Below are 144,179 nucleotides of genomic sequence, written 5' to 3'. Positions count from 1 at the left end.
ATCAGAGCCGTAGCTAGGGTCTGGGTTTCAGTGAGATCCGGATGGACGGACGGACGGTTATACAATTGAAAAACTCTAAAATGCTATTTGGAGAACAACAAAAACAAGCAAAAGCGACCCCAGCTATTATCACATTGCTTGCTGTTGCAAAATGTGTCATTTTGTAATTTGGATGAACTATCCCTTTAACTGAGCACGGGGATTAAAAACTATAATGGATACATACTGATGGATCTGTTAGCAGAAGTATTTTATGAACAAAAGGTAAACAAATAAGTTTGCTTTTACAGAACAATTTTGTTTGGCAGTTTTACAGCAAATTTTCTACAATTCTAAACATTTTGTCACAATTTATGTCAGGTTAATATGATATGTGAGTGAGAGTGACTAACAAAATCAATGGGTGCCCCCTAGAGGACAGGGCCCCTGGGTACGTGCCCTTCGTGGTGCCGTCGGTAATTCCGCCTTGAAATCAACAAGTTTAGATAGCTGGCTACACTAACTAGACTAATTTACCAATCTAAAAATATCTAGCTGACATGGGCTAGTTGAGGGACTGTCAGTGAGTGACATAAGAGTCATGGGCTAGTTGAGGGACTGTCAGTGAGTGACATAAGAGTCATGGGCTAGTTGAGGAACTGTCAGTGAGTGACATAAGAGTCATGGGCTAGTTGAGGGACTGTCAGTGAGTGACATAAGAGTGACATAAGGCCTTGTCTCAGGATGGTAAGTTGGTGGTTGAAGATATCCCTCTAGTGGTGTGGGGGCTGTGCTTTGGCAAAGTGGGTGGGGTTATATCCTTCCTGTTTGGCCCTGTCCGGGGGTGTCCTCGGATGGGGCCACAGTGTCTCCTGACCCCTCCTGTCTCAGCCTCCAGTATTTATGCTGCATTAGTTTATGTGTCGGGGGGCTAGGGTCAGTTTGTTATATCTGGAGTACTTCTCCTGTCCTATTCGGTGTCCTGTGTGAATCTAAGTGTGCGTTCTCTAATTCTCTCCTTCTCTCTTTCTTTCTCTCTCTCGGAGGACCTGAGCCCTAGGACCATGCCCCAGGACTACCTGACATGATGACTCCTTGCTGTCCCCAGTCCACCTGGCCATGCTGCTGCTCCAGTTTCAACTGGCCTGGGCCCTAGGACCATGTTCCAGGACTACCTGACATGATGACTCCTTGCTGTCCCCAGTCCACCTGGCCATGCTGCTGCTCCAGTTTCAACTGTTCTGCCTTACTATTATTCAACCATGCTGGTCATTTATGAACATTTGAACATCTTGGCCACGTTCTGTTATAATCTCCACCCGGCACAGCCAGAAGAGGACTGGCCACCCCACATATGCTCTCTCTAATTCTCTCTTTCTTTCTCTCTCTCTCGGAGGACCTGAGCCCTAGGACCGTGCCCCAGGACTACCTGACATGATGACTCCTTGCTGTCCCCAGTCCACCTGACTGTGCTGCTGCTCCAGTTTCAACTGTTCTGCCTTATTATTATTCGACCATGCTGGTCATTTATGAACATTTGAACATCTTGGTCATGTTCTGTTATAATCTCTACCCGGCACAGCCAGAAGAGGACTGGCCACCCCACATAGCCTGGTTCCTCTCTAGGTTTCTTCCTAGGTTTTGGCCTTTCTAGGGAGTTTTTCCTAGCCACCGTGCTTTTACACCTGCATTGTTTGCTGTTTGGGGTTTTAGGCTGGGTTTCTGTACAGCACTTTGAGATATCAGCTGATGTACGAAGGGCTATATAAATAAATTTGATTTGATTTGATAAGAGTCATGGGCTAGTTGAGGGACTGTCAGTGAGTGACATAAGAGTCATGGGCTAGTTGAGGGACTGTCAGTGAGTGACATAAGAGTCATGGGCTAGTTGAGGGACTGTCCGTGAGTGACATAAGAGTCATGGGCTAGTTGGGGGACTGTCAGTGAGTGACATAAGAGTCATGGGCTAGTTGAGGGACTGTCAGTGAGTGACATAAGAGTCATGGGCTAGTTGAGGGACTGTCAGTGAGTGACATAAGAGTCATGGGCTAGTTGAGGGACTGTCCGTGAGTGACATAAGAGTCATGGGCTAGTTGGGGGACTGTCAGTGAGTGACATAAGAGTCATGGGCTAGTTGAGGGACTGTCAGTGAGTGACATAAGAGTCATGGGCTAGTTGAGGGACTGTCAGTGAGTGACATAAGAGTCATGGGCTAGTTGAGGGACTGTCAGTGAGTGACATAAGAGTCATGGGCTAGTTGAGGGACTGTCAGTGAGTGACATAAGAGTCATGGGCTAGTTGAGGGACTGTCAGTGAGTGACATAAGAGTCATGGGCTAGTTGAGGGACTGTCAGTGAGTGACATAAGAGTCATGGGCTAGTTGGGGGACTGTCAGTGAGTGACATAAGAGTCATGGGCTAGTTGAGGGACTGTCAGTGAGTGACATAAGAGTCATGGGCTAGTTGAGGGACTGTCAGTGAGTGACATAAGAGTCATGGGCTAGTTGAGGGACTGTCAGTGAGTGACATAAGAGTCATGGGCTAGTTGGGGGACTGTCAGTGAGTGACATAAGAGAAACTGCTGCAACCATGTTTCTGGAATGGCACTTTGTGTTTTCTACTATTCTAACTTTCAACAGCAAGTTGAGACCCCGACTGAGTCCCCCCCCCAAAATATGTATATATATATATATATATATGTATATATATACTGATGGGGGAGGGGTGCAACTCAATATTAGGAAGGTGTTCTTGATGTTTTGCACACTCAGTGTGTATATATTATTATTTATTTATTTTATTACCGGTGTCCTCATTTGTAGCTACGGGATCAAAAACTGTTGTGATCTAAGTGTCCAGTAGAGAGCAGCATTGGCCCCTTTCACATATAGAAGACCTCTATATTAACACTACATTTTTGACCCATGAAAATCCTCATCTTTAAATATCGTTACAATTTCCAACAAAATAAAATAAAAGCAAAATAAAATCTAAACTAGCACAGTAATCCCATTTGCTTAAAACCACATCTCCCAGACAAGGTTATGGACAGTCTCGATTTAAAAGGATTTATAGGCACTTAAGGGAAAGATACGTTTAACAGCCTTGAATTATAACTACATGAAGTAAATTATAGATTTTAACTCCTCCTGCTATTGTAATGAAATATTAGCCTAAGAGACTGTGCCAGCACTCTAATCACACTTTCTTATATAATCATAGCCCTCCAATGTTATAGTGTCAGAAATAATAAAACAGGAATATGGGCATTGTTTCAATTATTTTAATGGACATTTTAATTAAGTGTTAGAGAAGTACAGTTAAAGTCTCTCTGGTAAATATATTACCTACGGTACCAGTCAGAAGTTTGGACACATCTACTCATTCAAGGGTTTTTATTAATTTTTCTACATTGTAAAATAATAGTGAAGACATCAAATCTATGAAAGAACACATATTGAATCATGTAATAACCAAAAAAGTGTTAAACAAATCAAAATATATTGTATATTTGAGATTCTTCAAATAGCCACCCTTTGCCTTGATGACAGCTTTGCACACTCTTTGCATTCTCTCAACCAGCTTGAGTGCTACGGGCCTCCACAATCACCCGACTTCAACCCAATTGAGATGGTTTGGAATGAGTTGGACCGCAGAAGGAAGGAAAATTTGCCAACAAGTGCTGAGCAAATGTGGGAACTCCTTCAAGCATTCCATCTCAAGGTAGTCAAAGAATGCCAAGAGTGTGCAAAGCTGTCATCAAGGCAAAGACTTGGCCAAGGCATTCGACTCTGTCAATCACCGCATCCTCTTCGGGAGACTCGATAGCCTTCGTTTCTCAAATGATTGCCTCGCCTGGTTCACCAACTACTTCTCTGATAGAGTTCAGTGTGTCAAATCAGAGGGCCTGTTGTCCGGGCCTCTGGCAGTCTCTATGGGGGAGCCACAGGGTTCAATTCTTGGGCCGACTCTCTTCTCTGTATACATCAATGATGTCGCTCTTGCTGCTGGTGAGTCTCTGATCCACCTCTATGCAGACGACACCATTCTGTATACCATTCTGTATACTTCTGGCCCTTCTTTGGACACTGTGTTAACAACCCTCAACCGTCCTTCAGTGGCCTCCAATTGCTCTTAAATACAAGTGAAACTAAATGCATGCTCTTCAACCGATCGCTGCCTGCACCTGCCCGCCCGTCCAGCATCACTACTCTGCACGGTTCTGACTTAGAATATGTGGACAACTAGAAATACCTAGGTGTCTGGTTAGACTGTAAACTCTCCTTCCAGACTCACATCAAACATCTCCAATCCAAAGTTAAATCTAGAATTGGCTTCGTATTTCGCAACAAAGCATCCATCCCTCATGCTGCCAAACATACCCTCGTAAAACTGACCATCCTACCGATCCTCGACTTCGAGGATGTCATTTACAAAATAGCCTCCAATACCCTACTCAATAAATTGGATGCAGTCTATCACAGTGCCACCCGTTTTGTCACCAAAGCCCCATATACTACCCACCACTGCAACCTGTATGCTCTCGTTGGCTGGCCCTCACTTCATACTCGTCGCCAAACCCACGGGCTCCAGGTCATCTACAAGACCCTGCTAGGTAAAGTCCCCCCTTATCTCAGCTCGCTGGTCACCATAGCAGCACCCACCTGCAACATGCGCTCCAGCAGGTATATCTCTCTGGTCACCATAGCAGCACCCACCTGCAACACGCTCTCCAGCAGGTATATCTCTCTGGTCACCATAGCAGCACCCACCTGCAACACGCGCTCCAGCAGGTATATCTCTCTGGTCACCATAGCAGCACCCACCTGCAACACGCGCTCCAGCAGGTATATCTCTCTGGTCACCCCCAAAACCAATTATTCCTTTGGCCGCCAGTTCCAGTTCTCTGCTGCCAATGACTGGAATGAACTACAAAAATCTCTGAAACTGGAAACACTTTTCTCCCTCACTAGCTTTAAGCACCAGCTGTCAGAGCAGCTCACAGATTCCTGCACCTGTACATAGCCCATCTATAATTTAGCCCAAACAACTACCTCTTCCCCTACTGTATTTATTTTGCTCCTTTGCAACCCATTATTTCTATCTCTACTTTGCACATTCTTCCACTGCAAATCTACCATTCCAGTGTTTTACTTGCTATATTGTATTTACTTCGCCACCATGGCCTTTTTTGCCTTTACCTCCCTTATCTCACATTGTATATAGACTTATTTTTCTACTGTATTATTGACTGTATGTTTGTTTTACTCCATGTGTAACTCTGTGTTGTTGTATGTGTCGAACTGCTTTGCTTTATCTTGGCCAGGTCGCAATTGTAAATGAGAACTTGTTCTCAACTTGCCTACCTGGTTAAATAAAGGTGAAATAAATTTAAAAAATAGAAAATTGCAAGCGCTATGCTCTACCAACTGAGCAACATCATCACAATCCACTTGATGTCTCAATGTACTGTGCATCGTTTTTTTCCATGGCGATGGAAAGTATACAGATCAGATACAAACCTAGATGATCAGCCTATGTACAATACAGTCATGTACATTTACATTAAGTGGTTTGTAAATTAATACAGCACCAAAAGTGGTTGTTTTCCATGTTATCTGATCAAGAAAATTGTTTAATTTGATGTGGATGTTTTGTGTCTTCACCCATAACTTTGGACCAAATGTTTGAGCACAGGGTTCTGTTCTTTCTGGATTTCACTAGAAGGAAAATCACAGAGAAAAGGGACAGAGCAACAACTCTTAGAATTCCAACTATTGAATCCATCAAGATACTGTTCTTAAAATCATTCAACAACCTTTAAGCTGAAACGTTGAAAAAATGTTTTAACAGATGTCAGTAAAAAATATTTCTCCCAAAGATATAATACATTTTAAATTCAGATTTTTCAAGGGGTGCTGCAACACCCTTCCTTCCCTTGGCTATGTATGATATGTATGATAAAAAGGGGACATTTCAAAGGACAGTTATGTCAGACAATGGCGATATGAAAATGATGCCATTTCTAATGCACTGATCCTCAACAGGCAGTAATAGCAAAAATGTAGTCTCACAAACATAACCGATATATGAAAAATTGCTGAGGCCTCTCAAAGAAATGGAGACAAAAATGGAAACGCAGTGGACTGGATATCTAATTTAAACACCAACCATAAGGATCCATCAAACAGGCAAAGCGTCAATACAGGAATAAGATTGAATCCTACCACACTGGCTTCGACACTCGTCGGATGTGGCAGGGCTTGAAAACTATTACGGACTGCAAAGGGAAGCAAAGCCACAAGCTGCCCTGTGACACGAGCCTACCAGACAAGCTAAATTACCTCAATGCTCGGGTCGAGGCAAGCAACACCGAAGCATGCATAAGAGCACGAGCTGTTCCGGACGACTGTGTGATCACCGTTGTGAGTAAGACCTTTAAACAGGGCCAGACTGATTACCAGGACGTGTACTCCAAGCATGCGCTGACCAACTGGCAAGTGTCTTCACTGACATTTTCAACCTCTCCCTGACCGAGTCTGTAATACCAACATGCTTCAAGCAGACCACCATAGTCCCTGTTTCCAAGAACAACCAAGGTAATCTGCCTAAATGACTACCTCCCCGTAGCACTCACGTCTGTAGCCATTAAGTGCTTTGAAAGGCCAGTCATGGCTCACAACTACACCATTAGCCCAGAAACCCTAGACCCACTCCAATTTCCATACTGTGCCAACTGTCCACAGATGACGCAAGCTTTATTGCACTCCACACTGCCCTTTCCCACCTGGACAAAAGGAACACCTATGTGAGAATGCTATTCATTGACTACAGCTCAGCGTTCAACACCATAGTGCACACAAAGCTCATCAATAAGCTAAGGACCCTGGGACTAAACACCTCCCTCTGCAAAAAGATCCTATACTTCCTGACGGGCCACCCCCAGGTGTTAAGTGTAGGTAACAACACATCTGCCACGCTGATCCTCAACACGGGGGCCCCTCAGGGGCGCGTGCTCAGTCCCCTCCTGTACTCCCTGTTCACCCATGACTGCATGGCCAAGCACGACTCCAACACCATCATTAAGTTTGCAGACAACACAACAGTGGTCGGCCTGAACACCGACAACAATGAGACAGCCTATAGGGAGGGAGTCCGAGACCGGCGGTGTGGTGCCAGGATAACAACCTCTCCCTTAGCGTGATCAAGACAAAGGAGATGACCGTGAACTACAGGAAAAGGAGGGGCTGTAGTGGAGCAGGTTCAGAGCTTCAGGTTCCTTGGTGTCCACATCACTAACAAACTATCATGGTCCAAGCACACCAAGGCAGTTGTGAAGAGGGCACGACAATGTCTATTCCCCCTCAGGAGACAAAAAATATTTGTCATGGGTCCTCAGATCCTCAAAAGGTTCTACAGCTGCACCATCGAGAGCATCCTGACTCGTTGCATCACTGCCTGGTATGGAAACTTCTCGGCCTCCAACCACAAGCCACTACAGAGGGTAGTGTGTATGGCCCAGTACATCACTGGGGCCAAGCTTCTTGCCATCCAGGACCTCTATAACAGGCGGTGTCAGAGGAAGGCTCTAGAAATTGCCTAAGACACCAGCCACCCTAGTCATAGACTGTTCTCTCTGCTACAACATGGCAAGCGGTACCGGAGTGCCAAGTCTCGATCCAAAAGGCTTCTTAACAACTTCTACCCATAAGACTCCTGAACAGCTAATCAAATGGCTTCTTAACAACTTCTACCCATAAGACTTCTGAACAGCTAATCAAATGGCTTCTTAACAACTTCTACCCATAAGACTCCTGAACAGCTAATCAAAAGGCTTCTTAACAACTTCTACCCATTAGACTCCTGAACAGCTAATCAAAAGGCTTCTTAACAACTTCTACCCATAAGACTCCTGAACAGCTAATCAAATGGCTTCTTAACAACTTCTACCCATAAGACTCCTGAACAGCTAATCAAATGGCTTCTTAACAACTTCTACCCATAAGACTCCTGAACAGCTAATCAAAAGGCTTCTTAACAACTTCTACCCATAAGACTCCTGAACAGCTAATCAAAAGGCTTCTTAACAACTTCTACCCATAAGACTCCTGAACAGCTAATCAAATGGCTTCTTAACAACTTCTACCCATAAGACTCCTGAACAGCTAATCAAATGGCTTCCGGGCTGTTTGCTTTGACACCCCCACCTCAATTTTTACACTGCTGCTACTCTCTGTTTATTATCTATGCAGTCATTTTATCTCTACCTACATGTACTGTACATATTACCTCAATTACCTCAACTGACCTGTGCCCCCGCACATTGACTCTTTACCGGTACCCCCAGTATATAGCCTTGCTACTGTTATTTTATTGTTGCTCATTAATTATTTGTTATTTTTCTATTTTTTATTTGTTTTACTTCAGTTTATTTTAGTAAATACTTTCTTAAGACTTATTTTTCTTAAAACTGCATTGTTGGTTATTGGCTTGTAAGTAAGCAAGGTGACAAAACCTGTGACAAATACAATTAGATTTGATTTGATTCTGACATACTCTTATTTTCTATGTGCTCTTTTATAGCAGGGAATCACAGGAAACACTTGACAGTGGATGCAGTGTGCTATATTCTTTGACTGACAATCTACTGGAAAAATATAGAAAACATGTCACCTCTGTATTGGTCCACTTAACTCTGCAACAAATTGCAGTCATGATATTTACTTCAAAACATACAGTGGTGTTGTGGCTGAATATCAGTCTTTTGTTCCCAGATTGCAGGCAGCACTACCAATCCTGTGACTATTCCTCGGCTTCGGTGGGTTACAACTCCCCATACAATCTCCCAGATCATGTGGCTTCTATCTCCTTCCAGGCTGGAATCCCTCACCACCCAATCTAACCACACATTTCATCTTCCGTTTACCCATCTACTGTGGACCTCTATCATATGGAGGGCCCAGGCTATCAAACAAACACATTGCAACTGTCTGCAACAGTATCACATTGACAGTGGGAGTAGCAGCAAAAAAATAAAATAGGCTTGGTTTGTTGCCCAGTTATCCTGATAAAAAGAAATGGTGGTTCAGTGCATTTTTTGTTGTTTGTTCGGTACAGTACATTTTTTTGTTGTCCTGTGGTTCAGTACTCTAAAAAATTACATTTTTGTAGGGGTTGATACATTTTTTGAAAGAGAAAATCCAGTCTTAAATTACAGATGCATTTTTTAAACCTCAAATACACAACACGTTTTACATTTTTCAAATTAAGATCCTTCATCTGTACACTTATATTATACAGGAAGATGTATCCAATGGGATTGCAGATCACAACGCTAAAGTGGAAGATTCTACCAACCCTTATGCTATGGAGCGTGTGATAACACCACAGTCTAGAGAGGGAGAGAAAACAGTCAATCTGTGCAGCGGCTATTTTGGGCAGCACATGTTTATGGTCAACGATTCTGGAGACAAATTGTGTGGGGTGTGATGCTAACAAAGCGAATATTTTGGTGCTCCTCCATGAGGAGAGGGGGGGGGAGTAATCCGACAGGTGGACCAGAGGAAGGGCCTGCTGTGCTGCTATGGATGGGAGATGAACACTAAAAGCCAGAGAAGAGGGGAGTGGAGAGGCTTTCCCTGATAAAAGCCTGTCTGCCATCCTCACATAGAGAAAGGGGTTATACAAGCAGAGATTTTACAGGGGGAAACAGGGTAAATCCAAGGATTGTGATTTGCTAATGGGGCAATTACTTTCACAGATCTGTCATGAATATTATCAATTCATGTTGGTGGTAGGATTATGGTGTGATAATACCATAGTTGAGTTCATCATGCTGGCGTACTTGTCTTATTATAGTGTGGTGACATAGTTTAATGGCTAATGTCAATGGATGCCAGATTGGGGTGCCATAATCCTATGACAAGCATCATAAGCGCCACTTTATTACACAATACACCACATTGCTTTCATTACTATCCAATCTTATCAAGTCCTTTGGTGTATGTCAAAAATTCAACTGCCAATCTGCCTCTATTCCAGTGTAATGACCGTGTTTGCCATGGGAGGAGCATGACAGTCACTGTTTTAATAGAACCTCAGAGGGAGAAGACAATTATCTTGACAATACTCAGTCAGTTCTGCTGATCCGTTCATTTCCAGGCCCATCCCTGACCCAGCAGTCTTCCGTCCTAACCTCTGCAGCTGGGATAGTGTGTGGTCCATCACTCTAAGATAGCAGACTGCCAAACCAAGAAAATAAGCTAAAAATAACCGTGGCAACGAGACAGAGTGGGCCGAGACCTCTGACAGGAATCGCAGTCAACAACAGTCTGTCAAAGGCAATGAAATTGTCAGCTCACAAAGGGCTTCCTACAGGGAAGCGGATCAAGAATAGAAAAGGTGCTCAATATTGACGTACGGAGCAAGAGACTGAAAACCCCAAACAGTTGGAGGCAGTCAAGGATGATCTTCCTCATGCAAACCCTGAAACTCTCTCACCTGTCTGTCTTTGAAGACAGAATGATTCAGCCATGGCCCAAACTCACCAGAAGCAGACAGGCGGAGTGAGTGGACCATTAATTATGTAACAGAGTGTGTAACTATTTCCAGGGTGTACATTTAGCCTGGTTCTCCTATTAGCTGATAGTAACCATGTACATAGCAAACAAAAAGTATGTTGGTTGGTTATTGTGGCAGCCCAAACTCAAAAGCCTGGAACAATTGTTAATCCAAGCCAGATCAAATCTAAGAGGTTTGTGTGAGAATGTAAATACGTTCCACACATACTGTACACCTAACACAAACAAACAACGCTTAGAATATATTAGCTGAAGACAATGGTGTCAGCGTGGAGCACTGTACATTGATTCTCAGAGGGGGATGTTACACTTAATTGATTTTAATCTTTGGCTATAGTTCCTTACTTGATCATTCTTAATGTTGCTTATTCTCAGACTCTGGTCAAGTACAGAGGGCAGCTACAGAATGTCTTCAGATCAGCATCTACCTTCTGCCATCCAGTGGCACAGTGCAGTATTACCACATCTCCCAAGTGTAAAACAACCAGATTGTAAAAAATAAAATGCATGTTTTTACATGTTTCTCTTTGGCGTACATGTATTTTTTTGGAACATTGTCCACAAGACAGAATTCTGTGGCCTTTTGCAAAATAGAAAAAGGTGGCCGTGGGAGAGAAAATATCTGTAGAATTCAAAAAGTACTCGCACTCAATACCCAAGGAGGCCGATATGCAAAAACAATAAGTAATTTAATACATTCTCAAAATAATACAAAAAGTGGTTCTAATAAAAAAGAAACAAAGCATACGTTTGGGCCTTATGCTTTCATCAGTGCTGTACAAACAAACCAAGAAGACACGTACTTAAAACACCTGCTGTGCTTAACAGCCGCACCAGGTGCACGCAGATAGTTCATTAGAAACTGGCGAATAGGGAGTCAATGCATATTAACAAGGAATATATAGATGACTATCAAACATTTATAATTAATATGTCACATATAATTGGGAAGAGAACAGTCTGGGCTACATAGCAATACCAGAAGCCATAGATATGAAATACTCGAGTAGGCTAAAAAGCTCAGAGAGTGGCGGGGACTGCAAGTGTGTGTACACAACACTACAATAACTATACAATGTCCAATTCCTCATTAAGCCATTGGGGATGTAGAGTTTTTAAGTAGAAGATCCATCGGGCTTTGCACTGGAGAAGGCTCTCATCCGTATTTTGGGAATCTGCGGCTTGAAAGAACTCGGTCAATGGCACAGAATGTAAGATCAGTCACAGCATGATTAGCCTCATGAAAATGTCTGGCCACTGGTGATTTTAGGTCATTTCTTCGTGTAACAGGGTTAAATTGGTGATTCCCCTTGCCACTTTATTTGTAAGCCAATGGGTTTTTGGTTTGAGTTTGTCTTGCCTTCACCTACTCAACATGGCATCTTATTGGCTGGTTTGCGTAGCTTGCTTACGAGGGGGGATGTTCCAGTTAGAATCGTCCCAGTGAACAAGCACCAAACCAGCGGTAAGTTGTTGGTTGCAAAGCACTGTACATCAAAAGTGATTTTTATACCCTCAAGTGATGATTTAAATGCACAATTTATATCAAATAGTTCGTAAATGTTATTCAAACATCACACATAAGATGCAGCGGTTTTTGGAGAATATTTGTTGTGCATGTTGTTGTATAGAATTCCCGACAGTATTAGCTAGCAACTTACTGTGTCTGGTGGGGGGGGTTCATATATTTTGTACAGTGCGTGAGTGCAGAGTTGGATGGTGAGACGGGCATTGCATGACGTGCAATTTTGTGTCGTTCTTATCAGGTACATTGTTAAAGATATTATATTGTAATTGTATTATTTTGGTAACTGCCCCAGTGAACAAGCACCAAACCAGCGTGCGTGAGTGCAGAGTTGGATGGTGAGACGGGCATTGCATGACGTGCAATTTTGTGTAGTTCTTATCAGAATAAAGCTACATGACTGGTGCTACATATTGGAGTTCCGTGTCGATGACTGATGTACACAACGCCAGAAGAGTACTGTTACATTCGGGTAGTACTGCAATGCTCGTTGATGCCTCAAAATGTAGTTGCCTTTTCAAAACATAAATACATTCATCAAAACTATATTATGCATTCACAATTAATTGAAAGAACCTGAAAAAAAAATGCAAAGGCAACCATACGTGTCTCTTGAGTTGCGTCCAAGCAGAACGTGTGCCTGTCTTTTAAAAATCCAGTAGATCAATGCATCTTTTTTTGCAGTAACTAAATCATGATGATCAAAATTGGAAGCACAACTATCCAACAGCTCACGATTATGGGCAATGACTATTTTTATACGTATAAATAAATAAGCACATTGTGTGCAGGATTCATTCATCGGTATCCCAATCCAATTCCATGTATTCAATAGAAAAGCTGGTTTACTCATAGTACACATTCCATTGTTACAAAGAAACACAATCCGCAATAGAAATAAGGAACAGAACTGATATGAATGTATAGGCCTGAATCCACACCCAAGCAAAGCTCCATAATGGAAGATCACAATGTTGAGGATGATGACTGAGGAGTAACTGAGAAGTAATGAACTGGGCACACCATGTCATTTAAACATAGATAATTGTGTAATATTAGGTTGTGACATTGATCAATGAGATTAGCCTACAACATATATTCGCCAACTCCAACAGATAGTTGAATTTCCAATGTGTTATCACTATGCTTTCAACCATGTAAAAAGCACAACCAAAATCCAATGGAAAAACATTGGGCTGGATTCAATCGGAATCGCGAGGTATCGCGGAAGATCCGTGTTAAAATGTAAAGGTCATTTTCCGATTGAGCCGACCTACAGTCCTTTCATAAAGTATTCAGACCCATTGACTTTTTCCACATTTTGTTACGTTACAGACTTATTTTATAATGATTAAATCAGATTTGTTTCTCATCAATCGACACACAAAACCCATTAAAAACGAAGCAAAACTGTTTTTCAGAAATGTTTGCTAATTTATAATATTTTTTAAACAGAAATACCTTATTTACATCAGTCAAAGGTTTGGACACACCTACTCATTCAAGGGTTTATCATTAATTGTACTATTTTCTACATTGTAGAATAATAGTCAAAACTATGAAATAACATATGGAATCATGTAGTAACCAAATAAATCTAAATAAATGTTATGTTTGAGATTCTTCAAAGTAGCGACCCTTTGCCTAGATAACAGCTTTGCACACTCTTGGCATTCTCTCAACCAGCTTCATGAGCTTCACCTGTTCATTTGTGAAAGTTCTTCCATTCTTAATGTGTTTGAGCCAATCAGTTGAGTAGTGACAAGGTAAGGGTGGTATACAGAAGATATCCCCATTTGGTAAAATACCTATTTGGTAAAATACCAAAGTCAATATTATAGCAAGAACAGCTTGGGCACTGCATCTCAGTGCTAAAGGTATCACTACAAACACCCTGATTCGAATCCAGGCTATATCACAACCGGCTGTGATTGGGAGTCCCACAGGGAAGCGCATAATTGGTCCAGCGTCGTCCGTGTTTTGCTGGTGTAGGCCGTCATTATAAATAAGAATGTATTCTTAACTGACTTGCCTAGTTAAATGAAGGTTAAATAAAAAATAAAACAATAAGCAAAGAGAAACGATTACTTTAAGACATGAACTTTGAACGTTTATTCAAATGCAGGTGCAGAAACCATCAAGCTCTATGATGAAACTGGCTCTCATGAGGACTGCCACAGGAATGGTAGACCCAGAGTTACCTCTGCTGCAGAGAATAAGTTCATTAGAGTTACCAGCCTCAGAAGTTGCAGCCCAAATAAATGCTTCACAGAGTTCAAGTAACAGACACATCTCAGCATCAACTGTTCAGAAGAGACAGCGTGAATCAGACCTTCAAGGTTGAATTGCTGCAAAGAAACAACTACTAAAGGACACCAATAAGAACAAGAGACTTGCTTGGGCCAAGAAACACAAGCAATGGACATTAGACCGGTGGACATCTTTCCTTTGGTCTGATGAGTCCCAATTTGAGATTTTTGGTTCTAACCACCGAGTCTTTGTGAGACGCAGAGTAAGTGAACGGAGAAGGTGTGAGGTGTGATGCTGAATGATGCTGGTGACACTGTGATATATTAAGAATTCAAGGCACACTTAACCAGCATGGCTACTACATCATTCTGCTGCAATACACCATCCCATCTGGTTTGCGCTTAGTGGGGCTTTGTTTTTCAACAGGACATTGACTCAACACACCTCCAGGCTGTGTAAGGGCTATTTGACCAAGAAAGAGAGTGATGGAGTGCTGCATCAGATGACCTGGCCTCCACAATCACCCGGCGTCAACCCAATTGAAATGGTTTGGGATGAGTTGGACCGCAGAGTGAAGGAAAAGCAACCAACAAGTGCTCAGCATATGTTGGAACTGTCACGCCTGCTCCCGCTCCCCCCGGCGCCCGAAGGCGCCAGGCAACCCAGCATTACGAACTCCTGCCACCATCAGTACGCACACCTGCTTGCCCCCCGTCACGCGCATCAGCGATTATTGGACTGACCTGGACTCAATCACCTGTTTATGTCAGGTATATTTGTCAGTTCCCCAGCTCTGTTCTCCCGTTGCTGCATTCATGTTTGTCGTTGTTAAACATGTGCTGAGACTGTTCCTGTCTTGTTACCTGTCTGTTCCGCATTAAAAACTCCCCATATCTGCTTCTCATCTCCGGCATCGGTCCTTTCAGAAACTCCTTCAAGACTGTTGGAAAAGCATTCCAGTTCATGCTGGTTGAGAGAATGACAAGCACGTGCAAAGCTGTCATCAAGGCATTCTACTTTGAAGAATCGAAAATATATTTTGATTTGTTTAACACTTTTTTAGTTACTACGTGATTCCATATGTGTTACTTCATAGTTGTGATGTCTTCACTATTATTCTAAATGTAGTAAATAGTACAAGTAAAGAAAAAACCTTGAATTAGTGTATGTGTCCACAATTTTGACTGGCACTGTATGTATTTATTCATTCACAACTAGGATGAGTAACTCTTTCTTTTAAGGGTCCGTAATAAATAATATATAAAGCATTTATAAATTGTGTGTTCACCATTTATTAATCATTACACCCACATTAATAAAGCATTTACTAATTGTTAGTAAAGTCTTTTTGCTGTCCCTAATCTAAAGTGAGTGCTATTTATACTTTATAAATGTTTTGAGTGACCAGTTTAATTTCTCACAAAAACACGGGCAGTGTGGTCCCCTGGTCTTCTGGTACCAGTGCTGTGGGAAAGGATGCTAGTCTTAGCAGAGACAGATCAGAGGTGAGTGTAGTAGAGGTAGGAAGAAAACAGAGAGACAGGTGTACGTCCAGTTCCTTAATATGTTGGCAGTTGGCTCTATATGTAATAGTAATTAACACTTAGGAGTGACAGACAGACAAACGAGGAGCGCAAGGAGAATCACAGAGTGACAGCAGAGACAGACTGCACAACATGGAGGCAACAGAGGCACAGTTAGAGTAGTGAATTGTAACTCCAGTGGTGTTTTTACATGCTGTATAAGCTGGTTAAAATACTTAGTTAAAAAAGGAGGAGCACTATGTAATACCGGTCACTGTTTTACCAGGCTGGTGTGGCTGAAATGACAGGGATTCATTTTTGTCCCAGTCCGCCCCTGAAACCATGGTAGAAAACACGCTCTATCTCTCTGTGTGTGTGTGATATTATTTACTGGAGAATGTAATGAGAGACTTACCATATCATGCTTACTAGTGATGGGTGCAAAAATCGATAGTTACATATCATTATATTATTTTGGACAATATTATATCTATACTTTAACTCCAAGTATCGATTTGTAAAAAATAAAAAATAAAGTAGACTTTTTGTATTTATTTGCTAGGTAGCGTTATCTTGCGCTCGTCAGCTGTACGTACGTACCTGTGCTAAAACGTTATTTTTCACCCTATAGCTTCTTCTCCGTCTTATTTTTAAATAGTGAGCCAACATGTTTTCAGCACTTTAATTTCCATGACTGATCAAAACTAATTTTGTCATGCTCTCTCTTGTCTCTCTTCAGCAGACATACAGTATAGTGGACAATATGTTTGGAACATCAAATTGCAATAAAATTGCAGTATCGAATTACAATACATATACACATTTGAGAATCGCAATACATACAGTGAGGAGAACAAGTATTTGATAACCTGCAAAATCGGCCGTGTCTCCTACTTACAAAGCATGTAGAGGTCTGTAATTTTTATCATAGGTACACTTCAACTGTGAGACGGAATCTAAAACAAAAATCCTGAAAATCACATTGTATGATTTTTAAGTAATTCATTCGCATTTTATTGCATGACATACTGTAAGTATTTGATACATCAGAAAAGCAGAACTTAATATTTGGTACAGAAACCTTTGTTTGCAATTACAGAGATCATACGTTTCCTGTAGTTCTTGACCAGGTTTGCACACACTGTAGCAGTGATTTTGGCCCACTCCTCCATACAGACCTTCTCCAGATCCTTCAGGTTTCGGGGCTTTCGCTTGGCAATACAGACTTTCAGCTCCCTCCAAAAATAAAAAATTACAGACCTCTACATGCTTTGTAAGTAGGAAAACCTGCAAAATCGGCAGTGAATCAAATACTTCTTCTCCCCACTGTACATAAGTATCATGGTAATATCGTATCGTGAAGTTCCTGGTAATTCCCAGCCCTAATGCGTGTTGTTTGTTACTGTCTCTGTGTCAGGATCATGAAGGATTTCAGGTGGCTGTCCATGAGCAGCTACAGTATATCTGGTCTGTGAGGATGAAGGATGGAACATTTGATTATGTGAACAATTACAAGGTGTCATCTAATAATGACAATCATTCAAGACAAGTTGATAGACACAGGTAGTCCTCTGTATCAAATCTATTCAGAGATCATGTAGGAGGAGTGTGAACATCTAGGCTGTGCTGTGCTCTCTGGCATGCTGGTCCTCACCTTTTTACTGTCATGCTCACAGTTATGTTCGCTTCACAGCTGGCTTGATTGGCAGATTCCAGATGATGCTGGAATCTGCACAAATAATTTAAATGAAACCATTTCTCTTGAAGGAGACTTTCCTGTGGAGTAACAGGTAGAGGACTAATGAAAGGGTGGGGAATGAGGGACATCTTTAGCAACATCTGTCTATGACACCAAAAAGAGACAAAGCAACTTTACTGTGATGTAAATACAGTGTTACAGAGTAGAGCTAGTATAGGGATAAAGCATCTGCTCTTGCAGTAGTCATCATATAGGGTTGTATTACTGCTAGTTTGGAAGCTGCCTTCAAGTATGTGGTGTGCATGCTTTTTATGTATGATTGGCTGCCCCTAGTGGTTTGATTCTGTAATAAAAAATAGAATCGTAACACTATGTTGATAATAATAGTTGCCTAATGATAATACCTGGTGAGAGCCTATGTGAGAAAAATACGAAAACTTGATACAGACAGTTCTAAAATTAGAGCTAAGTCTCAATGCCACTTGAGCATATAAATAAAATGCTCAATATATTCCCTGTCACTGAATTCCTTCAACAGTTGTGCTTTAGGCTAGGTTAGATGAACTCTCGTCTGGCTGCAGATGTGTTTGTCATTCACTTTCATGCTGCCATGCCGCGACACATGTTTGGCATGATAACAAACACACCCAGAGGTGTTGGCTAAAACACAAACAAACCTGCTACCAGTCCAGGATATGTGTGTTGAAAATAAAACTGAGACCTTGATGTGTCTGGTTCCTTGAGGGGCTGTTATTGGTTTGTAATTATATATTGAACATTGGATTTAGTATGCTAAGCTTCCCCCCCCCCACATTACTGCAAATCGTCATTCCCTTTCGTTCTCCATTAACAACAGTGTTTCATTAGGATTCCACAAGGTGGCAACATCATCCCAGCAATAACAATCTTTATACAATTCGATATCTGTGTTGAACCACGGCTAGTTCTGAACCTCTGGTAGAGGTCGACAGGGTTTTTTGGGGGTAGGCTAATACCCTTGGCACCCTCATGGTCTAAATGCTTATTGATACAGACAACGGAACACGTGCGTTCACCCATAATGACCACGTCCTGTGGAGAGAAGCCATACCCCCTGGGAACACGGCCGTTCACCCATAATGACCACGTCCTGTGGAGAGAAGCCATACCCCCTGGGAACACGTCCGTTCACCCATAATGACCACGTCCTGTGGAGAGAAGCCATACCCCCTGGGAACACGGCCGTTCACCCATAATGACCACGTCCTGTGGAGAGAAGCCATACCCCCTGGGAACACGTCCGTTCACCCATAATGACCACGTCCTGTGGAGACCCCTGGGAAGCCATACCCCCTGGGAACACGTCCGTTCACCCATAATGACCACGTCCTGTGGAGAGAAGCCATACCCCCTGGGAACACGTCCGTTCACCCATAATGACCACGTCCTGTGGAGAGAAGCCATACCCCCTGGGAACACGAACCGCGTTCACCGATAATGACCACGTCCTGTGGAGAGAAGCCATACCCCCTGGGAACACGTGCGTTCACCCATAATGACCACGTCCTGTGGAGAGAAGCCATACCCCCTGGGAACACGGCCGTTCACCCATAATGACCACGTCCTGTGGAGAGAAGCCATACCCCCTGGGAACACGTGCGTTCACCCATAATGACCACGTCCTGTGGAGAGAAGCCATACCCCCTGGGAACACGTGCGTTCACCCATAATGACCACGTCCTGTGGAGAGAAGCCATACCCCCTGGGAACACGTCCGTTCACCCATAATGACCACGTCCTGTGGAGAGAAGCCATACCCCCTGGGAACACGTGCGTTCACCCATAATGACCACGTCCTGTGGAGAGAAGCCATACCCCCTGGGAACACGTGCGTTCACCCATAATGACCACGTCCTGTGGAGAGAAGCCATACCCCCTGTCCAGAGCTGTCAATATCAATCTCTCTGCTGATTGTTCTGCAGTGTGCTGCTCTCTCTTAGGTATGTTTATGCTCCAAGTTAGAATAACTTTACGGAATACCTCTGATCCTGTCTCTCTCCATTGGTGCCGTTGTCTGCATCCCCATCGGCAACCTATTCCCCTTCTTTGTGCACTACTTTTGACCAGGGCACGGCAACCTATTCCCTGTATAGTGCGCTACTTCTGACCCATAGGGTTCTGGTCAAAAGTAGTGCGCTATATAGGGAATAAGACACCATATGGGAGGCAGCCATTCATTAGAGAAGATTCATGGCTCACCAGATGATGCTGAATTATTCTGCTGGCTCACTGGTTGCATTCAAGTGTTTGTTTTTCTTTTTGTTGTTGTTGCTTTTCTCATTTTCTCTGTCTTTCATTCTAACCATTTCCCCTCTATCCTTATGTCTATCCTTTACTCTGTGACTCAAATATGCATCACTCAAACCAAGTTAATGTCGATTGATTAGTCCTGTAATCTATTCTTTGGATTTCACAAACACGTCACATGTTACACTTATTGAGAAATCACAAATCAGACTGTTGCAGTATTTTCTGGAACAAAAGATGTTCATTATAGCCAACAGTGCCTTCAGAAGGTATTTTTACTCCCCCTGACGTTTTCAACATTTTGTTGTGTTACAGCCTGAATTTAAATTGGATTCAATTTGGATTTCTGGTCACTGGCCTACACACACTACCCCATAATTATGTTTTTTGAAATGTTTACAAAATAATACAAAATTAAAAGCTGAAATGTCTTGCGTCAATGAGTATTCAACCCCTTTGTTGTGGCAAACCTAAATACATTCAGGAATCCAATGTGATTAACAAGTCACATAATAAGTTGCATGGACTAACTCTGTGTGCAATAAGTGTTTAACATGATTTTTGAATGACTACCACAATTATCTATAAGGTCCCTTCAGTCGAGTAGTGAATTTCAAGCACAGATTCAACCATAAAATCAGGAAGATTGTCCAATACCTCACAAAGAAGGGCACCTATTGGGAGAGAGTTTTTAAAAAAAAAGCAGATATTGAATATCCCTTTGAGCACGGCGAAGTTATTAATTACACTTTGGATGGTGTATCAATACACCCAATCACAACAAAGTTACAGGCGTCCTTCCTAACACAATTGCCAGAGAGGTATGAAACCGCTCAGTGATTTCACCATGAGAACACTGGAGATTTTAAAACAGTTACCGAGTTTAATGGCTGTGATAGGAGAAAACTGAAGATGGATCAACAACATTGTTGTTACTCCACAATACTAACCTAAATGACAGAGGGAACAGAAGGAAGTATTCCAAAACATGCATCCTGTCTGCAACAAGGCACTAAAGTACTACTGCAACATGTGGAAAAGAAAATCACTTTTTTGTCCTCAATACAAAGCATTATATTTGGGGCAAATCCTAAACAACACATCATTGAGTACCACTCTCAAGCATGGTGGTGGCTGCATCATATTGTCGGTATGCTCATCATCGGCAAGGCCTAGGGTGTTTTACTAGGATAGAAATAAACAGAATAGAGCATCCTAGAAGAAAACCTGGTTCAGTCGGCTTTCCGACAGACACTGGGAGACAAATTCACCTTTCAGCAAGTCGATAACCTAAAACTCAAGGCCAAATAGTAGACTGGAGCTGCTTACCAAGACAACATTGAATGTTCCTGAGAGGCATAGTTACATTTTTGACTTAAATCATCTTGAAAATCCATGGCAAGACTTGAAAATGGCTGTCTAGCAATGACAACAACCATCTTGACAGAGCATGAAGAGTTTAGAAAAACATAATCGGCAAATATTGTACAGGTGTGCAAAGCTCTTAGAGACTTACGCAAATAGACTGACAAATGTAATCACTGCCAAAGGTGATTCTAACATGTACTGACTCAGGGGGTTGAATACTTATCTAATCAAGATATACTGTATATATTAGTTTTTTATTTTTCATCATCTTAAAAAAATGTCTTCCACTTTGACATTACAGAGTATTCTGTGTAGATCATTGAAAAGAAAATGAAATCCATTCTAATCCCAATTTTTAACACAACAAAATGTGGAAGGGGTGTGGATACTTTCTGAAGGCACTGTATCTGCAGACAGGACTGACAATTGAATTAGTCAATAAAAGTAATTTGTTTCAGTTGAGTAAATCTCTTTTCCTGTTCTGAAGTACAGTACACGTACTGGATCATCGAATTTGAGTATTGCCTACATGTGAATGTTACGACTTGTTGCCATGTAGGGGATGGCATTTAGGTAGCTTATGCAAATCCTTTTTCTTATATTTATAGTGCAGACGTGCTACTGAGTTTGCTGCCTTGTGGCGGACTTACACCAGAAACCACCCGCTGAGGCCAAATCAGGTGTGTGGCTACGACGGAAATGAAGTCAACGCTGGTTACACAATGAGGCTTGTAGGCCTACGTCTCCTTCGCCATGTGGGGCTTTGGGGGGGGGTCTCTGAGGACCTGTGGGAGTGTGTTTCCCACCACCCTCAATTTACAGACAGTTGGAAATTCTGATAAGACATGACAACCCTGGGGATGGCAAACCCAAGTCAAATATTTGCTGTCAATATTTAGTCTTGTTCGTCTTTCCACCAAAAACTCATTTAATAGAGTGTATTTTAGTTTTATAGTCAGAACCATCAACCCACTGTGGTGCTCAAATGAAATGAACTGCTACTCTCAATCTATTTTGACAGTCTCTGAAAACTAATAAGCTGGCTGATATTAAATGTTAGCACAGTATTGAAGAAATGCGCAATAAGAGCGGTGTGAAGGTAGAATGATCGATGCTTTGTGGGGGGTGAGTACATTGTATTGAGGGGGTGAGTACATTGTATTGAGGGGGTGAGTACATTGTATTGAGGGGGTGAGTACATTGTATTGAGGGGGTGAGTACATTGTATTGAGTAGATTGAATTATGATACATTGCACACTTGTTATTGTAATAAGAACAGTAGCACATTATAATGTAGTGCTACAGGTTCTAATTACTGTGTTATTGTAATAAGAACAGTAGCACATTATAATGTAGTGCTACAGGTTCTAATTACTGTGTTATTGTAATAAGAACAGTAGCACATTATAATGTAGTGCTACAGGTTCTAATTACTGTGTTATTGTAATAAGAACAGTAGCACATTATAATGTAGTGCTACAGGTTCTAATTACTGTGTTATTGTAATAAGAACAGTAGCACATTATAATGTAGTGCTACAGGTTCTAATTACTGTGTTATTGTAATAAGAACAGTAGCACATTATAATGTACTGTGTGTAATAAGCAGTAGCACAGGTTCTAATTACTGTGTTATTGTAATAAGAACAGTAGCACATTATAATGTAATGCTACAGGTTCTAATTACTGTGTTATTGTAATAAGAACAGTAGCACATTATAATGTAGTGCTACAGGTTCTAATTACTGTGTTATTGTAATAAGAACAGTAGCACATTATAATGTAGTAATACAAGTTCCAATTACTATGTTATTGTAATAAGAACAGTAGCACATTATAATGTAGTAATACAAGTTATAAGGTGTACGCACCAATTTGTAAGTCGCTCTGGATAAGAGCGTCTGCTAAATGACTTAAATGTAAATGTAAGTTCCAATTACTATGTTATTGTAATAAGAACAGTAGCACATTATAATGTAGTGCTACAAGTTCTTTTTGCATTGCTGGTCTCTTTCTCTCTACCTGTATGTTTGTTTAAACTGAGAAACAATACAATCAGTATTCAATTTTTCTGTACATAAAAGGTTCAACTAGAGTACTATTTATGTCACATATTCCTTGTACAGTCCCCAGAACAAAACCCTGTAAAAAGGAACTATGTTCTGGAAATGCACTTCACGAACCTTCCTTGTCACTGGCAATATAAAGTGCTTTTAGTTTTCCATCCAAAATATTTTTCCCGGTCACACAAAAAAAGCCTTCTTGCAGCAAAGTGCATCTGAGTAATTCTTGAAGAGGAAGAACCCTTTTTCCAAACTACCACTCCTGTTGATGGATATATTTTGAGGCATTTTGTTTTTGTACAGTATGTACCCACAAACTCACAGGCAAAGTAGAGTGAGGCCTGATGAAGAGGATGTGTTAGTGTGCCAGTGAGTGTGTAGATGTTGTATGGTTGAAATGTGCTCTCAAAAGACATTTGGTCAATTTTCTCACAGGGTACTGCTTGGTCTCATGTACAGTGCAGGTGAATGAACCACAGTTATAAAGAACATACCAACCCACCATGTCCTAATCTATTCACTCCTCTGGTATGGATGATGTAACATGAGTAAGGTCCCTCGTCCATGCCTGGCATGGGGTCAGGTTGTCTTCATTATCATAGCACTGCTCATGCATGTCTTCCTAATGAGCTCGCAGATGGAAGCGATTCCTGTGGCTGAAAGGTCCAGCTACTCTGACTGACTGACACACCCACTGGAGCGGCTTATTGGGGTAGTTAACTCTCTGGTCACTGGTCTACACAAGTAGATACTTGTCTGGCTATCAGAGGTTCTGCATTCTGCCATGGGACAGGTAACAGTTAGTGTGTTTTTCTGTGGTTACAGATGACATTGACCTAAGGAGGAAGGGATGATTGTGATATGCTAGCTTACACATTGTTACAGCGGTGCTATGTGAATGCTTCCATACAGCTGTTAAACATTAGCTAGTGTAAAGCATAGCAGTTCCGTTTTCAACTAACCTGTTCTTAGCGATAGTTTCTTCATTCTCGATTCAGGAGAAAAATGTATCTGATAAATGTCTGTGTCCAGTTGCAGTTGATTCTCTAAAAACCAGAGAATTTTCATAAAGATATTTAATCCACATTTTGTATTGAGTGAGAAACGCTTCTTGCATGTGTGTAGATCTTTGTTCTGGTCCCACTGTGTGATGCGCTCTCATCTACGTCTACACCTGGCGGTGGGTGCTTCGCATTGAAACGACTAGTTCCTGCAAAGACATTGGGGAAATGCAAGATGTCTGGCAGCTAAAATGACAAAGGAACTCCTCACTCTGCACAACGTGGATTTAATATCTTACTAAAACATTCTCTGGTTTTTGGAGAACCACCTGTAACTGTACACTGACATTTATAGGATACACTTTTCTCCCGAATCGAAAATGAAAAAGTAGCACCAAGAACAGGTTAGTTTAAAATGTGCCTGCTATGCTTTACCCTGGCTAATGTGTAACGGCTGTATGGAAGCATTCAAATAGCACCGCCATAAAAAGGTTTCGCTAGTGATAATCTAGTATCCAGTAATCAATAGTTCTTAATGATCTGTAGTTTACAAGACTCTGGGACCATCTATATAGCATAGTTATGGCAAACTAAACATTTTAACAAATGTGTTACACTCTGTACAAGCACATTGATTGTACCACTGGTGCAGTTCATGTAGGTACATAATGGCTTTCTCCATGCAGCCTCAGTGTCTGCACCTGTGTCTTGCCAGACCAAACCTGTAATGAAGTATAATCTCCTGACATAGCAGCAGACACTCTCAACACCTTCCATCCATCACCTACTCACAACTCACCTTATACAGTATCTGAACTAAAACACAAGATTGTCATATACTGTAGTTACAGTGCCTTGCGAAAGTATTCGGCCCCCTTGAACTTTGCGACCTTTTGCCACATTTCAGGCTTCAAACATAAAGATATAAAACTGTATTTTTTTGTGAAGAATCAACAACAAGTGGGACACAATCATGAAGTGGAACGACATTTATTGGATATTTCAAACTTTTTTAACAAATCAAAAACTGAAAAATTGGGCGTGCAAAATTATTCAGCCCCCTTAAGTTAATACTTTGTAGCGCCACCTTTTGCTGCGATTACAGCTGTAAGTCGCTTGGGGTATGTCTCTATCAGTTTTGCACATCGAGAGACTGACATTTTTTCCCATTCCTCCTTGCAAAACAGCTCGAGCTCAGTGAGGTTGGATGGAGAGCATTTGTGAACAGCAGTTTTCAGTTCTTTCCACAGATTCTCGATTGGATTCAGGTCTGGACTTTGACTTGGCCATTCTAACACCTGGATATGTTTCTTTTTGAACCATTCCATTGTAGATTTTGCTTTATGTTTTGGATCATTGTCTTGTTGGAAGACAGATCTCCGTCCCAGTCTCAGGTCTTTTGCAGACTCCATCAGGTTTTCTTCCAGAATGGTCCTGTATTTGGCTCCATCCATCTTCCCATCAATTTTAACCATCTTCCCTGTCCCTGCTGAAGAAAAGCAGGCCCAAACCATGATGCTGCCACCACCATGTTTGACAGTGGGGATGATGTATTCAGGGTGATGAGCTGTGTTGCTTTTACGCCAAACATAACGTTTTGCATTGTTGCCAAAAAGTTCAATTTTGGTTTCATCTGACCAGAGCACCTTCTTCCACATGTTTGGTGTGTCTCCCAGGTGGCTTGTGGCAAACTTTAAACGACACTTTTTATGGATATCTTTAAGAAATGGCTTTCTTCTGCCACTCTTCCATAAAGGCCAGATTTGTGCAATATACGACTGATTGTTGTCCTATGGACAGAGTGTCCCACCTCAGCTGTAGATCTCTGCAGTTCATCCAGAGTGATCATGGGCCTCTTGGCTGCATCTCTGATCAGTCTTCTCCTTGTATGAGTTGAAAGTTTAGAGGGACGGCCAGGTCTTGGTAGATTTGCAGTGGTCTGATACTCCTTCCATTTCAATATTATCGCTTGCACAGTGCTCCTTGGGATGTTTAAAGCTTGGGAAATCTTTTTGTATCCAAATCCGGCTTTAAACTTCTTCACAACAGTATCTCGGACCTGCCTGGTGTGTTCCTTGTTCTTCATGATGCTCTCTGCGCTTTTAACGGACCTCTGAGACTATCACAGTGCAGCTGCATTTATACGGAGACTTGATTACACACAGGTGGATTGTATTTATCATCATTAGTCATTTAGGTCAACATTGGATCATTCAGAGATCCTCACTGAACTTCTGGAGAGAGTTTGCTGCACTGAAAGTAAAGGGGCTGAATAATTTTGCACGCCCAATTTTTCAGTTTTTGATTTGTTAAAAAAGTTTGAAATATCCAATAAATGTCGTTCCACTTCATGATTGTGTCCCACTTGTTGTTGATTCTTCACACAAAAATACAGTTTTATATCTTTATGTTTGAAGCCTGAAATGTGGCAAAAGGTCGCAAAGTTCAAGGGGGCCGAATACTTTCGCAAGGCACTGTATACACCACTTCAGATTAGTGTCTTTCATTTCAATCAAAGTATAATTTCAAATTCATCCAAGAAATAATGGCCTTCCATTTTACGTAGCAGACACTTTCTTAACGGGTTGTACATTTGAGAAGATAATGAAACACTAAATGAAATAATTGAACAAAGGTTGTTGATTAGAAAAGTATAATATCATGTCACTTTCTTTTCAGATCATCTCTGAATGATGATAAAAATGTTGTTGGGGCTGTTTTGTTAGACTTCAGTGTGGCTTTTTACATTATTGATCAAAGACTGCTGTTGGAAAAACGTATCTGTTATGGCTTTACATCTCCTGCTATACTGTGGATAAAGAGATGCCTGTCTAACAGAACACAGAGGGGGTTCTTTAATGGAAGCCTCTCCAACATAATCCAGGTAAAATCAGGAATTCCCCAGGGCACCTGTTTAGGCTCCTTACTTTTTAAAATCTTTATTAACAACTTTTGAGCAAAGCCAGTGTGTCTATGTATGCGGATGACTCAACACTATACATGTCAGCTACTACATAGACTGAAATGACTGCAACACTTAACAAAGAGCTGCAGTTAGTTTCAGAATGTGTGGCAAGGAATAAGTTAGTCCTAAATAGTTCAAAATCTAAAAACATTGTATTTGGGACAAATCATTCACTAAATCCTAAACTCAAATAAATCTTGTAATGAATAATGTGGAAATTGAGCAAGTTGAGGAAACTAAAACTGCTTGCAGTAACCCTGGATTGTACACTGCCATGGTCAAAACATATTGATACAACAGTAGCTAAGGTGGGGAGAAGTCTATCCCTAATAAAGCGCTGCTCTGCCTTCTTTACAATACTATCAACAAGGCAGGTCCTACAGGCCCTAGTATTGTCACACCTTGACTACTTTTCAGGAGTGAGGTCAGGTGCCACAAAGAGGGACTTGGGAAAATTACAATTGGATCAGAACAGGGCAGCACGGCTGGCCCTTAAATGTACACAGAGAGCTAACATTAATAATATGCATGTCAATCTCTCCTGGCTCAAAATGGAGGAGAGATAGACTTCATCACTACTTGTTTTTGTAAGATTTGTTGACAAACTGAATGTACCGAGCTGTCAGACACCCATGCATACCCCCCACAGGACAGAGGTCTCTTCACAATCTCCAAGTCCAGGACAAGATATGGGAGGCACACAGCACTACATAGAGCCATGACTACATGGAACTCTATTCCACATCAGATAACTGATGCAAGCAGTAGAATCAGATTTTTTTTAAACAGGTAAAAATACACCTTATGGAACAATGGGGACTGTGAAGATACACACACAAAGGTACAGACACACGCGTACGCACAAAAGTTCTAGCAAACGCACTCTACACACGTACATTGTAATATTGTTGTATGGTGGTATTATGCATTTTCAATTGTAGATATGTAGTGGGGTAATAATGTTATATGATACTGTTTTATATGTCATTGAAGTGCCTTAATGTGTTTGGACCTCAGGAAGAGTCTAATGGGGATCCCTAATAAATACAAATACAAAACTGAGTTATGGGTAACTGGTGAAAATCAGTGCAGTAGGCTTCCACTGTAATTACATTACAGTCTGAAAATGACCCTGCTAAAACAGGCTCTTTCCGGTTCATATTAGAAGTAGTTGAACAGGTGGCGGTGGCAGACACAGACAGCCTATTTGAAGCCACTGTGACACTGGGTGTAAACTGGGAGCATCTAATCCACTCTCCAACAATGTTCCTGGGGAGCTATACCACAGACAGAAGGAGACAGATATTTCAGCGGATGTATAAATGTGAAGCATCCGGTTGGCGTTTCCACATGCTACCAAATATGGTGATGAGACGGAGCTCAGTGGCCGGCAGTGGGAGAAGATGGAACGAGATGGATTGTGGCAAACATTCCGCAAATTTTCTCATCGAAGAAACATTTTCTCTCCATACAGTTTTCTGTTTCCAAAACTAGAATCTGTAACAAACAGAGTGGACTGCGTTTTGTAGACTTTACCCTTTGCCAAAGGTTGAAAAAATTGCGTTGTTTAGGAAGAGTGCAAAGGCGAATTGAGTTATTGCACACGCGCACTTCACAGAGTAGGCGTTCTCTAACGGAAATATGCAAATAAATGCTAGAATGCACCAATAGGATCTCACTAGCTCGTACATGGCTCTGACCACCTCCTTGCTTCTTCTGCCCACTATGATTCATTTGCTCCCATTGGAAACGACAGGCTTTGATCTATCTGGGGTTAGTTATAAAAACCTCTTTGGCTATACTCTTCTATAGGTTTTCACTCTAATCCCAGTTGTAACTAACCTGATTCATTTTATCAACCAGCTAATTATTAGAATCAGTTGTGCTAGTGGAGTGAAAGCCTACAGGATGATAGCTCTCCAGGAAGAGAGCCCTGATCTAATCAATGGTCTCGTGCTCTAGTCATAAACGCAAGAATGGCAACATCATCCTGCCAGTCTCCGATACATGACAAGCAAGCAGCCGATTACTATGAAAACGAGGACACATTTATGATTGTTGCCCTTTCCCAGGATTACATTGGTCACAGCGTTGCCAAGACAACAGCAATTAGCAGGGACTGGGTTACCAGGCAGACAGTGGCTATAACTCTATGCACCTCGTAGCCATAGCAACCAAGGTCAGGCCAACAGCTCGTCTGCTGGCTCCTTAGCTGTGCTACAGAACACACATATTCCACATGAAGGCCTTGCCTGATCATACAGTGTGACTAAACATACAGTAAATAAGCATGGGGTGTCTGACTGAGTCCATTCATTAATAACAAAAACAAGTATTTTTATAGATATTAATGTTCATGTATTTTTACAAGACCACACCTTTAACCTCTGCCAATAAGACCTACATTAGAATGTAATGCAGTGTGTTTGTCAATGAGATCATCTCCTGCACATTGTTCATACTTACTCATATTTTACTGTCACCCTTTCTTCCAAATGAGTAAATAAATCTCAAATAAAGTGCACCCCCTTACAGAAGAAAGATTGCAGTCAGAGTGCAGTATAACTCCAGTACAAAACAAGACGTAAGGGTGGGTTTACTTCCAATGCAAAGAAGGGAAAAACAGCCTACCTTACGCTCCATCACTCACTCCAATGCTAGATTTCACTCTACTGTGAAACCTAATGAGCTCTGACTACAAGAGATTTAAATTATTCTACATGAGGAAATATGACAAATGAATCAACTGGCTTCTGGAACCCCTACCTATCCTCTCATCACCATCACCACTACCCCCTCCCGTCCCCCCCCCCTCCTGTCGCCCATACCCATCCCAGCAGCAAAATCCTCCCCCAGCTGTCCAGCGGGTGTTTGAATGTGTTCAATTAGCCTGTGTAACCAGAGGCAGGGTGAACACTTAATCCCAGAGCACCTGCTGTCTGTTCACAGGTTAACCCCAGAGAGCTGGGCCTCTGACGGGGGCAGGCAGGATATCACTGCGCTTGACCATTTGTGCAGCTGCCCTGGACTTACTCCCACTATCTGATTCTAGATTATTTTAGAGCAGGGTGACAGGCAACCAGCTGGGCATTACCTTTATGATTAATGCATGTATTCTTACATTTGGTTAATAAGATATGTTTCAGGAATGATTTCTTACTGAAGAATGAGCTCGGACATTAAGGAGCACCACGCTATAGGTTTAGAAAGACGTCGAAGCCTACTGTAACGCTCACCTATCTGCCAAATACACTGAGTTATTCAGATGGGATACATACAGTAGGCTTAAATATTTCAGCCCTGACTCAAGCTGAAATCGATCAGTGAATGAACCAATGCACCTGGACACACCTTTGTATTCTGGAATAAAGCCTGGCTGTTACCACAATATGCATTTTTTTCCATTTTTCCATTCAACGCAGAGGCATTTAACCTTGAGATGTGCTTTAGGTGAGAACAGTACAGAACACATCTGATGAATGTTAGTGGACATGTATGTAATCACCTCTTTCACTTCACTGATAAATCTATGTTGTAGAAAGAAGCCTTCTGTGATAGATGAGCTTGATAAAAAAAAATCATCATAAAAAAGGGGGAAATGGGTGAATAATGCAATCACACATAATCTCTGCCATTTCATGTTCTCAATCAAGTGCCCTGTAAATTTCACTTTTTCCCTGTTGTGAAAAACTGAGCTGATTGCATTTTTTTTTTGTCTTTTTGGTTCTGTTTTTCTGCAGTATCATTATGACTGAATTATATGAGAAAGGAGATACACTACATGGCCAAAAATATGTGGACACCTGCTCATCAAACATCTAATTCCAAAATCATGGGCGTTAATATGGAGTTGGTCCCCCCTTTGCTGCTATAACAGCCTCCACTCTTCTGGGAAAAATGTCCACTAGATGTTGGAACATTGCTGCAGGGACTTGCTTCCGTTCAGCCACAACAGCATTAGTGAGGTTGGACATTAATATTGGGCGATTAGCACTGGCTCTGTGCAGGCCAGTCAAGTTCTTCTACAACGACCTCGCCAAACCATTTCTGTATAGACCTCGCTTTGTGCATGGGGGCATTGTCATGCGGAAACAGGAAAGGGCCTTCCCCAAACTGTTGCCACAAAGTTGTAAATACAAAAATTGTCTCGAATGTCATTGTATGCTGTAGCATTAAGATTTCCCTTCACTGGAACTAAGGGGCCTAGCCCGAACCATGAAAAACAGCCCCAGACCATTATTCCTCCTCCACCAAACTTTACAGTTGGCACTAACATTCAGGCAGGTAGCATTCTCCTTTTACCCGTCAAATCCAGATTCGTCCCTCGGACTGCTAGAGAGTGAAGCGTGATTCGTCACTCCAGAGAACGCATTTCTACTGCTCCAGAGTCCAATGGCAGCGAGCTTCACACCACTCCAGCCAACACTTTGCATTGCTCATGGTGATCTTAGTCTTGTGTGCGGCTCCTCGGCCATGGAATCCCATTTCATGAAGCTCCCGAAGAACAGTTCTGACAGACGTTGCTTCCAGAGGCAGCTTGGAACTCGGTAGTGAGTGTCGCAACCAAAGACAGACTATTGGCAGTAGCACTCGGTGGTCCTGTTCTGTGAGCTTGAGTGCCCTACCACTTTGCGGTTGAGCTGTTGTTGCTCCTAGACGTTTCCAATACAGCTGCTCTAGCAGGGCAGAAATGTGACGAACTGACCTGTTGGAAAGGTGGCATCCTATGACGATGCCAGGTTGATAGTAACTGAGCTCTTCAGTACGGGCTTTTCTACAGCTAATGTCTGTCTATGAAGATTGCATGGCTGTGTGCTCGATTTTATACACTAGCCGAATCCACTCATTTGAAGGGCTGTCCACATACTTTTGATTATGTAGTGTACATGTACACAGACATACTCCCACCCCCACAGAAAGTTACAGTCAAATCACACCTCTTATTCCACTGCTCAGCCGAGACTGTTCACTCCACATTTCCTACAGGCAGAGAATCCCAAGAATGGCGAATCCAAGAATGCAGCCACCTCACAAGATATGTTTTTTCCCCGTTTTTTTCCCATTAACGAGCAAGATATGTTAGGTCAAATTCATACACCTTGGGGAAATTACTAGCATGGTTGCACACTCCCAATGGTGCCAACAGCAACCTGAGATAAAGCAGCACAAAAACTGTACCTACAAATTGAATTTGTTCTTGGTAATACCATCTGCTGAACTGTAAATAGCATATTAAATGTATTCAAAATACGGCTACAGCTATGAGTGCACTACAGTAGTACCCTCCTTTTAAAAGTATTCATACTTGGCTGTAAGCCATCATTGTAAATAAGAATTTGTTCTTAAACTGACTTGCCTAGTTAAATAAAGGTTCAATGTAAAAAAATAAAAATAATTAAAGACTCTACTCTGTCTTGGCGCCCCAATGTTGGAACGAGCGTCCGCTGACATTAGGACAGCAGAGTCCGTGCATCTTCTGAAAACATCAAACCCTACCTCTTCACTGAAAATGTCACTTACTATAACTGAGATATTGTGGTTGTCTCACCTAGCTATCTTAAGATGAATGCACAAATTGTAAGTCACTCTGGATAAGTGTGCTAAATGATTAAAGCATTTAAATAAATGTTGACTTTTTGTCTGTGGTGTTTTCTACGAAAAAGGGCATTATACCTGTAGAAGACACATTATTTGTGGTATTTAAATTCTAATATGAACTAGGTTAGCAACATACAGTAGCTAACTAAGTGGTGTGAATACAACCATTGTCTTAAATGTGTACTTCAAAAAGAGGGAAATACATTACAAATGGGTTAAAGCTAACTTAACATGACCTGGAGCCTCATTTATCAACTGTGCGTACCTACAAATTATACCCCAAAACATGTGTGCTCCAGTTTTCATGCAAAAGTTCATTTATAAAAACTGAACTTGCCGTGAGAATCACCTTCCCGCAAACTTAGACCATGCATATGCAGTTTCTAGTGGTTAAAGTATTGCATTGCAACCAGACAAGTAGCCCAGTATTTTGTGCAAATGGGGGATATGATGGACATAATAACAAGATGCAATCATTTGCTGTTAGTTTATTTTTGCCTTCTAAAATACACAGAACAAAAAGATAAACGCAACAATTAAAGTGTTGGTCCCACGTTTCATGAGCCATATAAAAGATCCCAGACATTTTACATACAAAAGAAAAGCTTATTTCTCTCAAACGTTGTACACAAATTTGTTTACATTCCCGTTAGTGGGCATTTCTCCTTTGCCAAGATAATCCATCCAACTGACCGGTGTGGCATATCAAGAAGCTGATTAAACAGCATGATTGTTACACAGGTGCACCTTGTACTGAGGACAATAAAAGGCCACTCTAAAATGTGCAGTTCTGTCACACAACACAATACCACAGACGTCTCAAGTTTTTAGGGAGCGTGCAATTGGGATGCTGACTACAGAATGTCCACCAGAGCTGTTGCCAGAGAACTGAATGTTCATTCCTCTACCATAAGCCAACGTCATTTGAGAGAATTTGGCAGTACGTCCAAACGGCCTCACAACCGCAGACCACATGTAAGCACACCAGCCCAGGACCTCCGCATCTGGCTTCTCACCTGCAGTATCGTCTGAGACCAGCCACCACAACAGCTGATGAAACTGAGGAGTATTTCCATCTGTAATAATGCCTTTTTGTGGGGGGAAAATAATTCTGATTGGCTGGGCCTAGCTCCACAGTGGGTGGTCCTGGCTCCCAAGTGGGTGGGCCACCCATTGCTGCGCCAGCGCCCAGTCATGTGAAATCCATACATTAGGATCTGATGAATTTGTTTCATTTGACTAATTTCCTTCTATGAACTATAATTCAGTATAATCGTTGACAGTTTCGCATGTTGCGTTTATATTCTTGTTCAGTATAATTAGAAATAGGCCTCTATTTGCTAGGCTATAATTTATTTAAACCCATGATCTTTGCATAATAAATTCATCACCTTTTCTGTGATGGTTTCATACTCACGAGGTACCCTATATGCCTACATCTAGGACACCATTCGTCCCATCTCTCGTTTAATTGGACCCACTTCACAGTAGTATTTCGCTGTATGCCATCCGATCCAGAGCGCAGTTGTTTAACGGTGGAATAGACGACTGTAAGTAGGCTACTTCCTTAGCTTAAGTCTGAATACTCTAATATCATACTTCGCGAGTAGGCAATATTTCATTTATAAACATAATAGCATACATATTATTTCCATACCATTGTAGAATAAATTCCTCACCTTTTCTGGCTACGGGTGCATATTCCCGAAGTAGCCATTGCCTCAACAAATTACCATATGTATCTCTCTTTTAATTGGGCCAATTAGATAGGCTATTATTTCAAGTATTTTGCCCCATGCATCAGAAAGGAATCGTGGATTATAACATACAGTAGAATTTAACAGGTGAACAGACAATTTATATGTTTCGTTGAAGTGTGTATGGCTAGCACTAAGTAGACAATGTTTCAGCATTTGCGGGCAGTGCAGCATATATGTTCGAGAAAAACTACATGCCAACATTAGGCCCTATTAAATTCACAAACGATCGATGTACAGGTCCACAGCAATTTGCAATTGTTTTTGTATTTCAGAAACGTTTTGTCTGTCTGATAGCCTAGGCCTACTGCAAATGTCACTGCAAGTGTCATATTCTGCCGTCACCTCCAAAAACATTCGATCAAGTTAGCCATTGCTATTTCCTTTAGAAACGACTTTGGCCTAATTCCAATACGTCCAAAGTATACAGCAAATAATGGTGTTATTGTCGCTATAAAAAGGCGAATGGTGGGTGTTTTATATGCCGTTTTAATGCTCGTTCACGCGCGCAGTTTACGAAGGGGTCTGATTTATAACTGGAAACTAACTTTGGGACACAACAGCGGGAGTCTTAGTTGGACTCCCTGAAATGTCCATCGTTCTGGTGGTTGGCACAACATGTGAAAGTACTCGCAATTTTCAGTGTTCCACTGCATACTGTCATAAACAAATCCGACACCCCAAGTTCCCAGCTACTACCTAATCAACGCAACATTATCCCACCCCTGGTTAGCGACTATTGGCATATAAAGCTCAAACTAACAATATCGGCCAATTAATTTCCAGCAATATTGCCCTGTCTTGTCTGTGTGGTGCGCGCGTTTGTCTATCACTCTGTGTGTAGCCAGTTGATGTGATAACCGTCTTGTGGGTTGACATTAATACTTTCCCCAAAACCGTCAATTAAATGTTATCCGCAGAATAGGCTTACCTGGCAGAAGTATATCATTTGTATGTATTATTTGTTATTTGCTAACTTTGCCATGAAATGAGCAGCAGCAGTACAGAACCATTTCCAGACCAGCACACCCCTCATTTGCTAGATGCTCAATTAAAGGGCCAGATGCACAATTAAAGTAGAATTACTTCCAGACCTTAAACAAAATGGTCTTCAGATGTGATTTAATCATTGACATTGACTCAGAACATCAATTTTCGTTGTTTCTCTATAAACAATTGCAATTTTGAGAGTACATTAAAACAATCTAAAACCAGGAAAAATAAAACTCAGAAAACAACTTGGGAAAATATAAAACAGAATTTGAGGGAAAAAATATTATTTTATAGGACCCCACTCAGTTGTTTATTAACCATTATTTTACCAGGTATATTGACAAAAGAACATGCACTACTTTCTCCCTTTCTGCATCCTTTGACTCTCTATGTCCCCTATCCTCCAGGCCGGCTCGGTCCTCCCCTCCCGCTCCGTGGCTCGACGACTCATTGCGAGCTCACAGAACAGGGCTCCGGGCAGCCGAGCGGAAATGGAGGAAAACTCGCCTCCCTGCGGACCTGACATCCTTTCACTCCCTCCTCTCTACATTTTCCTCTTCTCTCTCTGCAGCTAAAGCCACTTTCTACCACTCTAAATTCCAAGCATCTGCCTCTAACCCTAGGAAGCTCTTTGCAACCTTCTCCTCCCTCCTGAATCCTCCTCCCCCTCCCCCTCCTCCCTCTCTGCAGATGACTTCGTCAACCATTTTGAAAAGAAGGTCGACGACATCCGATCCTCGTTTGCTAAGTCAAACGACACCGCTGGTTCTGCTCACACTGCCCTACCCTGTGCTCTGACCTCTTTCTCCCCCTCTCTCCAGATGAAATCTCGCGTCTTGTGACGGCCGGCCGCCCTACAACCTGCCCGCTTGACCCTATCCCCTCCTCTCTTCTCCAGACCATTTCCGGAGACCTCCTCCCTTACCTCACCTCGCTCATCAACTCATCCCTGACCGCTGGCTACGTCCCTTCCGTCTTCAAGAGAGCGAGATTTGCAACCCTTCTGAAAAAACCTACACTCGATCCCTCCGATGTCAACAACTACAGACCAGTATCCCTTCTTTCTTTTCTCTCCAAAACTCTTGAACGTGCCGTCCTTGGCCAGCTCTCCCGCTATCTCTCTCAGAATGACCTTCTTGATCCAAATCAGTCAGGTTTCAAGACTAGTCATTCAACTGAGACTGCTCTTCTCTGTATCACGGAGGCGCTCCGCACTGCTAAAGCTAACTCTCTCTCCTCTGCTCTCATCCTTCTAGACCTATCGGCTGCCTTCGATACTGTGAACCATCAGATCCTCCTCTCCACCCTCTCCGAGTTGGGCATCTCCGGCGCGGCCCACGCTTGGATTGCGTCCTACCTGACAGGTCGCTCCTACCAGGTGGCGTGGCGAGAATCCGTCTCCACACCACGTGCTCTCACCACTGGTGTCCCCCAGGGCTCTGTTCTAGGCCCTCTCCTATTCTCGCTATACACCAAGTCACTTGGCTCTGTCATAACCTCACATGGTCTCTCCTATCATTGCTATGCAGACGACACACAATTAATCTTCTCCTTTCCCCCTTCTGATGACCAGGTGGCGAATCGCATCTCTGCATGTCTGGCAGACATATCCGTGTGGATGACGGATCACCACCTCAAGCTGAACCTCGGCAAGACGGAGCTGCTCTTCCTCCCGGGGAAGGACTGCCCGTTCCATGATCTCGCCATCACGGTTGACAACTCCATTGTGTCCTCCTCCCAGAGCGCTAAGAACCTTGGCGTGATCTTGGACAACACCCTGTCGTTCTCAACTAACATCAAGGCGGTGGCCCGTTCCTGTAGGTTCATGCTCTACAACATCCGCAGAGTACGACCCTGCCTCACACAGGAAGCGGCGCAGGTCCTAATCCAGGCACTTGTCATCTCCCGTCTGGATTACTGCAACTCGCTGTTGGCTGGGCTCCCTGCCTGTGCCATTAAACCCCTACAACTCATCCAGAACGCCGCAGCCCGTCTGGTGTTCAACCTTCCCAAGTTCTCTCACGTCACCCCGCTCCTCCGCTCCCTCCACTGGCTTCCAGTTGAAGCTCGCATCCGCTACAAGACCATGGTGCTTGCCTACGGAGCTGTGAGGGGAACGGCACCTCAGTACCTCCAGGCTCTGATCAGGCCCTACACCCAAACAAGGGCACTGCGTTCATCCACCTCTGGCCTGCTCGCCTCCCTACCACTGAGGAAGTACAGTTCCCGCTCAGCCCAGTCAAAACTGTTCGCTGCTCTGGCCCCCCAATGGTGGAACAAACTCCCTCACGACGCCAGGACAGCGGAGTCAATCACCACCTTCCGGAGACACCTGAAACCCCACCTCTTTAAGGAATACCTAGGATAGGATAAAGTAATCCCTCTCACCCCCCCTCCCCCTGAAAAGATTTAGATGCACTACTGTTCCACTGGAGGTCATAAGGTGAATGCACCAATTTGTAAGTCGCTCTGGATAAGAGCGTCTGCTAAATGACTTAAATGTAATGTAAATGTTGTACACTAAGGACCTGGGAAGAGTTGCAGGGGGAGGAGAAGAATGTGCTTATTTGAATGCTATAAAAAAAAAAGAGTAACTCATGACATGTTAAAAAAAAAAATAAGTTCATTTTTTTAAGTAGCTCTCATGTTAGAATAGGTTGGAGAACCCAGCTCCAGGAACTTTACTTACCAGACGTAAAGTGAATTGTGTCAAATAAACGTCAGAATACAAATTTTGTCCAAACCACACCATATTCCTGCGAAATTAGACAGCGGGCTGCCATTAGACCTTCATGCGAGACTTCCTACCACAAAATCTAACACTGTTTACACAGCAGGAATATGGTGTGGTTTGAACAAAAGTTGGATTCAGATGTTTATGAACAAAAGTTGGATTCAGATGTTTATTTGATAGCGAGTGACACATTTCACTTTACTTCTGGTAAGTAGAGTTTCTAGAGACTATACATATGGTTTTCTTTACAGGAAACGTAATGTTTTGGTGAAGCCAGCTAAATTGTGTTAGGGTTATTTTCCGTCACCACCCCCTAGAACGATGCACATCTCAGGGAGTGCAACCAATATAAAGACTGTCTCACAATGTTGTGTCCCAAAGCTAACTGGAAACATACATATATTTTTGTATGTGCGCAATCTTTTCAGAAATGCTGCACACAGATATTTAGTGTAGAACGGTTATATAAATGAGGCCCCTGAGCTACAAGGGGGCAATCAGGCTAAAAACTAGGTCCACTCCGCAAAGCATATTATGAAAAATAGCTTTTACTGTAGCAAAATATTCATAATAACCTTAAAGAATCACAATCAATGATTAAATCACTTTTTGAAATAAAACACAATAAAAATACATGTCTAAGAATAACATTTGACCAAAAACAAAGGTATGTGGTGATATGGAAAAGCAGATTTTGAGAGCAAGCCAAAACATATTTGGTCTTGAAAGGAATCCACCTCCCCCCCCCCATCCCAAGCTCCCCATTTCAACTTCAACTGGATCCTCCCACAGTCCAGTCTTATTTTGTTCCTCACACTAGGGGGAGAGGAAAAGGCAGAATGGCCGCTGTTTGCTCTACACAGTTCTCCAGGTCTAGTCCACTGCTTTCTTCTCATACACAGACGTGCCGCATATGGAAATTCACCACATACTCAGCGTTGGTCCTCTGTACTGAGATGGCGAACGGCTCAAAGGGGTGGAATGTGAAGGCCACCAGCCGCCGGACGGCATGGTTAATGGGCCGGCCCAGCAGGCCTGCCTGGATCTTGAACTTCAGCAATCCAGAGTCCCGAGCATAAAATCTACAGAGTTAATAAGAAAAACACAGTCTAAGCTTTTTCAAATGCAAGGGATACAATGAGATTTCTATACTTACCCAGTCAGATGAAATAGTGGAAACCATGTTGTCTCTGCGTGCAGTCTAAATTAAGTTAGAGATAGTCTTGCGAGCCAATGCTAACTAGCATTAGCGCAATGACAAAGTCTACAGGTATGCTAGATTATGCATTGGAGAATCCCAAAAATGCAGTCAACACAGTGGATTCGTTTCTTTTCTTTAACAAGCAAGATATCTTAGTTCTTAGATATTTTGCTAGTTAGCATTGGCTAGCGAAACTACCCAACTTTCTTCATACTGCACGCAGAGACAAAAAGGGTATCCACGAGTTCATCCAACTCTGTATAAGTAGAAGGGTTTAATTGCCAGAATCTCGCAGTATAAAAAAAAGAGGCTGTATCTAAGAACACACAGGTATACCAAAAGTTGTCATATAATGTATGAGTTATTGTAATTTACATTTCCAAACAAATGTAATACTTCCAATAACAAGAGAGTTTACCATAAAACTTCCATTAAACATTAAGTGCCCGGCCTCTTATAATGTCTGGGCATCGTTTCACAGTTTAGCTAATAATAACAATGAATGCTCGTCTTTAATACACGCCTGGTCAAAAAAGTGGAATTATGCATTCACTCATTTTGCCAGTCTGCTCCGGTGGAATCCAAGAGGAGCTCTATCTCGCTCTGAATGACTGATATCTTCAACACACACACAAGCAAATAAACACCGGTTCTATTAATTGACCGTTTTAGGGTAGAATTGATTGATTAAATGTATTATCTACCAGGGCACAACACACAAATGTTTATTTGACAGACAAACACATTTTAGAAATCAGCATTATCTTGCCAATGTTACCGGATGGGGTGGTCTCCACATGTTTTGGGCCGCTCCATCACAGATACCCACTTGTCGTCGTAGCTGAACAGGGAAAGATCCAGGTAGGGGCTGCTGCTGTAGGACTGAGCACTAATGGGCAGCTGTCCCAGCAGCCTCCTCACCGCCTCAGTGTGACCGCCATACTTTGCATTAACTATGGTGTCTTTGAACCTGACCAGGAGGGATAAACAGTAGGAATTCACATTGTCAATGGAACAAAAAAAGGTGTAATTTCATAGTCACTTAGCAGAACAATTCGAAGGAATACTTTTAGATGCTAATTCCTCTAAATCGGTTCAATTTACTAGCCTTTGGATTGTGCCACACAGTATGGAGTTATTTTCATGTTAGCCCTCTGGTAAGCCTCCCTCCTCGACCAACAATACCTTCTCTGAACCTGCCGTGCAAAGTTGTTGCTGGAGGCTGAGCAGGGGAACTGAACAGCTTCGCTGTGGAGCGAAGCGTTCCGAAACAGGTCACAGAAGTTCTCAAACAGCTCCAGAAGTTTGTCAGAAGTGTTCTCAAAGACCGCCAACACCTCTGTCGACACCATGTTGTACACCACAAAGAATGAGGGCTGAGAGAAGAGCAGGCAGATATGAAGTTAGGAATTAAAAGGATATGCACTTTTGCATTAGCAAGAAATCATATTTGAAATATAGCTGCACTTGGAGACAGAATCAATATTTCAAATCAGAATACGTTTTCTACGCAATAGAGACTGAGCATGAGCCCCGACCTACAGTATAGGAGGAAGGTGGAATCCTATTAACCCGGCTCAGACGCTCGTCGTATGTGGCAGGGCTTGCAGATAGAGGATTACAAAGGGATACCCAGCCATGAGTTGCCCAGCGATGCAGAACTCCCAAACGAGCCAAATGCCTTTTATGCTCGCTTCGAGGAATATAACATTGCCTTGCGTGCAAGCCCAGGTTTGTCCGGATAACTATGTCAACCAGCTCTCCATGGCTAATGTGAGCAAAACGCTTAAATAGATTAACAATCACAGACGGAATACCAGGGTGCGTTCACAAAGCATGCGCAGACCAGCCGGCAAGTGCCTTCAGAGACATTTTCAATCTCTCCTTGTCCCAGTCTGCAATCCCAACATGTTTCAAACTGACCACCATTGTCCCAGTTCCCCAAGTACTCCAAGGTAACCTTCCTAAATGACCATCGCCCTGTAGTACTCACATCTGTGATTATGAATTGCTTTGAAAAGCTGGTCATGACACACATCAACACCATCATCCCAGACACCCTAGAACCACTCCAATTTGCATACCGCCCCAACAGACCCACAGATGATGCAATCTCAATTGCACTTCAAACTGCCCCTCTCCCACCTGGACAAGAGGGGAAATAACTACCGTAATTGCTGGACTATTAAGCGCACCTGAATATAAACCGCACCCATTGAATTATTAAAAAATATGTATTTTGTACATAAATAAGCCGCACATGTCTATAAGCCGCAGGTGCCTACCGGTACATTGAAACAAATGAACTTTACACAGCCTTTAAACGAAACACGGCTTGTAACAAAAATTAAACAGTGGCCTACCAAGAAAGTCATTGGTCACTATCTTCCTCCTCCTGTGCACTGAAACCACTGAAGCCATCTCCTTCGGTGTCGGAGTTGAATAGCCTCAGAATTGCTTCATCCGATGTTGGATCGTTTTCATTGTCGCTCTGGTCACTTTCATCCGGAGGCAAATACCCTGCTGAGCTCATGCTGCCCCTTCCACACGCAGCAGTCCAGCCTTTCAAAACCCGTTGATGATAGTGGATTTTTTGACAATGCTCCACGCTGTCAGGACCCACTGGCAGACTTGACCATAAGTTGCTCTTCGCATGCGGCCCGGTTTAGTGAAGGATTTCTCCCCACTTGTCATCCAAGCCTCCCACTGAACAAGGAGCGCCACCTTAAATGCACGATTTACACTGATGTCGAGTGGCTGCAAATACTTTGGGCCATCTGCTTTTTTTCCCTCTGAAAGCTGTTGTTGTCTTTTTGCACTGAGTCAGTTCCTCACGCTGCTTTCCAACGTCTTATCATCGACTCATTAAGGCCAAGCTCCCGTGCAGCAGCTCTATTTCCTTTTCCAACAGCCAGATCGATCGCCTTCAACTTGAAAGCTGCATCATATGCATTTCTCCGTGTCTTTGCCATGATGAGGGTGACAAAATTACTACCGTAATCAGAATGATGGGAAGTTTGATCGCGCTCGATATACGTCACATTATGTGACGGTGCTCAGTTTTTTGGCGGAATGAATCTTGTGAAAGCGGGAAAAATCCATAAATTAGCCGCGTCATTGTATAAACCGCAAGGTTCAAAGCGTGGGAATAAAGTAGCGGCTTATAGTCCGGAAATTACGGTATGTGAGAATGCTGTTCATAGACTACAGCTCAGCATTCAACACCATAGTCCCATCCAAGCTCTGGGACTGAACCACTCCCTCTGCAACTGGATCCTGGGACCTTATTAATCAATATTGTGTAGAAGCTATTCTAAGACTTCACATGACTGGATAGGGTTGCAGCTGTGGTTGGCCTATGCCCACCCACAGCTGCAACCCTATCCAGTCATGTGAAGTCTTAGAATAGCTTCTACACAATATTGATTAATAAGGTCCCAGGGCATAGGCCAACCCACTTGGGAGCCTGGCCCAGCCACGGGGGAGCCCGGCCCAGCCAATCAGAATGAGTTTTTCCCCACAAAAGGGCTTTATTACAGACAGAAATACTCCTCAGTCTCATCAGCTATCAGGGTGATGAGCAAAACTGCACATTTTAAAGTGGCCTTTTATTGTCCCCAGCACAAGGTGCACCTGTGTCATGATCATGCTGTTTAATCAGCTTATTGTTATGCCACACCTGTCAGGTGGACGGATTACTAACAGAGATGTAAACAAATTTGTGCAGAACATTTGAGAGAAGTAAGCTTTTTGCACGTATGTAACATTTCTGGGATCTTTTATTTCAGCTCATGCAACACTTTACATGTTGCCTTTATATTTTTGTTCAGTGTATATATGGTCAAATCATCCCTTTAACCCGTACCATTAAATACAGACTGAAATAGGAGGTGCTAGTGTCAGAGATTGAGTACAATCAAAAAGGTTTTATTTGGCTAGCTCAGTTGTGGCTTGCTCAGTTGTGGCTTATCTCAGTATTTTATAGTATACCAACAATGGTTTCACTTTCACACGTAGTCCTACAGTACCTCTAATTTACAAATGACCTATACTTTATATGGATTATCCTAACAAATGACCTATACTTTATATGGATTATCCTAACAAATGACCTATACTTTATATGGATTATCCTAACAAATGACCTATACTTTATATGGATTATCCTAACAAATGACCTATACTTTATATGGATTATCCTAACAAATGACCTATACTTTATATGGATTATCCTAACAAATGACCTATACTTTATATGGATTATCCTAACAAATGCACTGATGTGGTCAAATTGGCATTTATTTTAAACCTTTATTTAACTAAGCAAGTCAGTTAAGAACAAATTCTTATTTTCAATGACGGCCTAGGAACAGTGGGTTAACTGCCTGTTCAGGGGCAGAACGACAGATTTATACCTTGTCAGCTCGGGGATTTGAACTTGCAACCTTTCAGTTACTAGTCCAACACTCTAACCTACCCTGCCGCCCCGATGTCAAAGGCATGTCAAGATATGTTGCATGAATTCCCGTACCCGCTTTAAGTTACAGTTTTACTGTGAACACAGGCTGTACCCGCTTTAAGTTACAGTTTTACTGTGAACACAGGCTGTACCCGCTTTAAATTACAGTTTTATAAGTGGCCAAGTAGGCTACTGTGGCAATTTGATCATCATGTAGGCCTACCATAGTGGCCTACCATCAAAAACAATGGAGAAAATGTATCCCATTACATTTTAACATGGAAATAGCTGTTCTATCAATGAATAGGACTACATTCCATGAGACTTGTGAAAAAAACATGCAGGGCTTGACATTAACCTGCTTATCCACTTGTCCTTTAGACAAGGAGGTGACTGAAAATGGTGTTGTTTGATGCAAGAAACCACTTTACAAAATAAAATGTATTATTATTCCCATACCATTATTACAGAGAATCAGACACATTATGCTCCCCTCTGCCTATTGGCTACTTAGTTTATTCAAGCCTGTCTCAAAATACAACACTGCCCCCTTAACACATAAAAAGAGCTCTTTACCTGACTCACTTTTCAAAGATGTCTAGAAATGTACACACATTTCGTGCTCTTGTAGGAAGCAATCACTCTCCTATTGCTGACAACAAATTATCTATAACTGAGCTAATAACTCACTAACTAGCAAAGGATATGAACAAAATGTGCACACGTGGCTACATGCAGCTGTCGCTTTGATCTCAAAACAAGAGCATCTACTCACGACCACAGTTGTAAAGACAGTCCAGATCAAAGTAAATGGCACAGATCCATATATGGCAATGGTCTATTTGCATATAGGTCTGAGTAGTGTGTGTCAATGCAATAGAATCCTATTCCAACGTGTTCTGCCTACAACAGCCAGGTGGCTAAATAATCAATTAATGGTACCTGAACTATCTGCACTGACTATCTTGCACTGACCCTACGCACACTCACTAGACTATAAAAACACACTCACTAGACTATAAAAACACACTCACTAGACTATAAAAACACACTCACTAGACTATAAAAACACACTCACTAGACTATAAAAACACACTCACTAGACTATAAAAACACACTCACTAGACTATAAAAACACACTCACTAGACTATATATACACACTCACTAGACTATAAAAACACACTCACTAGACTATATATATATACACACTCACTAGACTAAAAACACACTCACTAGACTATAAAAACACACTCACTAGACTATAAAAACACACTCACTAGACTATTTACACACACTCACTAGACTATATATATACACACTCACTAGACTAAAAACACACTCACTAGACTATAAAAACACACTCACTAGACTATATATACACACTCACTAGACTATATATACACACTCACTAGACTATATATACACACTCACTAGACTATATATACACACTCACTAGACTATTTATACACACTCACTAGACTATAAAAACACACTCACTAGACTATATATATACACACTCACTAGACTAAAAACACACTCACTAGACTATAAAAACACACTCACTAGACTATATATACACACTCACTAGACTATTTATACACACTCACTAGACTATTTATACACACTCACTAGACTATATATACACACTCACTAGACTATATATACACACTCACTAGACTATAAAACACACTCACTAGACTATATATACACACTCACTAGACTATAAAAACACACTCACTAGACTATATATACACACTCACTAGACTATAAAAACACACTCACTAGACTATATATACACACTCACTAGACTATATATACACACTCACTAGACTATATATACACACTCACTAGACTATATATACACACGCACTAGACTATATATACACACTATATATACACACACACTCACTAAACTATATACAGTGGGGAGGACAAGTATTTGATACACTGCCGATTTTGCAGGTTTTCCTACTTACAAAGCATGTAGAGGTCTGTAATTTTTATCATAGGTACACTTCAACTGTGAGAGATGGAATCTAAAACAAAAGTCCAAAAATCACATTATATGATTTTTAAGTAAATCATTTGCATTTTATTGCATGACATACTGTAAGTATTTGATACATCAGAAATGCAGAACTTAATATTTGGTACAGAAACCTGTGTTTGCAATTACAGAGATCATACGTTTCCTGTAGTTCTTGACCAGGTTTGCACACACTGCAGCAGGGATTTTGGCCCACTCCTTCATACAGACCTTCTCCAGATCCTTCAGGTTTCGGGGCTGTCGCTGGGCAATACGGACTTTCAGCTCCCTCCAAAGATTTTCTATTAGGTTCAGGTCTGGAGACTGGCTAGGCCACTCCAGGACCTTGAGATGCTTCTTACGGAGCCAGTCCTTAGTTGCCCTGGCTGTGTGTTTCGGGTCGTTGTCATGCTGGAAGACCCAGCTACGACCCATCTTCAATGTTCTTACTGAGGGAAGGAGGTTGTTGGCCAAGATCTTGCGATACATGGCCCCATCCACACCATGACTGACCCACCGCCAAACCGGTCATGCTGGAGGATGTTGCAGACAGCAAAACGTTCTCCACAGAGTCTCCAGACTGTCACATGTGCTCAGTGTGAACCTGCTTTCATCTGTGAAGAGCACAGGGAGCCAGTGGCAAATTTGCCAATCTTGGTGTTCTCTGGCAAATGCCAAACGTCCTGCACGGTGTTGGGCTGTAAGCACAACCCCCACCTGGGGACGTTGGGCCCTCATACCACCCTCATGGAGTCTGTTTCTGACCGTATGAGAAGACACACGCACATTTGTGGCCTGCTGGAGGTCATTTTGCAGGGCTCTGGCAGTGCTCCTCCTGCTCCTCCTTGCACAAAGGCGGAGGTAGCGGTCCTGCTGCTGGGTTGTTGCCCTCCTACGGCCTTCTCCACGTCTCCTGATGTACTGGCCTGTCTCCTGGTAGCGCCTCCATGCTCTGGACACTACGCTGACAGACACAGCAAACCTTCTTGCCACAGCTCGCATTGATGTGCCATCCTGGATGAGCTGCACTACCTGAGCCACTTGTGTGGGTTGTAGACTCCGTCTCATGCTACCACTAGAGTGAAAGCACCGCCAGCATTCAAAAGTGACCAAAACATCAGCCAGGAAGCATAGGAACTGAGAAGTGGTCTGTGGTCACCACCTGCAGAACCATTCCTTTATTGGGGGTGTCTTGCTAATTGCCTATAATTTCCACCTGTTGTCTATTCCATTTGCACAGCAGCATGTGAAATTTATTGTCAATCAGTGTTGCTTCCTAAGTGGACAGTTTGATTTCACAGAAGTGTGATTGACTTGGAGTTACATTGTGTTGTTTAAGTGTTCCCTTTATTTTTTTGAGCAGTGTATATATACACACTCACTAGACTATATAGACACACACACACACACACTCACTAGACTATATTTACACACTCACTAGACTATATATACACACTATATATTAGGGGTCGACCGATTAATCGGAATGGCCGATTTCAAGTTTTCATAACAATCGGAAATTGGTATTTTTGGGCGCCGATTTGCCAAATTTTTTAAATATCTTTTTTTTATACCTTTATTTAACTAGGCAAGTCAGTTAAGAACACATTCTTATTTTCAATGACATCCTAGGAAGGGTGGGTTAACTGCCTCGTTCAGGGGCAGAACGAAGGATTTTGACCTTGTCGGCTCAGGGGATCCAATCTTGCAACTTTACAGTTAACTAGTCCAACGCAATAACGACCTTCCTCTCTCGTTGCACTCCACAAGGAGACTGCCTGTTACGCGAATGCAGTAAGCCAAGGTAAGTTGCTAGCTAGCTGTGGCAAAGAAGGGGGTCGAGTGATAAATGGCAGATATGTGAGAGCAGAACTAATAAACAGGCTCTGCCCGATCACTAAAATGGCCACCCCGATCAGAACTACAGATCACAAAATGGCCGACTGCCAAAACTACAAGTCCCAGAAGCAAGGGGAACCCTCAGAAGGTGGAGCCGACCCACAGATAAAGGAGCCATACAGGCCCTGTTACAAGCAGAGGCCATCCAACAAGAGGCAACTAGAGCTAAAAAAAATAGCTCATCAGGATATAATGCGAATGTACCAGGACACGTTACAGGTCCAGCACCGCACCAACCAGCTGCTCAGAGAAGAGCAAGAGAAGGCCTAAAGGGGCTAATGGGCCAAATTGGGGCTCAATAACCAGCTGCAAATACCCAGAGGCGGGCCAATAATTTTCTTTAAAAAATGACAGCACAGGATGATGTGGAAGCATATCTTACCACCTTCGAAAGGACGGCAGAGAGGGAGAAATGGCCGAAAGAAGAATGGGCAGGGCTTCTGGCACCATACCTGGCAGGGGACGCTCAAAAAGAGTATTTCGACCTGGAGTTGAAAGATGCACAGGATTACGATAAACTAAAGGGAGAGATTCTGACTAGACTGGGAGTGACCGATACCGTAAGGGCACACCGCTTCCCCTCGTGGTCCGTTTCAGCGAGGTCTACCCCAAGAACTGCGACGAGGGGTTGGCCAGAACGAGGTACTTTCTGCCGACCATCTCGTGGGCCTGGTTGAACGGTATTGTACGGCATGAACAGCTGAGCAGGCACAGGAGGAAAGATTCCCATTCCCCAGGCCTGGGCGAACCAGCGGACAGGGTAAGACTGTCCCAACAGGTGGAGGGGGAAGAGAGCAGCGTGGGGCCATGAGGAAAGAATCAGAATCGGCCCGAGACACTAAGGAAAAAAACGGAAACCGGGACCGGGGGTCGAGGGGGTCTCCCCCCCCGAACCCCTATTATCTGTTACAATTGTAATCGACCAGGACATATTGCAGCCTACTGCCCTATTAAAGAAGAGCCAATGCAATGTAACCTCTGTGAAAAAGAAGATGATATATGGTATGCATGTCCTGTTGTAACCACTGTACTTGAAAGATCAAGAAACAAACATATGTGCAGGGTAAAGGTTGAAGGGAAAGAGGTTGAAGCACTGCTGGATTCCGGCAGTATTATTATTGGGGGTTTTTCACCTTTATTTAACCAGGTAGGCTAGTTGAGAACAAGTTCTCATTTGCAACTGCGACCTGGCCAAGATAAAGCATAACAGTGTGAACAGACAACACAGAGTTACACATGGAGTAAACAATTAACAAGTCAATAACACAGTAGAAAAAAAGAGAGTCTATATACATTGTGTGCAAAAGGCATGAGGAGGTAGGCAAATAATTACAATTTTGCAGATTAACACTGGAGTGATAAATGATCAGATGGTCATGTACAGGTAGAGATATTGGTGTGCAAAAGAGCAGAGAAGTAAATAAATAAAAACAGTATGGGGATGAGGTAGGTAAAAATGGGTGGGCTATTTACCGATAGACTATGTACAGCTGCAGTGATCGGTTAGCTGCTCAGATAGCAGATGTTTGAAGTTGGTGAGGGAGATAAGTCTAAAACTTCAGCGATTTTTGCAATTCTTTCCAGTCACAGGCAGAAGATAACTGGAACAAAAGGCGGCCAAATGAGGTGTTGGCTTTAGGGATGATCAGTGAGATACACCTGCTGGAGCGCGTGCTACGGGTGGGTGTTGCCATCGTGACCAGTGAACTGAGATAAGGCGGAGCTTTACATAGCATGGACTTGTAGATGACCTGGAGCCAGTGGGTCTGGCGACGAATATGTAGCGAGGGCCAGCCGACTAGAGCATACAGGTCGCAGTGGTGGGTGGTATAAGGTGATTTAGTGACAAAACGGATGGCACTGTGATAAATTGCATCCAGTTTGCTGAGTAGAGTGTTGGACGCAATTTTGTAGATGACATCGCCGAAGTCGAAGATCGGTAGGATAGTCAGTTTTACTAGGGTAAGTTTGGCGGCGTGAGTGAACGAGGCTTTGTTGCAGAATAGAAAGCCGACTCTAGATTTGATTTTCGATTGGAGATGTTTGATATGAGTCTGGAAGGAGAGTTTACAGTCTAGCCAGACACCTAGGTACTTATAGATGTCCACATATTCAAGGTCGGAACCATCCAGGGTGGTGATGCTAGTCAGGCGTGCGGGTGCAGGCAGCGAACGGTTGAAAAGCATGCATTTGGTTTTACTAGCGTTTAAGAGCAGTTGGAGGCCACGGAAGGAGTGTTGTATGGCATTGAAGCTCGTTTGGAGGTTAGATAGCACAGTGTCCAAGGACGGGCCGGAAGTATATAGAATGGTGTCGTCTGCGTAGAGGTGGATCAGGGAAGGGAATCGCCCGCAGCATGAGCAACATCATTGATATATACAGAGAAAAGAGTCGGCCCGAGAATTGAACCCTGTGGCACCCCCAGAGGACCGGACAGCATGCCCTCCGATTTGACACACTGAACTCTGTCTGCAAAGTAGTTGGTGAACCAGGCAAGACAGTCATCAGAAAAACCAAGGCTACTGAGTCTGCCGATAAGAATATGGTGATTGACAGAGTCGAAAGCCTTGGCAAGGTCGATGAAGACGGCTGCACAGTACTGTCTTTTATCGATGGCGGTTATGATATCGTTTAGTACCTTGAGCGTGGCTGAGGTGCACCCGTGACCGACTCGGAAACCAGATTGCACAGCGGAGAAGGTACGGTGGGATTCGAGATGGTCAGTGACCTGTTTGTTGACTTGGCTTTCGAAGACCTTAGATAGGCAGGGCAGGATGGATATAGGTCTGTAACAGTTTGGGTCCAGGGTGTCTCCCCCTTTGAAGAGGGGGATGACTGCGGCAGCTTTCCAATCCTTGGGGATCTCAGACGATATGAAAGAGAGGTTGAACAGGCTGGTAATAGGGGTTGCGACAATGGCGGCGGATAGTTTCAGAAATAGAGGGTCCAGATTGTCAAGCCCAGCTGATTTGTACGGGTCCAGGTTTTGCAGCTCTTTCAGAACATCTGCTATATGGATTTGGGTAAAGGAGAACCTGGGGAGGCTTGGGCGAGTAGCTGCGGGGGGGTGGAGCTGTTGGCCGAGGTTGGAGTAGCCAGGCGGAAGGCATGACCAGCCGTTGAGAAATGCTTGTTGAAGTTTTCGATAATCATGGATTTATCGGTGGTGACCGTGTTACCTAGCCTCAGTGCAGTGGGCAGCTGGGAGGAGGTGCTCTTGTTCTCCATGGACTTCACAGTGTCCCAGAACTTTTGGGAGTTGGAGCTACAGGATGCAAATTTCTGCCTGAAGAAGCTGGCCTTAGCTTTCCTTACTGACTGCGTGTATTGGTTCCTGACTTCCCTGAACAGTTGCATATCGCGGGGACTATTCAATGCTATTGCAGTCCGCCACAGGATGTTTTTGCGCTGGTCGAGGGCAGTCAGGTCTGGAGTGAACCAAGGGCTATATCTGTTCTTAGTTCTGAATTTTTTTGAACGGAGCATGCTTATCTAAAATGGTGAGGAAGTTACTTTTAAAGAATGACCAGGCATCCTCAACTGACGGGATGAGGTCAATGTCCTTCCAGGATACCCGGGCCAGGTCGATTAGAAAGGCCTGATCACAGAAGTGTTTTAGGGAGCGTTTGACATTGATGACAGTGATGAGGGGTGGTCGTTTGACTGCGGCTCCGTAGCGGATACAGTATGCTAACCCTGGTCGTTGCAAACCTAGTGCCAACTTATAAACTGGATGCAAGTCAGGATATCAGTGTTACATGCATTCATGGGGATACGCGTCTGTACCCCACAGCCTTAGTGAGCATACAAACAGAGGACGGTCTGCCGGATTATGAGGTCGGCCTGGTCCCAAAGATGCCATAGGATGTAATATTGGGTAGATACTTTCCTAACTTTGCGAAGTTAGGCCAAAATAATGGCATATTTGAGAAGCCAAAACCCTCACCAAGCAGGAAGAAGCATGGGGTCTTCAACCAAAGCCAAGAAAAGAGGTCTCCCAGGGGCCAACCTCACAGGTGCTAGTAGGGGAGGATGAGGATGAAGTGGCAAACCTCGTTGATAACGAACAGCCCGGTACTAGTGGGGCTGGGGTCGATCTGAATCCAGAGGACGACAATCTAGAGCCAGCAGACCTGGCAGGGTCCATGACTAATTTCGGGACAGACCAAAACCAGGATCCAACCCTGCAGCAAGCCAGAGCAGAAGTGCAGGTCGTAGATGGTACTCCCATAAATGATGGGATGATGCCTAATAGTTTTCCCCACTTCATTATGAATAAGGGTTTGGTGTACAGAGTATCAAAAATAGGGGTTGATGTGGTTGAACAGTTGTTGGTCCCCACCCGGTACCGGAGGACAGTACTGGATCTAGCACACGGGCACATTCTGGGTGGACATCTTGGTATCGATAAAACCAGAGACCGGATTGTAAGGAGGTTTTACTGGCCAGGAATTCAGGCTGAAGTGGCTCGGCATTGTGGTGAGTGCCCGGAGTGTCAGTTAACAGCTCCCCGACCAGCTGTTAGAAGCCTGTTAATGCCACTCCCCATAATCAAAACGCCATTTGAGAGGATAGCAATGGATATAGTGGGCCCACTACCCAAATCTGCCAGAGGGCACCAATACATTCTGGTCATTGTAGATTATGCCACTCGCTACCCAGAAGCCATTCCCCTTCGGACGATGGCTTCCAAAAATATTGCCATGGAATTAGTGCTCTTGTTCACCAGGGTAGGGGTTCCAAAGGAGATCCTTACTGACCAGGGGACCCCCTTTATGTCCCGCCTTATGGCGGACCTTTGTAAATTGTGGCAGGTGAAACAGTTGAGGACATCGGTTTACCATCCTCAGACGGACGGGCTGGTTCGGAGATTCAACAGGACCCTGAAGTCAATGCTCAGGAAGGTAATCGATAAGGATGGGAAAAACTGATTTGCATGTTGCCGTATCTGATGTTTGCCATTATAGAGGTTCCTCAAGCCTCGCTGGGGTTTTCTCCCTTTGAGCTGGTATATGGGAGACACCCCCGGGGAATCTTAGACATCACCTGGGAAACCTGGGAGCACCAATTCACCAGTATACTAGTGTCATAGAGCACGTCACGGCAATGCAAGACAGGATAGCCACAGTCATGCCCATCGTCCGAGAGCACATGAGCCAAGCACAAGAGCACCAGCGGCACAATTATAACCGGCAGGCTACCCTGAGGGAATTTTAACCGGGAGATAAGGTGTTAGTGCTGATCCCCACGGTAGAGTGCAAACTACTAGCCACATGGAAAGGACCATATGAAGTACTGGAGAGAATAGGAGACGTTAATTATCGGATCCGACAGCCAGGTCGACGGCCCCAGGAACAGATCGATCACATAAACCTGTTAAAAGCATGGAGAGAGAAACACTAATGGTCACATACCCCACACACACTCAGGAGACAGCCGAAGTAAATATTTCACCTACTGTCCCCAGCACAAGTACAGGAAGTAAAGACCCTGATCGAGAAAACAGAGATGTGTTTTCAGAGGTACCCGGCCGAACTGAGGTTACGGCTCATGATATTGTTTCCCTACCAGGGAGAAAAGTGAGCATGAGGCCATATCGGGTACCCGAGGCTCGACAGGCCACGATTAGAGCAGAGACAGAGAAAATGTTGACAGCTGGAGTGATCGAGGAGTCACATAGTGAGAGGTCTAGCCCAATTGTGATGGTCTTCAAGCCCGATGGGTCTTTGCGGTTCTGTAACGACTTTTGGAAGGTAAATGAAATCTCCAAGTTTGATGCCTACCCCATGCCCCGAGTAGGTGAACTACTGGAGAAAATTGGTAAAACTCGGTACATTACGACCCTGGACCTGAAAAAAGGGTACTGGCAAATTCCTCTGACCCCCAGGGCCAAAGAAAAGACAGCCTTTGCAACCCCTAACGGTTTGTTTCAATACACCATCATGCCATTCGGCTTACACGGGGCCCCAGCCACCTTTCAACGGCTCATGAACAAGGTCCTAAAACCGCACCAAGCATACGCCACAGCTTATTTAGATGACGTGGGGATCTACAGCCCAGATTGGGAATAACACTTACCCCGGGTACAGTCGGTGTTAGATGCCCTTAGAAAGGCAGGGCTTATGGCGAACCCTGCCAAGTGTTATGTGGGGTATCAGAGTATCTGGGATACACTGTGGGAAGAGGGTTAATCAAATCCCAACGTAAAAAGGTGGAGGCAATTAGAGAATGGCCGAAACCAGTAAATAAGAAGCAGGTTCGAGCCTTCCTAGGGCTGACCGGTTACTATTGGAAGTTCATCCCAATTTATGCCACAGTGGCCGCCCCACTCACCGACATGACTAGAGCCAGAGGGCCAAACATGGTCAAATGGGATGAAAGGGCCCCCAAAGCATTTATGACATTACAGGAGACTCTCTGCTGTAATCCAGTGCTGGTGGTACCAGACTTTGAGAAAGAGTTTGTAGTTCAGACGGATGCCTCAGAGGTCGGCGTGGGAGCAGTGCTATCCCAAGAGGTTGAAGGGGTGGAACACCCCATCCTGTTTTTAAGCAGGAAGCTGGAACCTTGGGAAACCAACTACGCATTCGTTGAGAAAGAGGCGCTGGCAGTAAAGTAGGCTCTAGAAAGCCTGAAATACTACCTGCTGGGGCGCCACTTCACCCTCATCAGTGACCATGCCCCACTCACCTGGATGCATAGGGCTAAAGAGAAGAACGCTTGGGTGATGCGGTGGTTTTTGAGTCTCCAACCGTTTTATTTTGACTTGAAACACAGGAAAATAAGTATTTGGTCACCTACAAACAAGCAAGATTTCTGGCTCTCACAGACCTGTAACTTCTATACAAAGGCTATATAACAAAGTATTGAGATAAACTTTTGTTATTGACCAAATACTTATTTTCAACAATAATTTGCAAATAAATTCATTAAAAATCCTACAATGTGATTTTCTGGATTTTTTTCACATTTTGTCTGTCATAGTTGAAGTGTACCTATGATGAAAATTACAGGCCTCTCCTCTTTTTAAGTGGGAGAACTTGCACAATTGGTGGCTGACTAAATACTTTTCTGCCCCACTATATATACACACTCACTAGACTATATATACACACTATATACACACTCACTATACTATATACACACACTCACTTGACTATATATACACACACCATGAACACACTCATTCACACACTACATTTACATAACACAAACGCATACCGACAACACACACATCACACACACTTTTACACTCATAATTTGCTGCTGCTCTGCTGTTCTTTATTTTACTCATCTATCCTGATGCCTAGTCACTTTACCCTGCCTTCATGTACATATCTACCTCAAATACCTTGTACTTCTGCTTATTAATATGGTACTGGTACTTCCTGTATATACGTTTTACTCTTCTTGTGTTCGTTTTTGGACTCGTAAGCAAGCCTTTCACAGTAAAGTCTAAACCAGTTGTATTAGGCATGTGACAAATAACATTTGCAACCTTCCAGTTGCAAGTTCAAACCCCCGAGCTGACAACCCAAACAAGGGCACTGCGTTCATCCACCTCTGGCCTGCTCGCCTCCCGACCACTGAGGAAGTACAGTTCCCGCGCAGCCCAGTCAAAACTGTTCGCTGCTCTGGCCCCCCAATGGTGGAACAAACTCCCTCATGACGCCAGGACAGCGGAGTCAATCACCACCTTCCGGAGACACCTGAAACCCCACCTCTTTCAGGAATACCTAGGATAGGATAAAGTAATCCTTCTCACCCCCTTAAAAGATTTAGATGCACTATTGTAAAGTGGCTGTTCCACTGGATGTCTTAAGGTGAACGCACCAATTTGTAAGTCGCTCTGGATAAGAGCGTCTGCTAAATGACTTAAATGTAAATGTAAATGTAAGGTACAAATCTGTCGTTCTGCCCCCGAACAGGCAGTTAACCCACTGTTCCTAGGCCGTCATTGAAAACAAGAATTTGTTCTTAACTGACTTGCCTAGTTAAATAAAGGTAAAATAAAAATAACATTTGATTTCGTTACTAATCAACAGTCCCCTTATGTAGGATATAGAAGAACTAATTCAATCAATTGCAGACAGTAGATTTCCAGATAGAGGAAACAGTGTAAAAGCACTACATTTACATTTACATTACATTTAAGTCATTTAGCAGACGCTCTTATCCAGAGCGACTTACAAATTGGACCATTATACAGGTGGGACAGGCCCCCCTGCCTAGCTCTGTTATCCCCTGCCTAGCTCTGTCATCCCCTGGCTAGCTCTTATCCCCTGCCTAGCCCTGTTATCCCCTGCCAAAAATAATTTGGTTGCAAATTACCACTAGAGATCCTTAATTAGGTCCCCCAGGGCTCTGTTCTAGGCCCTCTCCTATTCTCGCTATACACCAAGTCACTTGGCTCTGTCATAACCTCACATGGTCTCTCCTATCATTGCTATGCAGACGACACACAATTAATCTTCTCCTTTCCCCCTTCTGACGACCAGGTGGCGAATCGCATCTCTGCATGTCTGGCAGACATATCAGTGTGGATGACGGATCATCACCTCAAGCTGAACCTCGGCAAGACGGAGCTGCTCTTCCTCCCGGGGAAGGACTGCCCGTTCCATGATCTCGCAATCACGGTTGACAACTCCATTGTGTCCTCCTCCCAGAGCGCTAAGAACCTTGGCGTGATCCTGGACAACACCCTGTCGTTCTCAAATAACATCAAGGCGGTGGCCCGTTCCTGTAGGTTCATGCTCTACAACATCCGCAGAGTACGACCCTGCCTCACACAGGAAGCGGCGCAGGTCCTAATCAAATCAAATCAAATCAAATTTATTTATATAGCCCTTCGTACATCAGCTGATATCTCAAAGTGCTGTACAGAAACCCAGCCTAAAACCCCAAACAGCAAACAATGCAGGCACTTGTCATCTCCCGTCTGGATTACTGCAACTCGCTGTTGGCTGGGCTCCCTGCCTGTGCCATTAAACCCCTACAGCTCATCCAGAACGCCGCAGCCCGTCTGGTGTTCAACCTTCCCAAGTTCTCTCACGTCACCCCGCTCCTCCGCTCTCTCCACTGGCTTCCAGTTGAAGCTCGCATCCGCTACAAGACCATGGTGCTTGCCTACGGAGCTGTGAGGGGAACGGCACCTCAGTACCTCCAGGCTCTGATCAGGCCCTACACCCAAACAAGGGCACTGCGTTCATCCACCTCTGGCCTGCTCGCCTCCCTACCACTGAGGAAGTACAGTTCCTGCTCAGCCCAGTCAAAACTGTTCGCTGCTCTGGCCCCCAATGGTGGAACAAACTCCCTCACGACGCCAGGACAGCGGAGTCAATCACCACCTTCCGGAGACACCTGAAACCCCACCTCTTTAAGGAATACTTAGGATAGAATAAAGTAATCCTTCCCACCCCCCCCCCCCCTTAAAAGATTTAGATGCACTATTGTAAAGTGGCAGTTCCACTGGATGTCATAAGGTGAACGCACCAATTTGTAAGTCGCTCTGGATAAGAGCGTCTGCTAAATGACTTAAATGTAAATGTTAAATGTTAAATGTGTACCTGGGAGGGGTCAGTGACTCGCAGGGTGACCACATCCTCGCTGGTGTATTTAATGAAGAGGTGGTGCTCATCCAGCAGCTGCATCTTCCACATCCTCAGCTGTCTCAGCTGGTCAAAGAACTGGAAGAAGCGTCGCTTGGCGGTGGCGCTGCCGTCCTTCTCAGCCCGTCTCCACAGGTAGACCAGTAGTCTGTGCTTCAGGGAGTTGATGGTCTTCTCCTTGTAGAGGCGGGAGAAGCCTGGCTGGCCCTCGGCCCGGGCCTCAGTGTACACCGCAGACAGAGTCAGGAGGTCGTCCTCGTAGCAGAAACGACCGATGGTCCGCACGTCCAGAAACAACCCCTCTGATGTCACCTACAGGATGACATCAGAACTATAAAAACATTCATTTAATTTCAGAAAAACATTCAATCAAGATGGTTTAACGTTGTAATCTCACTACCAGGTAAGCATAGGGTACAGAGGATGAGGCAGGCTGAGATTATACACCTGAAAGACATGGATTGTCTGCTGCTGAACAGAAAGAACAGCCAGTATGTTACGGTAGAGGTAGAGTCCCTGGTTGTGCGAGAGGATGATCTTGTCACACTTAAAGGACCTGGTGTCACAAAGCCGGCCAGTGTGCAGGTCAATGACGTGCAGTGAGTAGTCCTCCAGAGGAGAGCGGGGGTTGGGAGTCACAGACTCGTTGTTGCGGTACACCTCAAAGAAGTGTGGAGAGGGCTCCTCGGGCACATAGACCGCTGAGCCCACGATCACATAGCGACAGTCATCAGTGAATAGGCTGCACTCTCGGTTCAGGTGCTCTCCATTGGAGGCCACGTTAGTGACGTGCAGGAGGGAAAAGAAGCGCTCAAAGAGGCGGCCGCGGATGTTGAGGGAGCGCTGGTCATTGCCGTTGGCCAGGGTCTCCCCATCCTGCCCCAGCAGCAGATCCTCCGCTGCATGGCAGCCCTGGTACTCATAGATCTCCAGGGAGGTCTGGTCAGAGGAGAAGGCTATGAAGCAGCGTCCATCTGGGGAGAACTTGCGTAGGAAGCAAGGAGGCTTCTCTACATTTACCACAGTGAAGTTTGGGAAAAGGTTCTGGTGGAAGCAGCGCCCGCGGTACCAGTGGGCTGCAGCCCGGCCAGAGAAGATCCGCCGCCGCTCCAGTCGATGGACCACATTCTGGTTCTGAATGCGCCTGGGTTTCAGAGTCGGGGAATCATCTTCCATTGTTTGATTGTTGCCAACTCCCACCAACTGGTAGCTACATCACAAATCTCTCTGTATGGCAACTAGTTAAAGAGGTAATACAAAACAATTAAATCAATACACAATTCATTTGAAAGTGCAACAGCTTATCAGCATTGTCATATCACACAGGTCATTTCTAGAATATAATAGGTTTCCATTGCAAATCATCTTGTTTTGGTGCAAAATGTTTTGCAATAGTGTCCGACTAATGAATACACCCCTGGGCTGCCCTTAGTTCGATTTAACGCTACGTTTCGTGACAGTTTGTAGTACTGAATGACACATTTCCCCCAAACAGCATGCACCGTTTTTTAACAGCCTTTGAAGTACATTTGCTCCCATTTGGTGGATGTGGCAAGATGTGGTCATTTGAAATTGCTAAACTCCTGGTCCTTCTGTATAGAACTGTTTCTGTTTAATTAAACTTTGAATATCGTTCTGTCATACTGAACGCACCCCAGGTGTAATGTTGTTCACTAGTTACAGATTGTATGCCTGATAATGTGATATAACCAAATATTTGTGGTGTCCATTATTGGCTGTTACAGGAAAGCCCCATACAAACCACCGCCATAGAATTTTATAACTAACCTGTTCTTAGCGATACTTTTTTCACCGAATCGAGAATGAAGTATCTTAGAAATGTCCGTTTCCAATTGCAGGTGGTTCTACAAAAAACATAGACAATTCAGAAAGATATTAAATCCAGGTTTTTTATTGGGTGAGATATGTCTCTTGTATGTGTGTAGATATTTATTTTGGTCGCATTGTGACGAGCAGACATCTACTTCTACACATGGCTGTGACGCATAGAAACGACTACACCCTAGTTCCTGCAAAGATGCTGGCAAATGCTCTAGATGTGCAGCAGCTAAGATGGCGATGATCCTCCTTGCACGGTACAAAACATAGATTTAATATCTTTGAGTTATCGCTGTTTTTTTTAAGCTATAGCGGCCGTTTATTTATAATAATAATTTGGTGGGTGCTTATATTTATCCAACTACACATGTACAAGTGTGTATTATACACGTGTGAATTGGAAATGTGTTTTTGCATATCCCAACTCTCCTTGAGACACCCTTGGAGTGGGGTCACAGCCAGGGTAGCAATTAGGGTGTAGGGAATTGACACATCGACAAATGTATCACATTGTCAGTGAGGAGATTCAAACTAGGAACCTTTTGGTTACTGGCCCAACATTCTAACACGCTAGGCTACCTGCCACCCAGTATTTGGTTATATCACATTATCTAGCGTACAATCTGTAGCTAGTCATTCACTAGCCCAAAAACGAACTCCGAGTGGGAAAATCGTTTTGATCCAACTCGACTTTCCAACCTGAAGTCTGTCTTCGAACCCCGACCTTGAGATGCCTCTACATCACGATTTCAATGGTAGAGTTGAACCACTAGGGGTAGAAAGAGCTAGGTTTACTCCTGAAATAACAAAATATATAACTTTCCCAAAACGAACTGTCAAAATAATGACCCGAATTTACGTGTTTCACTATAACCAACCCTAAAACATCTCGTGTTTGATTAAAAACGTTTTGAAATGCATAGTTATAAATGACTAGAACGGACGAATTATTTATTTGAATGGGTAAACCCGTTCAATTCATTCTATTTCTTTGCATTTAATCCTACCCGTTGGGCGAAACGTTACATACAAACTAACGTTAACTAAACAGTCAGAACTTGCTCGCTTGTTTTCGGGAAGCTAAACATTATTTCATTTGGAGTCTAACAACAACAACGTTACTCACCTGTTGCTTGCTGTGAATTTGTCAAGCCAGTAACGTTATGCTATCTAGCTACAAAAACGATCAGATTATCAAATGCGGGAATAACGTTTGTTAGTTACAGTCTTGGGGCAGTCAATAAAATGCGATTATGTGGCAAGCTTGGAACATTTGTTCTGAACATGAATCGTGTTTTCTCAACACTGCTTCATGTTGTTAGCATTAGATAGATAACTAGATAACAAGCTAAGAGAGAGAGAGACATAAACAGCAAGAGATGCATCCTCTACGGTAGAACTGTTCCTCAAATCCTCACAGCGCCACGGCAAACTCAGGGTGAAAATAGTATCGCATCACGTAGACGCCACACTTGACCAAAGGGGAGACTCAAAAGGAAACTGACCTGCACAACGACTAATCAAAATCCAAAACGTACTTTATCCCTAACCTTAACCAAACCCTTAACCCTGACCCTAACCTAATTTTGACCAATTCTGAAATTAAATATGGGTTTGCAGGTCAGGAGTGTCTGTGTTAAAAATACGAACTGGTAGTAAGCCTGTAGCTATTTCATGAAACAACCTCACTCACATATTCCTGATTAATTATGTTTAGGAGTTTTCCTTGCCATGTGACCTGATCAAAGTTTTTCTTGGTCTTGGTGCATTCCTGTCCATACTAGTAGGTCAAATCATCTAAATCCATTATAAAGTAGTGTACATGGAGAAATTAATTATTAAATTGTCCACGAAGCCCAAAAATGCATCTCGTTCTTAAGACTCCAATATTGGACAGAAAAAGCAGAATGAAGGACAACAGAAGAAAGCCCTCATGCTTGGCCTTGAGAGCATGATAATGGACCTATGTGTAATTATCCTTAACCCACGTGCCTCGTAGATTACACGTCGTTAATTCCCATTAAGAGTGTGCGGTGAACACAGAAAGATAGTGCTAAAAACAGTGGCAAGAAAAATGAAATGGTCCACTTTTCAAAGTACTGCAGTTTTTACCATGTAATGCAGATGTAGGCCTTCTGTGGTATTTTTTTGAATAGCCAATAATAATAGCTGGTGCTCTACTACTCAGAGGGGATGTGTGTAGCCCATCAATAACTTCTTCAGGGAGAGTATCCTCTCCCACACTTTTCTTTTGCGTTTTTGTTTATCAACTCATTCATTTCTAATATCCCATACCCCTTTCACCTCAGCTTTTAGCAGCTGTTTGCAAAGTATGATTTGGGTTGAGAAAAGGACATGGCAGAAGGGGTATTCAATCGCTCTTGGGCGACTCTGAAGAAATACAGGGTTAGAGCATATGTAGGATCTTAATTTGAACCCGTTTGCTACAGCAGGAAAATTATCCTGCAACAAACGGAAATGTGAATTATTATGAGGATTATAATTAATGGCCATTTTTGTAGGGGTTGATACGTTTGTTGTTATAGCAAATAAAGACTGTAGTTGGAAATTACAAACTTTATAAGCCTTTCTAAAACTCAAATACACTACGCATTTGCATTTCCTGCTGGGCAGAAAAATTCCTATCAACAAAAGACTGATCAAATTAAGATCCTACATCTGTAGAGCCATTTGCTTCCTTCATACACTTCACAGACACATGTAGGCTGTAATTCTATGAGCGGACTGGGATAAGGACGAGAGACCTCAAGCGACCATTTCAGAGACTTGTGTTTACCAGCTAATGGAAAATAATCATATATAAAATAAATGTAGACCTGTAGAACCATATAGTAGGCTAGTACTTTTGAAGGAAAATTACAACTGTTGATAGTTAATAATTGTACATTTCTTGTGTCAATTATTCCCTCTAAATAACATATTTGCACAATTCCTCTTGAAGCTGAAATAGCAGTTTGAAAAGGTTGCTCTTAGTACAAAGAACAGGCAGACATGCATTGTTTGACCATTTTTTGTATGCCTATGTCACTAAAAGGTTGTATTTGACATTTTGGAAAAGCTTTTAACTTTACGAGGCACAGTAAATTCACCGGCATTATAGAATGCTTTCTGCGTAACTCTACCCACCTGAACTTTTCAAGTCTTTGTGAATTTCTGCTTTTCAGAGAAGTTACGGCGTCCTCATATGTTAATTTCAATGCATCAGCTTTCAGTAGTTTAACATGCAAAGAAATTAAGTAAAAGAGAATGTTACAAACTACATCAGTTACTTGGCATGCACACAGACAATCAGTTCCAATAGTGCCACTCTCTATTCATTTCATATAGGAGAGCATTACTTGGTTTTCAAAGGAAACACATTTTGTTGGGTGTCTGTCATTATTGGACGATCATTAATAATATGGAATGGAAAGCCTGCAGAATTTTCTTATGGAACAATTTGGTGTCGGGATAGTTGATAGTATTAATTGTTACATACTATTATCTATTTACAGTAGTTACAGTATTTGATTATTTGGAATACAGTTATAAAATATTTATAATGAAATGGAATTCCAAATGTAATTTGTATGTGGTCACGTGTCCATGACATTTTAATATTTCTGAATTTCATTTCACCTACTTACAAAAGTACTTTCAGAACCTGCAGCTTCAATTTAACATTTTGTGTTTGATTGATTCGTGAATGAAACTGCATCACAGGACATATTTATATTTCTGAATGTTTTTCTGAACCCCATTTCCCGGCTGAACATGGTGTTTAGCCCCCCAAGCTCCATCCCTGTTCTCGTATAATGGGGAACCCTGCCGCTCAACATTCCACATTTTCAATTTTCTTCAAGTATGGCATGATTTTAAAGGCTGGTTTACCACAGAAATCTCTCAATGATGAATTAATCATGTATTCAAAGTAAAGAGGAAGAGAAGGAGCACAGCCATAGAGGATGTAGTCATGCCTTACTTGGTTTGTGATTAGTATCATGTGTTTGTGATTAGTATCATGTGTTTGTGATTAGTATCATGTGTTTGTGATTAGTATCATGTGTTTGCTCATATGATTCATGCTGTAATTAAGCAATTTGACCCGAGGGGGTGTGGTATATGGCCAATATTCCACGACTAAGGGCTGTTTTTATGCATGACGCAACGCAGAGTGTCTGGATACATATACCACAAACCCGGAGGTGCCATATTGCTATTATAAATTGGTTACCAATGTAATTAAACAGTATAAATAAATGTTTTGTCATACCTGTGGTATATGGTCTTTCAGCCAATCAGCATTCAGAGCTCGAACCACCCAGTTTCTAATCTCAAACATGAAGCTCGTTAGAGTGCTATTATATCAATTTAAAATACTTTCCTGTTTTTTTATAGTTATACTTCTATCATTGATTTTCACTTTTACATCTTCCTATTATTACGCTTTTAAGAAGCACATAAGGACTGTTTGCAGTGAAGAACACTGCAAACAGTGTTCTTCACTGTTTGCAGCATTCGCCACAACAGGCGAATGCCAATAGTTCTCTAACAAGCCATGGAGTTCAGGTCAGCTGGGGATGGATGAGAAGTTGGGGAAAGAAATTAGCCTTAAAAGGAGGCAGTGAGAGGTCAAGCAATAGTGCCTGGCTCTGGCTGAGCTACCCTCTTACCTCTCCTGGAAAGCTAAGCGGGCCTCAGTGAGGGACGTAACCGTTGCGCAACTTCTCCGTCGATGTAGAGGGTGGCAATTTTTGCCCTTTCTGAATACGGCTGAGGGAAGAGTGATGGGCACTTTTCTGTTACTACTTCTCTGCTGAGTGTAGGCTTGAAGACGCATTAGTTCAACTGGAACTTGTCCGTCTATTGCACACTTCCATTCCGACCCCAGCAAGAGTTGCAGCTCTGACCCCAGCAAGATGTGACTATCCTGATTGTTTGCACTCTTTCCCTTTTTCTTTAAAAGTCCTGCTGTCTAAAAGTCTAGCAGTAGGCCCTGCTTTGCCAGAAAAAATGATCCCTTGTTTGTAAGTATTAACCCGAGTCGAGGTCATTATCTGATGAGCGCAGTTACCTGGAAAAGGGACACCTTGTGTCAGGTGTTCAGGGCTTCTTGGTGGGTCAGGGGTATGGATGAACAGATGCTCCGTCTCACTGAACACAATGAATTACTTATAGGCCGCTTAGGCAAACAAGGAATTGCTCTGCGCAGGTTTACATAACACTGATATGGACATCTGCTAGTGCAACTTTTGAACTTGGCTGCTCTTTAGCGATAGGTAACTAAACTCTTATCAGTTGTGCTGTAGTGCTGTACAGCTGATTAAAACCATTAAATGAAGACTAATCCCCTTTGAATAAAACAACATCCCAACAACCCCAAATTGACCCCCATGTCTTACTAAACCTTGTTAAATGGATAGTATCCCTGGCGTGAAGACATTTCTATATTAAAACCATATTGTCAAACATGGTGTATCCTCATAACAGGAGCCCTGAAACCACACAGCACTCAGCCTGAAGTATTGGTTGTTATATTTCATTATGTAAGAGGCATAAGCATTCCACTCAGAATGATATGACCTTGTATCTGTAAGGGAAAACTACAAACACTAGTGTCTAATGGTCTATTGACTAGACAGAAAACAGAGGGTTCTACATGGAACCCAAAAGTGATCTACCTGAAACCAAAAAGGGTTCTACCTGGAACCAATGGGGGCCGCCAAAAAAACATTATTTACTTTTTTCTTAGAGTGTACAGACACTTACAGACAGAGGTATTTTTCCAGTATCCCTATATACAGCTAACTGCCCTGATACTTAAAGATGTAATTGTTCAGTAGCTCTGTAAAATGGCCCAGCCTTGTGAATCACACACAATAGAGCCATTGTGAGGTTTCAGTGGGGCCTCAAATACATGTCAGAATAAAAAACGGTCTTTACTTGCATTTCAAAGGAAACATTTGTCAAGATACAGTATGCACACACACCCATGAATAAACACCCATCACATGCACGCACACACACACACACACACACACACACACACACACACACACACACACACACACATGGAGACACACACAGAGACACAAATAGAATGAATCAAGCATTTCAATCATTTTTGAGTCTGGGAAAAGAGCACAATAGTTCTCAACACAATGGGGTAGCACATTTGTGTCTGAAAATACACCTGTTGTACATTTTTTTCTTCAAAATCATGGACAGGTACAATGGCAGATTCTGCTTTTGCAGCTGACATCTGCTAAGTTGGTCAAATCCACATAAAGTCAAATCTAACAACATTTTTCCATTTCTTTGTTGAGCATAGACAGCAATTTAGTCCCACTTATTATTGCAGTGAAGGAGATGGTGCTGACTGGGAGAGGCTCTTTTTATGAAGGATTCTGACTTAGAAAGAGACATATAAAATGTATTGGGGGGATGGGAGGGTTGTTGTTGGTGATAAAAATACAAGGCATTCAAATAGCAAATGACATGCTAGGTTATAGCATTGTTAAAGGTGTTTAGTTGCTTCTGTTTCTCTCGGGTAGCTTTTGTATTGAATGTATAGACAATGGCTATGTTGTATTTTCTGCTAATTGAATCACTGAGTAGAACAGCATCTGGTGTCATGGAAATCAGAACAGTCATGAGTATTCATGGTAGAAACCTCAAATACAACAAATAATGCATACAAATCGGTGTATATCCTATTTCCCTCTGTTGCTATAATAGGAGCTTGATTTTCTCTGTCTGTTCTTTAGATCTGTTTATTGTACACGTAGAAACCATTTCCGAACAGAATGTGGCAGCATATGCTTATTTGGTTTCTGTAGTTGACTCTTTTCACCTGTAGGTTATTTTTTGCACGATATTATTGTCAAATGTATTTGAAGCCTATCATCTCGTTCTGAAATACATCCTCTACAGGACTTTTGTTATGAAAGGGGGATTTTTATGTCTTTCCTCCATTCGTTGACGTCACGCTCGTGAAATTGACAGGCCACCCGGGGAAGAGTCGGGATTTAAAGAGATACGTCCGTCGCATAAACTGGAGGTTGTGTTACTGCACATGGCACAAAGATTCACTGTCAATACATTCGGTTCCAGTTCCAGGTCCATCGGTGGCGCGGACAACATCTGCAAGGTATACCTTAGGTCTTTCTCTGATCGACTCTTGTTGTTTTATGTTGGTTGAATAATAACATAATGAACGAGGTATGGATGTGAAGAAACACAAGTATGTAAGGAGGGTAGTGTCTTCTTTTGCCTATATATCATGTTTTGCAAACACCAAGCGTGCGCTGATTTTGATTGACAAAGAAAAAAGAAGCATTGCCACTATTATAAGCTTGGCATCGAGAAGGCTTTCCTTCTATCTAATGAAGTTGAGACTTGAGAGGGTGAGCTGAAATACATAGAAAGGAGATTAAGTATATGCCTATTTGTTACTCACTGTACGCTATCATGGGCTAATGTGCCTCTGTTGAGTTGATCATTTGACTATTTCAGAAATGTGACTTTCATATTGATTCCTTTTTTCATACTCTACCACACTTTCAGATATTACGGGGGACGAGGGGTGAGACCACAAGAGATCAAGCCCGATGGGATGGTGCTCACGTCAACAGGTAGAACTCAGCGAGCACAACTTGTTTTCATTATTTGTGAAGGTGGCTATAGCATAAACTGGAGCTTTATATTTTCGCATGATAAATGGGCAATGTGAATAATAACCTATTGTAAGATTATTAGTAGCCTAGCCTACGATATCCGTTAAACTCTCCATAAAAAATGTGATCAATATGATCATTTTTTTTCTGTTTCACAACGTGAGATTGTTCTGGTTTCTCTCTGACAGTTAGAATGAGAATACTAAAGGCTTGGGAATAGGTTCTATTGATTACAGGAAAGCCCCCGCAAAGAAAGATAATTTCCCTGTCGTGTTTACATAATGGCTATAATTAGTTTTGAAGAGCTCTTTATTACAGTTGTCCCTGACAAATCCAATATCAGCCAGTTGGCTACATCTTCATATTTTTTTGTGATGGACAATCTTGTCCTAGGTTGCCTTTTATTCAGAGAAGCCTACAATACTTTTGTTTCAGGGTGACTAATGTATCTTTCTATTGTATATCTTTTAGGCCTACTATAGACGAATATACTGTATGAACACATGCTCCCGTGCAGCCTCGACCATCAAGCTATAGCCACTTCAGTTTGATGGTTTAAATAATGATTCATTGTCATTTTTTTTGCAGTTGATAAGTAAATGAGTATAATGTCATGTCACAGGGAAGTTGTGAACTCCTTTTTCCATGACCGTTGCCAAGTAAGCTACGCGTTGATGATCTCTGGAAGCTTAAAAAATAAGTTGTTTTTGAAAGACCAAAACAAGTAAATTACTATATAATAGTCCGCCTTGGAAATAAAGAAAATATAATGAACATTTACTCACATTTCCAGAAAATATAGGCCTATTACACAAAAAAAGCACCTGCTTGTCTATTTAGCTTGAAGCAACTTGTTAAAAACATGTTCGCTAACCATTTCAGCACCACCGGGGTGGACAACTCCAATGTGGTGTAGGCTGTAGAGCAGGAAACGTTCCTGCTCGTGGCTAGTCATTTTCAGCACCACCGGGGTGGACAGCTCCAATGTGGTGTAGGCTGTAGAGCAGGAAACGTTCCTGCTCGTGGCTAGTCATTTTCAGCACTGCGGTTTAGTCCTAATAGTCAGGGCCATTTTAGACGAATGGAATATATATTTTGTACAATATTTTTTTTTGCCTAAGCGCAATAAAATGTTTCCATTCACTTGTATGGCATGTTTTAGACTACCAATTAGGTTACAATGTAGGTCGTCCTAATTGTAACATCCTGCATTTATTAGATGAGGAGGTTGTTTAAAATGACTTCATATTTAGAGATGATCCTTATATATAACTGCTCTATACAATTTGAGCATCGAATAGCCGTATTTCAGCGCTCATAGACTTCTGCACGGTGTCTATGTTGAACACACTGGCTGGCAGGTTGTCTGTAAAGTGTCATGATTACACATTTACGTGGCGAAACACTCCCCATAACGGTGCCACAAAGGGTGTGCTACATATGCAGTCTGTACACAGGAAATACAGTAATTTACAGCAGGTGTTAAAACAAGACAGTTTGTGCATTGATCCAATTAATACAATTAGATGCAGCTTGGTTAAGACTAAATAATGTCCAACGAATGAATGCAGGGATAAAGGAGAAGTCTGCAGTTGCTACCTCTAGGGGAAAACACCTGTCTGAATTCCCTGATGTGTGAACCCCACACATGCCTTAAATAAAACCAAACCTCCACACCTACAAACACACCCAGTCATTATCTGTTTCAACAGATTGTTTGAGACTGTAGGCTTATGTCTTTACAGCAAACAAATGTATTTCATATCAAATCAATCCAATTGTATTGTACAATGGCAACCATCTTCTGTTTGCTAAAGATACCCAGGGGGTAAGTATTTTCCCATTCCCCTTTCTCTTAGCACACATAGATAGCTCGCTGCCTTCTTTGTAGCACATTTGACTTATAATGGCTTCCCTTTGTGGAATGATTGGCCATCATGTCCATCGTTTTGGATCATAAATACTTTAAAGGAATATGAGGTAATGTTCTAAATGAATATGTGTGGAACCAGTAGTACTGAGACCTTCAGACAGGAACTCACCATGCTGTGGTGTTTTATCCCAAAGAGGGCAATCTGCTGTTTTTAAGGTGTACCTTCACACAAACCTCCCCTCCACCTTCTATTTTTGCAGCTTTTAAGGGAAAATAAACAATGAATAGCGCCATAGGGACATTTTAGAGTGACATCAAAACACAGCAGAATCTGTGTAAAGCGGGAGCCATTTGTCGCTGTGTTTGAAGTGCAATCACAATCAGCACGCATGGCAGTGACAGTGCTGTTCTCCCCTCAGCATCGATGCCTCATGGAGCAGCAAGGAAGGCTGAGGCCACTGTTTGATCTGGCCTTTTCACTGGGGTCTGAAGAATGAACTTTTTTCTCAGCACAACACAGAATGAACCGGGGTGACCAGGTGCACCCAAGCAGCATAGAGAGAACAGAGAGAGAGAGCAGTAGAGAGAGAGAGCGAGCGAGAGAGAATAACCAGGCTGAACATGAACATAGGGGCTTCTCCAGAGTTCTTACAAACAGATGGCATTGAGACTGATCAGTTTTGTGTCTGAGGTAGGTTAATGTGATAATAAGATACAGAGTACTCGCATCAGTTAGGCTGAGCGACTCTGTCGATGAGACATTGCATGCTCAAAAGCAAGCATGTTTGTCCGACACGTTTTGCATGTAAATTATTTATCCTGACACAAAGTGACATCTAAAGTGCCCTGTTTACACCCCATATAAATGTGTGAAATGGGTTAACATTGCCTTTGTTTCTTTCTGAAGACAATTCTCAGAGACAGATCTCAAGGGTTCTGGCTGACAGGGTCTGTTTTTCTCCAACAGAGTGAGTCTTCATGGAAATGTAAAATTTAATTATGGATCTGGAAGTGAGTCAGAGGAACATTTTCTTTGCAGAAAGACACAGATTGTAATATTTGCATGTTGCATACGTGTGGATTCAGCTTGGTCTCGGCAATAAGTTACCGTTGAGGCTCCAAGATGTTCATGTGATATATTGTTAGAATTGCAACAGATTTGCAAACAAGAATTTCAGTTCTGGATCTGTCACTTAGTTGTATTACTTTACAAAAAATGTGAATCGACTGAACAATTAAATTCCCCGCTTATCTTTCAAGGTCTCGGTTGTGTGAAGTGACATGCCGAGCATTGCCTTCTTCTCCACTGGTCTATTGTAAGTACATTCATCTATATATCTGTATGTGGCAATGTCATTTTTCTATCACCTCTATTTGTGTCAGAGAGTTTCTGTGGATGATTAGCGTGTCTCTGTGTGAAGCTTGTAAACCCAGCTCATTCACTGGAACTCTATTCAACCTCAATTTAGATTTGATTGCTTTGGTTACCGCTACTGTCAATGAGTGTTCCTAAAGATATGACAGGTGTTATCCTACAGATGCGTTCTCCTTCTCTGGTTGCTATGAATCTTTGTTCTGAGTAGCACACAGGTGCACAACCCGGTTGGAGAAGCCGGCTGGAATACAAAAAGCCTTACAATGTCCTGGTGTATGAGCTACACATCAAACCAAAAGGCAGTCAGTGGGAGGTAGGGGGATGGGGGGGCGAGGTAGGGGATGATGAAGGATGGGCAATCTCAGACAAGGGTAGAAACTCAACATCAGAGATGGACCCAGCGAGTGGCCTTAAGTCACAAAGCCCGTCAGGCACATACCTCTCCACCACAGCTAGACCACCTTTCCCCCACCACTGCCACAGCCAGAGCTCCCCCACTGCTAGCCTCGTCTCCAGCATGTATCCACAGGAAAGCGCCATAGCATGGGGTCACTGAACTCTCCCTATGCAATCCTTTTACCCATGAGTGGTGATCACAGCCATGATCACATGCTGCTGACCCATTGGCTCTGACAGAACACAATAGTGTTCAGTGTTCTATCAGTCTATCCATTCTAGCTCTCTGCTTCCTTTGTCATTTTTAGAGTAGCAATCATTTTGTGAAACTTCCACGAAAATAGGCTACAACTGCGTTGATGACAGCAGTGCGTCTAGTGGGAGAAGCAACGAGCTGTTGTAACCCGCTCATCCAGGTTGGCTAAATGTGCTTGATGTCATTTTAAAGCCATGATTGACGTGTCCAGTTTATATGTACTGTTTTTCTATTGTATTGAACTGTACGCATGGTGGGAATGCTGATTCGATTCCAGAGTAGTTGGAATGAGGACGTGTACATGGCATCTTACAGTGTAGAGAAAATTGGATGAATTGATTTGGCACCAGCCAGAGTAGGCTATATGCTTCTGAGCTTTTGCCTGGGTGCCTGTGTTTTTCTCCTTCAGCCACTTCTTTGTTGCTGCCTTGGTTAGAAAGCAATATTGTCATTTGATATTGACTTGAAACCACCTCTGACATGAAAATACAGAGTAAATGTTGTGAGTAAACCCAAAATGCAGTTTTCCTTTATCTCTGATTGATTGAATTGGGTCCTTAGCTTTCTGCGTTGCTGATGAGGATGCCATACTCAAAGCAGGCAGGGTGCACCTGTACAGCATCTAAAAGGCAAATGGCCTGTCATCATATGAAATATGGTGCACTAGGCTTCGGTAAAGACACATGCTTACTGTACTTGAGAATTTTTTTGTCACTTTGACAGATGCAGAGGGGAGCAGAACACATTTCCCACCCCCACATCCTTCCAATTTCAGCAATGAAAAATGAAAGCCCATTTCCCACAGGGCTCCTAGGAAAGAGCAAGCACAGGTAATTAAGTGGAGCTACGCTCAGCCCCTTGTCAAGGCAATTACCACAAATCATATGCTCTTACTGGCTCTAATTACAGTGGATCTGTCTGTCCGCCTTTCCTGGCAGCCTCACTCTCCTCATAGCATTTTTACAACAATAGCAATTATGCCATGTACCATTTACATGTGTAACTTCTATAGTCAAAATAGATGTTGCTTGTAGGGGCTTACCGCAAGTCAATTGTCCTACAAGAGAAGGGGGTTGAGGGAGGGGGGGGGGGTAGATGTATTCATTCAAAATAAATATTGAATAAAGATGTACCATCTAGTATTTTAAAACCATTTTGACTTGTGTCAGATGTTGCAGTGTGACGGTATTTATTTCTTTAACACTCTATTTTGCCCTGGTTGATTCCACTTGTACGCAGATGCACACAATTCAAGCTAATTAAAGTAAATTGCAGGCCATGGATAATGTGCATCCCAAGCCTCTGTCTGCAGTGGAGTACATGGCAGTTAACATGATAGTCTTAACCCGTGACCAATGGCCCAGGAGATGTCTGTGCCGTGCAGTAGCCCCGTCCGGCCCTGCTTACATCCCCCAATGGCCATCCTAGTTAGCCCTGCTAACACAGAATCAATGAGGGGAGGGCTGGAGAGAAAGGGAGGCAGTCATCCCTGTGCCTCTAAGTAGCATGCTTAACTCTGTTCAGTCAGTGGCTTGGGAGAGATGTTCAGCTAATGAATTTAAGGGGTGAATGAACAGCCTTTTAAGGTGCACGCACCATGCTCTCTGAAAGAACATAGTCATTTGATGAGACAATAATTGAATTATAAATTGAGGGCATGGAAGGTGTGGGCCACCTTAAGGTTTATGGATAGGCTCACAGAAGAGTTATCGGGTTACATGGATCATCATTTGTTCGCACAGTGTAGAACAGGACTATGACTGTACACTTTTTTTCGAATTAGGTTTTTGCGTTACAGTACCCCCAACTTTTTTTCCAACCATGGTGCTTACCAAAATGTAATGGAAGGATGAGTGTACAACATTCGAGCTGCAAGCTCTATTCCCATTACACTGTATTCATATTTTTTTCCTGGACAAACCTGTTCATCTTCAGTTATATTTAACCTGTAGCAGGCTTATCAAACCAGCAAGAGTTTTAATGCCAAAGGTCCATCTTTATTCTGAGACTTGTCCTCGTGCTCTATGTGTTTGCCACTTGGCCTCCAGAGAAAACATGGTATCAGATTAGCCGAGTGAGAAGCCAATTAAACAAATGATCTGTGTTCCGCTGCCCAGCATGGTTTGCTTCTGTACGTCTGTGCTCACAGTTATAGAGACAGAAAGATGTATTTGCGCAATGTAGGAAGCAAAATCTACATTTAACTGTAGCTGTAGAATCCCAATCAGATCTTTATCCCCACCAAAAAATGTATGATAGCCAATGATGTAATTATTGTACGGTATTATAATAGAGTTTACATTTGGGCATTTGTCCAATATTGGGAATTATAGTCTGTTAAAAGGTATTTTTTTCACTTAATTATATTTAGGAGACTGGCAGGGGCACCATAATTGAACATTGGTCCTAATTCAACTGGCAGAGGAGCAGAATGTAATGCTGCTTCACTCCCATTGGCTGGCCATGGAGCTCCATTCTGCACACTGTGTCTCCTCATTCTAATTGTAAAGAAGGAAAGGCGTCCATCCTCAGCTAGAGAGCATAATTGAACTAGCTTTAATAATACATCACTATTCAATACCAAGCCTATTATTTTCAGTGGAGTGGAGATATAAAAGAACTGCATTTTCACCTCCCCTTTTCCCGGGAATCTTGAGTAAATGTATAAGTGCATGCAGAGACAGGTTCTGCCACTCAGAGTAAGAGTCGGTGGTATTCATGTGAACAGCGATGCCCATTATATCCAATATAGTTTTTAATGGGGAAAACCATAGTTAATGCGAGCTAATATCCCTTGTAAAGTGTGAGTCTGAAAGTAATACATCACCTCTCTGTTCTGTTCGGTAAGTCAGTGATGACCTAAAGCCACTAATGAAGCTTTCCTTCTGAGCCTAGCATTGGCCTGTCACTCTCCGTTCAATGCCCTATCCAGTACAATGCTGCCCAATTGTTGCCTTCTCTTTGTGCGTGTTAAGCCAAGCAGATCCTTATATAAAATGAATGGGCAATGTAACTTTAACTTGTGACGGCTCCACCATCTCAAAGCACTTGTCGGTCTTCATTGTTACAGCAGGCAGGTGATTTTGATAGGGTAATTGTAAGTGAGAAATCCAAAATAAACACATGTAGAAAGTATGTTATAAAAATCGTCTATATTCGTCATGAAAATAGTATTTCCCCATTTCAAAAAGTCTATCAAAATCATCTGCCTGCTGTTACAATGACAATATTGGCATGTGTTTGGAGGTGGTAGAGTCATCACAAGTCATGTTGAGGTTTGGCTTTACCATCTACAGTTCTAAACACTCACTGGTGCCCATCAAGGTTCATGGTGTTGTTTCAGAACAGAGTGGTAGTGAGAAGTGGTAGGCAAGTGCACACTAAATACTGGCATGAGGCTGAACAGGTTTGGGTTTGGTAAGCTTTGATAGGGTTCTGGGCCCCATATACCTAGGACAGAGCTGAATGTCCCAGAGCCTTCCAGTGTGAGCGAGAAGCATTGAGGTCTGTAATACCTCTCCACTGAGCAAAAATGCAAAGCACTCCCAGATCCACTGGGTTATTTCATCCCCTTCAAATGTCACCAGCCTTTGTTGAGCTCACTAAAAGGTCTCAGTGTGTGTGTGTGTGTGTGTGTGTGTGTGTGTGTGTGTGTGTGTGTGTGTGTGTGTGTGTGTGTGTGTGCGCGCGCATGTGTCCGTGTGTGTGTGTGTGTGTACGTGCTTGCTTGCGTGCGTGTGTGCACGTACCTACCTGTACCTACCCGGTAGACAGCACCACTCTCCTTATGCTCTAAGTCTGCTTGTAATGATTCAGAATCAGAGCCTTTGTTGCTGCTATTCCAGTCTCGTCCATGCTGTACGTATGCAGATAAGTAGAGGAGCCAGCCAGGGACAGACAGACAGGAACAGACAGTGATCAACAGCTTGCTGAAGCCTCTGCTCTACTATCTCCAAAATCCCTCGTTTCCACGGACTCGTCACTTCATTAGCTACCTGATGGAATGCCCGGGCCTGTTCATGCTGTGCTGTACTTCATCATCTCTTGTGACATCACGCCGCTCAGACGTGACCGAATTCCTGGCATTAACACAAGAATGCTAGGATCAACAGTGTTAAGTATCCTACAAGGACAATTCTGGCAAATGATGCATTTCTTTCCTATTTCTTTTCCATCCGCCACAAGGAGATGTGCGGTGTACTCTGAAAGCCTTGTAGTGTAGGTACACACACACACACACACACACACACAAACAAAACAAATAGAAATGGCCTCATTCATGAGATTATGCTAACGCAAAGCACACATCAAAAGGATGTGTGAAAGGTAAGATATAATCTGATTTGTGATTCATAACACATCATCACTCAATGTATCACCATCGTCTTTGGCATCAATGAAAAATGCCTCATAAAATACATAGCTCTCTGAATGTGTCCTTTATTCACAATTCCATTTTCTTTTCTCCCCCTTCTCTGAGCCCAAGTATACCTCCCTGTATTGGCTGAGCTTTAGGAAACCAATAGATGCACTTTTACTTTTATTCATTTTCTCTCTTTTATTAAAACTGGGAGCTTGTCCCTTAAATCAACTGTGTCTTTCAATTTTAGTGGACTTTTAGAGGCTGGGGATATGAGGACAGGTGATAGCCTTTCGAAATGAAAGGGGGTGTATTTCGATGTGTGTGATATGTGCTGTGTGTGGAAAGGGCATATAGGCTACAGGTTTTACCACATGATTTACAGCTGCAGAGGGGGATCCGTGTGTACACAACAGATGTACTATTTTTCTTTGTTTATTTGCTTTATACGTTTGTAAACAGGTTTATGTACCAACACAAATCTCTTTATAACATCAATATATCAAATCCAATGATTATGGTTTGTCTAAGCATGTAATCGGTCTTGCACGCTATCTCAATTATTTGATCAATTGTAAAATATAAATGGAATATTGAAGAATAAATATGTTGTGCAGTAGCCTGGCTTTATGATTGTAAATGGGAAAAAATGTTCAGGTGAATAACGATATGTTTATAATTTGTCATTATCCTACTCTATGCTTGCAGGAGAATGTGCACTTTGGTCCTGGACGCTGTGGAAGACTAGTGATTTTGTTGTTGTAAATTTAGCTCTCTGACAACAAGTCACTGTCTACCTCAGTGACCAGGTCCCACACACCATTATTTAAACAGCTTTTAGTTCAGTCACTGCACAAGATGAAATTTTAGTCCACCCACAACGCTTTTAGTTTCCTATTCATCAGGCAGCACATTTGGAGTGAGCCCTACGGACCTTCAGTTCAGAACGTAGAGTGCACTCATAGTTTATTGTTGTTTGCAGGCTGCAACAAACCTTTAAATCATTGTTTATTGTTTGTGAATTACAGCAGTTTTGTTTGTGTTGCAGCCAAATAAAATGTGTAAACAATAAATGCTAGCAAGAACTATGGTGTCAAATCATACTATGGTGTCAAATGTTCTTCTGAACCTGAAGATGTCACTGCATTTTCCAATCCAGTCAGTGAGATCCTAATGCTGTCTAAGACGGTAAGTCCAGCCAGTGAGATCCTTACACTGTCTAAGACGGTAAGTCCAATCAGTGAGATCCTTACGCTGTCTAAGACGGTAAGTCCAGACAGTGAGATCCTAACGCTGTCTAAGACGGTAAGTCCAGACAGTGAGATCCTAACGCTGTCTAAGACGGTAAGTCCAGACAGTGAGATCCTTACGCTGTCTAAGACGGTAAGTCCAGTCAGTGAGATCCTAACGCTGTCTAAGACGGTAAGTCCAGTCAGTGAGATCCTAACGCTGTCTAAGATGATAAGTCCAGACAGTGAGATCCTAATGCTGTCTAAGACGGTAAGTCCAGCCAGTGAGATCCTTACGCTGTCTAAGACGGTAAGTCCAGCCAGTGAGATCCTTACGCTGTCTAAGACGGTAAGTCCAGCCAGTGAGATCCTTACGCTGTCTAAGACGGTAAGTCCAGCCAGTGAGATCCTTACGCTGTCTAAGACGGTAAGTCCAGCCAGTGAGATCCTAACGCTGTCTAAGACGGTAAGTCCAGCCAGTGTGAACAATTCTACACTCTTCTCTCACTCATGAAAGTGTACATAAACGTATACTAATTATTTCCCTAATTTAACAGAGCACAAACTACCCCGGAAAGGAATGTGGGGTATACAAGTGTACAAGGGATGTAGATAATTATACATAATTCCATGTGTGTGTTTGCAATTAAAGTATTACACTATATAAAACATATGCTTGTAGCTTGTATATTGTGTATTGATTTTATACCAATTTCACCACAATGTAAGTCAACATCACTACTAAGACCTCAACACTGTTCTCTTGCAATCTGTAAATAATCTATGATGAAATAAAGCACTTTTGATATGTCATGCACAGATTTTTCGAATGTAAATTAATTCAACATCTCATTCTATGATAATCAATTCAATCAAGCAAGGTTATGAATCTATTTAGTTTAAAGGATGGATGGTGCATTTATGAACTATTGTCATAGTAATTACCCCATGTAGTAAAACCATAGATGGATGGATGGATGAATTAATATATCGATTGATATACTAATAAAAGCATTCTATAATAGCTTGTCTGTGGGTATACATATGCATTACAGAGATTGAACAATGAGAGTGGGTGTTACCTTCAACTCTCAGTGAACATGTAGGATGTTTCCATGGATATTGCCATAGCAACCCAACCTGAATGACTAGCCTCGGCCTTAAGCTACCCAGCAGCACAGAATGGGCTATATGATTTTAGAGGCCTTGAGGGTCATTGTTGATGACACTACGCATCCCCTTTATCAATCAAACACTAGGTCCCTGAAGATTGTTCAAAGGTCCAATGCAGCAGTTTTAATATAAATATCAAATCATTTCTGGGTAACAAGTACCTTACTGTGATCGTTTTTAATTATAATGGTCAAAAAGAAACAAAAATAGCTTCTTAGTAAACAACCATTTCTCAAGCAAGAATTTTGTTCGGACTGTCTGGTAGTGGTCTGAGTGGGAAGGGGAAAACTGAAAACTGTTATTGGCAAAGAGGTTAAGAACTATTTTTGTTATTGATTTTTTTAAACTAATTAACCGCCTGGTGATTCACCAGGCAGCCTAAAACTCCATCCCACCAAAACAGGCAGAAATTTCAAGCAGTCTTTTCAAACAGCTCTTATACTAAAAGGGCATTATCATAATTTTCACAATTTCACAGAATTATTCTAACCTGTGGAAATATATATAAAACACATGACAAATCTCATTCTGTACTAAACGGGGCCTTTAAAAACTCATTACTTCAAAGAGCAGTGGGTTTATTAGATATTGAATAGATGGCCATTTAGATGAGCATTATTTAGGTTGTTACTGTGACCTAGAAGATGATAGTGGCAGGCAGGGTGATCCTCATACCCAGTAACAAGCTTCAGGCTGCTTTATATAGAAACTAGCAACAGCTAGCGAGCAAGAACTGGGTAAGGCCTATAATGATTCATTTCATTCAAGGGAGACTGATTTGAAACAGGGGTTTGCTGTTTGCAAATTAGGGTTGTAAAGCTACCGGTAATTTACCAAAGTTACTGGAATCTTCAGTAATGTTGGTAATTAACATCTATGGTAATTTTGTAATATATACTTGAATAATTTTTTAAAAAACGTATTAATATATAGTATTAATTTTGTCCATGAGTTTGCCATGATTTTCTAGTAGATAGACCATATGTTTCAAGATAAAGTAGCCTAATTTATGAAAAAAGCATCTAATCAACAATGTCATTATTTTCAATTAACTCTGCAACTCTTCCAACTGTTTACTTTTTTCACAGCTGCCACCAGTTTCGTGCCAGAACATTTACAACAAAGACATATTGACATAGTAAATAAATAAAAGTGTGTAAAATATATATATAAAGGATATTGGTGTTCACTAAGTTTATATTTAAGATAATGTTTTACAGCTTTGTCATTCTATTTTGTTATTTGTTATTTGATTAAATCATGTTTTTTACATGATAAGGTCACTCAGAGGCCCAGAGATAATTACAGATGCCTGTGATAATCTGAAGTACCCAAAAAGGCCACTAGATGTCATCTGATAAAACTCCAAACAAAATTTGAAAGTTACCAAAATGCTAGTAGTTTACTCGTAAATTTAGAAAGTTTCCAGTAATATACCGTTCCTTTGCAAACCTATTTCAAAAACATAGTAACATTATCATTGTGTGATAGCAGGCACAGCACCATTGCACAAAGACCCTTTTTCTTTCTTTGAACAAAAATCATACTTACACATGTCTATTAGTCAAATCAATGCATCAAATCACTTTTTTTTTTGCAGTCTGCAGTAATCAAAAGTAGGCCTACAACTTAAAGCTACTTTTGAGAAAGCTACTCTCACTCCCCTTCAATAGGTCTACTCCCCAGGTCATAGTTATACATGTGTCCTCAATCAATTTTTCAGTGTAAAAAGGGTCAAATTCAAGAATTCTATCCCTAGTAACAGTAGGTCAGCTCTGTCTCACCCCTTTCCTTGCAATAATCACCAGATCAATCAACCTTACCTGGTAAAATAAATGTAAAATGAATAATCGCAAGACATTTTGCCCCGGGGGATGTATTTGGTCTTCAGCGAGGGCCGGAGTGCCGCACTGAAAATGTGTTATTATGTCCTCGCTGTCCAAATTTGAGTAAAATAATAGTAGTAAAATAATAGTTCTCTACTATTTCTCTACTACTATACTTATTATTTTTTTCGATGCTCCCTGACTGTCATAGGTCATTATTAGCGAGCTGGACACAAGTTTTAAAAAACGTACGAATGTAGGTCTACCCCCCCACACATAAAAAAATATATAGAAATAAAAAAATACCCGAAGGCTACACTCCTGGCTCAGAGGATATGGTAGTCATAAAACTGTCGACTGGCTCCACAAAACATCTCAATCTGCAGTCAGAGGTTATCAGAGAGCGCCACCTGCGGCTCAAGAACAGAAGCTGCACTATCAACTTTGGTCCCATTTTCAAATACACATATTAATGGATTCGGCAGCCACACCCGTTGCTGACAGGTGTATCAAACCGAGCACACAGCCATGCAATCTCCATTGACAAACATTGGCGGTAGAATGGCCTTACTGAAGAGATCAATGATTTTCAACGTGGCACTGTCATAGGACGCCACCTTTCCAACAAGTCATTATCGTCAAATTCCTGCCCTGCTAGAGCTGCCCCCGGTAAACTGTAAGTGCTGTTATTGTAAAATGAAAATATCTAGGAGCAACAACATCTCAGCCTCAAAGTGGTAGGCCACACAAGCTCACAGAACGGGACAGCCAAGAGCTGAAGCGTGTAGAGCGTCTATCCTGGGTTGCAACACTCACTACCGAGTTCCAAACTGCCTCTGGAAGCAACGTCAGCACGGTAACTGTCGTGAGCTTCACGAAATGGGTTTGGGTTCCGTGGTCGAGCAGCCTCACACAAGCCTAATATCACCATGCGCATTGCCAAGCTTTGACTGGAGTGGTGTAAATCTTGTTGCCATTGAACTCTGAAGCAGTGGAAACACATTCTCTGGAGTGATGAATCATGCTTCACCATCTGGCAGTCCGACGGACAAATCTGGATTTGGTGGATTCCGGGAGATTGCCACCTGCCCCAATGCATAGTACCAACTGTAAAGTTTGGTGGAGGACCAACTGTTGACGAGCAGACCATACTTTTGGTCATGTAGTGTACCTTTCAGTGCTACTATCAATAGAACCCCCATGAAATGTGTGCACAGTGCAATTTGTAAGACACGCATATACAAGAAGTCCTGAATGTTTATGACATTATCTGTAGCACAGAATAAAGCAGTAGGCTAATAACATGGTAACAGTGTGGTCATAGTTACTCATCATGAAAATATTGTTCCATGAAGACACCCCTTCATTTCAGTCATTAAGCAAATTAGGGTTGTAAAAGCTACCGGTAATTTACCAAAGTTACTGGAATCTTCAGTAATATTGGTAATTAACATCTATGGTAATTTTGTAATTTATACTGAATATTTTTTTTCTAAACGTATTATCCAGAGCAACTTATATACATTTTCATACTGGTCCCCCATGGGAATCAAACCCACAACCCTAGCATTACAAACAACATGCTCTACCAACTGAGTCACAAGGGACCCTTGTTTCAGGGTAATACGCCACACCAGATCTGGGTTTAAATACTATTTAAGGTATTTTTAAATTACTTTCACACTCATTTCAAAGTTTGGATATTTTTTCTTTGACAATAAACCTAGTTGAATATTTGAACATTTATTTTGGAAATACACTTGAAAAGAATTGGCATGTACTCAAAACACAAATATTTAAATATTCCAGTCCCATGCTGTCATGGATCCCTCCGAAACTTTCATTACGCACACCTGGCCCCTATTCCCATTGATTAGTAAGTGTGCCCTTGGTTTATCATTGTCCTGTCGATTATTGTTACAATGTCCGTTGGTTCATGTGAGTACCTGTGTTGTGTGTTTTGGCTTTCGTGCCATTGTGGTTTGCGCAGATGATTACAGGTCTCGTCCCATGTGTTAATCATTGTGCGCTTGTGTTATTTATTCGAGGTACTCCTCGCTCTTTTGTTTTGGGTTTCAACCCTGTGTTTTGTATAGTGTTTGTTTCGTCCTCGTCCCCATGCCTTTACACTGCACGCCGTAATTTGGGTATAATTCAAAAAAAATATTACGCATTCCTGCTCCTGTCTCCCGAATCATTCGTACCGACGTGACACATGCATTTAAACCCAGGTCTGTCTTGAACTCACTGAAATCAGATTTCCCAGTGGCTGGCCCACCACCACAGAATGCACTGAGCTAGGCTGATAGCTCAGTCCCAGTTTCCAGTTGTTTTGAGCACGGCAGAAGTCATGCTAGATTGACACCATGGCCAATGTTCAATGTTTATCCTTTAAAGCTTGGAAAAGAGACCTATACTTGGGACCACACGAAATCTGAATAGGAGGCTAGTGATTGCTTTGCAATGCTTGCTGTTAGCCACTGAGTCATTCCAAACCACTCATTGTTGAATTTGTGATTTCCAACTTGATGTGTAATGTTTATGGCCGATGAGCACCGATACGTTTTATCTATAATTTCTCTTCATATGACAAGGATTAGCCAGTAGATTTTGTCGACTTGATTCATGACAATGACTGTTGCTTGCAAGTTAAGATTTTGAAAGTATGATGTTGACATGATCAGTCCAATCAAAGCTGCTGTAGATGTATTTTTATCTGTGGCCAATGACCTTGAGTCTTCTTAGATGGGCACTTCTAATGTAACTCTATGGCAGCTAGCTCTACCCTTAGATTTGGCGGTGACGTAGTGTCCCCATGAGTGACAGAACACTGAGCCAATCACGCAAATAGAGAACATTACCAACCCCTATGTATTAATGCCAAAATAACATGCAAAACATGCATATCATTTTTTTTTGCCAGAAAGGTGGGGCTCTGCAAGAACAATTGTAAACTGCACAGGAAGAAGGGTTTGAGATTGCGGACTGGAAAAGGGGATCCTTGTTATCCGTTTTATTTCTGTATTTTCTGACAGCATAGACCTTATTACCACTAATACCATTCAGGCTGTGGTATTGGTCCTCTACTATTAAACCTGCTGTATCCAGCTCATTCACTCCCCCTGCTGGATTTAAAGGAATGGACTGCTGTAAGAAAATGGCAGAAGATGTGGGGGTCTCTGAGCAAATTCATACTTCAGGGAGAACGGTGGAGTATCTGAATATAGTCCAGAAATAAACCCTACCTCCTAGGGCCTCTAAGAAGTTTTTGCCATATTGTTTATATCTATCCAGTTTCAGCACCTGCAAGGGCTGGTAGGGTTGTTCTGTATGCAACCTATAGCTTCAATCTCACACATATAAACATGTGTTTACATTGCCAAAGCAAGTGAAATAAACAAAAGTGAAATAAACAATAAGGTTGGATGCGCACTGTGTTAAGAAGCAGTGCGGCTTGGTTGGGTTGTGTTTCTCTCCAGGAAATTGGAGAGAAAAAGGGGGATATATAAAAAAATCTACAGTTAACATTACACTTACAAAGTTCCAAAAACATAAAGATGTCATCATATGATGTCTATAGAAAGGGTTGTAATGATGTGAAAATAGTTACAAAAGGGAAAATAAATATAGTTTATTTCCCATGGTGTTTGTTCTTCACTGGTAGCCCTTTTCTTGTAGCAACAGGTAACACAGCTTGCTGCTGTGGTATTTCACCCAGTAGAGTTGATCAAAATGGGATTGGTTTTCAAATTCTTTGTGGGTTTGTGTAATCTGAGGGAAATATGTGTCTCCGCTGGCTGGCCCACCACCACAGAATGCACTGAGCTAGGCCGATAGCTCAGTGCTTTCTGTGGTGGTGAGCTAGGCTGATAGCTCAGTGCATTCTGTGGTGGTGAGCTAGGCGGATAGCTCAGTGCTTTCTGTGGTGGTGAGCTAGGCCGATAGCTCAGTGCTTTCTGTGGTGGTGAGCTAGGCTGATAGCTCAGTGCATTCTGTGGTGGTGAGCTAGGCGGATAGCTCAGTGCTTTCTGTGGTGGTGAGCTAGGCCGATAGCTCAGTGCATTCTGTGGTGGTGAGCTAGGCGGATAGCTCAGTGCTTTCTGTGGTGGTGGGGCAGCCAGCGGCAAATACAGAGCGTAGGTATTGGTCTCTCTCTCAGTGACGTCAAATATCAGCTGACTGGTTTGTTTCGCTATAGACTCCGCAGCAATCAGCAAAGAAGGAATAGCACAACATCAAAGGACTCAACTTCTTATCATTACAAAAAAACTGGGCTTTGATCGCCCAAAAATTTACAACACCTACATTTAAATATATTTTCAATTCATACAGGGATCTTTTGCCTCGTTTACAAAACGCTTTGACCTGCGTGAAATATGCCTTCAGAGAAGACGTTCAAACAAAGGAGGACATTTGGTATGTAGCCTATTAGTACAGCAGGTTTTAACATTGAAGTTATCTAATTGTGTATATTATTTCGATTTTATCAAATGTAGTGGCTGCTTATTTCAGTATTAGCCTTTATTTGGAGAACAGATGGTTTTCCAATTTCCCCTAGTAAGGCCCAGTGTCTGAATAGTTAATCAGCTCAACTTCGATCAGAAGTCAAAGGCAATAAACCGTCTAAGTACAAATGGGAGATACTTTATTGTATCTATTATATAATATAGGCCTTTTCACAGCGACAAATTCGTGATAATTAAAGGTGGTAGCTGTATTTGTATAGGCTAATTGATCTGGCTCATGTTATGCAACCCGAACAGACGGATGGCAAATATGGTGTTGTTGTGTTTAGTTTGTATGCTGTAGCATATAATGTATGTCTCTGTACAATGTAAGTGTGTGGCAGCGAAACGTTAAATATATTATCGTGTGCTCCGCTTGTTTGTGACAGAGATGTAAAAAGCAAAACAAGTAGCGGATATTACTCTTCTCGAAAAGCAGGAAAGTGCGCTGCGTGATTGGGGGATGGGACGTATTGCGTAGGTGAAAGGAAGGCCTAGGGTAAAGGGACAAAAACAAATGTCTGTAACCTCTGTGACTTTATCATGTAGGCCTAGATAACACGACAATTCATATTTGGACTGTTATCTTCGCTTTCTGCAAATAGGCTTTTATATCCGATACATTTTTTTTCGTCTGAGATAAGGCAAGGCCCCTTGTTTACTTCGCGACAGTTAAGCTCTTTGGCGATACAAGTCATGTAGCCAAAATATCGGTTAGTTGCCATTTCCTGGATGAGTCTACATTGGCTCCGAAGGTTTCCTAGCTCTTTGAATTTGAAGTTGGCCAATTTGTCGTCATGGCAAATGTCTTCAAAACAATCCAGACCAAACGCCAGTCTTAACGTTTCCCCAAAAATTGCGCAATATCACCACGTGAGAATGAGAGCACTGGCTGAACACGTGCAGTGTCCCAAACTCAAAGAACATAAACATCTTACCAGTTACAATGTTGCTGTAACATGCTACTAGTTTACACTGCAGTAGTTACAACAGGGGATGTAGTTATTGCATTGGTTATTATTATATTGTTGTGGTTATACCTAAGTGAAATCTATGGGTTGGAAAGTGAAATCTAAAAAGTTAACTTACCATCACATAGTGTGTAGATTTGACCAGTTATATCAAAGTATGTGGCTCTGGGGTCATGAGTAGGCTTGATCTCTGCGCTGAGGCTACAGACGTGAAATGTGGCCACTTTTGAAAATAACTTTTTTTTTTTTTAAGGGTTTGTGAAAATAGAGATGATGTTAACAAGCTTTTCATTTCCCTTCTGATATATTTATTTCCAAGTGTTGAGCAACATATTGGTACACTGACTGTAGCCCAAAGGTAGCCAGAGCTTCCTTGTTTCTCTAACTGCCCAGGCTTTTAACCTGTTAAACTGCACGTTTGGGGGGGATTTACATAAGAGAAAAGTGAGCTAGTGTATTTCTGTATAGAAAGGCCACAATAAGAACATTTTACTGGAGTAATTGGGATCAGGCAGTTCATCCTTCCAGGCATGTGTGTTATTGTTGTTTCTTCTATCAGTCTGTCAGAACTAACCCAGACCAGGGTTTGAGTGATAACAAAGGGGCCCAAGGCCTTATCTGGTGCCATGGAAACAGTCCTTTTGTCCTTTTTACAAATGGTCATGGAGGTGCAAAGTTCAGGTGGGCTGGATTAGTGCCGATAATGTTCACTTGCTGTTTCGTTTAGGGTCTGAGTTTATTCAGCACCTGGTGGTTTGCTGCACAGATTGTATTGTGTAAACATAGGTTTAAGATAACAGGCTACCATATATTTTCCCATTGATTTGTCATCTCACCTGTTCTTCCTTGTGTCCACAGAGCAGAGAGTAGATGATGTGAGACTGATTCGAGAGCAGCACCCCAACAAGATCCCAGTTAGTATTACATATATTGCCACAACAATCCTAATGTATACATGAACAGAAAATATTCCTCAATACAGACCCACCCTTGCTTCCCTCAACACCCTGAGGGTATCCTCCCTAGCGGTTATTCTCAAGAGGAATAGGTAGAAGGGTGTGGAACCTTCTCTGTGTTAGCCATGTATCAGGACCCAAGCAGACCACATAGCAAATTGAATATCGCTCTAACCTTCCATCTGCTGCCTCTCTCCCCTCCTTCACCCAGATGTACACACACACACACTGAGAGCCTAACAGAGCCTCAGTTACACTACATGACTGCTTCCTGAGCCTTTCCTTTGTCTCTCCAGGGTCACAAAGTGCTGAGTAATGCCCCTCCCCCTGTGACCAACACTAGCTGTGTCTTGTTATTATCCCCTCCCCCTGTGACCAACACTAGCTGTGTCTTGGTATTATCCCCTCCCGCTGTGACCAACACTAGCTGTGTCTTGGTATTATCCCCTCCCCTGTGACTAACACTAGCTGTGTCTTGGTATTATCCCCTCCCCTGTGACCAACACTAGCTGTGTCTTGGTATTATCCCCTCCCCTGTGACCAACACTAGCTGTGTCTTGGTATTATCCCCTCCCCCTGTGACTAACACTAGCTGTGTCTTGGTATTATCCCCCCCCTGTGACTAACACTAGCTGTGTCTTGGTATTATCCCCTCCCCCTGTGACCAACACTAGCTATGTCTTGGTATTATCCCCTCCCCTGTGACTAACACTAGCTGTGTCTTGGTATTATCCCCTCCCCCTGTGACCAACACTAGCTGTGTCTTGGTATTATCCCCTCCCCTGTGACCAACACTAGCTGTGTCTTGGTATTATCCCCTCCCCCTGTGACTAACACTAGCTGTGTCTTGGTATTATCCCCTCCCCTGTGACTAACACTAGCTGTGTCTTGGTATTATCCCCTCCCCCTGTGACCAACACTAGCTGTATCTTGGTATTATCCCCTCCCCCTGTGACCAACACTAGCTGTGTCTTTGTAATGTGACTCCTCCAAGCACGGTGTAGCTTGGGTCCAGGGAGCTCTATAATAAGACGTTTCCTCTGCTCCCTTTCAGGTCATCATCGAGAGATACAAGGGAGAGAAGCAGCTGCCCATCCTAGATAAAACCAAGTTCCTGGTTCCTGACCATGTCAATATGAGTGAGCTGATCAAAATCATCAGGTACAGGATGTTCCATCATCCTCTCTTCTCTGTATTTACTGACACCACTTTATCAGTCATTTAATCACTAAAGCAAATTCACTTAGTTGATCTTACAAATCATAAAAAATAAATGTGAGGATCTGATACACAGATATACTATCTACTCTCTTGTCTATGTGAGGATAAGATGTGCTAAACTCTGTATGTTTGCCCTCACTAGGAGGCGCCTCCAGCTGAACTCCAACCAGGCCTTCTTCCTGCTGGTGAATGGCCACAGCATGGTCTCCGTGTCGGCAGCCATCGCTGAGGTGTACGATCGCGAGAAGGACGATGATGGCTTCCTCTACATGGTGTACGCCTCGCAGGAGACCTTTGGAACCATAACCCCCCAGTAACAGCCTCCCACCTCCGCACCATAGCTCGGACAATGATATCTCCTCCTCCCTCCTTGATCCTTCGTTCCTAAATACAGACCGATCCCCCTTGCCTTCCCTCGAACCCTTGCTTAAAACCTTAGCCAAGACAATGGGAACCAGACTGACTTCTTCTCCCATGCCCTTAAGGGCCCCTTATAGATATTAAAAGCCATGTCCTGCACCTTCTCATACTCATACAGCCCACTACCCATTACTCAAAACCTCTCCCCGTTCATCCATTACTCAAAACCTCTCCCCGTTCATCCATTACTCAAAACCTCTCCCCGTTCATCCATTACTCAAAACCTCTCCCCGTTCATCCATTACTCAAAACCTCTCCCCGTTCATCCATTACTCAAAACCTCTCCCCGTTCATCCATTACTCAAAACCTCTCCCCGTTCATCCATTACTCAAAACCTCTCCCCGTTCATCCATTACTCAAAACCTCTCCCCGTTCATCCAGCCATGTGTTTAGGAAAAGAGATTCAATAGTTATCTTTGGGTTGTTTGGTGTATAGAATGGATTAGTATAGCAGAGATGATTGCCAGTTCAGGTTGAGTTCGACTCAAACCATTTACAGCTTAAATCCCTGCTTGAGTCCATCATGGTTGAGTTCAGTTATACAGAAATCTCTATATTTTATTTTCCACTTGTTGTGTTTGCTAAACTTGAATGAGCTCAGTATTTTGGATGAAGCTTCAATCACAACAGCTGTTGAGGAATTTTCTAACAGTTTAGTTAAAGCGTTGAATCCAGTTTGACAGACAAACTACTTCCACAAGAACATGTTTCATCAAATCTCCTATAATTGGTGACTCAGGCCAATAGTCTCAACTGGTGTGACTAAATGAGTGGTTCTTTTTTCTTTAGTCTTCCCTTTAGCAACTTGGTTGAATATTCTAGGCCAACTATAGGCTTCATTGTATTAACACAAGTTTTTAAGACTAACATGTTAATGTGCGTTCAGTTTAGCAGTTCCCCTCCCCCTGTGTTGCTCTGAGCTACTTGATAAGGGTTGTGGGTTGAGATTATTTTACTTTGCACCTTTCAAAAAATTCAATAAAAATGAAGGTCCTTTAAAAAAAATAAAAAATCTTCCCGCGCTTTGTTGTAAACTTCTCCACGTAGAAGAGATGTTAGGGATTCCTGGTTAAAAAGGAAAGAAATGCTACCGAAAACCTGCTATGATGATTGTTATAAGAAATTTGCCTCCATGTACAGCATGATGATCGAATTGCACGTGTGTGAAAGGGTCACTGATGTGGGATAATGCTGATGTCAGAAGTGGGGTTGGTGGCTGTTTTGGACTGGGCGGGCATCACGGCCGGGTCTGTCCACCAACCAACTGTCCATCCGTCCCCCTCCTAGACCTGCCCTAGGGCTCTGAACAGTACTCATCCCAGGGTGGCATCACGCGTTTAGAATATTCCATTAGTTTAATAGAGGGTTATTTATGCCTTTTCTAATGTGTGCTGACTGTTGTGCTTTTCCTTCTCGCTATCCTCTCAACTGTTGGAACTCTTTAAATGTTAGATGCCTTTTTAATCTTCATTTTTGGCAGATAATCTTTCTGTTTTTATTTAATGTGATGTTACTTCCTTGTACAAATGTCCATATGCTATATGTGTGTGTAATGAATACGAATGATTCTATGATCAGTTTGATTGAGGGTTTAATAACAGAGGAATGATACAGTTTTATCAGCCCAATGTTCCTCTGCATGCTCTGCTGTTTGCCGCTCTCATTCTTCATATTCACAGCAATATTACACAGCCTTTTATTGTTGTATTTGTTGGTATTTTATGAATAAAACAACTATGTAAAGGTATTTCCATCTAGAACCCCTATCCTGACGTTTGAATTAGATAAATACTGATCAGTGAGAAACATACAAATGTTGCCATGAAAGGATGGAAACCGAAAACATTTTAATGTCTTTTACAATGTTTTTGAGGCAGTATATAAAACAATTCTTAAAACACACTACACCATACAATACAAAAATTGTACATAAAAATGAACAAGTGATTTGCTCAAATCTGCTTCAAAATAATACCAAATGTTTTAAACTCCTTTTTTAATGCCCAAAATGTTTACTTGAGATCAAGCAACATGCATAGCTATTGACTAAGAAGATAGCTGTTACATTCAAATAATACCAGCTAATTAGATTTGTATTTTGGACAGGGGGGTGTCATGTATGTTTGACAACAACCTCATTGGAACCAAGTAAGGTGAACCAGTTCCAGAATCAAAAAAATATGGTGCCATTTTATTATGTCCATACATTTTCTTTAGAAAAATATTTGTACCATGCAGGGTAGCTTAGTGCACAAACATGATTTCCAATCATCAGATCACTCTTTTTTTCATTTGAATGATAATGAAAACCGTTGGTTTACACAATGTTTGCAGCGTGAACCAGGGTGTATTCATTAGGCACAATGTAACAAAAAAATATATATTTAAAAAAAATGCTAGTTCTGTATGTGGCGTACTGTTACACTAATGTTCTCACTGAGAACTAGACAGTAAAGATGTGGTGAAAAGGTTTGACCACAAAGCTTTGACACTTTTTAAAAATACATTCTCCAGCATGCAATACTCTACAGACTGTCAGATACGATCCTTGATTGGGCCCTACAATTCCTTGATCTTTGGTCCTCAGACCAGATCACATCCAGCAGAATAGAACTACTGTAAATCTGTTTCCTGTTTCAACCTGATCCTGATTTTGTCAGTCTTAAAGTCTTAGAGCAACAGCCCCTAAAAAAAACGTATCATTTAGAAAACAGCATATGTGGCATCAGAATGAGTCAGAAACATTTATTATACTGTCAAAATTTACTACGAAGTGTAAATAGGATAATATTGGTCATAAAGTCAGCCTTGTCTAAAACAGAGTTTTGTAAGTGTTGTGGTCGTGACTGCATCACAATGTAAATGAAGGTTTGTTTAAATCCTGCCCATGTGCCCACAGCTGACTGCATACAAATAATCATCAATTCAGAGTGGAGCTGCACGCAACACAATCGTAATGCCTGTGGTAAATTTGGGTTGACTTTGGATATCCCTATGGGGCTAGTTATGGACCATCTGTAAATTACACAATATACAAGGGACAATATGTAAGAATTCAATAGCTCCACATTTCAATGACTTAAAACATCAAACCAACTATAAATTGTAGAAATTCATATGCAAATATTGAAAGCATTTAATGAAAATAAAAAGTTCTGCAATGTGAAAATATTGTCTAATTTACATTGTGTCAGTTATTGACGGTCCCTAACTAGCCCAGAAGATAGGCTATCTAAAGTCAAATCAACTTTGCAGAGGTTGTGGACAAGCTGGCTGAAGCAAATTGGCGAAATAATTTGGCTAACTCTTCCCACCTGCGAACACACACAAAAGACACCCACATCAAACCACACCCCAAAACCAACTCAGTTTGAATTCAGTCATGGCCCCGAGCATTTCATAAACATCATTTTTGACAAAATGTCCCTTACGACTGAATTGTGTCCTCCAGACCTGGCTAGGAACATTCCAGTGCAACACAAAAAAACGATAATAACTTGTCCATCCTTGAGGACTACGATCCTCATGTCACACTCGCATCCAATGGACTGGGACCAGCCAATCTCATAAAAGTGCTTTCACATGCCACACCATGGTGGCAACTCAAGGACACATTCTCTGACATTCAATATCAAATATTTTTCAAAAAGGATCCTCTTACATAGACCACCTCACCACATCAAATCCAACTATTATAAAATCAAACATACATAACCTTTTACATACAACTAAAACCTACACACATTTCGACAACGATTATAAAATTAGACTGCTCCAACTTCTAAATGGTTAAACAACACAAATATCAATGGCACATCTTAAAATCGAAACTAAGAATGCTCGCACCATTTCTTTCACCATTAATACCTGCACTGTATAGGGCAAAGTACCCACAGCGAATGATGTGAAGAATAAAGCACTCGCTTCTCTTCCTCTGTGTTTCTCACAGACCTGCTCTGTCCCAGAGGAGAAGGATTTGGTAGTCAGTAAGTCAATGTACGTTATTTGGCAGTCATATTACACTGTAAGTCTTTACATTCACACATCAGCATCCTCTCAGATACATCCAACTCATCTCCAGAGCGACTTAAGAGGACATCTTTGCATACCGCATGAGTTGTTATGAAAGGTGTAGGTCTGTGGAGTTTGACCGATTGACTAAGTGAGGCTGAGGTGTGTACCAAGTAGTGTGAGAAGTATTGCATCATATTTTCAACTGTGGATTTTGTACAGCTAAATCATTTCCCATTCGAAAACACTGTATACCCTCGGCCTCAGGGTTTAGACCTGACCATCTCTTGTATTTGGTATGATCAAAATCATATGGTACAGATGGACTGGGGTTAATATCTCCTTCCAAACTGACTCCATGCTTCGACTTTCATCAGTCGAGTTAAGTGGCCTCAGGCCACCATTCATTCTCCAATCATCAAAGTGTGTTCAAAGAGTCAAAGAGTTACCTAAATGAAAGGGACTCCTCCATCAGGAGGATCATAAGGTGCTGATGTGCACAGGGGTCACAGGAGTTCCTTGTTCTTAGTCCCCAGAGTCCTGGCTGTCTGATTTGGGAGCATACTTCAGCCGGAACGTGCCTGCAAAACAAAATACCAATGGTGCTAAATATATCAAGTTCCGCAAGAGGTTTCTGCAGATATTAAACATATGTATATTTAATCATGGAATTACAATATCTATTTTAGTAGCTGTAAGGTTTCTACTTTATACCTTGCTGAGCAGCGTCCATGGGTGGCTGCTTGCATTCCTGTGCCCGATGGCCGGTGACCCCACAGTTGTAGCAGGACAAGCTCCCTGGCTTCCTATGCCCTCCGTTCCCCACCCCCCCATGAGGCTTGTGCACGTTGGCACCGGCCCCCAGGAAGCCCTGCATGGGGGGCAGGATAATCCCCTGCTTCCCCTGGTTGTCGTGGCTGTGAGACACACTGCTGTTGTAGAGGGGCGGTGCCACCAGGGGGTAGGGGAAGGGGGTGGCAGTGCTGCTCCCAGCCAGCAGGGGACTGAGGTGAAGCAGGGGCCCCAGGGGGAACACTGATGTCCCTGAGAAGGGGTGCTGGAAGTACCCTGCATAGCTGGCCGGGAGGGCCCCGTAGGAGCCACAGTTCCCACTGCAGCCACAAGAGCTGCAGACGCAGACAGAGGAGTTAGGGGTGGAGCCAGAAGTGACAGCGTAGCTGCTGGTGTCCGTGGAGGTGGGACTGGAGCTGGGTTGGACAGCGGACCTACTGTTCACACAGTAGGTGTTGCCTGGCACTGCTGCCATGGGAACACTGCTCGCAGTTCCCATGTGAATGCCACCCACAGACAGAAAAGCTAACTTGGAGGCAGGAGATGAGGAGGAAGAGGAGGAGGCAGAAGAGTAGGGGTAGGGGTAGTGTGCAGTATGCCGTAGAGAGGGGGACACCTGCAGGTGTAGAGGGGGGTGTGAGACGTGGTGCAGGGTGTTGGAGGTTGTGGTGAGGGCGGAGCTAGTGTCCACCATCAAGACTGGAGGGGAGCGCAGCACAGTGACCCCAGAGGGCCCCCGGGGCCCAGCAGAGTCCTGGCGAAGGGGAGGGGACCCCATACTGTCCACACTCAGGCCAGGGAACACTCTCTCCAGTCGCACCCCAACAGCCACACCTGAACCCAGGGGCTTGGCCCGCTCATCAGGGCAGAAGGGAGGTAGCCGGGGCTTACAGGGGGAACCCAGGATGCGTCCTGGTGACTGTAGGCTTAGGGAGGGAGGAGGGAGGCTCATGTGGGAGGGGCAGGGAGTAGGATCATTCTGCACGGGCAGAACCTGAGCAGTGGGCCGACTAGGCCCTGTTGTAACGGTGGGGTTTAGGAGAACGTAAGTCCTGTCCTTCTCTCCTAGTTCTAGTCCTGACTCCATCCCTGGATAGGGACAGGATGACACAAAACAAAATGTTATCAGTGATATACCAACTTATTGAAGGCCATTTCAGTTAGCATGATAACTGCTGAGGGAGACAGACTCACGTCTGTGTGGCTCCTTGGCCCTGTTGAAGGCCCCTTCCCGGGACAAAGACAGAGAGTGAGGGGTCATGGGGCTGGAGGGGGCGCTGGAATACCCTGAAGAGGAGCTGCTGTCCCGGGTGAGAGGGTGCACACCCGTCTCTACCTCCACACACAGCTCTAAACAAAGAAACGGTGATCAATGAAGCTGAAGGTGTACAGTTGAAGTTTACATACACCTTAGCCAAATACATTTAAACACAGTTTTTCACAATTCCTGACATTTAATCCGAGTAAAAATTACCTGTTTTCGGTCGGTTTGGATGACCACTTGATTTTAAGAATGTGAAATGTCAGAAAAATAGAGAGAATGATTTCAGCTTTTATTTCTTTCATCACATTTCCAGTGGGTCAGAAGTTTACATACAGTCAATTAGTATTTGCTAGCATTGCCTTGTTTTAACTTGGGTCAAATGTTTTGGGTAGCCTTACAGACATTATTTCACTTATAATTCACTGTATCACGATTCCAGTGGGTCAGAACTTTACATACACTAAGCTGACTGTGACTAAAAAGAGCTTGGAAAATTCCAGAAAATTATGTCATAGCTTTAGAAGCTTCTGATAAGCTAATTGACATAATTTGAGTCAATTGGAGTTGTACCTGTGGATGTATTTCAAGGCCTACCTTCAAACTCAGTGCCTCTTTGCTTGACATCATGGGAAAATCAAAAGAAATCAGCCAAGACCTCAGAAAAAAAATTGTAGACCTCCACAAGTCTGGTTCATCCTTGGGAGCAATTTCCAAACGCCTGAAGGTACCACATTCATCTGTACAAACAATGGGACCACGCAGCCATCATACTGCTCAGGAAGAAGATGCTATCTGTCTCCTAGAGATGAATGTACTTTGGTGAGAAAAGAGCAAATCAATCTCAGAACAACAGCAAAGGACCTTGTGAAGATTCTGGAGGAAACAGGTACAAAAGTATCTATATCCACAGTAAAACGAGACCTACAGTGGGGCAAAAAAATATTTAGTCAGCCACCAATATTGCAAGTTCTCCCACTTAAAAAGATGAGAGGCCTGTAATTTTCATCATAGGTACACTTCAACTATGACAGACAAAATGAGAAAAAAATCCAGAAAATCACATTGTAGGATTTTTTATGAATTTATTTGCAAATTATGGTGGAAAATAAGTATTTGGTCACCTACAAACAAGCAAGATTTCTGGCTCTCACAGACCTGTAACTTCTTCTTTAAGAGGCTCCTCTTTCCTCCACTCGTTACCTGTATTAATGGCACCTGTTTGAACTTGTTATCAGTATAAAAGACACCTGTCCACAACCTCAAACAGTCACACTCCATACTCCACTATGGCCAAGACCAAAGAGTTGTCAAAGGACACCAGAAACAAAATTGTAGACCTGCACCAGGCTGGGAAGACTGAATCTGCAATAGGTAAGCAGCTTGGTTTGAAGAAATCAACTGTGGGAGCAGTTATTAGGAAATGGAAGACATACAAGACCACTGATAATCTCCCTCGATCTGGGGCTCCACGCAAGATCTCACCCCGTGGGGTCAAAATGATCACAAGAACAGTGAGCAAAAATCCCAGAACCACACGGGGGGACCTAGTGAATGACCTGCAGAGAGCTGGGACCAAAGTAACAAAGCCTACCATCAGTAACACACTACGCCGCCAGGGACTCAAATCCTGCAGTGCCAGACGTGTCCCCCTGCTTAAGCCAGTACATGACCAGGCCCGTCTGAAGTTTGCTAGAGAGCATTTGAATGATCCAGAAGAAGATTGGGAGAATGTCAGATGAAACCAAAATAGAACTTTTTGGTAAAAACTCAACCGTTCATTTTTGGAGGACAAAGAATGCTGAGTTGCATCCAAAGAACACCATACCTACTGTGAAGCATGGGAGTGTAAACATCATGCTTTGGGGCTGTTTTTCTGCAAAGGGACCAGGACGACTGATCTGTGTAAAGGAAAGAATGAATGGGGCCATGTATCGTGAGATTTTGAGTGAAAACCTCCTTCCATCAGCAAGGTCATTGAAGATGAAACGTGGCTGGGTCTTTCAGCATGACAATGATCCCAAACACACCGCCCGGGCAACGAATTAATGGCTTCGTAAGAAGCATTTCAAGGTCCTGGAGTGGCCTAGCCAGTCTCCAGATCTCAACCCCATAGAAAATCTTTGGAGGGAGTTGAAAGTCCATGTTTCCCAGCAACAGCCCCAAAACATCACTGCTCTAGAGGAGATCTACATGGAGGAATGGGCCAAAATACCAGCAACAGTGTGTGAAAACCTTGTGAAGACAGAAAACGTTTGACCTCTGTCATTGCCAACAAAGGGTATATGACAAAGTATTGAGATAAACTTTTGTTATTGACCAAGTACTTATTTTCCACCATAATTTGCAAATAAATTCATAAAAAATCCTACAATGTGATTTTCTCGATTTTTTTTCTCATTTTGTCTGTCATAGTTGAAGTGTACCTATGATGAAAATTAAAGGCCTCTCTCATCTTTTTAAGTGGGAGAACTTGCACAATTGGTGGCTGACTAAATACTTTTTTGCCCCACTGTATATCGACATACCCTGAAAGGCCACTCAGCAAGGAAGAAGCCACTGCTCTAAAACCGGCATAAAAAAGCCAGACTATGGTTTGCAACTGCACATGGGGACTAAGATCGTACTTTTTGGAGAAATGTCCTCTGGTCTGATGAAACAAAAATAGGACTGTTTGGCCATAATGACCATTGTTATGCTTGGAGGAAAAGGGTGAGGCTTGCAAGCCGAAGAACACCATCTCAACCGTGAAGCACGGGGGTGGCAGCATCATGTTGTGGGGGTGCTTTGCTGCAAGGGAACTGGTGCACTTCGCAAAATAGATAGCATCGCGAGGAAGGAAAATTATGTGGATATATTGACGCAACATCTCAAGACATCAGTCAGGAAGTTAAAGCTTGGTCGCAAATGGGTCTTCCAAATGGACAATGACCCCAAGCATACTTCCAAAGTTGTGGCAAAATGGTTTAAGGACAACAAAGTCAAGGCATTGGAGTGGCCATCACAAAGCCCTGACCTCAATCCCATAGAAAAATTGTGGGCAGAACTGAAAAAGTGTTGTGAGCAAGGAGGCCTCCAAACCTGACTCAGTTACACCAGCTCTGTCAGGAGGAATGGGCCAAAATTCACCCAATTTATTGTGGGAAGCTTGTAGAAGGCTACCCGAAACATTTGACCCAAGTTAAACAATTTAAAGGCAATACTTCCAAATACTAATTGAGTGTATGTACATTTCTGATCCACTATGAATGTGATGAAATAAATAAAAGCTAAAATAAATAATTCTCTCTACTATTATTCTGACATTTCACATTCTTAAAATAAAGTAGTGATCCTAACTGACCTAAAACAGGGAATTTTTTACTAGGATTAAATGTCAGGAATTGTGAAAAACTGAGTTTTTAAATGTATTTGGCTAAGGTGTATGTAAACCTCCGACTTCAACTGTAGTAGGCTACCTGCAGTACGTTGTAAAGGTCATGCTGAGAAGGTGTACGTCAGAGGAGGCTGGTGGGAGGAGCTATAGAAGGACGGCCCATTGTAATGGCTGGAATGGAATAAATGGAACAGTATCAAACATATGGAAACCACACATTTGACTCCGTTCTGTTTGTCCCATTTCAGCCATTAAAATGGGACCATCCTCCTACAGCTCCCCCCACCACCCTCCTCTGGTGTACATGTTGAGGGATTGCCAATGTTAATAAATGTATTGTCTACATGCCAACAGAGTACCGATCATGTCTTTGTGTGACCTTAATTCCAAATGTCAAGTTTACTTGTATTGAAATGATATCCTGTCAGATGAGTTGCATACTGTACCTGTGTTGCTACTTGAGTAGACGTGTGCCACTGGGCCTATGTGGCTGGATGGAGTAACCCTGGCGATGCCACTGCACGACACAGGGAACTGGGACAACATATACCTCTTCTCCATATTCTCCCTATTGACAGGAACACAGTCAGTCATCACAGAAACATCTTTGTCATCTCTACATAGCGGACAGCCACAGTATGATCTGGAGACAGTAGCTCTATTGAAACCCTAGAGGGTGCTCTAGTCTAGCCGTCAAGATTACAAAAGCACAGCATCAACACCCTCTGTTTCACCAACACACCAGCAACAGGTTGTGTGAGAAATAGTTACTTGAGATGAACACCAGTGCCATGAATGGTACAGAGAATTGCTAGAAAAAAATTTGAACAACCTTTGAGTCAGTACTCTTACAAATACAGTACAAGGAGGAGGACATATGACACATACACAATTTTGACAACTCACCATACTATATAGCTAGGAAAATCCTGCTAAATTAGCTGCATTGCCAGGTGGAGAAAAAAAAACAGGCTTGACAGTGTAATGAGTGATCCCGAATAAGCGCCCTTAAGCTCACTGATAGTCCGACAGATCCATGGAAAAGCACCTGAGGAACTTTCCACTTCCTGTCACCAACACACATGGTCGTAGCTGGCTAAACCTGGCTAATGGAAACATGCTGATATTAGCTGTGGAAACAGGCTGAGTGATAGTGTTCTCTCTCAGTAACACTCCTACGCTACAACAGGTGACTGGGTTTTCCATCCGGTTTATTCTTTCCATCTTTCTTTTAGGTACAACTTATCTGGACTAACCAATCTACCCCACCGGAATGCTAGTTAACCATTGACAACCAAATGACCATGAATCTTTATACCATCACATCCCTTACAGAAAAAGATTGCAGTTAGAGTGCAGTATAACTGCAGTATGCTGCATCCAAAATAACAGTTTCTTTTCATATGCTAATTTTGCAGTGTAACTGCAGTTCACTGTAGTTATTCTGCAATTACTGAGTCCAGAATACCACAGTCGACTGCAGTTACTGCACTTATAAAAACGGCAATATTTTTTTGTAAGGGATTGTTGAATACTAATTTCTGTCTTGAAGGGTATTCTAGAGCATTATTTTCTTATAACGCACGGTATGTTTGCAATTCAATGGCCATAGTTCATTTTTACATGTTTTGTTTGAGCTGCTTTGAAAGCCTTAGGATAAAAGGGATAATCAACTCGTGGCTCTCAGGGAAATAACGCAACTCCATGGAAGGTTAGTTCCACTCCGCTACCGCGTGTCATTCATTATATTCCATAGAACACATAACCTCGTGTTGATTGTCCCTTACATAAACACCATTGACAAATATCCTGTGTTAATGTTTAATAAAATAAACAATCAACAGACACACCTTTTACAAATGCTACACAAACTATGAAGTAAGACTATCTAAATAATAAAATTATTAAACATGAGCTGTAAATAGAGTATCTATCCATCCACCCATCCATCTACCCATCCATCCACCCATCCATCCACCCACCCATCCATTCATATACCCATCCATCCATCCATCCATCTACCCATCCATCCACCCACCCATCCATTCATATACCCATCCATCTACCCATCCATTCATCCATCTACCCATGCATGCATCCACCCATCCATCTACCCATCCAGCTACCCACCCATCCATCTACCCATCCATCCATCCCCCTACCCATCCATCCACCCATCCATCCATTCATCCACCCATCCATCCATTCATATACCCATCCATCCATCCCCCTACCCATCCATCCATTCATATACCCTTCCATCCATCCATCCATCCATCCATCCATCTCCATCCATCTACCCATCCATCCATCTACCCATGCATGCATCCATCTAACCACCCACCCATCCATCTACCCATCCATCCATCTATCTACCCACCCATCCATCTATCTACCCATCCATCCATCCATCCATCCATCCAGCTACCCACCCATCTCATTACCCTCTGAACTACCTGAGTCTACACAGGAGTATGTTGGAATGGGCGCGTCACTGCTTTTATGTGGCTGGGGGACAGAGGGCTTGATAAGGGGTCTGGGTTCAGGGTTCAGACTCACTTCTGCAGTTCCAGCTGCGTCTTCAGCTTCTTCTTGGCTCCCTGGGTGAGGTCATACTTGTTCAGATCCTCCTCTGTGAGTCCAAGGAACTGCGGGAAAAAAGAGCACATTTAAGAGCACAGATAGGGGCTACTAGGGAGAGTGTGATTGTTAGGGGAAGACAGCAACTGTTGTTTGATCTATTCTAATGTCTATTGTTGGGGCTTTCTAATAACAGACATGTAGCCTCATTCTGACATGTTATCATTGATATTGCACTTGTCCAGACTACTTGCTTGTAAATATCCTTTGCTGTTTTGATGTTTTCTAATATGTGATTTTGTCAGTATTATGATTGCTGCTAAATGAATCCCTCTTTGAGGACATAAACGTTTTCTGAATCTGAACTCTTTCCCTGCATACACCCCATTTCCAAGCCAGAACAAAGCCACTTTTAGTTATATCCTTATCTCTTCAGCTCCATAGGTGTCTTAAATGCCACTCATCCACTGTAACCTAAACCCACCAATGAGAGACTCTCTCCTTCCTCAAAGCCCACCCACCTCCTCCATGGTCAACTGCTTGAACACTGGGTAGTACTTGTGCAGGCGGAGTTTCCTCAGCCAGTCCAGGATGCCATTCTGTTCTGGGCTGCTCTGCAGTGGAGGACCAGGGTTCTGGAGGTGGCCGGGAGGGAGTGCGTTATCCCCCTGCTACCCCCACCCCACCGGGAGGAAGGATGGGCACAGTGCCCTGGGGGGGCAGCTGGGTAGGAGAGCGAGTCTGAATGGAGTTGTGAACGCTCATGACTGTCTGGATACTGGCTACACCACATAAAGCCCTGAGAGAGAGGGGCGGGGGGGGGGGGGGATAGGAAACATGGAGGAAAAATAGGGAAAGGTTCATGACAGGAAAAGGACAGTGAATACTGTATATTGCAAAGGATGGAAATAATGTAATTAAGATAATTATACAGGTTGCAGATTTGAATAGGCAGCAATAGTCTATATCAAACTTAGTGACACTACATTACCAAAAGTATGTGGACACCTGCTAGTCAAACATCTCATTCCAAAACCATGGGCATTAATATGGAGTTGGTCCCCCCTTTGCTGCTATAACAACCTTCACTCTACTGCGAAGGCTTTCCACTAGATGTTGGAACATTGCTGCGGGGACTTGCTTCCATTCAGCCACAAGAGCATTGGTGAGGTCGGGCACTGATGTTGGGTGATTAGGCCTGGCTCGCAGTTGGCATTCCAATTCATCCCAAAGGTGTTCGTTGGGGTTGAGGTCAAGACTCTGCAGGCCAGTCAAGTTCTTCCACACTGATCTCGACAAACCATTTCTGTATGGACCTCGCTTTGTGCATCGAAGTATTGTCATGCTGAAACAGGAAAGGGCCTTCCCCAAACTGTTGCCACAAAGTTGGAAGCACAGAATCTTCTAGAATGTCATTGAATGCAGTATCGTTAAGATTTCCCTTCACTGGAACTAAGGGGCCTAGCCCAAATAATGAAAAACAGCCCCAGAACATTATTTATCCTCCACCGAACTTTACAGTTGGCACTATGCATTGGGGCAAGTAGCGTTCTCCTGGCATCCGCCAAACCCAGATTCGTCCATCAGACTGCCATATGGTGAAGTGTGAATTTCACTGCATAAAACGCATTTCCATTGCTCCAGGGTGCAATGGCAGTGAGCTTTACACCATTCCAGCCGAAGCTTGGCATTGCGCATGGTGATCTTAGGTAGTGAGTGCTGCAACCGAGTATCTACGCGCTTCAGCATTCGGCAGTCCCGTTCTGTGAGCTTGTGTGGCCTACCACTTCATGGCTGAGCCGTTGTTTCTCCTAGACGTTTCCACTTCACAATAACAGCACTTACAGTTTACCAGGGCAGCTCTAGCAAGGCAGAAATTTGACAAATTGACTTGTTGAAAAGGTGGTACCCTATGATGGTGCCATGTTGAAAGTCACTGAGCTCTTCAGTAAGGCCATTCTACTGACAATGTTTGTCTATGGAGATTGCATGACTGTGTGCTCGATTTTACACACTTGTCAGCAACGGGTGTGGCTGAAATAGCCAAATCCACTAATTTGAAGGTGTGTCCACATATTTTTGTATATATAGTGTATGTTGAGTGTTAAAGATGGGAGCCCACCTGTTGGCTCCTCTGTATTGAAACAAGCACCCAAGACCTGTAGCACATGAAAGAAACATAGATCAGTCAGCCACATAATCAACAACCTCTAAATAAGTATACTTTATGAATGGCGATATACAGTACGCAAAACTCATTTTTGAATATTGTCTATTGTTTATTGACTTCTTGACCTCTTCTTCTTGACAAGTTAGAAACAAAATATCAGCTGAGGGTCACCAGTTTTTCGAGTTTAATTTAAGAGCAGTGTGATATTTCAGCACTTTACTGGGGCTTGTGGTACCACATTACAGCAGAGTAAGATAGATTTTTATTTCCCTGCATCCCAAGGGTCTCGCAATATCAGCCAAGCGGCGAAAGGCTAGCTGCTCCAGACACAGTCAGACAGACATCCAGGTCTCTCCCACTGCCACTGCCCTCCCTGGGGAGACGGAACTATAAATAAACTCTAGGATGATGTCACCATTCGCCAGGCCTACCAACACAAACATGCCAGTCCAAATTCCCACACAAATCTAAAATAGAACCCCTCAAAGCCCAGAGATGAAGTGCCACTCCTCTCAGCCAAACAGAGAGGGGGACATATACGTCCCATGAAAACAGAGTAGGGTTAGGACAGGAGTCTTACTTGCAGTGGGAGGGGGGGAGAGGGCGATGGTGGCAGTGCTGAAGAAGAGTTCGGCTTGGTAGTGTTTGAGAATGTGGGCTGGAAGCACTGTCAGGCACCTGTACAAGGAAGGAACACATGAGATAACATTACATTCCATGCTCAATATGATTCCTTCCCTCCTTATCTCTTGTCTTTGACAGTAACACCTGGAACTAGACCTTACATTTAACATTAACATTTAAAAACAACATTAAAACAACATGCCACTTTACAATAGTGCATCTAAATCTTTTAAGGGGGGGGTGAGAAGGATTACTTTATCCTAATACAACAGGTGTCGTGAGGGAGTTTGTAGTTTTGACCTTACAGTGACATGCTTGCTTACAAGCCCTTATCCAACAATGCAGTTTAAAAAAAAAACTTAAAAAACAAGACTAAGACATAAAAGTAACAAATAATTAAAGAGAAGTAGTAAAATAACAAAAGGCTATATACAGGTGGTACCGGTACAGAGTCAATGTGCGGGGGCACCGGTTAGTCGAGGTAATTGTGGTAATATGTACATGTAGGTATAGTTATTAAACAGAGAGTAGCAGCAGCGTAAAAGGGGGGGGGGGGCAATGCAAATAGTCTAGGTAGCCATTTGATTAGATGTTCAGGAGTCTTACGGCTTGGGGGTAGAAGCTGTTTAGAAGCATCTTGGACCTAGACTTGGTGCTCTGGTACTGCTTGCCATGTGGTAGCAGAGAGAAAAGTCTATGACTAGGGTGGCTGGAGTCTTTGACAATTTTTAGGGCCTTCCTCTGACACCGCCTGGTATAGAGGTCCTGGATGGCAGGAAGTTTGGCCCCAGTGATGTACTGGGCCGTACGCACTACCCTCTGTAGTGTCTTGTGGTGTGAGGCCAAGCAGTTGCCATACCAGGCAGTGATGCAACCAGTAAGGATGCTCTCGATTGTGCAGCTGTAGAACCTTTTGAGGATCTGAGGACCCACGTCATCGATGCACTTGTTGATAAACTACAGTAACTACTGTTACTCATTATCATACATATGTAGTATGAAAATATTATATATCACAACACATAGTGTTAACTATGCACCACTGTTATCACTGTTTGGCCCCGGCCTACTAACTTTTTATTTTTATTTTTTTTATTTTATTTTTATTTCACCTTTATTTAACCAGGTAGGCTAGTTGAGAACAAGTTCTCATTTGCAACTGCGACCTGGCCAAGATAAAGCATAGCAGTGTGAACAGACAACACAGAGTTACACATGGAGTAAACAATTAACAAGTCAATAACACAGTAGAAAAAAAATGGGCAGTCTATATACAATGTGTGCAAAAGGCATGAGGAGGCCTGCTAACTGTCTGAATCGCCGTGTTCCCAGTCAGCCCAACCACTCACTGGACCCATATTGTTCACTTGGCTATGCATGCCTCTCTCTAATATCAATATATCTCGTCCATTACTGTCCTGGTTAGTGATTACTGTCTTATTTCACTGTAGAGCCTCTAGCCCTGCTCAATATGCCTTAACCAACCATGTTGTTCCACCTCCTACATATGCAATGACATCACCTGGTTTAAATGTCTCTCGAGACTATATCTCTCTAGTCATTACTCAATGCCTAGGTTTACCTCCAATGTACTCACATCCTACCTTACCTTTGTCTGTACACTATGCCTTTAATATATGCTATTGTGCCCAGAAACCTGCTCCTTTTACAATTGTTTGAGAACGATAAGCTAGCATTCGGCCAGTTCAGCATAGCATTTAGTCGAGTATCTTTATCCTACTTCTCCTCTGTTCTTCTGGTGATGTAGAGGTTAATCCAGGTCCTGCAGTGCCTAGCTCCACTCCCCAGGTGCTCTCATTTTTTTCTGTAACCGAAAGTCTTGGTTTCATGCATGCTAACATTAGAAGCCTACTCCCTAAGTTTGTTTTACCTCACTGCTTTAGCACACTCTGCCAACCCGGATGTCTTAGTCGTGTCTGAATCCTGAATTTAAAAAAACCACCAAATACCTTGAAATCTCCATCGCTAACTATAGCATTTTCCGTCAAGATAGAACTGATATCTTGGTGTTGCAATCTACTGCAAAGATAGCCTGCAGAGTTCTGTTTATTACTATCCAAGTCTGTACCCAAACAATTCAAGCTTCTACTTCTAAAAATTCACCTTTCCAGAAACAAGTCTCTCACTGTTGCCGCTTGCTATAGACCTTCCTCTGCCCCCAGCTGTGCCCTTTTACCATATGTGAATTGATTGCCCCCATCTATCTTCTGAGCTCGTGCTCAGGTGACCTAAACTGGGTCATGCTTAACAAGCCATTTTACAATCCAAGCTTGTTGCCCTCAATCTCACACAAATTAGCTTCAATGAACCTACCAGGTACAACTCCAAATCCGTAAACACGGGTACCCTCATAGATGTCATTTAACTAACTCACCCTCCAAATACACCTCTGCTGTTTTCAATCAAGATCTCAGTTGATCACTGCCTCATTGCCTGCATCCGTAATGGATCAGTGGTCAAACCACCTCCACTCATCACTGTCAAACGCTGGTTTAAAACACTTCTGCGAGACTAGGCCTTTCTAATTGACCTGGCCGGGGTATCCTGGAATGACATTGACCTCATCCTTTGTCAGTAGATGATGCCTGGCTATTCTTTAAAAGTGCCTTTTCCTCACCATCATCCTACTTCGTAAATAAGCATGCCCCGTTCAAAAAATGTAGAACTAGAAATAGATATAGTCCTTGGTTCACTCCAGACCTGACTGCCCTTGACCAGCACAAAAACATCCTTGGTTTCATGCATTAGCATCGAAGCCTACCCCTGATTTGCAACTTTTCAGGGAAGTTAGAACAAATATGCCAACAGGCAGTTAGGAAAGCTAAGGCTAGCTTTTTCAAACAGAAATTTGTATCCTGTAGTACTAACTCCAAAAAGTTCTGGGACACTGTAAAGTCCATGGAGAATAAGAGCACCTCCTCCCAGCTGCCCACTGCTCTGAGGCTAGGAAACACTGTCACCACCGATAAATCCACTATAATTGAGAATTTCAATAAGCATTTCTCTACAGCTGGCCATGCTTTCCACCTGGCTACCCCTATCCCGGTCAACTGCCGGCACCCTCCACAGCAACCCGCCAAAGCCCCCACCATTTCTCCTTTACCCAAATCCAGATAGCTGATGTTCTGAAAGAGCTGCAAAATCTGGACTCCTACAAATCACCGGGGCTAGACAATCTGGACCCTCTCTTTCTAAAATTATCTGCCGAAATTGTTGCAACTCCTATTACTAGCCTGTTCAACCTCTCTTTCGTATCGTCTGAGATTCCCAAAGATTGGAAACTGCCTCATCCCCCTATTCAAAGGGGTGACACTCTAGACTCAAACTGCTACAGACCTAATATCTATCCTACCCTGTCTTTCTAAGGTCCTGGCCAAGTTATCAAAAAGATTACTGACCATTTGATCCCCTGTACCTTCTCCGCTATGCAATCTGGTTTCAGAGCTGGTCATGGGTGCACCTCAGCCATCAAGGTCCTAAATAATAATAACCGCCATCGAAAAAGAGACATTACTGTGCAGTCCGTATTCATCAGACCTGGCCAAGGCTTTTGACTCTGTCAATCACCACATTCTAATTGGCAGACTCGACAGCCTTGGTTTCTCAAATTATTATACTACTTCTCCGATAGAGGTCAGTATGTCAAATCAGAGGGCCTGTTGTCCGGACCTCTGGCTGTCTCTTGGGGTGCCACAGGGTTCAACTAACTCCGAGTTCTTCTCTGTATACATCAATGATGTTGCTCTTGCCGCTGGTGATTCTCTGGTACACCACTGTCAGACGACACCAATCTGTATACTTCTGGCCCCTCTTTGGACACTGTGTTAACTAACCTCCAGATGAGCTTCAATGCCATACAACTCCCCCTCCGTGGCCTCCAACTGCTCTTAAACGCAGGAAAAACGAAATGCATGCTATTCAACCGATCACTGCCCGCACCTGCTCGCCTGTCCAGCATCACTACTCTGGACCCTCTCTGACTAAAATATCTGGACAACTACAAATACCTAGGTGTCTGGTTAGACTGTAAACTCTCCTTCCAGACTCACATTAAGCATCTCCAATCCAAAATTAAATCTAGAATTGGCTTCCTATATCGCAAGAAAGCATCCTTCACTCATGCTGCCAAACATACCCTTGTAAAACTGACCATCCTACCGATCCTCGACTTCGGTGATGTCATCTATAAAATAGCCTCCAACACTCTACTCAACAAACTGGATGCAGTCTATCACAGTGCCATCCGTTTTGTCACCAAAGCCCCATACACTACCCACCATTGCGACCTGTACGCTCTCGTTGGTTGGACCTCGCTTCATACGCGTCGCCAAACCCACTGGCTACAGGTTATCTACAAGTCTCTGCTAGGTAAAGCCCCGCCTTATCTCAGCTCACTGGTCACCATAGCATCACCCACTCGTAGCATGCGCTCCAGCAGGTATATCTCACTGGTCACCCCCAAAGCCAATTCCTTCTTTGGTCGTCTTTCCTTCCAGTTCTCTGCTGCCAATGACTGGAACGAACTGCAAAAATCTCTGAAGCTGGAGACTCATATCTCCCTCACTAGCTTTAAGCACCAGCTGTCAGAGCAGCTCACAGATCACTGCACCTGTACATAGCCCATCTATCTACCTACCTCATCCCCATACAGTATTTATTTATTTAGCTTGCTCCTTTGCACCCCATTATCTCTACTTGCACATTCATCTTCTGCACATCTACCATTCCAGTGTTTAATTGCTATACTGTAATTACTTCGTCACCATGGCCTATTTATTGCCTTAACTCCCTTATCTTACCTAATTTGCACTCACTGTATATAGACTTTTTGTTTTATTTTATTCTACTGTATTATTGACTATGTTTTGTTTATTCCATGTGTAACTCTGTTGTTGTATGTGTCGAATTGCTATGCTTTACCTTGGCCAGGTCGCAGTTGCAAATGAGAACTGTTCTCAACTAGCCTACCTGGTTAAATAAAGGTGAAATAACATTAAAAATAAAAAATCAAGTGAACATATTCAGGTGGGCTACCTTGGTCAGTGACAATGCTGATGGACCTTACCTGGGGTCCAGCTCAGAGGTCTGATCAAGGCCAAGGGACTGAAGCAGGAACTTCTCTCGACCTTCATCAGGGAAAAGCTGGGAGACCTGGGAGAAACACAAAATAGGATATTGACCTTCACATCACTATTCAACAGATGGCAGATGGGTACAGTGGACATAAAGACAGGTTTTCCCCCCACTTCAAAATTCTGTAAATCCTAGCCTGAAAAAAGGTAGCTGCTAGTTAGCAGAACAGACGATAAGAGACATAAGCGCTCAGTCCCCTCTCTGTGCTTCAGCCACTTTCTTACCTGGGAGAGAAAGTTCAGCACCTCCTGGTGAGTCCTGCTCACAGTGGAGACAGAGGAGTCTGACCATGTGACCTGTGGGATGAGGAGAGAGTGAGAAGACAGGGCAACAGTGTACAATAACTAACACACAGTACATACTGGAACTTATGTGTTCCTGTCTGTGTGTGTGTGCGTGCGCATACCCACCTCTAGCATATATTCACTTGGTTTCTCCCCCTTGTGAGTCACTCCACTCAGCTCTATCCTCTCTATGTTCACTGAAGAAAAGAATATATATATATATATTATTTGGATTATCTGATTTTATCGTTCAGCAAACAAAGAACATCAAGTAAGACATTGCTTTGGTGTCTCGTATTTTTCTGCCATGCATGCAAGATGAAAACGTAGTTCCTGTTAGATCTACTTTTGAGACTGTTCTTTTGGCACCGAATGTACTTAAATTACATATCTGAATTCGTAGAGAACATCACAGGAAATGAGGTCACCTGGTGTCTATTTAAACACATTAAACACTTTAAACTGGAGAACAGAGGACAGTGAGATAGAACAAAAAAGACTAGAGAGAACATACAGATAGAGATACAAGGTAGAAAGAAAGAGAGCCATGGAGAGAAAAAGTGACAGGATGATCTAGATTTATGGCTGGACTAGTGGCACATTTTAGGGATCCTGCCAGTGACATTTTAAAACATTTGGCTGAACTCCGTATCGGATTCAGAGAACACACACACACACACACACACCATCTGAAATCTCATACACAACACTCATAAACACATATACAGTAGAGTACACACACACAAGCCTGTTTGTTAAATATACCCTGCAGACTCAGCACTTCCTCCGGTGTGTATTAGCACTGGGAGAGGCACTAGCTAGCTGAATGAAGCTCTGTGCTGAATGTGACCTATCTGAGCGGATCAGAAATGTAGAAATACTGTGAAAAACCTCCCCTGTAACTTTTCTTACCCAGAGGTTTGGCTCTCAGTCTCAGGCCAGGAAAGGGCCTCTCCCCCGGCAGGCAAGTGTGAACTCATCTGAAATATTCTGAGTAGCAGAAAGTCTATAGGCTTCACTGTAAGTCTAAACTGCTTTACTAAAGGCTAAAACGTCATTACTCTCACTGTGTGTGTGTGTGTGTGTGTGTGTGTGCACAGGCATGTGTGAGTGTGTAAGTGAAAGAGCGTAGGAACACTGTGTGTAAAAGAGCCAAGTGGGGAAAGTTTTTTTTACTTAAAAAAAAAAGTGAATGCGATGTGAGAGCGAGACAGCAGAGGAACTATGTCATGCTGTCTGGCCTGGATTCTCCCTTCCTGTGTGAGCTCCCTCTCCTGCAGTCACGGCTAGAAGGGATCCAGCTTTTGTAAAATTAACGTCAAACATTAGTTTTTGCATTTTAGCTAACTCAAACTATTTTCCTAACCTTAACCTAATTCTCATAACCTGCTGTAAAAAGTCATCCCTTCTAGCCATGACCCTCTCCTGTCCATACAAAATTATACAGTAGCCACAGGCTCAGCAATAGAGCAGTCCTGCCCTAATACCATGCACTCTCTGTCACGGCAGAGTTTACACATCAGGCCCAGCCCCCTCCATCCTCACACAATAGAAAATGATAAAAACTAAGCAGATCTTTTTTTAAATTGGTATCATGAACAAAAATATAAACAAAATATGCAGCAATTTCAAAGATTTTACTGAGCTACAGGAAATCAGTCAATTTAAACAAATTCATTAGGCCCTAATCTATGGATTTCACATGACTGGTAATACAGATATGGTAATACAGATATGCATCTGTTGGTCACAGATACCTTAAAAAAAAGTAGGAGCGTGGATTAGAAAACCAGTCAGTATCTGGTGTGACCACCATTTGCCTCATGCAGCGTGACAAATCTCCTTTGCATAGAGATGATAAGGCTGCTGATTGTGGCCTGTGGAATGTTGTCCCACTCTTCTTCAATGGCTGTGCAAAGTTGGTGGATATTAGCAGAAACTGAAACACTCTGTCATACACGTCGATCCAGAGCATCCCAAACTTACCCAGTGTGCCAGTGGCCATCGAAGGTGAACATTTCCCCACTGAAGTCAGTTACGACACTGTCTGCAGTCAGGTCGAGACCCTGGTGAGGACGATAAGTATGCAGATGAGCTTCCCTGAGACGGTTTCTGACAGTTTGTGCAGAAATTCTTTGGTTGTGAAAACCCACAGTTTCATCAGCTGTCTGGGTGGCTGGGCTCAGCAATCCCACAGGTGAAGAAGCCGGATGTGGAGGTCCTGGACTGGCGTGGTTATACGTGGTCTAAGCTGTGAGGCTGGGTGTACGTACTGCCAAATTCTCTAAAACGACATTGGAGGCAGCTTATGGTAGAGAAATTAACATTAAATTCTCTGGAAATTAACTCTGAGGAACATTCCTGCAGTCAGCATGCCAATTGCACTCTCCCTCAAAACTTGAGACATCTGTGGCATTGTGTTTTGTGACAAAACTGCACATTTTAGAGTGGGCTTTCATTGTCCCCAGGACAAGGTGCACCTGTGTAATGATCATGCTGTTTAATCAGCTTCTTGATATGTCACAACTGTCAGGTGGATGGATTATCTTGGCAAAGGAGAAATGCTCACTAACAGGGATCTAAACAAATTTGTGCAGAACATTTGAGAGAAATATGTTTTTGTGAACATTTCTGGGATCTGTTATTTCATCTGATGAAACATGGGACTTTGTGTTTATTGTTTTGTTCAGTGTATGTTATTGTAAGTCACCTAAATATCTAACTACATTTCCCATTGTTCACGCGACAATGACTGGTCTTGATAGAGATGATTTGGTATGATCATCCGTAGACAAATTGGCATTAAAGTAACTGTCCAGTGTTTCTAGATTTCTATGAAATATTACTTATAATTAATTACAATATGAGTGAAATAGTTTTCCTTCCACAAAAAAATGTAATTAGGTATGGCATACCCCAACAACAGAATGGTGTGAGCGTATAACAGTCATGAAAAATATTAACTCAGTTGATTGGCCAGCTCATCCTCCTCAGGAGGTTGACATCATCCACTATGAGGAAATAGCAAATATTTTTTAAACAGTCTGTTTGAGATACAAGTTTGAGTTGGGGTTGGGCCAAGATAAAAGCAGAGCAGTGCAAAAAAAACAACACAGAGTTACACATGGGATAAACAGTCAATAACACAACAGGAAAATCTATGTACAGTGTGTGCAAATGTAGTAAGGTTAGGGAGGTAAGGCAATAAAATAGGCCAATAGTGGCAAAATAATTACAATTTAGCACTAACACTGGAGTGATAGATGCACAGATGGTGATGTGCAAGTAGAGATACTGGGGTGCAAAAGAGCCCCCCCCCCAAAAAAAAAAGAGCCAAATAAATAACAATGTAGTCAGATGACAAGAGAACAGCTGGTGCAGCAGTGTTCTCTAGAGTAATCAATGTCTCCGTCAGTGGCAAAAAGTGTAGAGACTGAAGGGCACTAGGAATTCCACATAGGTTGTGCATGCAGGGTACGCTAAATTAGAGGGGTTGCCGCTACGGGGTAGAGGAGCATCTGTAAAACCTACATCGAAGAGGAGCGAATTTTCCGGCGCCGACAGAGATGGCCGCCTCGCTTCGCGTTCCTAGGAAACTATGCAGTTTTTTGTTTTTTACGTGTTATTTCTTACATTAGTACCCCAGGTCATCTTAGGTTTCATTACATACAGTCGAGAAGAACTACTGAATATAAGAGCAGCGTCAACTAACCATCAGGTACGACCAAGAATATGACTTTCGCGAAGCGGATCCTGTGTTCTACCTTTCACCCAGGACAACGGAATGGATCCCAGCCGGCAACCCCAAAAAACGACTTCGTAAAAGAGGGAAACGTAACGGTCTTCTGGTCAGACTCCGGAGACGGGCACATCGTGCACCACTCCCCAGTATACTTCTCGCCAATGTCCAGTCTCTTGACAACAAGGTTGATGAAATCCGAGCAAGGGTAGCATTCCAGTGGGACATCAGAGACTGTAACGTTCTTTGCTTCACGGAAACATGGCTCACTGGAGAGACAATATCGAGTCGGTGCAGCCAGCTGGTTTCTCCACACATCGCGCCGACAGAAACAAACATCTTTCTGGTAAGAAGAGGGGCGGGGGCGTATGCCTTATGGCTAACGAGACATGGTGTGGTCACAAAAGCATACAGGAACTCAAGTCCTTCTGTTCACCTGATTTAGAATTCCTCACAATCAAATGTCGACCGCATTATCTACCAAGGGAATTCTCTTTGATTATAATCACAGCCGTATATATTCCCCCCCAAGCAGACACATCGATGGCTCTGAACAAACTTTATTTGACTCTTTGCAAACTGGAATCCATACATCCTGAGGCTGCTTTCATTGTAGCTGGGGATTTTAACAAGGCTAATCTGAAAACAAGACTCCCTAAATTGTATCAGCATATCGATTGCGCAACCAGGGCTGGCAAAACCTTGGATCACTGCTATTCTAACTTCCGCGACGCATATAAGGCCCTGCCCCGCCCTCCTTTCGGAAAAGCTGACCACATCTCCATTTTTTTGATCCCTGCCTACAGACAGAAACTAAAACAAGAAGCTCCCACGCTGAGGTCTGTTCAACGCTGGTCCGACCAATCTGATTCCACACTCCAAGACTGCTTCCATCACGTGGACTGGGATATGTTTCGTATTGCGTCAGACAACAACATTGACGAATACGCTGATTCGGTGTGCGAGTTCATTAGAACGTGCGTTGAAAATGTAGTTCCCATAGCAACGATTAAAACATTCCCAAACCAGAAACCGTGGATTGATGGCAGCATTCGCGTGAAACTGAAAGCGCGAACCACTGCTTTTAATCAGGGCAAGGTGACCGGAAACATGACCGAATACAAACAGTGTAGCTATTCCCTCCACAAGGCAATCAAACAAGCTAAGCGTCAGTATAGAGACAAAGTAGAATCTCAATTCAACGGCTCAGACACAAGAGGTATGTGGCAGGGTCTACAGTCAATCCCGGATAACAAAAAGAAAACCAGCCCCGTCACGGACCAGGATGTCTTGCTCCCAGGCAGACTAAATCACTTTTTTGCCCGCTTTGAGGACAATACAGTGCCACTGACACGGCCTGCAACCAAAACATGCGGCCTCTCCTTCACTGCAGCCGGGGTGAGTAAAACATTTAAACGTGTTAACCCTCGCAAGGCTGCAGGCCCAGACGGCATCCCCAGCCGCGCCCTCAGAGCATGCGCAGACCAGCTGGCTGGTGTGTTTACGGACATATTCAATCAATCCCTATCCCAGTCTGCTGTTCCCACATGCTTCAAGAGGGCCACCATTGTTCCTGTTCCCAAGAAAGCTAAGGTAACTGAGCTAAACGACTACCGCCCCGTAGCACTCACTTCCGTCATCATGAAGTGCTTTGAGAGACTAGTCAAGGACCATATCACCTCCACCCTACCTGACACCCTAGACCCACTCCAATTTGCTTACCACCCAAATAGGTCCACAGACGATGCAATCTCAGCCACACTGCACACTACCCTAACCCATCTGGACAAGAGGAATACCTATGTGAGAATGCTGTTTGGTCACAACTTGCAGGCTTGTTTTCGAGTTGCTGTGCGTTTTGTTGCCAACCTATTTTGCTACCTGACAACTTTACGGTTTTCACTTTTTAATTACCGTTCATATATTTATTTATTTTTTCCTCAACTTTTTCACTCCGGACGCTTTATCTGGACACGATTCGTCAGGACCTCCAACAGCCGAAGCTAAGTAGTAACATTAACATGATGCCTTCTAATTGCAGCCGCTGTGCTCGCCTTACGGCGAGGATAGCTGTACTGCAAGCCCAGCTTCAGACGCAATCGTTAGGCATGGGTAATTTCAGTGTAGGAAAGGATGAAACAGCGTCTGTGCCACCAGTAAGTACAGATAGTAGTATAAATCCCCTGGCACAGGCCCCGCAGCCGGACAACTTTCTCACGGTTTCTGGAAGGAAATGCTGTAGGAACGCTCAACCGGTGTCGCTCATTCAGCCGACAGAAACTTTCAACCGGTTTTCCCCATTAAGCAGCGGGTCGGTGTCAGAGGCCGAGTCTTCTCTGGTCTCTACTCCTCCCGTTACGGGGTCTGAGACGCCGAAGCTTCCCACCATTAGCTCTGACAAATTGAAAACTCTAGTCATTGGCGACTCCATTACCCGCAGTATTAGACTTAAAGCGAATCATCCAGCGATCATACACTGTTTACCAGGGGCAGGGCTACCGACGTTAAGGCTAATCTGAAGATGGTGCTGGCTAAAGCTAAAACTGGCGAGTGTAGAGAGTATAGAGATATTGTTATCCACGTCGGCACCAACGATGTTAGGATGAAACAGTCAGAGATCACCAAGCGCAACATAGCTTCTGCGTGCATATCAGCTAGAAAGATGTGTCGGCATCGAGTAATTGTCTCTGGCCCCCTCCCAGTTAGGGGGAGTGATGAGCTCTACAGCAGAGTCTCACAACTCAATCGCTGGTTGAAAACTGTTTTCTGCCCCTCACAAAAGATAGAATTTGTAGATAATTGGCCCTCTTTCTGGGACTCACCCACAAACAGGACCAAGCCTGACCTGCTGAGGAGTGACGGACTCCATCCTAGCTGGAGGGGTGCTCTCATCTTATCTACCAACATAGACAGGGCTCTAACTCCTCTAGCTCCACAATGAAATAGGGTGCAGGCCAGGCAGCAGGCTATTAGCCAGCCTGCCACTAGCATAGTCAGTGTAGTCAGCTCAGCTATCACCATTGAGACCGTGTCTGTGCCTCGACCTAGGTTGGGCAAAACTAAACATGGCGGTGTTCGCCTTAGCAATCTCACTAGGATAAAGACCACCTCCATTCCTGTCATTACTGAAAGAGATCATGATACCTCACATCTCAAAATAGGGCTACTTAATGTTAGATCCCTTACTTCAAAGGCAATTATAGTCAATGAACTAATCACTGATCATAATCTTGATGTGATTGGCCTGACTGAAACATGGCTTAAGCCTGATGAATTTACTGTGTTAAATGAGGCCTCACCTCCTGGCTACACTAGTGACCATATCCCCCGTGCATCCCGCAAAGGCGGAGGTGTTGCTAACATTTACGATAGCAAATTTCAATTTACAAAAAAAATAATTACGTTTTCGTCTTTTGAGCTTCTAGTCATGAAATCTATGCAGCCTACTCAATCACTTTTTATAGCTACTGTTTACAGGCCTCCTGGGCCATATACAACGTTTCTCACTGAGTTCCCTGAATTTCTATCGGACCTTGTAGTCATTGCAGATAATATTCTAATCTTTGGTGACTTTAATATTCACATGGAAAAGTCCACAGACCCACTCCAAAAGGCTTTCGGAGCCATCATCGACTCAGTGGGTTTTGTCCAACATGTCTCTGGACCCACTCACTGTCACAGTCATACGCTGGACCTAGTTTTGTCCCATGGAATAAATGTTGTGGATCTTAATGTTTTTCCTCATAATCCTGGACTATCGGACCACCATTTTATTACGTTTGCAATTGCAACAAATAATCTGCTCAGACCCCAACCAAGGAACATCAAAAGTCGTGCTATAAATTCACAGACAACACAAAGATTCCTTGATGCCCTTCCAGACTCCCTCTGCCTACCCAAGGACGCCAGAGGACAAAAATCAGTTAACCACCTAACTGAGGATCTCAATTTAACCTTGCGCAATACCCTAGATGCAGTTGCACCCCTAAAAACTAAAAAAATGTCTCATAAGAAACTAGCTCCCTGGTACACAGAAAATACCCGAGCTCTGAAGCAAGCTTCCAGAAAATTGGAACGGAAATGGCGCCACACCAAACTGGAAGTCTTCCGACTAGCTTGGAAGGACGGTACCGTGCAGTACCGAAGAGCCCTTACTGCTGCTCGATCATCCTATTTTTCTAACTTAATTGAGGAAAATAAGAACAATCCGAAATTCCTTTTTGATACTGTCGCAAAGCTAACTAAAAAGCAGCATTCCCCAAGAGAGGATGACTTTAGCAGTGATAAATTCATGAACTTATTTGAGGAAAAGTTTATGATTATTAGAAAGCAAATTACGGACTCCTCTTTAAACCTGCATATTCCTCCAAACCTCAGTTGTCCTGAGTCTGCACAACTCTGCCAGGACCTAGGATCAAGAGAGACGCTCAAGTCTTTTAGTACTATATCTCTTGACACAATGATGAAAATAATCATGGCCTCTAAACCTTCAAGCTGCATACTGGACCCTATTCCAACTAAACTACTGAAAGAGCTGCTTCCTGTGCTTGGCCCTCCTATGTTGAACATAATAAACGGCTCTCTATCCACTGGATGTGTACCAAACTCACTAAAAGTGGCAGTAATAAAGCCTCTCTTGAAAAAGCCAAACCTTGACCCAGAAAATATAAAAAACTATCGGCCTATATCGAATCTTCCATTCCTCTCAAAAATTTTAGAGAAGGCTGTTGCGCAGCAACTCACTGCCTTCCTGAAGACAAACGATGTATACGAAATGCTTCAGTCTGGTTTTAGACCCCATCATAGCACTGAGACGGCACTTGTGAAGGTGGTAAATGACATTTTAATGGCATCGGACCGAGGCTCTGCATCTGTCCTCGTGCTCCTAGACCTTAGTGCTGCTTTTGATACCATCGATCACCACATTCTTTTGGAGAGATTGGAAACCCAAATTGGTCTACACGGACATGTTCTGGCCTGGTTTAGATCTTATCTGTCGGAAAGATATCAGTTTGTCTCTGTGAATGGTTTGTCCTGTAAATTTCGGTGTTCCTCAAGGTTCTGTTTTAGGACCACTATTGTTTTCACTATATATTTTACCTCTTGGGGATGTTATTCGAAAACATAATGTAAACTTTCACTACTATGCAGATGACACACAGCTGTACATTTCAATGAAACATGGTGAAGCCCCAAAATTGCCCTCGCTAGAAGCATGTGTTTCAGACATAAGGAAGTGGATGGCTGCAAACTTTCTACTTTTAAACTCGGACAAAACAGAGATGCTTGTTCTAGGTCCCAAGAAACAAAGAGATCTTCTGTTGAATCTGACAATTAATCTTAATGGTTGTACAGTCGTCTCAAATAAAACTGTGAAGGACCTCGGCGTTACTCTGGACCCTGATCTCTCTTTTGAAGAACATATCAAGACCATTTCGAGGACAGCTTTTTTTCCATCTACGTAACATTGCAAAAATCAGAAACTTTGTCCAAAAATGATGCAGAAAAATTAATCCATGCTTTTGTCACTTCTAGGTTAGACTACTGCAATGCTCTATTTTCCGGCTACCCGGATAAAGCACTAAATAAACTTCAGTTAGTGCTAAATACGGCTGCTAGAATCCTGACTAGAACCAAAAAATTTGATCATATTACTCCAGTGCTAGCCTCTCTACACTGGCTTCCTGTCAAAGCAAGGGCTGATTTCAAGGTTTTACTGCTAACCTACAAAGCATTACATGGGCTTGCTCCTACCTATCTCTCTGATTTGGTCCTGCCGTACATACCTACACGTACGCTATGGTCACAAGACGCAGGCCTCCTAATTGTCCCTAGAATTTCTAAGCAAACAGCTGGAGGCAGGGCTTTCTCATTTACATTTTACATTTAAGTCATTTAAATGGTCATTTCCTATAGAGCTCATTTAAATGGTCATCTCCTATAGAGCTCCATTTTTATGGAACGGTCTGCCTACCCATGTCAGAGACGCAAACTCGGTCTCAACCTTTAAGTCTTTACTGAAGACTCATCTCTTCAGTGGGTCATATGATTGAGTGTAGTCTGGCCCAGGAGTGGGAAGGTGAACGGAAAGGCTCTGGAGCAACGAACCGCCCTTGCTGTCTCTGCCTGGCCGGTTCCCCTCTTTCCACTGGGATTCTCTGCATCTAACCCTGTTACGGGGGCTGAGTCACTGGCTTACTGGGGCTCTCTCATGCCGTCCCTGGGGGGGGGTGCGTCACCTGGGTGGGTTGAATCACTGTTGTGGTCAGCCTGTCTGGGTTGGCGCCCCCCCTTTGGGTTGTGCCGTGGCGGAGATCTTTGTGGGCTATACTCGGCCTTGTCTCAGGATGGTAAGTTGGTGGTTGAAGATATCCCTCTAGTGGTGTGGGGGCTGTGCTTTGGCAAAGTGGGTGGGGTTATATCCTTCCTGTTTGGCCCTGTCCGGGGGTGTCCTCGGATGGGGCCACAGTGTCTCCTGACCCCTCCTGTCTCAGCCTCCAGTATTTATGCTGCAGTAGTTTATGTGTCGGGGGGCTAGGGTCAGTTTGTTATATCTGGAGTACTTCTCCTGTCCTATTCGGTGTCCTGTGTGAATCTAAGTGTGCGTTCTCTAATTCTCTCCTCTCTTTCTTTCTCTCTCTCGGAGGACCTGAGCCCTAGGACCATGCCCCAGGACTACCTGACATGATGACTCCTTGCTGTCCCCAGTCCACCTGGCCATGCTGCTGCTCCAGTTTCAACTGGCCTGGGCCCTAGGACCATGTCCCAGGACTACCTGACATGATGACTCCTTGCTGTCCCCAGTCCACCTGGCCATGCTGCTGCTCCAGTTTCAACTGTTCTGCCTTACTATTATTCAACCATGCTGGTCATTTATGAACATTTGAACATCTTGGCCACGTTCTGTTATAATCTCCACCCGGCACAGCCAGAAGAGGACTGGCCACCCCACATATGCTCTCTCTAATTCTCTCTTTCTTTCTCTCTCTCGGAGGACCTGAGCCCTAGGACCGTGCCCCAGGACTACCTGACATGATGACTCCTTGCTGTCCCCAGTCCACCTGACTGTGCTGCTGCTCCAGTTTCAACTGTTCTGCCTTATTATTATTCGACCATGCTGGTCATTTATGAACATTTGAACATCTTGGTCATGTTCTGTTATAATCTCTACCCGGCACAGCCAGAAGAGGACTGGCCACCCCACATAGCCTGGTTCCTCTCTAGGTTTCTTCCTAGGTTTTGGCCTTTCTAGGGAGTTTTTCCTAGCCACCGTGCTTCTACACCTGCATTGCTTGCTGTTTGGGGTTTTAGGCTGGGTTTCTGTACAGCACTTTGAGATATCAGCTGATGTACGAAGGGCTATATAAATAAATTTGATTTGATTTGATTTGTTCATCGACTACAGCTCGGCATTTAACACCATAGTACCCTCCAAACTCGTCATCAAGCTCGAGACCCTGGGTTTCGACCCCGCCCTGTGCAACTGGGTACTGGACTTCCTGACGGGCCGCCCCCAGGTGGTGAAGGTAGGCAACAACATCTCCACCCCGCTGATCCTCAACACTGGGGCCCCACAAGGGTGCGTTCTGAGCCCTCTCCTGTACTCCCTGTTCACCCACGACTGCGTGGCCACGCACGCCTCCAACTCAATCATCAAGTTTGCGGACGACACAACAGTGGTAGTCTTGATTACCAACAACGACGAGACGGCCTACAGGGAGGAGGTGAGGGCCCACGGAGTGTGGTGTCAGGAAAATAACCTCACACTCAACGTCAACAAAACTAAGGAGATGATTGTGGACTTCAGGAAACAGCAGAGGGAACACCCCCCTATCCACATTGATGGAACAGTAGTGGAGAGGGTAGCAAGTTTTAAGTTCCTCGGCATACACATCACAGACAAACTGAATTGGTCCACCCACACAGACAGCATTGTGAAGAAGGCGCAGCAGCGCCTCTTCAACCTCAGGAGGCTGAAGGAATTCGGCTTGTCACCAAAAGCACTCACAAACTTCTACAGATGCACAATCGAGAGCATCCTGGCGGGCTGTATCACCGCCTGGTACGGCAACTGCTCCGCCCACAACCGTAAGGCTCTCCAGAGGGTAGTGAGGTCTGCACAACGCATCACCGGGGGCAAACTACCTGCCCTCCAGGACACCTACACCACCAGATGTTGCAGGAAGGCCATAAAGATCCTCAAGGACAACAACCACCCGAGCCACTGCCTGTTCACCCCGCTATCATCCAGAAGGCGAGGTCAGTATAGGTGCATCAAAGCTGGGACCGAGAGACTGAAAAACAGCTTCTATCTCAAGGCCATCAGACTGTTAAACAGCCACCACTAACATTGAGTGGCTGCTGCCAACACACTGACTCAACTCCAGCCACTTTAATAATGGGAATTGATGGGAAATTATGTAAAATATATCACTAGCCACTTTAAACAATGCTACCTAATATAATGTTTACATACCCTACATTATTCATCTCATATGTATACGTATATACTGTACTCTATATCATCTACTGCATCTTTATGTAATACATGTATCACTAGCCACTGTAACTATGCCACTTTGTTTACATACTCATCTCATATGTATATACTGTACTCGATAACATCTACTGTATCTTGCCCATGCCGCTCTGTACCATCACTCATTCATATATCTTTATGTACATATTCTTTATCCCCTTATACACACAAGTGTAAGACAGTCGTTTTGGAATTGTTAGTTAGATTACTTGTTGGTTATTACTGCATTGTCGAAACTAGAAGCACAAGCATTTCGCTACACTCGCATTAACATCTGCTAACCATGTGTATGTGACAAATAAAATTTGATTTGAACTGGGGTAGAAAACACACACATACAGTGCCTTCAGAAAGCATTCACAACCGTTGACTTTTCCACATATTGTTGTGCTACAAAGTGGGATTAAAATGGATTTAATTGGCATATTTTTTGTCAAGGATCTACACAAAACACCTTTTAAAAATGTATTTGTAAAACATTTATGAAAAGTAAAACACTATACAGTATATACAAAAGCTTGCGGGCACGCCTTCAAATTAGTGGATTCGGCTATTTCAGCCATACCCATCGCTGTCAGGTGTATAAACTAGAGCACACAGCCATGCAATCGCCATAGACAAACACTGATAGTAGAATGGCCTTACTGAAGAGCTCAGTGACTTTCAACGTGGCACCGTCATATGATGCCACCTTTCCAACAAGTCAGTTCGTCAAATTTCTGCCCTGCTAAAGCTCCCCAGTCAACTGTACTGTTATTGTGAAGTGGAAAGGTCTAGGATGCAAGTATATTACTCGCTAATGTTCAGTCTCTGGACAATAAAGTAGAGGAGCTCAGGGCGAGGATCTCCTTCCAGAGAGACATCAGGGACTGTAACATACTTTCACAGAATCATAGCTCTCTACTCCCTACGGATATACAGTTCACATCCATACAGACAGCTGAGTTCTCAGTACATCGCGCAGACAGGAATAAAGAACTCTCTGGGAAGAAGAAAGGAGGTGGTATATGTTTTATGATGAACTATTCATGGTGTGATTGTGATAACGTACATAAAACTCAAGTCCTTTTGTTCATCCGACCTAGAATACCTCACAATAAAATGCTGACCATATTACCTCCCAAGAGAATTCTCTTCGGTTATAGTCACAGCCGTGTATATTCCACCTCAAGCCGATACCACGACAGCCCTCAAGGAACTACACTGGACTTTGTGCAAACTGGAAACCACATATCCCGAGGCCGCATTTATTGTACCTGGGGATTTTAACAAAGACTATTTGAGGAAAACACTACCGAAGTTCTGTCAACACATTGACTGTAGTACTCGCTCTGGAAAAATGCTCGACCACAGCTACATTCCCTTCCGAGATGCCTACAAGGCCCTCCCCGCTCTCCCTTTGGCAAATCAGATCACGACTCCATTTTGCTCCTCCCTTCCTATAGGCAGAAGCTCAAACAGGAAGTACCCGTGCTATGGTGTTTTCAACGCTGGTCTGACCAATCGGATTCCATGCTTCAAGACTGGAATATGTTCTGAGGTCTTGCTCCTGGACAAGCTGAACACGTTCTTCGCCCTCTTTGAGGATAGCACAGTGCCACCGACATAGCCCGCTCCTAAGGACAGTGGGCTCTCATTCTCCGTGGCTGACGTGAGTAAGACATTTAAGCGTGTTAAGACCTCTACGGGATCGGTGTCCCTAAAACGGGACGGTTTAAATTATTACATTTAAAGATTAAATTCTTGTTAATATTACTGCAGTGTCCAATTTACAGTAGCTATTACAACAACGAAAATACCATGCTATTGTTTGAGGATAGTGCACAACAAAACATTTGTTATCACAGCAACTGGTTTGATACATTCACCTCTGAAAGTAAATACTGTACTTACATTCCATCATTAAGCACGTGGCCCTGGGTCTGAACCCCGCCCTGTGCAACTGGGTCCTGGACTTCCTGACGGGCCGCCCCAGATGGTGAAGGTAGGCAACAACACCTCCACTTCGTTGATCCTCAACACAGGGGCCCCACAAGGGTGTGTGCTCAGCCCCCTTCTGTACTCCCTGTTCACCCATGACTGCGTGGCCACGCACGCCTCCAACTCAATCATCAAGTTTGCAGACGACACAACAGTAATATGCCTGATTACCAACAATGACTAGACAGCCTAGAGGGAGGAGGTGAGGGCCCTGGTGGAGTGGTGCCAGGAAAATAACATCTCCCTCAACATCAATAAAACTGAGCTGATCGTGGACTTCAGGAGACAGCTGAGGGAGCACGCCTCTATCCACATGGGCGGGACCGCAGTGGAGAAGGTGGAAAGCTTCAAGTTCCTTGGAGTACACATCACTGACCATTTGAAATGGTCCACCCACACAGACAGGGTTGTGAAGAACGCGCAACAGTGCTTATTCAACCTCAGGAGGCTGAAGAAATTCGGCTTGGCCCCTAAGACCCTCACAATTGAGAGCATCCTATCGGGCTGGTTCACTGCCTGGTACGGCGTTTCAACAATACTATGTAACTCCGGTAGGGCAACATCTGAAAAATAGTGCCTACTTGGTAGTGTGTACCGGGGCTCGAGGTGCTCGATCATCCACGACAGAGAACAGTTGATTGTCAAGGGCAATGAATTCCATTATCTTGGCGTTAATGGATTTCGCCTTTGAGTTGTCTCGCTGAAATTTTCTTACTCTTTAAAATGACTGCTCGACTTGAACTTGTTTAGTTGTTGGAAGTGTGCGCTTAGTATTTTTCTGCTTTTGTTCTGTGTAGCGCTGTATTTTTTGTGGCGTCATTACGTCATCTACCTACGTTATATAGGTATGCACGTCATCTTGAACATGCTCAAAGGGATTTTCAATGTCTACTTTTTTATTTTCACCCATCTACCAATAGGTGCCATTTCTTTGAGAGGCATTGGAAAACCTCCCTGGTCTCTGTGGTTGAATCTGTGTTTGAAATTCATGATTTTTTTAATGACTACCTAATCTCTGTACCCCACACATACAATTATCTGTAAGGTCCCTCAGTCGTAGATTGGTAAAAAATAAAAAGCAGACATTGAAAATCCCTTTCATGTTCAACACTATTATTGCACACAGTGTGAGTTGAGGCAACTTATATTATGTGACTTTTTAAGCATATGTAAACTCCTAATTTATTTAGGCTTGCCATAAAAAAGGACTTGAATACTTGGCTCAAGACATTTAATGTTTTCATTTTTTATTCATTTGTAAACATTTCGAAAAACATCATTCCACTTTGACATTATGGGGTATTGTGTGTAGGACAGTGACAAAAAATCTAAATATAATCCATTTTAAATTCAGGTTGTAAGGCAACAAAATGTGGAAAACTTTGAAGGGGTGTTAATACTTTCGAAGACACTGTGCCAAAGCTACAAAATAGCAAAATGAGATCATCAGAAAATAACTAGGTAAGATACTCAAGTGAGAGTGGTGTGGAGCCTTCCTCTCTTTCCCTCCTGGACAACTCAACAGAACAACTCAGAAGAGTGTCTTTGTTTCAGAGACAACATTACCGCTTCACAATACTGCCACCACTGAAAAAAGAGGGGAGACTGAAGTACTTGCTTTAATATCCCTGCAGAGGTGAAAGACACACCTCCCAGCACTGATTGCTTGGAAGAGGTGAAGTCCTGTGTGGCTCAGTTGGTAAAGCAAGGCTCTTGCAAGGCCAGGGTTGTGGGTTTGATTCCCATGGGAGACCAGTATGAAAATGTAAGTTGCCCTGGATAATGAAATGTATTTTAGTCCACAAGAACTGAGCAATCAAACAGCATTATTAAGTATTCCCTAGCAAGACAACAGCTACTTATCGAATAGAAAATATACTTGGTGATGAACTTCCGACCGTCATTGACCAACGTATGAAGAAGAGAGGCATGCGCCTGCAGCAGTTACACTCAGTATGGATGACTCAGAAATTAAAAATCATTATTTTTAACACACATTAATTAATATAGTCAGGTAGGCTAAGTTAACTTTTTACAGAATGACATTAGATCATTTGCAATTTTATGTGTGAAACATTGCTACAGCAACATGTTAACACCACATTTTGACGTGAGGAGAAAAACACTTTCACCACCACATGTGAAAATGAAATTCCACATGTGAAAGTAAGATTTTCACATGTGGAGTTTTATTACATGTGAAACTGCAAATGTGATTTTTACATGCGATTGTTTTTTACATGTGAAGATGCAATTCCACACGTGAAAGTGAGATTTTTGCCCGTTTAATTTTCTTACATGTTTTAGTTTTATTTATTTTGTTTTATTTATTTTCACCAAAGAAAACATGTGATAGACAACAATACAGATCAAACCCAAACTGGGTGCAGGTGTGGTTGGAAGCCCAAGGGCTTATATGAAAATCATGTGATTGTTTTTTACATGTGAAAATGCTATTTCACATGTGAAAGTAAGATTTTCACATGAGAAAGTTTTTCACATGTAAAACTGCACATTTCACATATGAGGTGTAAACATGTTTTTATTTTTCACATGCGAAGAGGTGGTGTTAACATGTGAACTCTAAATTTAATACATTTGAAAATATGGTTTCATGTGAAACTTCAGCTCAACATGTGAAAACAGCTATTTCACATGTGAAAATGTTTGTTGTTGTTGTTGTAAGGGCAGCCACTCAACCCCCTGCCCAGCCCCCTGCTGATCCACCAAGCCCACTGCCCAGCCACCCAGCACACTGCCCACAGTGCCCATCCAACCAGCCCACTGCCCAGCCACCCAGCCCACTGTCCATCCACCCAGCACACTGCCCAGCCACCTAGCCCACTGTCCAACCACCCAGCCCACTGTCCATCCACCCAGCCCACTGCCCAGCCACCCAGCCCACTGTCCATCCACCCAGCCCACAGTGTCCATCCACCCAGCCCATTGTCCAGCCACCCAGCCCACTGTCCATCCACCCAGCCCACTGCCCAGCCACCCAGCCCACTGCCCAGCCACCCAGTCCACTGTCCAGCCACCCAGCCCACTGTACATCCACCCAGCCCACTGTCCAGCCACCCAGCCCACTGTACATCCACCCAGCCCACTGTCCAGCCACCCAGCCCACTGCCCATCCACCCAGCCCACTGTCCAGCCACCCAGCCCACTGTCCAGCCACCCAGCCCACTGTCCAGCCACCCAGCCCACTGTCCATCCACCCAGCCCACTGCCCATCCACCCAGCCCACTGTCCAGCCACCCAGCCCACTGTCCAGCCACCCAGCCCACTGTCCTTCAACCCAGCCCACTGCCCATCCACCCAGCCCACTGTCCAGCCACCCAGCCCACTGTCCATCCACCCAGCCCACTGTCCATCCACCCAGCCCACTGCTCATCCACCCAGCATACTGTCCATCCACCCAGCCCACTACCCAGCCACCCAGCCCAGCCCCCTGTCCAGCCACCCAGCCCACTGCCCACAGTGCTCAGGTACCCAGCCCACTGCCCTCTACCACCTTGCCTCTCCCTCAGTACCCTGCCCTGCCCCGTGCCCAGCAGGCAGCAGCTGCTGGAGGCTCCACATGCCTGGTGCCAGACTCGTTAATCCAGGGCATTCTGCCATTCTAACAGATCTGGTTACATATTGCACCCTGTGAAAATACACCGTCACACAAAGACACACAAAAGTAGATATTCTCTTTTGTGCATTATCAGCATCTTTCGTGTTGTGTATTATGAATGAAGGCAAAACCAAGATTGCATTACAAAATAATAGTCACTCACTATCTGCATGTTTGAATAACAAGTGCACTCTTGCCACTGTGTGTGTGCATGTGTGCGTGTGTGTGTGTGCTTGGAGGTATGCTTGCCCTGCTTTGTGCTGCTGATGACAGGCATGCAGCCCTGGCCATGAGGTAGTGTAGCTAACTCAGCATTGGGTTACCAGAAAACGAAAGGGCCAATCCTACTGAGTAACCGAGAGACCTGCTCCTTTCAAAGCAATATTAGACCCCAGCTTAACATGCTCCTCTAACTATCAACTCTTTAACCCACTAGCACACTTCAAAAAACGATCAACCCCCTTAATATTTACACTACGTTCAGATAAAAGACAATCCTGCACACTGACACAGTGTGTGTCTGTGCATATACTTGTGTTCAAAATATGAAATTGTTACAGTACAATCCAGTGATCTGTCACTTCTACCTACAAGATAGTGCAGTGAATCAAAGAAGAAGAGGAATCTAGAATTTAGAACTTCTACTGTACTACCATCTACTGCCTATTTTGAGAACTTTGGAGAAAGACACATTGCTGAGGTCATCATTTCCCATTTTCCCTCCACTCCGTCCCACCTCCAGACTAAACTTTCCAAAACTGGAGAAGAAAACGTGGCTCGTGAATTACATAACATGTGACCACTCTTGGATTCAACATCTGTGTGTTGGTCCAGCCAACAAGAAAAAAGAGATAGAAAAGAAAGCAGACAACTAAGAAACATACAATATTGATAGCTGTAGTTTCCGGGACCTTCAAATAACTCAATGCAACAGCATCATCCAAATCCAAACAAGCATGGCCCTTTGTGCATTTGTTTCTTCGTGGGTGTGCATGCGTTCAAGTGTATATTCCGGTCTGTTTATAGCCTCACAGCAAATATTTCAAAAGATTGTACTAAGGAGAAGTAGACAACAGCCTGCTACACTCTGATTGAATAGCATATATACTGTAGTATTCCCTCTCATAACAAATACCTTAATACTAAAGTGATACTCTAGTAGAGTAAAGGTTGTAAACATCATTCCACATAGCAGTAGAAGTGTTCAGTAGTGTGTGAGAGGTACAGTATGTACAGTGTAAAGGAGTGGTTGAAAAAGGACAGAATGAGAAGTGTGAAACAGAGGATGATGGCAGATTCCTGCAGCAGCTGCTCCATCCGGACCAGAGCAGCGTAGCAATGTGTAAAACATAACACTGATGGCCTTCACTGCACCAAGTTGCACCCTCAGATTGAGAACTAGATATATGACCATCTTTCTCCCTTCCCATTCTGATAGGGGGAGGGCAGTACCGCAAGCATGCCTCCACATTCCTCAATGAGTCTGGTTTGTCGATTTCAGTGTTTCAGCGTGTGGTTTCTTGTTCTGGGTGCATGTGTGAGTGTCTGGCACGAACTGAACTGCTTATTCTAAAGACATGTATCGAATGACTGACAAAGTATTACGTTTGAACTCAAGTTTCCCATACTAGTGTGTGACGTTGTTGGAGAGAACCTTGACCCTTACTGTGACTGGGATGTCCTGTCCTGTGTCGTACGCAAACAGGGTAGATAAGTGTGACCGATTTCTGTGTACCGTATAAGTATGTCAGAGCAAAGTTCTGTGTCTCACCTTTGCTCTGTTTCCCAACATGCACCTTGACTGGCAGCTCCTTACATGAGAGAGATGTCATGTGAGGCATGGGTTCTGGACCAATCCCCTCGTCCACTCGCTCTGCCCCGTCCTCTCGGTGCAGTGTCTGTGAAACAGGGGTCAAAGCTCAGGTCAAGTAGTCAGAGGTTAATATCATGGTCAGAAGTAGTTCGAAGTTTACGGATCTGTAATCTTTCAGCACCTGGACAGCCTTTTCAGACTGTCGCACACATTCTACCATAACTCAAAGAGGTAAGAGATAGGGTCACACATTAATTTTTCAAAATCACTGAAATCATTTGAAAATGACGTCTGTTGACCGCATAGGGTGTCATTTTCTCAGGACTTTTTAACTACAGAACATAGAAAATCACTGTTTTCACATAGAAAATGGCATGGTGCTGGAGATACTGAATATGAGGTTAAAATGTGATGAAGTGCCCCTTTAAGAGATGGAAAGCTGTCATTAGTTAAAGGCTCCCACAAATATGACGGCTGGTCTTTCACAAAATGTTAGAGCTCTTTCACAGTAGCCTATATTGTCTTAAGAGTTACACGTTATGACCATTGACAGTGGGCACTGACACACTAAGCAGGCCTGCAGGTGTCTGTCCTGCTTGCGCTGTGATTAGGTACCTTGAAAAGTTGTCAAGAAGTCAGGTAGGAGAGAGTAATAGCCACTGCTACTCTAAACACTTGTCTGTACAACTAACCAGCTTCCTGGAAAGGTGAGCCGTTTGAAAAGGACTGTTGTTAGGTGGTCTACTCTTATGTTATTTAAGGACAATTTATCCTGATCGTCTTTACTTGTAATATGCCCAGTAATCTTAATGCTTCAGTAATAATTGACAGGTAAAATCTATTTTCTAGAGTTGTGCAGTTCAAACTGATTGGTCATGGGAATGGCTTGATTCCAAACCGAATGTGTTGTGTCTTTCTTTCCTTTTTGAAGCACTCTCGGTGGTGAGGCTGATGTGTTTAACAGCAGAGGTCATGCAGCACACATGCTCACCCAAGCAGAAACCTAAACACACACAGACAAGCTCTGAAGCCAATTAAGTATGCTTTACAGTGTGCTACTGCCACATCCGCATCGACTCCTGCCAAATCTTCTATTTTTCTTGAGGAAAAGGGGAAATCCTGCTGTTAGGAGAGATGCTAGCTGGATGAGCTGGGGTTTAGAACTGAAACGGGCATGACAGTGGCAGATAACGCCCTGAAACCCCGCTAAGGAGTTCCTCCTGCATGTTTTCCTGAAGGCTTAAACCCCAAATAAAGTAGAACATTATCTAATAACAAATGTGTGAGTTTTTTCATTGACTTTCTTCTCATCACCCATCACCATAAGTTTATAATTCAATGAATAATTAATATGTGAGTGTGGTTTATATTTCATGTCTGGTTGGGTTAGGGTGACCGTAAAGGCTTCTTCTTCAAACAGTCAGAGAGCTTCCTGGTGATTCACCGGAGCTTGAGTCTCTCTCACACAGGGTTGATTTCAGTGTTGAGAAATGTGCTGGCCTGCACTTAACGGAGGCCAAGACCAAAACAACACTAAATACAACCAACCACTTTCCTTTGAGCAGGCAGGGTACTTTCCTCTCAGCCACGAGTTTGAACGGCCCTGTGTTTGTCTGCTGTGTGTCTCTGATTTAAACCAATGACAAACAGGCCTTCATAGTGATCCTAAACCTGTGTTCCAATGTGTTCAAATCCAACTGATGGTTTACGGTTAATTTTTCATTTGTAACATTATATTTGTCCTTTTAAGTGTTCTGGACTCTCTTTCTCTGTCAAACACACACGCTAGTGCAGACACGCATATGCACACGCACGCGCACACACTTTCAGATGTATCTTGAGGTTGTTTTTTTGTAAATTATAATATTCCTGTTTCGTCAAAAGCCCCTTAAACTGTCATAACATCATTCCTAACATTTTGCAATCCATTTTAAAACCAAAGAAAGCTGTATATTTTGTTAACGAGGAAGACGTGGTTTCCTATTCCCACATTGCCGTGTTGACATCCGGTTCTCCAGAGAAGTAAAAGTCATGCTGAATCTACAGGCAGACATTGTGAGTGAATGTCCAGGACTCAGGGGGACCACCAATGGTCGGGGACAACCGACAGACATGCCCCTGGGGGACCAGTGAAAAACATGTTTGTTTAGTTAAATGAATTCCGTTCAGGTCACTTTCCTTAGAGTTTGTCTCAGCCTGACCTGGAAACGGGGGAAGCACTATAACGTTATCACCCCCTCCCATACTTTTGGAAAAACCCACACAAGTAAAAGGAGCAGGCGTACTATAGTGTTCTTACCGTGTAACAACACTCTATTCTCAATCGGTTATAAATAATGTAGGCCTACAGTGTAACCACAACACATTTTCCTTCATATGATCTTCTCATACCAAAGAGGGTACAGAGCTGTCCCACAAGATGCATTTGTCAAGGATGTGAAGGCCCTTGTACAACATCACTACCAGAACCAGTGGAGTGTAGACCACTATACCAGAACCTGGACCGTGTTGGGAGCACTGGCACTCACTAACTCTTTTGCTTGTTAGGTATCCTACAACTTTGTGTTCTGGATGGCTGCTCAAACTTGGAAGTGGCACAAGACCATTCATATATATATATATATATAGCCATCAAGTAAGTGACAACGGGGACAATATATGACCTACCTTATGACAACATGGACACCCAGCCTGACTGGAGTTGAGGGTGGGCGCAGTGATGTAGGTAGGGATGCTAGTGGCGGGAGACAGGGTGGCCAGCGTGCCAGTCCTGGCCTGCTGGTCTCCACAGGTGACCTGCAGGATCTCTTGGATCTGGGTCAGCTCCTGTCTTAGCACCTGTTTCTGGTGAAAGCTGAACGCCGGATGATTGGATGCCATGGTGAAGAGGAGAAGGAACTGCTCCCCCGTTCGTCCATCGTTGAGCTGCAGGCCATAGTTGTTGATGACGCTGTCGATGTGCGTGAGCGTTCGGAAGAGAACACCCGCCGCATCTCGGTTGTCCGAGTTGAGAAGTGCGAGGGAGATGAGCAGCTTGCTCCTCACGACGTCGTCGGTGATGTTGGTAAGGTTCGAGAGGTCAGCGGGGTTGTTGGCTTTGATCTCGGCGTCCCTGAGGGAGTGATAGTCCTTGCGGGCTAAGTCTTCCAAGCATGACCCGAGGAAGCGTAGTTCGATCGGAACACAGAGGTCCAGAAGCCCACAAAGGAACTCGGCTCTCTGGGCCGAGTTCAATATCGAGAACCAGTGGTAGACCCCTTCCCTTTGAACGGAGCACCGATTTTCAACCATTTTAACACCGAGTCACAAATTTAAAATATGTATTATTTTGTTGATAGTAATTAAGCCTAAAAATAATAAAATGGCAAGACTAAAATGAGTCAGCCAAAACTCCATCTAGGCCTACTATAACAAACTTGAAACAAAAGAGTGCAGCAATCCGGGTGCCGGAACAGTTACTTTGTGAACGTGCACCTGGCGTTGATTATTCCTTTGACAAAAATCGTATTCAATGTATCCAGGACTTCTTGAGTTTTCGGAAACATACATTGGGCCTACCGCACGCCCGCTTTATTTGTTTACAGGCCAGTCGCAACATTGTTGAAAGATGCATCCAAAACGTTGTTCAGGTGAAAGTCTATAAAGAAAAGCATGAGTCTGGGTTTACTGTACTGCGAGGCTCAGCGTAGTGCCAACTCTCCAGTCATCCAGGTTTTCTCTGCCAGCCCCCGGAGGTCCACACATCAATTGATTATGGAACATAGCATGCACATTCCTCCATGAAGTAGATTGAAATGAAAAATACCATATAAGTATTACACAGAGAGATACTTTACTTCCAGTGTCAGAGGCGCCACTCTCTGATTTCCTTCTGTAAAACAATACTTTTCGATGGGAATCCGCATGGCATTCGTTGAACTTCTGAGAGCGTCGGCTAATAAACAAGACCATACCATAAACTGTATGTATGAACTGCAGCCAGCTACCTTAGTGTTAAAGTTTAAACGTAAACTATTTAGTTAAATCATATTGGTCGTAAGCATAACAAGTGGCGCATCCAGATTTGTTCCAGAGAAATAACGACAAGGATTATCTTTTCGTTAAACAGTCCGTAGCTTTTTCGAAATGCAATTCAAGGAATACGCCCACTCCCTTCTACTCTGTCATAACCCCTGAAATCGAGAAAAACAGCTGTGTGATCCATTACCCCAAACTCTGCCAGATAAGCCCATTAACTGAAAAATATCCACTTCGATTGGGTGAACAACTTGTCAGTAATCCCAGCTAATGGTGTGATTGGTCAGAAAAGTATCCGCACTTACACATCTTATTCATATGCGCTCATACATACAACTCTCCGATTTGGTCAACGAGGTACTGTACTTTTTAAAGAGAAAGTCACCCTCTAAAGCCTAGGATTTGAGGAAGTGTACTGTTTTAAAGAAATATGCGTATGGCATCTTTTGTCATCAAATATATTTTCAAACTAATATTAGTCAAAGACGAGCAGCAGAAAAGAGAGAGCAGAACAGTGATGAAGTTTGGGAACTTCTGGAATTTCCATTTCCATAGCGTCACTCTGGATGTGTGCATTGTTTGGTGCATGGCCATTATTTTACAGTAGATCTGTACTCTAGCTTGTTCTGACTATGGTGTAAAAAAGAAAAAAAAGAAATACACTACATGATCGAAAGTATGTGGAAACTTTCTCGTCGAATATCATTACTAAATCACAGGCATTAATATGTAGTTAGTTCTCCTTTTGCAGCTATAACAGCCTCCACTCTTCTGGGAAGGCCTTTCATGACATCAGTGGTTTCCAAACTTTTATAGTATAGTACCCCTTCAAAAATTTAACCTCCAGCTGCATACCCCCTCTAGCATCAGGGTCAGCGCACTCTCAAATGTTGTTTTTTGCCATCCTTGTAAGCCTGCCACACACACACACACACACACACACACACACTATGAGTGTGAGTTTTTGTCCCAACCCGGCTCGTGGGAAGTGACAAAGAGCTCTTATAGGACCAGGGCACAAATAATAATATAATGATAATCAATAATTTTTCTCTTTATTTAGCCATCTTACATATAAAACCTTATTTGTTCATCAAAAATTGTGAATAACTCACCACAGGTTAATAAGATTGGTATGCTTGAAAGGATGCACATAACTCTGCAATGTTGGGTTGTATTGGAGAGAGTCTCAGTCTCACACTATCTGTATTTAGTTTTCATGCTAGTGAGGGCCGAGAATACACTCTCACATAGAGTCCACTCTCACACTATCCAGAAATCTGGCAGTGGCTTCTGATTAAATTAAATTGTCACAGAACTGCTTGTTGCAATTTCGATGAGGCTCTCTTGTTCAGATATAAGTGAACTGGAGGCAGAGCATTAAAGGGAAAAAGAATCCAGTTGTTTGTGTCGTCCGTTTTGGGAAAGTACCTGCGTAATTGAGCACCGAGAGTTCACAGGGCATTGCTTGACAAAGTTAACCATTTTCACTGTAGTGTCCAAAATGTCTTTCAAGCTGTCAGGCATTCCCTTGGCAGCAAGAGCCTCTCGGTGGATGCTGCAGTGTTCCCAAGTGGTGTCGGGAGCAACTGCTTGCACGCGCATTACCACTCCACTATGTCTCCCTGTCATGGCTTTTGCTCCATCAGTACATACCAACACATCTTGACTGTCCAGTATTTTTAAAATATCCTCTCATGTTGTCCTGATTTGTCCTGACACCAGGAGCTGTGCCAGGCCCCTCCACGTCTGTTGACTCATCCAGCTGTAACGCATATAATTCACTGGCTTGTAGGCAAAGCAGTAATTGTTTCAAAACATCTCCTGCCATGTCACTGAGGAGTCATGAAACAGTGTTGTTTGATGAAGACATTGTCTGGGTAGTTTTTTTTTTTGCCTTTTCCCCCAGCATTGTCCCAGCCATATCCTCAGCAGCAGGAAGAATTAAGTCCTCCACAATAGTATGGGACTTGACTGTCCTAGCCACTTGGTAGCTCATCACATAAGATGCTTCTAGACCCTTCTTATTAATGGTATCTGTTGCTTTTATACATGTCTTACTACTCGAAAGTCACTTTTTTCTCGCTCCAAAAACTCCTGTGGCATATTTTTTCAAATTGTAATTTTTAGTTTCTAAATCTCCTTGATATAAATGTACTGTTTGAAAATGTGAAAAAAAAATTGTGCATTTTTTTCCATGTAAAAAGAAAAATATTTTAAAATGCGAATCACATTTTTATTTGGCATACCCCCAACAGCATTGTGCATGCCTCTGGGGGTACCCCAGTTTGGAAACACCTGCACTACATGATGGAACATTGCTATGGGGACTTGCTTCCATTCAGCCACAAGAGCATTATTGAGGTCGGGCACTGATGTTGGGCAATTAGGCCTGGTTCGCAGTTAGCGTTCCAATTCATCCCAAAGGTGTTCGATGGGGTTGAGGTCAAGGCTCTGTGCAGGCTAGTCTAGTTCTTCCACACTGATCTCGACAAACAATTTCTGTATGAACCTCGCTTTCCCCAAACTGCTGTCACGAAGTTGGAAGCACACAGTCGTCTAGTATGTCATTGTATGCTGTAGCGTTAAGATTTCCCTTCACTGGAACTAAGGGGCCTAGCCCAAACAATAAAAACAGCCCCAGACCATTATTCCTCCTCCACCAAACTTTACAGTTGGCAATATGCATCGGGGCAGGTAGCGTTCTCCTTGCATCCGCCAAACCCAGATTCGTCAGTGGGATTGCCAGATGGTTAAGCGTGATTCATCACTTAAGAGAACGCATTTCCACTGCTCCAGAGTCCAATGGCGGTGAGCTTAAACCACTCCAGCCAATGCTTGGCATTGCTCGTGGTGATCTTAGGCTTGTGTGCAGCTGCTCTGCCATGAAAACCCATTTCATTAAGTTCTTGTGCTGACGTTGCTTCCAGAGGCAGTTTGAACTCGGTAGTGAGTGTTGCAACCAAGGACAAATTATTTCTATGCGCTACACACTTCAGCACTCCGTTCTGTGAGGTTGTGTGGCCTACTACTTCGCGGCAGAACCATTGTTGCTCCTAGACGTTTCCACTTCACAATAACAGCCCTTACAGTTGACCGTGGAAGCTCTAGCACGGCAGAAATTTGACGAACTGACTAGTTGGAAAGGTGGTATCCTATGACAGTGGCGCGCTGAAAGTCACAGCTCTTCATTAAGGCCATTTGTTTGCCAACGTTTGTCTATGGAGATTGCATGGCTGTGAGCTCGATTTTGTACACCTGTCAGCAACGGGTGTGGCTGAAATAGCAGAATCCCTCATTTGAAGGGATGTCCACATACTTTTGTATTAATAGTATATATTATTGCAAACATATTTTTAATATGTGTATTGCATTCATATATTGTTGAAATATGCACTTGTTTGATGTTTGAGTGTTCTCTAATGGAATGTCTTTCCTTGACCTCATAGTAGATTGACATTTATTCTTATGAGTCCTGTCCTGGAGGCAGGACTGACGCACTGGACAAAAACTGATTGAATCAACATTGTTTCCACGTCATTTTAACCTCCCAAAAATCAATATGATGATGTTAAATCAACATTGAAAACTAGTTGGATTTATACCAGTCATCATTGTAAGGGCATTTTGTCTTTTTTTCACCTAACTTTCCAATGGCATTGTGAAATGTTTTGTTGATTTTACTTCAAACTCAGAATTATTGAAAACTCAACACAATGTAAATCAAAACTAAAAGTGCAACAGTTGACACTACAGGTGCATCGAAGCTGGGACTGAGAGACTGAAAAACAGCTTCTATCTCCACGCAATCAGACTGTTAAATAGATACCACTATCCAGCTTCAACCCGGTACTCAACCCTGCAACCTACTACCATATTTGCATAGTCATGAACACTTTAATAATATTTACTTACTGTTTTGCCCACTTCATACGTATATACTGTATCCTAGAAAAGACTCATCCTATATATCTACTACTGTACATACATTTTCTATTCATGTACTGTCCATGTCTATACACACCATCATATACATAAAAAGTGTATTCAGACCCCTTGAATTTTTCCACATTTTGTTACATTAAAACCTTATTCCAAAATTGATGAAATAGTTTTTCCCCCTCATCAATCTACACACAATACCCCATAATGACAAACAAATATTGGTATAAAATGTATAAATGTATGAATGGAAAATGTATTAAAAAACCCCAGAAATATCACATTTACATAAGTATTCAGACTCTTTACTCAGTACTTTGTTGAAGCACCTTTGGTAGCCTCAAGTATTCTTGGGTATGAACCTACAAGATTGGCAGACCTGTATTTGGGGAGTTTCTCCCATTCTTCTCTGCAGATCCTCTCACGCTCTGTCAAGTTGGACGAGGAGTGTCCCTGCACAGCTATTTTCAAGTCTCTCCAAAGATGTTCGATTGGGTTCAGCTCTGGCTGGGCCACTCAAGGATATTCAGAGACTTGTCCCGAAGCAACTACTGCATTGTCATGGCTGTGTACTTAGGGTTGTTGTCCTGTTGGAAGGTGAACCTTTGCCCCAGTCTGAGGTCCTGAGTGCTCTGGAGCAGGTTTTCATAAAGGATCTCTCTGTACTTTGCATTGTTCATCTTTCCCTCGATCCTGACTAGTCTCCCAGTCCCTGCCGCTGAAAAACATCCCACGGGATGATGCTGCCACCAGCGTGAATTCACCATAGGGATGGTGCCAGGTTTCCGCCAGACGTGACCCTTGGCATTCAGGCCAAAGAGTTCAATCTTGGTTTCATCAGACCAGAGAATCTTGTTTCTCAAGGTCTGAGAGTCCTTTCGGTGCCTTCTGGCAAACTCCATGGGGGCTGTCATATGAATTTCCAAAGGGGCTGTCATATGAATTTTACTGAGGAGTGGCTTCCGTCTGGCCACTCTACCATAAAGGCCTGATTGGTGGAGTGCTGCAGAGATGGTTGTCCTTCTGGCAGGTTCTTCTCCCCAAGGCCCTTCTCCCCCGATTTCTCAGTTCGGCCGGCCGGCCAGCTCTAGAATGAGTTTTGGTGGTTCCAAACTTCTTCCATTTAAGAACGATGGAGGCCACTGTGTTCTTGGGGACCTTCAATGCTGCAGAAATGTTTTGGTACCATTCCCCAGATCTGTGCCTCGACACAATCCTGTCTCTGAGCTCTACGGACAATTCCTTGGTTTTTGCTCTTACATGCACTGTCAACTGTGTGGTCTTATATAGACAGGTGTGTGCCTTTCCAAATCATGTCTGATCAACTGAATTTAACACAGGTGGACTCCAATCAAGTTGTAGAAACATCTCAAGGATGATCAATGGAAACAGGATGCACCTGAGCTCAATTTCGAGTCTCATAGCAAAGGGTCTGAATACTTATATAAATAAATTATTTCTGTATTTAAACTAAACAACATTTGCAAACATTTCTAAAAACTTGTTTTTGCTTTGTCATTATGGTATATTGTGTGTAGATTGATGAGGAAAACATGTATTTAAGTAGGGCTGTAAAATAACCAAATGTGGAAAAAGGGTCTGAATACTTTCAGAATGCACTGTATATTTATATTCAGGAGTCTGACATTGCTTGCTTTAATATTTATATATTTCTTAATTCCTTAGCCTACTTTTTATTTTTGGGATTTGCGTGTATTGTTATTACTGCACTGTTGGAGCTCGGAACATAAGCATTTTGCGACAACTGTGATAACATCTGCAAAATATGTGTATGCAACCTATAAAATTTGATTTGAACTTTCTGTGTCCAGTCTGTGCCCAGTTGGGTGCGATTCCCCCTTAATTAGGCCAGCTGCAAAGTCTAAATTGGCTATATTGTAAAAATTCATTAATACTAAAATGTGCTTTTTGGTCTTAATTTAAGGTTAGGATTAGGCATTAGGGTTAGCATTGTGGTTAAGGTTAGGGTTATGGTTCTATTTAAAATCAGATTTGAGGACTTTGTGTCTGTACCAGCTAGTGACCACTCTGCAGAGCTGCCTCCAGAACAAGATTCACAATGAAAAACCCTAACCTGCAACCTCATACAGGCTGTAATCATAAACATTGAGTGCTATTTGCATATGGTCATCTTGAATTTCACCTCATGAGAATTTCAAGTTTTCTGAGCTTGTTGTAAGGCCTTTTTACCTCGTATACATGACCTTGCACTTCCCATAAATAACCAGTAGATGTCCACATTAGTTCATGCTTTGATGCACTGTAGTACCAATAGCCTGATTTGGCAGCACACACACACACAATCTCTGGTTAAAACCTCTTAAGGATCAAACTTTTTTTAAAGATTTTGACTAAAATGACAGACCCAAATCTAGCCTCTAGCTCAGGACCTGAAGCAAGGATATGACTATTGTTCATACCATTTGAAAGGAAACACTTTGAATTTTGTGGAAATGTTAATTTAAGAAAATATAGCACGTTAGATCTGATAAAAGATAATACAAAGGAAAAACAATTGTGCCATCATATTTGAAATGCAAAAGAAAGGCTGCAATGTATTATTCCAGCCCAGGCGCAATTGAGATTTTGGCCACTAGATGGCATGCAGTGTATGTGCAATGTTTGAGACTGCTCCAACGAACCATTGCATTTCTGTTCAAAATTTTGTATCAAGACTGCCCAAATGTGCCTAATTGGTTTATTAATAACTTTTCAAGTTCATAACTATGCACTCTCCTCAAACAATAGCATGGTATTATTTCACTGTAATAGCTACTGTAAATTGGACAGTGCAGTTAGATTAACAAGAATTTAAGCTTTCTGCCAATATCATATATGTTTATGTCCTGGGAAATGTTCTTGTTACTTACAACCTCATGCTAATCACATTAGCCTACGTCAGCTTAACCGCCCCGTGGGTGACCCAGCGACCCTGTAGAGCAGTGGTTCCCAAACTTTTTATAGTCCCGTACCCCTTCAAGCATTCAACCTCCAGCTGCATACCCCCTATAGCACCAGGGTCAGCGCACTCTCAAATGTTGTTTATTGCCATCATTGTAAGCCTGCCACACACACACTATACGATACATTTATTTAACATAAGAATGAGTGTGAGTTTCTGTCCCAACCCTGCTCGTGGGAAGTGACAAAGAGCTCTTCTAGGACCAGGGCACAAATAATAATATTATAATAATCAATACTTTTTCTCTTTATTTAGCCATCTTACATATAAAACGATATTTGTTCATCTAAAATTGTGAATAACTCACCACAGGTTAATGAGAAGGGTATGCTTGAAAGGATGCATATAACTCTGTAATGTTTGATTGTATTGGAGAGAGTCTCAGTCTTAAATCATTTTCCACACAGTCTGTGCCTGTATTTGGTTTTCATGCTAGTGAGGGCCGAGAATCCACTCTCACATAGGTACAGTGCCTTGCGAAAGTATTCGGCCCCCTTGAACTTTGCGACCTTTTGCCACATTTCAGGCTTCAAACATAAAGATATAAAACTGTATTTTTTGTGAAGAATCAACAACAAGTGGGACACAATCATGAAGTGGAACAACATTTATTGGATATTTCAAACTTTTTTAACAAATCAAAAACTGAAAAATTGGGCGTGCAAAATTATTCAGCCACTTTACTTTCAGTGCAGCAAACTCTCTCCAGAAGTTCAGTGAGGATCTCTGAATGATCCAATGTTGACCTAAATGACGAATGATGATAAATACAATCCACCTGTGTGTAATCAAGTCTCCGTATAAATGCACCTGCACTGTGATAGTCTCAGAGGTTCGTTGTTGTTGATTCTTCACCAAAAAATACAGTTTTATATCTTTATGTTTGAAGCCTGAAATGTGGCAAAAGGTCGCAAAGTTCAAGGGGGCCGAATACTTTCGCAAGGCACTGTACGTGGTTGCAAAGGGCATCAGTGTCTTAACAGCGCAATTTGCAAAGGCAGGATACTCTGAGAACAGCCCAATCCAGACATCTGGCAGTGGATTCTGATTAAATTCCATTTTCACAGAACCGCTTGTTGTAATTTCGATGAGGCTCGCTTGTTCAGATATCTATAAGTGGACTGGAGGCAGGGCATGAAAGGGATAACGACTCCAGTTGTTTGTGTCATCCGTTTTGGGAAAGTACTTGCATAATTGCGCACCCAACTCACTCAGGTGCTTCGCTATATCACATTTGACATTGTCCGTAAGCTTGAGTTCATTTGCACACAATAAATCATACATTGATGGAAAGACCAGTGTGTTGTCCTTGTTAATGTAAGTAAAGAAAGTTTTCTTTAAGTAAAGAAAAATTTAAGCTAGTCTCTCAATTTAAAAAAAAACGTGTCAATACGTTGCCCCTTGATAACCAGCGCACTTCTGTAGGTTGTAAAAGCTTAACATTTTCGCTGCACATATCATTGCATAGTGCAGAAAATACACGAGAGTTCACAGGCCTTGCTTGAACAAAGTTAACCATTTTTACTGTAGTATCCAAAACGACTTTCAAGCTGCCAGCCATTCCTTTGGCAGCAAGAGCCTCTTGGTGGATGGTGCAGTGTACCCAAATGGTGTCGGGAGCAACTGCTTGCACGCATGTTACCACTCCACTATGTCTCCCTGTCATGGTTTTTGTACTATCAGTACAGATACCAACACATCTTGACCAACAAAGTCCATTTGATGTCACAAAGCTGTCCAGTACTTAAAAAATATCTTCTCTTGTTGTCCTGATTTCCAGTGGTTTGCAGAAGAGGATGTCTTCCCTAATTGACCCCCGTAAACGTAATGGACATATACCAGGAGCTGTTCCAGGCCCACCACATCTGTTGACTCATCCAGCTGAAATGCATATTTTTTTACATTTATTTCACCTTTATTTAACCAGGTAGGCTAGTTGAGAACAAGTTCTCATTTACAACTGTGACCTGGCCAAGATAAAGCATAACAGTGTGAACAGACAACAACACAGAGTTACACATGGAGTAAACAATAAACAAGTCAATAACACAGTAGGAAGAAAAAGGAAAAAAGGAGTCTATATACATTGTGTGCAAAAGGCATAAGGAGGGTAGGCGAATAATTACAATTTAGCAGATTAACACTGGAGTGATAAATGATCAGATGGTCATGTGCAGGTAGAGATACTGGTGTGCAAAAGAGCAGAAAAGTAAATAAATAAAAACAGTATGGGGATGAGGTAGGTAAATTGGTGGGCTATTTACCGAAGGACTATGTACAACTGCAGCGATCGGTTAGCTGCTCAGATAGCAGATGTTTAAAGTTGGTGAGGGAGATAAAAGTCTCCAACTTCAACGATTTTTGCAATTCGTTCCAGTCTCAGGCAGCAGAGAACTGGAAGGAAGGCGGCCAAATGAGGTGTTGGCTTTAGGGATGATCAGTGAGATACACCTGCTGGAGCACGTGCTACGGGTGGGTGTTGCCATCGTGACCAGTGAACTGAGATAAGGCGGAGCTTTACATAGCATGGACTTGTAGATGACCTGGAGCCAGTGGGTCTGGCGACGAATATGTAGCGAGGGCCAGCCGACTAGAGCATACAGGTCGCAGTGGTGGGTGGTATAAGATGCTTTAGTAACAAAACGGATGGCACTGTGATAAACTGCATCCAGTTTGCCGAGTGGAGTATTGGAAGCTATTTTGTAGATGACATCGCCGAAGTCGAGGATCGGTAGGATAGTTAGTTTTACTAGGGTAAGTTTGGCGGCGTGAGTGAAGGAGGCTATGTTGAGAAATAGAAAGCCGATTCTAGATTTGATTTTGGATTGGAGATGTTTGATATGAGTCTGGAAGGAGAGTTTACAGTCTAGCCAGACACCTAGGTACTTATAGATGTCCACATATTCTAGGTCGGAACCATCCAGGGTGTGGATGCTAGTCGGGCGTGCGGGTGCAGGCAGCGAACGGTTGAAAAGCATGCATTTGGTTTTACTAGCGTTTAAGAGCAGTTGGAGGCCACGGAAGGAGTGTTGTATGGCATTGAAGCTCGTTTGGAGGTTAGATAGCACAGTGTCCAAGGAAGGACCAGAAGTATACAAAATGGTGTCGTCTGTGTAGAGGTGGATCAGGGAATCGCCCGCAGCAAGAGCAACATCATTGATATATACAGAGAAAAGAGTCAGCCCGAGAATTGAACCCTGTGGCACCCCCATAGAGACTGCCAGAGGACCGGACAACATGCCCTCCGATTTGACACACTGAACTCTGTCTGCAAAGTAGTTGGTGAACCAGGCAAGGCAGTCATTAGAAAAACCGAGGCTACTGAGTCTGCCGATAAGAATATGGTGATTGACAGAGTCGAAAGCCTTGGCCAGGTCGATGAAGACGGCTGCACAGTACTGTCTTTTATCGATGGCGGTTATGATATCGTTTAGTACCTTGAGTGTGGCTGAGGTGCACCCGTGACCAACTCAGAAACCAGATTGCACAGCGGAGAAGGTACGGTGGGATTCGAGATGGTCAGTGATCTGTTTGTTGACTTGGCTTTCGAAGACCTTAGATAGGCAGGGCAGGATGGATATAGGTCTGTAACAGTTTGGGTCCAGGGTGTCTCCCCCTTTGAAGAGGGGGATAACAGCGGCAGATTTCCAGTCCTTATGAAAGAGACGTTGAACAGGCTAGTAATAGGGGTTGCGACAATGGTGGCGGATAGTTTCAGAAATAGAGGGTCCAGATTGTCAAGCCCAGCTGATTTGTAGGGGTACAGGTTTTGCAGCTCTTTCAGAACATCTTCTATCTGGATTTGGGTAAAGGAGAAGCTGGGGAGGCTTGGGCGAGTAGCTGCGGGGGGGGCGGAGCTGTTGGCCGAGGTTGGAGTAGCCAGGAGGAAGGCATGGCCAGCCATTGAGAAATGCTTGTTGAAGTTTTCGATTATCATGGATTTATCGGTGGTGACCGTGTTACCTAGCCTCAGTGCAGTGGGCAGCTGGGAGGAGGTGCTCTTGTTCTCCATGGACTTTACAGTGTCCCAGAACATTTTGGAGTTAGAGCTACAGGATGCAAATTTCTGCTTGAAAAAGCTGGCCTTTTCTTTCCTGACTGACTGCGTGTATTGGTTCCTGACTTCCCTGAACAGTTGCATATCGCGGGGACTATTCGATGCTAATGCAGAACGCCACAGGATGTTTTTATGCTGGTCGAGGGCAGTCAGGTCTGGAGTGAACCAGGGGCTATATCTGTTCTTAGTTCTGCAATGAGGCAGTGATCGCTGAGATCCTGATTGAAGACAGCGGAGGTGTATTTGGAGGGCCAGTTGGTCAGGATAACGTCTATGAGGGTGCCCTTGTTTACAGATTTAGGGTTGTACCTGGTGGGTTCCTTGATGATTTGTGTGAGATTGAGGGCATCTAGCTTAGATTGTAGGACTGCTGGGGTGTTAAGCATATTCCAGTTTAGGTCAACTAACAGAACAAACTCTGAAGCTAGATGGAGGGCGATCAATTCACAAATCGTGTCCAGGGCACAGCTGGGAGCTGAGGGCGGTCGGTAGCAGGCGGTAACAGTGAGAGACTTATTTCTGGAGAGATTCATTTTTAAAATTAGAAGTTCAAACTGTTTGGGTATGGACCTGGAAAGTATGACATTACTTTGCAGGCTACCTCTGCAGTAGACTGCAACTCCTCCCCCTTTGGCAGTTCTATCTTGATAGAAAATGTTATAGTTGGGTATGGAAATCTCCAAATTGTTGATGGCCTTCCTAAGCCAGGATTCAGACACAGCAAGGACATCAGGGTTGGCAGAGTGTGCTAAAGCAGTGAGTAAAACAAACGCATATAATTCACTGGCTTGTATGCAAAGCAGTAATTGTTTCAAAACATCTCCTGCCATGTCACTGATGCATCGTGAAACAGTGTTGTTTGATGAAGGCAGTATCTGTATAGTTTTTTGGCCTTTTCCCCCAGCATTGTCCCAGCCATATCTGCGGCAGCAGGAAGAATTAAGTCCTCCACAATAGTATGGGGCTTGCCTGTCCTAGCCACTCGGTAGCTCGCCGTGTAAGACTCTTCTAGCCCCTTATTATTAATGGTATATGTTGCTTTAATACATGTCTTACTACTCTTAATTATTGCCCCAAAAACAATTTTTCAAATTGGCATATTTTGTTTCGAAATGTCTGCACAAGAGTGAAGGTTTCTTTGAGTTGTGAGATATTGTGAGGTGCTTTTGCACTTATAACGCACTGTGGCTGAGGAAAGGCACTACACCCAATTTAAGTGAACCCCAAATCAATGTAGTTCTCATCATATTTGCGCCTCTTCGATGGTCCAAGTCCCTGTCTGTTGTTCGGTGCTTTCCCAGGTAAGGGGGTAGTAGCTCTTCGGCTGCATCAGATTCACAACTGTCAGTGTCCATGCTAACTGGGCTAACAACAAATGTACAATTACTAATGCTAGCATTGGATGTGGTCGTGGAAGCACCACCAACTTGTGTCATCGACAGGTGCAGGTGTAGTACTGCTGGTAGTGTCTCTTACTTTTTTAACCATTTATCAATTTTCGAGCAAATCCCTCCGAAACTTTCATTGCGCACACCTGGTCCCCATTTCCCTGATTGTAATTGTATAAATGTGCCCTTTGGTTCACCATTGGGCTGTCGATTAGTGTTCCAATGTCCGTTGGTTGTGTGAGTACCTGTGCTTGTTTTG

General features: G+C 43.1%; 3 protein-coding genes across 6 annotated transcripts; 1 reads left to right on the top strand and 2 right to left on the bottom strand.

The window, feature by feature from the left end:
- Positions 1-38,848: 38,848 nt before the first annotated feature.
- det1 (DET1 partner of COP1 E3 ubiquitin ligase) lies at positions 38,849-60,743 on the bottom strand. 4 transcript variants are annotated; one of them, XM_065022636.1, is made up of 7 exons: positions 60,480-60,743; positions 59,303-60,122; positions 57,962-58,752; positions 57,473-57,826; positions 40,707-40,897; positions 40,300-40,491; positions 38,849-39,402 (listed from the first exon to the last, which is right to left on the bottom strand). In XM_065022636.1, the coding sequence occupies exons 3-7, from the start codon at positions 58,688-58,690 to the stop codon at positions 39,213-39,215; spliced, it is 1,656 nt and encodes a 551-aa protein (XP_064878708.1). In that variant the 5' UTR covers positions 58,691-58,752; positions 59,303-60,122; positions 60,480-60,743; the 3' UTR covers positions 38,849-39,212. The 4 variants fall into 4 exon arrangements, with proteins under 4 accessions (XP_064878708.1, XP_064878707.1, XP_029524162.1 ...); XM_065022635.1 differs by having other exon boundaries at positions 57,962-60,122; XM_029668302.2 differs by having other exon boundaries at positions 57,962-59,379.
- A 22,941-nt stretch (positions 60,744-83,684) lies between these two features.
- map1lc3b (microtubule-associated protein 1 light chain 3 beta) lies at positions 83,685-89,338 on the top strand. Its single transcript, XM_029668301.2, has 4 exons — positions 83,685-83,933; positions 85,852-85,907; positions 87,004-87,110; positions 87,313-89,338. The coding sequence occupies exons 1-4, from the start codon at positions 83,894-83,896 to the stop codon at positions 87,485-87,487; spliced, it is 378 nt and encodes a 125-aa protein (XP_029524161.1). The 5' UTR covers positions 83,685-83,893; the 3' UTR covers positions 87,488-89,338.
- Positions 88,208-131,708, bottom strand: zcchc14 (zinc finger, CCHC domain containing 14). Its single transcript, XM_029668300.2, is given in 14 exon segments — positions 88,208-92,183; positions 92,317-93,483; positions 93,589-93,744; positions 97,478-97,599; positions 99,591-99,679; positions 100,133-100,282; positions 100,284-100,410; positions 101,734-101,770; positions 102,362-102,459; positions 107,492-107,577; positions 107,784-107,855; positions 107,970-108,040; positions 127,492-127,618; positions 130,201-131,708. Coding segments are annotated over 14 exon segments (2,982 nt in total). The 5' UTR covers positions 130,825-131,708; the 3' UTR covers positions 88,208-92,127.
- Positions 131,709-144,179: the final 12,471 nt, after the last annotated feature.

This window comes from Oncorhynchus nerka, linkage group LG9a (genome assembly GCF_034236695.1).
Source record: "Oncorhynchus nerka isolate Pitt River linkage group LG9a, Oner_Uvic_2.0, whole genome shotgun sequence".
NCBI lineage: Eukaryota > Metazoa > Chordata > Actinopteri > Salmoniformes > Salmonidae > Oncorhynchus > Oncorhynchus nerka.
This window is presented reverse-complemented; position numbering and strand designations above follow the sequence as displayed.

Coding starts and splice junctions, on each gene's coding strand:
- map1lc3b (XM_029668301.2), top strand. CDS start 83,894: ATGCCTTCAGAGAAGACGTTCAAACAAAGGAGGACATTTG. Junction 85,908..87,003: donor AGCACCCCAACAAGATCCCA/GTTAGTATTACA, acceptor GCTCCCTTTCAG/GTCATCATCGAGAGATACAA. Junction 87,111..87,312: donor GAGCTGATCAAAATCATCAG/GTACAGGATGTT, acceptor TGCCCTCACTAG/GAGGCGCCTCCAGCTGAACT.
- det1 (XM_065022635.1), bottom strand. CDS start 58,690: ATGGAAGATGATTCCCCGACTCTGAAACCCAGGCGCATTCAGAACCAG. Junction 57,827..57,961: donor AGACAATCCATGTCTTTCAG/GTGTATAATCTC, acceptor GTCATCCTGTAG/GTGACATCAGAGGGGTTGTT. Junction 40,898..57,472: donor GAGTCACTGACCCCTCCCAG/GTACACATTTAA, acceptor CTCTTCTCTCAG/CCCTCATTCTTTGTGGTGTA.